The sequence below is a fragment of the Gymnogyps californianus genome, chromosome 2 (assembly GCF_018139145.2).
Source record: "Gymnogyps californianus isolate 813 chromosome 2, ASM1813914v2, whole genome shotgun sequence".
Classification (NCBI taxonomy): Eukaryota; Metazoa; Chordata; class Aves; order Accipitriformes; family Cathartidae; genus Gymnogyps; species Gymnogyps californianus.
Window position 1 is genome coordinate 122571398 of NC_059472.1, and position 144179 is coordinate 122715576.

The 144179-nt window shown below is 40.9% G+C and overlaps 2 protein-coding genes across 3 annotated transcripts in view; one reads left to right on the forward strand and one right to left on the reverse strand.

Moving 5' to 3' along the window:
• The first annotated feature begins 6119 nt into the window (after positions 1 to 6119).
• Positions 6120 to 81201, forward strand: GADL1 (glutamate decarboxylase like 1). Its single transcript, XM_050891398.1, has 15 exons — positions 6120 to 6180; positions 8855 to 9024; positions 9837 to 9963; positions 11668 to 11758; positions 12463 to 12569; positions 14050 to 14165; positions 19955 to 20034; positions 20150 to 20204; positions 23671 to 23787; positions 30519 to 30583; positions 30844 to 30925; positions 38116 to 38315; positions 42671 to 42722; positions 45773 to 45862; positions 81028 to 81201. Exons 2-15 carry the CDS (start codon positions 8875 to 8877, stop codon positions 81199 to 81201), a joined length of 1506 nt encoding a protein of 501 aa, XP_050747355.1. The 5' UTR covers positions 6120 to 6180; positions 8855 to 8874.
• Positions 81202 to 99341: 18140 nt separating this feature from the next.
• TGFBR2 (transforming growth factor beta receptor 2) overlaps positions 99342 to 144179 on the reverse strand; it is a 61191-nt gene continuing 16353 nt past the window's right edge. For both annotated transcript variants that reach the window (XM_050891037.1, XM_050891038.1), the window contains 6 exons: positions 130397 to 130568; positions 128542 to 128732; positions 115704 to 116503; positions 111261 to 111402; positions 103252 to 103379; positions 99342 to 99837 (listed from right to left, as the gene is read on the reverse strand). In XM_050891037.1, the coding sequence (XP_050746994.1) occupies positions 99658 to 99837; positions 103252 to 103379; positions 111261 to 111402; positions 115704 to 116503; positions 128542 to 128732; positions 130397 to 130568 (1613 nt within the window). In that variant the 3' untranslated portion in view covers positions 99342 to 99657. The remainder of the gene's footprint in view (positions 99838 to 103251; positions 103380 to 111260; positions 111403 to 115703; positions 116504 to 128541; positions 128733 to 130396; positions 130569 to 144179) is intronic.

The window sequence follows — 144179 nt, forward strand, 5'->3', positions numbered from 1 at the left end:
GTCATTTGGCATCAGGGTAGCTTTCCAAGGTTGTTTTGGCATGGAGAAAACCTGGAGAATTCTGTATTTGGAGAAAAAAAAAATAGGTGCGATATTCCCTTGTGGGGCATAAAGGCTGAGCCTATTAAGCAGAGTCTCAAGCAAGTTACTAGCTCATCAAGTACAACAAACAGAGTCAGAGCTGGAAACCACAAGAGGAAAGGAGCAGCCAGCATTTATGCAATATGCTGCTTTTTAACTTCTGAATTGCTGGCTGCTCGGTGTGTATGTGGTATGTTTGGGGCGTTATGTGGTTTGCATCTGCCAGCAGACTGGGGAGGTGAGTCAGCAAAAATTTATTTCCTGTAAGATGTTGCTGTGTTGCCATCTCAAACAGGTGTAATGTGAAGCATGGTAAAACATACTGGAAGTTAGGGTGACTTTAAGGCTCTGGTAATGCGACACTCAGGTTAGTATTTTGGTCAGAGCAGAGGGATAGGATCTCTCCTGTGTCTTAAAATCTGATCTGATAAAAAAGATGCTAGGATCTTTGCTAATATCACTTCATCAGAGGAAGGGAAACATAGGTTTGTGAGAAATGAAGTTTGCATCAAATAAAGCCATTCTGTGTGAGTGCATTCATTGTGCTTTAAAATTAATAAGAATTTTCTTGGCAGTTAATGAACATTTAATGAAGAAGCTTAATTTGACATTTGAGAAGTTCAATAAATAATTTTTCTTTCTTGATTAAGGCATCTTTTAAGCTGTCACTTATACAAGCAATAATTGTCACTTTTTAATGCATTGAGAGATCTTGCTGCATACTGATTCAGCTATTATTGCCTATTAAACAGTTTAGATTTCACGTGCCCTAATTTCCCTGCCCTTATTTTAAGCAGCCTGTTTCTTTAAAGACCATTTGTGTTTCCATAAGCATTTATTACATGTTCAAGACAGAAAAAATGGACACATTGAAATGCATGTCTTTGTTTTTCTCTGACTTCTCCCCCCTGCCCATCCCTGCGGTCGGATTTGGGATAGTCAGTCCTAATGCTCATCCTAAATGTTTACAGAAACTACCTCTTCAGGCTTTGCAAAAATCAAAAGTTAAATTTCTTATGGCCTTTTTTGCTTTGTCTTGTGTCACAAACTGTAGAGGTTGTTGGAGGTAGTTGTTTGTAAAGCATTGATAGCTTAAGGATACTCAGCAGGACATGGCAAAATTGGGGCCATTTCCCTCCTTTTTTTTATTCTCTCATCTGTGCACACAAGTTATGTTATTTTAACATTAGTGGGGTTTATACATGTGCAATGAGGGAATAATAAATTTAAAAGGCAAATGGTTGTTGCTTTGTGGCATGTCAGTAGAGGTTGTTTCTGTTGCTGATTGTCAGAGCTAGTCTAAGGATAATAAAAGGTGACTTTGACCTGATTCAAATGTATGTATGTCCATCTCTATTACTGTTTCTTGAGTATATGTGATCCTGATTTTTTTTTTTGTAATGAAAAATTTGTCAAGTGTCAGCAAATAGAGGTGTCTTTAAAGAAAAAGTCACAAGACCAGAGGTTTTTCAGTGCCATAAATATGATGAGGAAAGTGGTTCTTAGTGACCAAGGTCTTTTGTCAGCGAAGTAGCAATAACTCTACAAAGTAGCTGGTTAAATCTAGATAATTTGGAAGAACTTTTGGCTCTAAAGCTTGGATGTCTCTGCCCTTTGTCACATCTCACCTTATGTAAGCTGAAAAGCCTCATAAATACGATCTTATCCATTGGTAAATGTCAGGGTTTCAACAAGAAGGGTTGTCTCATAAGCGGCTTGGCGTCCCTTTGCTAGTTACACTGCAAGACAGCTTGTGTCTCATTGAGCTTCTTTTAAACTCATTTTTCTCAAGCAGACCTACTCCATTGTTCAGGGATTATTGAGCCCCCTTTGGGGTCAATATATTGTGTTAAAAAGCTGTTACACCTGCCTGAAGGGGAAAGACCAAGCAACAAATGCTATACATACCTGATATTTGGTTGCAGTGCTGATGCGGATCTCAAATGACTGATCAAAGTTTTGGCGTGGTCCAAAAAAAATCTCAAAATAAGTTTTCCATCTTCTGCCTTCTTTAGAGGAAAAATAGAAGACATGGGTGCAGTCAGACTGCAGGTGGCGTGGGGACTCTGTTTGGGAGTCTTTCAGCTGCCTTGCTGGGGCAGGGATCACAGAGTCTCATTGGTGAGCCCTAGCGTGCATAGCATGGTCAGATCTGTGCTTCTACCAGGCGTCATCCAGGCTGCTGCCCTCGAAAAGGACTGCCAGTGTCTTCTGCTGGCACTTGCCAATGTGTATTGTCACCCGGCAGCTTGGCTGCTTGCAGCTCAGGAGTGGCTTCCCAAAACCACATAGGAAAATCAAGGCAGGCACGATCTGAAGTGATGGGTCCAGAGCCCTGCTGGGTCCCTCATCTGTGTGACTGGTCTCTGCTGATCTGACCAGTGACGTGTAATAGTCTGTGCAAGGCAGCTTGCTCCATTTTCAACGTGGATTGGACTACTTTGCTATACATAATATGCTAATAAATTATGAATGTCTACGTAGGAACTAGTTCAGAGGACCTAGTGGGCTGGAAAGTTACATCCCGATTTACTATGCATGAGCTTCCCCGTGTTAGTAAATAAGGGCATATTTCAGAGCAATGTTGTAGACATAAGTTAGTGCGCAGTAATTGGAAATCCTTTGCAGGAAACAGAAAATATGGAAGTGTTTATGATGTTAAGAAAAAGTGAGGGGGGGGGGGAAAGTTGTTTTGACTGTAACTTGAATGTAGAGGTAAAACTTCCTAAAACAAAATGTAAAAATAGATGAAAAGTCTAAATTTCAACTTGCATTGAATCCCAGAAAACTCAGTTTTAGTAAATTATTGCTTTCTTAGTTGATTTTTGAAAGTCTGGAGTTAAAAATTGTTTTTATATTGTGACCAAAAATACAGTTCTTGCATGAAATTACAGGCTGTCGTGGACTCTTAAATCAAATTGCAGGACTTCCATTTGGAAAAAAAAAAACAAACCAATTGTATTTTCACTTCAGTTTTTTCCAGTGGGAAGCAGAGAAATCTCAGGGATTCTTTATATTCTATGTGGGTCACACATATATTCGTCACTTCTGTCTGAACTCAGCATCCTGAAGTTGTTAACTTTGCTGTCCCATGCACAGTGCCTGTGATTGACTTGGATGTTGGAAATATATTCACTTTCCCACAGAAAAAGGAACGTTCATTAAATGTTCATTATCAATGTGCAACTTCTAATTAAAATAAAAGTCATTTTGTTTCTCAGATGCTTCCTACACTGTTGGCAGATGTTAAAAATCAGAACATGTGAGCTGCGAGAATCTCATTGGGGTCAGGGAGTTGGGATTTTCATTTCATAATTGGCATCTGCCGTTTCTCAGTTTCGCATCAAGGTGAATTCCAATTCTCCACAGCCTTTCTTCCTCATTGGAAATTTTACAGCATGAATCATTCCTGCAGTTACTTGGTTAGGGCATTGAGAAGTTGTTATTAAATATTAACATCAATTCCTGAGGTTTGGATGCATAAAAATTCCTGATTTTTCTTAACTATTGTCTGCCTCTTTTTTTTTTTTTAAGCATATCCTGCCTAGTACTGTTGCATCTAACAAGGCCTTAGCATGAAGTGAATGGGTGTAACATGTCGTGAGCATTCAATTAATAAGGGTGCCCCCTCAGGACTCTGGAAACATCTCTGAAAGCAGAACCTCTCTCCTAGGGCGGACCTTACATTCCCTGTCAGATCTTTGTCACTGGGGCTCCTCTCCAGATTTCTGTCTCTCCTCCCAACCTCTCCGTACAGAATGGGAAATTCAGGTGTGGGACGGAGAATAGGACCTGTTTGTTGTAGTGTTGCCGTTCAGTGCTAGCAGTGAGCTGAAAGAGTCTATTGAGGGGCCTCTGAGCCTGGACACAAGCACTTTTGTTTTCCTCTGGTCCTGTTCTATAAAGGTCACGTTTGCATTTTCACAGTCAGAGGATTCCTGGGGGGGGGGGAGGGCTGTTGCAGACCTTCTGAAGGGAAGCACCCAACTTGTTCCCTGTCCACAGGCCTGGTCCATAAACCTGCAAAACAGGAACACGTAGTATAGGGGCAATTGCATGAACCCTACCGTACTTGTGCCTACTTTTTTTTCATATGGGTGGCTTTGCCAGGACACCAAGTTGACTTATATTACTGGATTCTAAGAAACCTGTGTCTCCTTTACTTGACAACAGGCCTGGGAAATCAGTTTACTAAGAAACAATATATTTTGCCTTAAAATTAGAGTGGGTTTACTTCAGTCATAGACATACAGAAAGCGGTGATTAAAGAAACAAAAGTGTCTTTAAAGATTATGTATGCCAAGGGACTCAAATAGGTGCATAGTATGGGACAGGTTTGTGTTTTAATACTTTGATACACGATATCGCACCACAGCGATCCATTAAACATGGTGGTGTGGAGTCTTGACACTGAAGTTCACTTCTTTTCTTTTGCTGGACACACTGAAAGAAAATACTGAGGTCTTCTGAAAGAAGAACCATGACTAGATCATACAGAATGAGAAATTTAAAATTTGTTTCTGATTAATGCTGGCAATTATTACTGCATTTGTTACAAAGCAGAAATCAACCTTTTGCATTCACTTGAATAGTCAGTGGTGCTAGCATAGTGTAAACTGAACAGGATTTGGCTCTGGCATTCAAGCACAAGCTATTCTTTCACAACCACCCCCTTCTGTTTCTGCCTTTGCCTTGTGAACAGTAAATCTTTCTGGGCATTTTATTCTACTCTCCCAAATGTTGTCAGAATGTGCCAAGTACAAGGCTCCAGTTTCTTTTTGTAGTGCAAGAATTTAGCAGTGAAAGTTTCTATATGTTTATGGAAACACAGATGCAGCTTCTAAAATACTTGGTAGTGCTTACATAAAGATATAGAAACATCTGAAAAAATGTTTATTTTTCTGTACATTATTTCAGCCCCAATTAATTTATGTTTTCTGCTGGGAAGATAATATTGATCATAAAAATGAAATGCTGGTTGGAAATCCTTCGGCTTCTGTAATAGAATATTTTATTCAGGATGAAATGTGAGAATTACAGGCTTGATTCTGCTGCTGCTGAAGCCAGTGGCTAAATGCCCAATTGCCTTCAACTGGAGCAGGATCGAGTCTTCTCTTTTGCTGAAGGATATCTTGAACAGTCAATAATCCTTAATTTCTGATTTAAAGCACTTCCATTTGGTAAAGTTTTAGTTCTATTTCAAGCCTGGAGCCATTTGGCTGAAATTGCATTTGATATACTTTCTGGAAGTCTGTTTTCTGAGTCTGCTTAGGAGTCTGTTTCTGTACTCTTAAATAGAAAAGAATATATTTATTGCAGCCACATCTCTAGATTGTTTGCCTATCATGTTTGAAAACAAAAAAGGTATATGTGACAAGATGCTGTTCCTATGAAATGGGCTCCATGTGGAACACATTCCCTTAGTGCAATCAGGTGTGTTTGAGACAGATATGTAAAAGGCCCAAAATTCTTGGAAAATAATGTTCTGAGCATTTGAGGTATGATTTTCAAATTATTTTTTTTTAAAGAGACAGCATGAATTATCAGCTCAAAGATAGTGTGTGTGTTTCGTAGCTTGGATGCTGAGCTCTGAGAAGGTGTTAAAGGCATGCTATTTAACTTGGGTACTGTGGCATAAAAAGTGAACCTTGAATCTTTCTGGAGGTTCACCCATCTAAAACATAGTAAATTGGTCACAGGATCTTCTAAAAAAAAGTGATACAAAGAAAAAAAATGTTATGGAAATACAGATTTTTATCATCTACTTTGTTTTCCTTTTCAAGGCTTTTACTGCAACCAAGAGGAAACATTTATTTTTCAGTAAAGAAGAGTTTGGAACTCTCATAAGAACTCCAGAAGTCAGACAGTTATAAGTAGAAGATTAAGCATCACAGGATTTGCAGTAAAATCATGAAGGATGGGAATAGTGTATACATCCAACAGTGGTTTGCAAAATGCGAAGACCTTTACCTCAGAAAATGTGTATGTTTGGGGCTTGATTTAGCTGCTGATTGTGGAATAGTTGTTCCTGTTGATTTCCAGTAGTAGTCCTATGGTGTTCCAGGGCAAAATTTAGCTCAGCAAGTTCAGATTGAAATGGTAAGTGATAACCAAAGAATTATTGACAAAGTTGCAATTATTTACCAGGTGTATTATTTCATGAAATACAATGTGGGCTAAGTCCTGAACTCTTTTCTGGAGCCTTACACAGGTAAATCGCTGTTGAAATGAAGGCTCTTTTCCCTCCCTTCCTTCTGACCCCTCTGCTTTGCCTTTCTCTTTCATAGACTGTGCCTGAGGCCCAGCACAGATGTGTTGGGACTAGGAGTAGACTATCACCTGTTTTCCAGAGAATGCCCTCTTCCTCAGGCTCCCCAAAGTGTGCTATGGAGACTGTAAAACTGTGCGTAGAGGTGAACAGACCTGCTTCTAATAGGGAGCTGTTGTTAGAGCTATCACCCATCCCACTAAAGACCTGGTAGAAAAAGTAATGTAAAGTTCTGCTTTTGCTTTTCACAGAATCCCTGGAAGACATCATTGTAAAGTCATGGAAGTACTAGTATCACCTCTCTTTGCAAAAGTATCAGAAATAGGGCTGATGGAGTTACCAACAGAAAGAATAGACTTTCTTCTTTTGTCTGTTCTTCTTGTAACCAAATGAAGTATCAACATCTGTGCTCTGCAATAGATATTAATCTCCCATATAGTTTTTTTAGATCCTGTTCTCTTTTCCATAGAAACAAAACACCTTTAACATACATGGAGATGGTAGCATCTCCAGGTGATGTCGAGGCTGAGATTCTCTTTTGTGTTTATGTTAAGCTCTGGTTAGTACTTAAGACAGCTATTTACGCATCAAATAACTAACTCTCAATCCAAAAATAGTCTCTGTTCTGTCTGCCCAAAGACCTGATACATTCCAATTCCTTGTTAATACCTGGTGTTCTAAGTCTTGTAAAGTTGACCTACTAGCTTGTGTTTTCAGAGAGAAACCTCTAAGACTTTTTCAAAGCTGCAGTTTCTGTACAGTGCCTCTGCTGTGGTGTGTTGGAAAGCATGATGAGAATTGACGTTTTTGACGTCTGTGATTTTTCCCTCTTTGCCTGTTGAAGATGTAATACTGTTTACCTGCTTGTTCTGTATCTGTCCCACAAGAACGTTTATGCCTCTCCTATAACAATGTGCCGAAGGCTACTCTGTTCAGCAAAATTTAGTATATTGCCCCTTTGGATTAAAAATAGAATTAATTTCAGAAATGCAGAGCATGGGGGTTTCATTTTTGCCAGCAGCGTTATGGGAAACCTGAGGTTCCATCTCATGTTAGAATTTTATCTTGTTTGTCATATGTCTCCTGATAAGTGAAAGTAAACTGAATAGCTTCTCTGAGTCATCAGTAAATAAAAGCTCATGGGATTGACAGGGTTTCTTTCAATCCATGGACCTCGAAGTCATGCACCTTTCTAGGCAGCGTTGTTGTTGTTCTATATCCTCCCGTGCATGAGGAACTGTAATTGTGATAAGCATGATGAATGTGTCAGACTGCACTGCCTGGCAGTCTTCTGGAAATTCAGTTGTTTGTTTAGACCTGTGAAAAAGCTACTTTTCTTCTGTACTTTGTAACTGGAGCAAAGAGTAAAGCATAAGATAAAGTTGTTTTGGGCATAGAACTTTCTCCTTCATACATCTTTACCCTTCTACCATCCTCACTGTAGATTAAGGAGACCCTTCAAGGCAATGCTGCCTGGCTTCATAGATCTTAGCTATTCTAAGGCGAGAGCAGTGGACAGATGCTGTCTGTAACCCAGATGATTTGGGTATGGTAGTTACTGCTTCTCCTTTCAGCGCTATACTGTTTCAAAAGTCTGTTCCCTTGATATCTCCAAATGTCTCACTTTCATCTTTATCCTCACGTTGATTAAAACTGGAGTCCTGATCTTGCCATATGAAATCAATACATGAAATAGATACATGGTTGCCGCTATTGGCCAGTGTCTTATAAGCATCTTGGATGTGCTTTCAGAAGTAATGTAAAGGAGGAAGTAGCAATGTGTTTATGGAACATATCGGGAGAGTACGTCTCATCGATAAAGGTGAGGGAGAGGAAAGAGATCGTTGAAGAAGTGAATAAAGAAGATAATCTGCACAGCAAATTACTGTAATTAGTGACTGAGGGCACTTAATAGGATAAAGGCAGAAAGGAGAGAAGTACAGGTATGTGATATTGACAGCAATCTCAAAAGGTTTTATCTTCATGGAGTGTGGGTCAGTGAAACACTTTGCAAAGGACGCAGAAGACTCAGGGCAATAGGGCTGGCTGGTGGGAAGGAGCAGCATAAAGGTATGGGAAATGAAGCTGAAAATTATTTCATGAAAAAACGGGAGCAGGAGGGATAACGTGGAGGGAAACATTTTCAGCTAAGAAAAATGCCTATTGTCTTGCACTTTATTTCTGTTTATCCAGCTATATCATGTTCTAGGGCAGAACTGTATTTTCCTCTGTGTTTGGAAGGTGCCTTGCATGCTTTTGTATGCTACAGAAAGCAGTAGATACCACGCAGTAGGCTACATGATAACAATCTAGGTTTGAGGTAACACGTTGGGTTTTTTGTCTGTAAAGGTTCTTCCACCAAAATCTAGGATTTTTGTACATGTGAAAAGTCCATGTGAATTTTTTCTTTAAGTTGACTAAATCTTCAGCAATGAAAGAATATTTCTTTAGTTTATGATTTAGTTGTCCAGGCCTTGCTCTAATGGTGAGTTATTTATCTTACAGTTGGTATTTGCAAACAGGAGATGCTCCAGAAGAAGAATGCTGTTTTGGTGGATGGGGTCATCCTAAATGGTCCGATAATGGACTCAAAAGCAGGAGAGAAGTTTGTGGAAGAGGCCTGTAAGATTATAATGGAAGAAGTAATCCAGAAAGCTGATGATGTAACAGAAAAGGTAAAGCCATAGAGTGTTGTTGAGAATTTGTAATAGAGATAATGAACAGTAAATCAATTTTTTTCTAAGCTGTATTTTATTGCACTTTAAGTAGCCTCAAAATTGCTTCTAGTCTGTGCCTGGCTCTGAAATAAAAAGACAGCCTTACAAATTAAGAAAGATCATATTATAAAACCTTTCAATAACATAATTGGCATACATATTTGCCAGAAAAGAATGAGTTGTTTTCATCGGAGTACAATGGTCACTTTCTTTGAGATGACAAATGGGTGAAGTGTTTTTCTTGTTTGGGGTGGGGGGAGTTATTTGGTTGCTCCTCAGGGGCACTGGTATTGGAGAAGGAGGAACAGTGGATGTGGTACTACTGTGAATGGGCAACATTACGAGATTGCTATGGGTTTCGCAGAACCCCTGCTTAAGAGGCTGTATGGGAAGAGGAGCTGCAAATGAATCATGCTTGCCTTTGGTCCCGCACTGGTTGCTCCCACCACTTGGCAGAACAGCGTCTGAAAATGCTGTGATTACAAATCCTTAGCTAAGGACAGAATTTGACCTGCAGGCCTCTTGCTTTTCTGCCTTTTGGCATTCACCACTCTAACTTTTATGGTCAAGCAATGCCTGAGACACAATAAAACCAAGATCCCATGAGACTAGTTTACCAGAGATATTTTCTGGTGGCATGCTGCCCTGCAATGGGCAGTTTTGTGAAACCAGTGCTGAATGTGGTGCTTACCTTGTACCTTTATAACCTCTTCCTCTTGGCTAACCTGTTCACTGCTGGTGTCTCCCCCACCCCACCCCCCCATCACTAGGTTTGTGAATGGCGAGCCCCCGAAGCACTGAAGCAGATTCTTGACCTGGAAATGAGGGACACCGGAGAATCTCATCAGAAACTCTTGCAACTCTGCCAGGATGTTATACAATACAGCGTCAAAACCAGTAGGAATGTGATTTCTAGTGAGGTTATTTTGTATGCTAACTTAGGAAGACAGGATAATGTTTACAAAGTTCTGTCACCTTTCAGGAAACCCGCGGTGTGAATGTTTGTTTTCTGCCTGCCTATACAAGTATGCAAACATATGGCCGTGTTTCCGTTGTTTGACTGCATGTTGGTCACAATAGGTTTGACTAAAATGTGTGATCATGGCAAACTAATCGAAAACTAATTCCTGTAATGCCATTGACATTAATGGTAGATTCTGTTGTTTTGAAGTCTTGTGAAAGTCACCTAGACAGGTATGATAGAACAGTCTAGCAAAACAGGCAGGAGAAGGACCTTTGTGTGTGATTTCCTGCTGTCTGAGTGGGGAGGAATGGAATTGCCATCATTGCCCTCATACATTCTTAGTGATGATTACCCTATGTTTACTATTGTTCTTTTTGAGCAATAGTCTTATAGAATGTTAATTTACTGATAGGCAGTAATTCCTGTTCCAGACACTGTGAGAGGAGAGCCTGCAGTGTTTCAGAGACTGCACACCACATCTCTGCAGGATTAGTTCTCTATGGCTAACCTTTCTGCAGCATGTATAGTATAATTCAATCTTAGCGAAAAGGGGTGAGCAGCATCTGTTCAGGAAATAGCGCTGTGGATCAGTAGCTCAGGATTTCAGATGTGGCATAGCTTAGGCTGTGTTTTGGAAAGTGAGAAGGACTTTTGAATAGTTAATTGTGCATTTCTAGGGCATGTTCCCTGCTACAGTCACTGTTGCTACAAAGTAAAACCATAAAATAATTTTGAGAGTGAATGCATGCCTTTGAAAACCGTAGAAAAGTAGCAACACTGATCCACAGAAGGAGTGCACTAATAATATGCAGATATAATTACTGAGTTACTGGAAGGTGTTCTGTTTATCTTACTTTTGCAAATTGCCTTTAGATTTTCATTTGTTACACTATGTCACCTTAGAAAGAATATTGTATATAAAAATATGCTGTGCAAATCGTCTTTAAGTATAAACATTTATTGAAGCACCAGATACAAATGGAGCCATACAGTTTACCTGGTTTTACATGCAAAAGTACTATGCTGTGGATTAAAATTTAGGTGGTGATCCCACTGCTGAACTGACTTGTTTTTATAGTCAGCAATAGTATAGGATTTTCTCATAACTAGGTATATCTCAGTGTTTCAAGGCAGGTAAACAAATTCTCTTAACTTGTCATTTTAAGTCTGCAGCAAATTTTTCCAAGCTGTTATACTACCTCTCTCTCTCCATACTGAGACTTCAGTGGGAGCTCAGGCACAGCTGCCTAGGATCAGCAGGTTACTGTATTCTACTGCTTAGCAAAATTTGGCTGAGCATCCATCGTGGCCTCTCAAGACCACTGTTAAAAGCCACTATGTATACTCAGTTGTCAATCCCTTTTCTTTTTTTGATTTGTAAAACTTGTGAACAACCCACATTCATTCTGTGCACTACTTAGATCTCTCAAATCTTGTTTTGGGACCTAAAAGTGCTTATTAAATTTACTTTCAAAGGATTGTTTAACCTAAGAAAAGGACAGTAAGTCCAGAAAATACTGAGAGAATGATGGAGTGAATTGTGGTTTGCAGTGATCAGTGTTCAACCGAGAGGGCCTGTGATATATTCTCTTTTCATGTATATCCTGTCACTGCTTGCTTTTCATCTGTATTTTCAGGTCATCCAAGATTTTTCAATCAGCTGTATGCTGGAATAGATTATTACTCGTTAGTGGCTCGTTTCATTACAGAAGCACTGAACCCAAGTGTGTAAGTGTAGTTCTTTGTCCTCTTGATGATGAATTAGCATGCTTTTTGGAATAACAGCTTTTTTTGCTTTCCCCCCCCTCCTTCTGATTTCTTTTTTCAGTGTTACAGAGGAGGTAGGAATTGTGCAGGAATTTGGGAGAGAAAACAGTCTGCATTGGCTGAATAGCTCACCAGAAGGTTGTCTAATCTGATGAGGCCTTTTTTCCTAGTTTGTGAGGTGGGGTTTAAGAGGAGATATCTTTGTTTTTCAACACTTTTAAACCTAGGCTTTTATCTTACTTAGTGCGTAAAAATGAATTAATCGGACTTACTCAGTTGTTCATTTCTTTTGAAGCATTCTGCACACAGTTGAATGCAAATGGTTACCTGTCTACTGTTTACTTGCAAATGTAAAGCCTAAACAAAAAGTAATTCTTGCCTGCAATAGATCATTATGGCTAAAATTTAAGCATGTGACCTACATTAAAAGCAAACTCTGATGTATTACTTTGAGAGTGGAAGTGTCAATGTGATGCTGTCAGGAACTAAGCAATTGCTCTACTGGGTCAGATCCATAGTGTTTTTAGTTTAGGGTTCTGATGATGGTGGTCGGCTTCTGATAGATTAGAGAAAGGTGCAAGAATCGTTTATCTAGTTTTAGCAATATTCTGTGGCATGAGTTCTGTAGTCTTAATAACAATCATGATGCTTTTATTTTTGTTTAGATATACATATGAAGTATCCCCTGTGTTTCTGTTGGTGGAAGAAGCAGTCATCAAGAAAATGATTGAGTTCATAGGCTGGGAAGAAGGTGATGGTATATTTAATCCAGGTAGGAACAGTTCAGATTTCAAGCGGAGTCATTATAAACCAACTAATACCAGTAACTCCATGAACATTGGATTTGTGTCGAATATTTGAAAATGCATGCAAAAATCCAGTGATGCACACACACAACTATTTAATCCAGGCTTATCTTATGTGTTTCTAGTAATAATTCTGTGAATCTGATCAGCGAATGAATGCCTTAATGTTCCGTGTTCTTAATGTTAATATACTTAATGTTCCACATTAAATATAATTATGTGGAAATTAGTTGTTTGTAACTGATGCCCTTCCTGACCTTATTAACAGCAATACCAACAGCCTCTTTGGACTGAGTCAAATCAGTTCCCTGTCTGTCAACCAATTTATGTGCTAGATACCAACCAGTGGTGCCTGAGGGCACCGATCTATGTATCCTGCCTATCAACTGTGGGAACCAGAGTTTATCTTAGTGGGAGTGTCATGAGCTTAACTCCTTTGAGTTTTGATAGTTTTATTAAATGTTATGATAAGGCCAAACAAACAAATATTTCTTAAGCTTCCTGATAAGCCACAGTTTTCAAATGTTCTGTAAAGCAGCGTTCCAGCCCACTGTATTGACATAATGAAGCATAATGATATTATTCCACAGATTATTTGGATAACAAATTACTAGGCTAGATGTGAAGCTTTTCTATCTAATTTGGGGGTGAGAAGAGAAATTAAATTAGTAAATGGATTTACACCTCCCCTCTAAAACCAAGTCAGTAATTCTAGCCTACATGTGAGTAGTAGAAAAATAAATAAAATAAAATCCCCTAAAATTTTTTTTGAAAATGGTATGGATTTTTTTTCACATCAGATTTTATGTGTATTTTCAGTAGAATCCTTGCTTTTAGGGCAGACTTGCTTAATTAAAACTTACTGAGATACTGTCAAAAGATAAATCAATTGTACTTTTTTGTGCTAGTTTTATGTAAGGGTTTTTCTTATTATTTTGGTTTTGTTCTTCTAAGTGAATAAAACCCATCCAGATCTTACCTTGCAGATCTTGCAGTTCCCACTGACTGTGGGGTTTTTTTTTTTTTTTCTAATGGCTTTTTTCTCCCCGTAATACTCTGGGGCCTGGTTGCCCAAGAGACCTCCTAGGCTCTGTACGGTGCAGCCACAGCTGAGCTCAATGCGGGCAGCTGAGCTGGCACTGCTTCAGTGCGAATGGGAAGGAGCTGTTGCAGGATATTCTCTGTCGGGGAGGACTGTTTGGGCACAGTTCTTATTCTTCAGGAAATATCCCCAAAGAGCATTCAAACATGTTCTGTTTCCATGCATGCTGCAGAGCCCAAAGTTCATTTTATGTCTGTAGGCTTTTGGGGAGGAAATAAGCTATGATGGATGCATCTACAGGCTAACGGTATGGTTTATTTTTTCCCCTAATAGGTCAAGCACTCAGACACAGGACAGATGCTAGGACTGTGGCTAATATGATATTTATATGTCTCTCTCTGCAGGTGGCTCTGTTTCTAATATGTATGCTATGAACTTAGCAAGATACAAATTTTGTCCTGAGATAAAGGAAAAAGGGCTTTCAGGTTTGCCAAGACTAGTCCTGTTTACTTCGGAAGAGGTAAAAACAAACAAAAAAAAGCTTTTTGAACTTTATTTTTCAATGGCTGCAAAACTGTATCATTTGCATATCTGATAGGGCACTGGTACAATAAATTTTTCATCAGTGTATGATGTGGAATATTGGAGCTAAGTGGAGAAGTCTGATGGTAAATTTCCCTGCAGAAGCTTCCTTGCTTTCAGAAAACAAACACAGATGTTCCTGCTCTTGGAAATGGCTGATAGGTCGTTTGTGGGGCAAACCTGAAGCAGAATGCATGTGGTGTGTTGTGGAGGTCTGCAGCATTTGTTTGCCCACAGCATAAAGTCTAGCAGGAGCCATAGGTAGGTTTTGGATGTCAAAGTTTTTTTCTGCAGGTTTAATTTGTACTAAGCTGAACACTTGTGGACCTGTGAGATGACTCTCTGCAGCTCCCACTCTGCCCTATGTCTGAATATGCATTGGTTGTGGTACAGAACCAAACCCACCATAAAGCATTTCAGAAAAAACTGCTGGACCTTTAGACAGTTCTTCTTTAAATAATTGAAAATATGTGGCTAGTTTTAAAGTTTTTGAATAATATCTGTCCAAACTGCCTGTGGGAAATTGAGTTATATTCATACTTTTTTCTGAAGCTAATTTTTTTGAGGCTTTTTTCTCTCACCTGTCCCTCCAATTTTAAGAGTTTATAATTCGATTAGTACAGGGTTGTTATTAGTTCTGACTCCACTATATAAAGGCCCCAGTGGAAGTGAGAATCTTGTACTAGGAAGCATATAGTTACTAGAATAATTTTAGCTCCTAAGCTTATGCTCCAAACAGTTTGCAGTGTAAATAGACGAGAGCCTTATTTTGAAGAGGCCTGAGGGATGAAGGTATTGCAGAAGTTGTCCAAGACAGCACATATATTTTGGAACTGAATCCAAATGTCTGAAATAAAGGGATTTTTTTTTTCCCCAGGCAAAATATATTTAGGTTTTTTTCTTTCTGAAAAGTGTGTATATGAAATGACATGCCAGTTCATACTTAATCCATCACATTACATCTTAAAACTAGCTAAGGAGGAAAAAATGAGGTTGAAACACATTCGATTAATGCTTTTGAAGTAAAGGACGTAGAATTTTTATCATGAAGTAACATTGTATTTCATTGCAAGGTTTAACTAAAATATATACTTTCATACTCTAAAACAAACAAGCATTTAATTTCATGACAAAAGAAATTTTATTTGACCCCCAGAGTAAATTTATTTTAATGTCTTTACTTCACCAGAAAGACCAAAACCATAAAACATGGGTTTGAACTGACCAGGAAAAATAAATTATTTGTAAGGCAATGCTCTTGATCTGTAATACTCTGCTTGATTCACAAAACCATGTTGTCTTTAGTACTCACTTGCTGTAAAACTGCCGCTTTTAGTAGTTAGATACTGTGGTTATTGTCTAAGATCTCTAGTGTTTATTCATGGTTAAGAGGGAGGAGATGTGCATATTCATATATACTTATTTTAGATACACCTGTACTGAGTCCAAGTTATGTTGCCTTTTGGAAGTTTGTTTAGTTCAGATATGTCATTTTGAGAATGTATGTACTAAATGGCCCACACTGAAGATAAGTACGTAAGTGCTTGTGTTGCACAATCTTAATTTTTTATTATTTGTTTTTATTTTGAGCCTTCTTTTATTTAGCATTTTGTGCCCCCCTTTTTTTTTTTTTTTTTTTTTTTTAACTGAAGAGGTACCTGGAGAAGCAGATGATTAAAAAAAATGATCCGGGAGAAGTTAATCTGTGTTTATCTTTGACGTGAATCGGGCGAACAGTGTTGGCATGGAGAAGCCATGAGGCTATAATGAACTGAGAGTATTGATAAGGAGTCAAAACACAAGGCTGCTCAAGGCACTTATGTCATTTTAGGGCTTGGCTTCAACACTATGTTCAAATGAAATGATTTTTGCCTTGAGTTGCCAAGTCCCAAAGTTTCAGTCTGGCACTTGGCAGACTGAAAGAGTTGCCTTGCTGTAGAGCAGGGGAATGCACGGACTTGTCAATGACTTAATTTTATGTGATCTGGGACTATGTATTTTTTGTATGTTCTTGGATAACATGAAGGTGTATGTTTAATGCATGGCCCACTCAAGGTCCTCACATGCTCTGTTTGGCCTTCAGGAATGAAAAGGCTCCTTGTTCCTGCAACTAAAATTATGGTGATACACAATGAACACTGTTTATGCTACTGCTCCGTAGTTCTCTTGCTGGACCATTACAGAGTGATTCCTCTCGAGACAGTAGCAGTAGTAGAGAAATTGTTATATCCCACTTTCTTGAGGCATGATTTGTGGCTCTGTAGGAGCTGAATACAGTTGTAGTTATAGATGTCAGCCCACCTTTTTATCACTTTTTGCTATTTGAGTCCCATCTGAACTTTATTCTGACCCAAGTATGTATTGCTTTGATCTGAAAGGTAGAAATCTGCTAAATTTGAGGTAACTGGGGGTAGAAGAGGATGTGTGAGCAGTTGAAATGTGCATGCTGATATGAGCAGTTTTTCAGATGCAATGAAACTAAATTCCTCCCCAGTGCAACTTGATCATGAAAGTAATAAAGTGAGAGAACACAACATTAACTCACCACGTCGTCCCCTGTTGAAATTACAACAGACAAAAATGAGCAATAAAACAATCTCATAATAATGTAATTGCTTTATGCAATCATGTTTCTAGGAAACTTTTCAAAATCAAGAAAATACAAATTTATCTTCTGTTTTAATGAGCACAGGAGGAAAGTACCTTGTCTTTGCAAACATTATTAGAAAACGAAAACCATGTCTAGCTATAGTTAAAATAGTACAGCAGCACATCTTAAATGCACTGTTCCAATTTGAGCTTGTGCTCAAAGGCATTCATTTTGTACTACAAATGTCTACAGATTTAATAATGTGTCCAAGCAAACAAAACTGCAAAAGACATGGCAAGAGTAATCTGAACTCACAGTATTTAAAATTATTATTTGAAATTATGTATATAATCTAGATACAAATAATACCTTGTATCTGGATATTTCTTTCTCTTTTTTTGGAAGGGGAACTATGAACAAGTAAATTAGTTGACACTGTTGTGACTGGAGCTGCTAAATGTTCTCTGGTATATTTTTTTCTTAAAATGAAGCAGTGTAATTTAGCATAATGGCTTCTAGTAATGATAGCAGGGAAAAAAAAGAAATTATTGTATGTTTTCAATCAATATAACTGAAAGACTACTTTTTTCATCAAAAAAAGTATATTCCAAGTCTATGGAGTAGTATAAGTCTTGTCCCTTTTCTGTCCTACTGAAGACCTGACAAAATTTTCCAAGAGGTGCAGAAGTACTTGTGCAGGCGAGAAATAATGTATCTTGCAGCCTGTTTTGTTTTGGTATTCCCTTTGTTCTTCTCTTTCTCTCTGCTTTTTGGTATAATCTCTCAGGTGCTCAAGCCTCTTTTATCTTTCTCCTAGTTTCCCATACCGTTTTTAATAATAAAATACATGATTTAGTGGTTGCCTGTTTACTAGTGTACTGAATTTGCAGGTCTACTGCTTTCTCAATTTGGAGCAATCTGATTATTCCTGGTGATTCACACCTTTCATTTGAACCTAATGGATAGAAATCAGTGATGGAGGCAACTTGTATTTTAAGTGATTCACTAATCAATTGAAAACATCTCCAAACTTCTACTGAACAGCACACAGCCACTCTACAATCATTATTGATGTAATTTGATGTAATGTAAGACCAATTATCCACCTATGTATGTTATTATTCTTATTACAGTCTAAATGAATGAGCCTTAAAGGCTTTGTGGATGTGTCATGTTACAAAATTAAGCTTTCTTAAAACTACCTGATAGTATCAGGTAGTGTCTTTGTATGCCTTTATTTAAAAAGTGGGTGATGGTGGGGGAAACCTTTTTGTCAAAAAGAAAAAGAGCCCTTTGAGATGATCCATCTCATCAAAATAAGCGTGACAGGCTTTAATACCCTTAATATATTCATACCCACACGTTAAAATGTTGTGCATTTTTCATAATTATGTTCTGCAGTAACTGCATTTGTGTGAACTCTCTGGAAGAAAATGGAATTAATTAACCACCTGGCTTCACCTCCTGTATGAAAAGTAACAATTCTAGACATCTTCACGGTTGCTGGAGTATGCGTTATTTTAGCTCTTCAGTAATAATGAGAAAAAGAGCCAATTTTGTTTTTTTGAGAAGAGCAGTGATAATCCAAGGCTTGGATGATTTTGATTCTGAGAAGAACTGTGTAGTCCTATGAGATGCTGCATGCTCTCAAAACTGATTCCATTGCTATGAGTGGGTAGGCATTTGGCATGCTGCAGGGTATTCAGAGTGGTTTTGACATCTAAAAATGTCTTCAGATTAAGAAGGTTACTGTATCTTGAATTCCCAGGCTAATCTTGAAGATGGATTAAGCCAAGATCAGCATACTTTTATTCTGGAATAAGACAAAATGTTCTTATGCTGGAATAACAGTATCCACAGTAGAGCAGGTCCTTATAGAGGTGATGTTGGAAATATGGTAAGATATACATTGAATATTTGTTTAACAGGAAAAAAGCTTGTAAAAAGTACAAAGTGGACTGTGGGCTTGAGTATCCTTCTCACCAGAGCCATTTTACCACATTCTGATTGAATAAACACCCATTTCTAACATACTTTGAGCAAGTGAAGGGGCCTCTTCTTTTACACTCACTTCACAGGCTTCATACACTAATGCCCTTTATTCAATGCAGACTGAGAAGCGGGCTGCATGTATCTGTATTCATTCAAAGACGTCTCTGTGATGAGACCTAGCTAAAATTCTTTGCTGAAATAGTAACTTCATTTTCTAAAAAATGCAGACTGGTCCAGACTGGAACCTTTTGCAAAATCCATATTAACTTTTGAAGATGTGCTGAGTCCTGTCTAAAGTCTGCTTGCTTTCATAATGGCTTCTAAGATCTGTGTTCATGTGAACAGCCTTCACAACACCATGATTTTCAGATCCTTTTGCAGAGATAGGGCTTTGAAAGCCTTGGAAGTCCCAATTGTACCACATCTAAAGGCTTCAGTAAGTCTTGGGACTTGAGCTCCTTGATCCTATGAACAGCGTTGCTGGATCAGGCCAAAGGTCAGTTTAGCATAGTATCCTGTCTCTGGCAGTGGCCAACAGCAGATGTTTAGAGAAAGCATATAGAAAAATTACAAGGATAAAATGGTAGAGGCTTTAGATATATCATAAGATACATCCTAATTAAGGGTCCATTTTCCAAGGAGTGGTGCTTTTGGACTTTCAGACCTATTGGTTGCTTCTAGGCTGTTGAGTTCAATAGCCTTTGGACCTTTTTTCTCATGCATTTCCTAACTCTTACACTCATTGATACTTTTGACTCAGTTCTATTAAAACATTTTGAAACAGTTAATAATTCTTCCCTGATGACACTTCAAAATTTCTACTTTTCATTCTAATGCAGAACCAGCTTTAAAAAAACTGTATGGAATAGATCTTTTTATTTTTTTTTAAGCCCACATTTTAAACATGGTGCACATCTTTTTTTGTCTTATTTTCCCCAGTCTTCAGTATGTGTCATTGTTAAATACAAGATGGTCTTGGTGCTGTGTAGTTTTGTCAGTTTGCTTTTTGTGTTAGGATATGCTGTTGTCATGACTGTTAGCTTCTATTAAATTAATTTCAGTGTCACTGTTCCCTATGCTAAGGAACTTCTTTCTTCCATTTTACTTGCGTACTTACTTTTTTTTCATGCCTTCTTCATTTACAGTGTCATTACTCCATGAAGAAGGCAGCCTCCTTCCTGGGTATTGGTACAGAGAATGTTTACTTCATCAAAACAGATGAAAGGTAAGCAAGCAAAAGCCATGGCTGTGGTCTCTGAGCCTTTTTAAAATGCAGTAGTGCTGTACGTAACCAACCTATTTGAATGTAACTGAAAAAGTTTTAAATCTGTGTCCCTTAGAGGTAAGATGATACCTGAGGAACTGGAGAAACAAGTCCAACGGGCAAGGAAAGAGGTGAGAGGAGGGGAAAGAGCATGAAGGAGAGAGGAGGAGTGTATGCAGACTGTGTGCTTGTGTTTGACTGAAAGGAAGGAAAACTAAGAGTGAGCAAAATCCTAAAAGTAGGGCAGTTAATGTAACAGTGTCTTTCTTACAGGTACAATGTTTGCCACAAACTTGTGGAACAAGCCAAGACTTCTAGGTGCTACACTCTTAGGAGGGAGAAAAATTCTACAGGGTGTTTACTACTAATGAAAGTCCTGAGTACAACACTGCTCTGAAGTATTTAGCACACTTCTAGGATTTCTTTTGCCCTTGATCCTTTTTTAAATGGATGCAGTATTTGTTTTCCTTAAATGGTAAATGAAAACTGTAGGGTTTGCAGTTAACTACAGCAGCTATTGCTCTATCCTCTGCAGCGAGCAAGAACTGTAACATGTGGCTTAGTCTCTAAAACTATCATACAAGCTACAAATACTAAATTTGGTCCTTTCTAGTGTTGTAGCAAGAGTGCAGAGATTCTGTCCTGTGCTTCTTTTCCCCCAGGGACTTTGCCAAGTAGAAAGTCAAAGGCCAGCATTTGGAAATGTACTGATGTGTGTATTTGGACAACATTAACATACGTTCCCACAATCTGTAAGACAGCACTTACTGTAGTCAACGTAATTTATTTTAGAGAGCTTGGAGGACTGAATGTGAATTCTAAGGCACAGAGCATCTTCTTTTGACTTGGCTAGCTCACCTTATTTCTTACTTCCAGTCTGTGCATCAGAGCAGTAGGATTCAGAGCTCAGCCCTTAGTCCACGATCTGTGAATGCCAAGCAACTAGTGCAGTGTCCATTGTGTGGACGATGCCTACCATGGAATCCTACCTTGGGAAACCTACTTTTGTGGCTGATAGAAAAGCCAAGGCAGTGCTGTTCTGTCATGCACTGGTATGGCCACAACAGCTTTCACTAAGGTCTGATTTAGGTATATCTTCTGCCAAACAATCATCTCTTCTTTGAGTTTCATGCTAGATAGCATAACTATTGATACATGGTGGCCCTAATTACCTAGCAAACTCTCTTGCTTGCCCGTTTCTGTACTTTGCATTATCTGTGGAAGACAACCTGTACTTTACCCATTTAAGCAAGCTGGGGGAAAAAAGGACTGAAATAAAATGGAGCAAGAGGAAGCAGGCTGACAGGAGAATGAGTTCTTTGCTCTTGCAAAAACAGAATTCTTGTTTGTTGATGTAATAATAAATTTAATGGTTATTTGAAAGAAATCCTCTGGCATTTATGATTTTTAAAAAAAGGTCAACTCGGTATGGTGCTCTGCAGTTTAAAAACAGATGTTCTATATTAAAATGCTCTGCTTACAGGAGAACGCTATTTCACTTACATTTTAATGGAAGTTACAGGTATATTGGAAGGTTTTCATCAGAGCTTCAGTAAGTGTGTCTGTCCTTGATAAAGTGCTACTTTACAACTTTTACAGAAGGTAACTTCAGTGAATTACAGTAAATAGTCTGTATTTAGTAGACAACAGAGGATGTATTTGCTAGTGATAGGAGCACAAAATGATCACTGACTATGAATAGCAAGAGTCTTAGGCCTCTTTTTAGGGAATTTAGTCAGGAAGATTTATTTAACTACATTGTCAAAAAGAATAAAAATTTAATTCCCTTCTTTGTGGGGAAAAATGTAATGGTAACCATCTTTGGAATTTGTAGAGATTCTAGACTTGTCCCCATATTCAGTCATGTTACCTACTGGTTGCTGGGGGACCTTTGAATTTGATGTAGCTGTGGGAGAAAATTGGTGAGAACACTAACAGAAACTAAGTGGAGCAGATACCTCTTTGCCTCACTTGCAAGTGTTTTGTATTTGAGCTTCAGGCTGGTTTGTAAGTTTGATTGACTTTTGTGGTAGGCTGTACTAGGAATGAATGACCAAGAAGTGAATTATAGGCTGGTAATTCTTTGTGAATGTATGGGATTAATTTAAACTCCAAGGTTACTTTTCACTGCTTTAGCAATTTGTAAAGAAATTTTAAAATACAAATAAATCATAATTATGTACCATTCTAGCAGTCCTCTACACTGTTAAAGAAGTATAAAACTGTCAGAGTGTAAACGTGAATCAAGCCTGTCTCCGTAGCAGATGTTTAAAAGTGGCAACACTTCTTTTTTTTGTAAAAAGAGAGATCAGATTTCAGCTGAAGTGAAAATACATAAAAGACTCATGTGTAGAGTTTGATTTTTCAGCCGATGTCTGATTTCAGTGAAGCTACATTGAGTTACATCAGCAGAGACACTTACATCATCTGAGAGATTTAATTCACTGCAAATGAACTCCAGGGATCGCAGATTGTACAATTTAATAACAACTTTAGGGCCTCTTCAGTAGCTGTCTTGTCATGCTGTGGGCCAGATGCTGAAACATGCGGAGAAGTTCCTTCAGCATATATTTACCAGCAAGTGAAGACCGCACAATCATTGCTAGGGCTGATACCCTCAATTTCATGGAGTTGTTACAGGCTCCACCAATTCTTTTCATTGTTTCAGTTTCTGCTCCTAAGTAGGCGCAGGCACATACATCTGCAAGGGTACATGACCTAGTCTGCTATTGTAATTGCACCCCTGCTGTTAGGTGAGTGTGAAAGCGATGAACAAAACCACTGAAACCAAAGTTGGATGGCTTATGACGGTTGTCTGAGACTGCAACCTGACAAAAGTTTTCCTTATCCCACCTGTCTAACCTTAAAACTGTCTGAGATTTCCAGTGGTCTCTCTCCTAACATTCAGTTACCATCTACAGCCCTCCCTGTTTTCTAGACAGGGGTAGGAGCAAGAGAATAGCGCTTTGCTGTGGATCAGGCATGGGGGTCAGACAGCGATGACTGCCCTGGTCGCAGTATGTGCCAGTGTTGCCTATTGTGTTCCCTAAGGGTTAGGGAACCTTAGGTTCCCTAAGAAGGCAAATTGTGTTCCCTAACTGAAGGTTCCTCTTCACCAGGCAGAGAATAGGGGCATTGTAGAGACAGCGCAGGTGGAAACCCTAGAGGGGATGGGCCCTTTCCTTGCATGGGTAGCCTGCTGGCTGAGCTAGTAGCTTTATTTTATTTGGCAGAATGGCAGCAAATATGGTAGTTAAATGTGGAAGACTGAGAAATGAAAATCAGTGTATAAAGAGAGATGTCAAATATCCGGTATGTTTTGATCTTGACAAAACTAGCATCTGTCAAAACAGTCTGAAGCTGGTGAAGTCTGCCCTGGGATGGTGTTAACTGGAAATGGAAAATGTCTTTTTTTTTTTTTTTTTTTTAAAAGAGAGTCAGCACTTTTAAATGCAGTACCTTCTGCTGGGAAACTAAAATGTAGACTCTCACATCTTTGTCCTACATTCCTAGACCTTTTTATACTTTAGCTCTGCAGATATACTGGAGGAAGCAAGCAGTGCAAATGATAATTTTTTGTTTTGTATCCTATTGCAGGGGTCAGCACCATTTCTCGTCTGTGCTACAGCAGGCACAACAGTGCTGGGAGCATTTGATCCTCTGGATAAAATTGCCGATATCTGTGAAACGCATGGCCTCTGGCTTCATGTTGACGTGAGTTTGTATACTGTGTAGTTTTGTTTAACGTTGCTTTTTTATAATTGCTATTTTTCTTTAACTGTTGATGTTTCTTTGTAGAAGTAAGTTGGGCTCTAATAACTTTTTTTTTTTGCATAGAGAACAGAAATACATTCTGATTTTTCTCTGTTACATGTGCTGAAAAACAGCAAATAATTTGGTTGTGACAAGCAGTCAAAACTATTTTGTCATTGTCAGGTTATATTTCAAAATTATTTTAAAATCAGTTCCTTCTTGCTACCTCCTAAAAATGCTTCAAGGGTGATTATATCCAAATATAACTTTGGATTCTTTCCACATTCTATTGGAGAATGGACACATTAGAATTGTGGTGTGTGATTCATACAGGTTAAAATAAAGGTATGTTTCTGACTCAACCAGTCGTAAATTATTCTGTTTCATATTTACAGGTTTGAGTTTCCTGTAGATCTCTTTATATTTTCCTAAATTGTTCAGAAATTTTTCTTCTCTAATTTCTTTATAATCTTAGGTTTGGATATTAAAATCTATTCATGAACCTTTTTGGAATAATCATTGAGCCTTTTTATTACCTGAAAGGGTTATCTGTAAATGTATTTTTCTAAAACTAGGTCTCTTCATATTTCCTAAAATTGCATTCTCTTTATAATTGCGATGCCACAAATCCAGAATGGCTAGATTAAAAGCCATGGAGCAATGAGAGAATCTGGAACAACATTAATGGAGATTTTTAGACCTGCTCTAAATTTTTGAGGTGTTTGTTTAATGTTGAGTATCTAAAGAAAAATCACGTAGGCAGTGATGTGTGTTTCAAATAAATGTCTCGCAGACATTAATAAATAAAGTCACTGTATGTGTGAGTCAAAAGAGTTTTCTTATTGACTTGGAGGCAAAGATGCAGAATTTAGCCCTAGTATTTTAAAGTGTCTGCAAAGTCTCCTCGTGGCTGGGCGCTGGTGAGAATGACCCAGCAGATTTTCAGCAGAAGAGCAGCATTCACATTAGGTGCTAGTCTCTTGTGTGTCTGCCTATAGTTGGTGGAAAGAGGCCTGTATTCAGAATCTGTGTTGGATCTTAGGCAAGTTGAACAGACATGGCTGGAGCCATCTCCAATGTCTGTAGGAGGACAAAGAGTAGTCTCCTAACGCACTCCGTGTAGCTGAATAACTAAAATTAGGTGGGATGAGCCTGGGCCATATTCTGAACTATATACTTCATAGGCAGTTGATAGTGTTTTGTAAAGAATTAACTTTGTTGTTCCAATTGTGCCTCATGTTAAACTAAGGTAAAAATGTCAGTGAATATCTTAAAGTTAATTTTATGTTTGAACAGTTACTGTAGTTGTCAGATGTTAATTGATTCCCAGTAGAAGGACAAATGTCCAGTAATAAATTGAGTTTATGGTCTGGAAGACCAATCGTTCTGTTAAGATGTGATTCATGTTATGAACCTCTCAATGGTTCTTGGGAGTTCTGTCAGTATTTTTTCCATCTTTCCTTTCACCCTATATGAAGAGTTGAGTGGGTGGCTGTTTCTTCATTTTTTTTGTTTGAAGTTTCTAGCTGTATTTATATGAGAAACAGGGTATGGGGAAAAGACTGAAAGCTTTCCACGTAAGTGACATCAGGCATACATGTATATACAAATGTGCTATGGTAAAATGAGCAGACTGTAATTCATAATGTGACTTTTTTTCACTCACAGCACTATTAGAAATAGATTTACTAGAATGATATGTGAAAAGATACAGTGAGACCAGGAATCTGCCATTCAGAAAGAGTGTACAAGAAACATAGTGAAGAGTTGGATTTTTTCTTTGTTTTTAAGCAAGCTTACCTCCTTCTAGCCTTATAGGCAAGAATATAATGTTTTTGAAAGCTTTGAGGGTCTACATTCCTCTGAAAGGCCTGGCTTCTTGTTGAATGATTTACACGTTATGCAATCTGAGTTATAGCAAGTGAGTACTGCTGTTTGGGCCTGCTGTAACTTGGGAGGAAAAAAAAGATACAATTAAAACAAAGATTAAAAACCAGGGAAAGTTCTGTCTAATTTAGGACTTTTCGTGTATCATTGATGGGAATCAGGATTATCTACTGCAAATAGTCTCAAGAGCTGTTTATAAGAATATCTTATATGAATGTCAGTGGTGTTATTTCCAGATTTACACTGATGTATCTCATTTCAGAATATTTTCTGATCCCAAAAATTGATATGTTTGCCTTAGGGAGACTCTTTTCATTAAATATGAAATGATAAAGCTCATGATTCTTAGGAAGGGCAAAAGGGAGAACGTCAACATAAAATCAGTGGGCTTCAGGAAGATAAATTTCAATAAAGTCAGAAATAGTAGATAAGCTCTCACATGGAGACAACCTAAAGAGGAAAAGGGAGTTAAGGAAAAAGTTGTTTTAAGAAGATAATAGCAATAAGCCCAAACTGTCTCAGCAGTCAAGCCATTCAACAGCCTAAGTGCAGAGACTATAACCAGGCTTATTTTGTGCACATTACAGTATTCATACATGAATTCCAGTTGCTTATTGCATTCTGTCATACATCTGTGATGCCTTTCTTAATGACTTGTTTTGCATCATCAATATGTACTCAGGCTCCAGCACTTATGTATGTCATGTATTGTGTTCATGTAGCTTTAAATACCATGTATGAGTATTTCTTCTCTGCTGGTCCTTTGACTTTTTTTCCTATGGCTAGACCGGTACAGAAAATCAGGTTTCATCTATTAGCCTTAATATTAGTGCTTAAGTAGTTAGTTTAATCGCACTGTGAAGGCTGTGATTCCCATCGTTCAGCTGTAAGCGGTTTGTTGCATATGAAACACAGTAATTTTCTCATACCTAGTTACCAATTACATGGCATGGGACACAGGTGATAATCTTTGTGTTTTGAGCTACCCTGCATTGCTCTCAGTTAGATTTGTCGTAAACAAAACGTGTCAATCTAGTTTGATCAATCTACCTTCCTTCTGTAGTCTCATGGATGGAGGAGAAGCAGTTAACTTTAGAAACATGCCAAGCTGCAGCTGTGGTAGTGATTGAAAACCTGGCTGGAAAATCATAACCAGAGAGCAGTTACCAGTGGTTCACTGCTGAAAGGGGAGAAAATTTTGAGCAGGATTCCACAAAGGTCCATCCTAGGTTAGAAGTTATCTGGTATTTTCATTAATAACTTGGATGAAAAAGAATACGCTGACTAAATTTGAAAACGACATAAAACTGCTGCAAAAGGCAGTGGGAGGACAGGATTAGAAATCAAAGGGATCTTGACAGTTTGGAGAAAAAAAGTGGGAAAACTAGGCTACAGCTCAATAAAGATAGAGCTCTAAGTTTAAGCTGTAATAATCAACTGCACAAACACAGGCTGGGGATTGTTTGCTAGATAGCCGATCTTCAGAAAAACATCTGGGGTTTGCAGTACATCACAAATCGGTGCTCATAAGCATTTTCAAATAAGGTTAAATGTCTTTCAGAATTTAACAGATACATAAAATAATTCTCTCTTTCTGCTTGGTGCTGCGTCTGCTTTATCTAGATCGTGTGCAAATAAAAAGCTGCATTTCAAGAAGGTTAAGGACCTACAGGAGAAGGATTAGAAAATAGTAAAGCAGTGAGGATAAACAGAACCATATCTAGAAATCATGACCAATGTGGAAAGATTGAAAGAACTGATATTATTTAAACTAGAAAAGACAAAGAGACAATGCATAATAGTCTATAGATGCTTTAAAAGCTGCTGCAAAAAGAAAAGGAATAATCTGTTCCCCTGACCACGGCAGGTATGACAAGAGGTAACACTGTTTAGGACTGACACTTTAAATCAGTAGGGTTGTTACCCTTAAACACAAATTAAGTGGTTAAATTGTGCAGCCTCCATCATTAGAGGTCTTTAAAACCACACAAAGCCAGTGATTCTCGGTTGTCTTAGGTGCCTTCTCATTCATTTTTGGTTTTTTTTGCCAGCCCTGGATCCCTAAGCACTTGGTCTTTGAACTGGGTAAAGAAGCATGGAGCACAAATTCATCTTGTAGCACTGTGTGTGCTGGTTTTGGCTGGGATAGAGTTAATTTTCTTCATAGTAGCTAGTATGGGGCTATGTTTTGGATTTGTGCTGGAAACAGTGTCCATAGCACAGGGATGTTTTAGTTATTGCTGAGCAGTGCTTACACAGAGTCAAGGCCTTTTCTGCTTCTCACCCCACCCCACCAGCAAGTAGGCTGGGGGTGCACAAGAAGCTGGGAGGGGACACAGCCAGGACAGCTGACCCCAGCTGACCAAAGAGATATTCCATACCATATGACGTCATGCTCAGCATATAAAGCTGGGGGAAGAAGAAGGAAGGGGGGGAATGTTTGGAGTGATGGTGTTTGTCTTCCCAAGTAACCGTTACATGTGATGGAGCCCTGCTTTCCTGGAGATGGCTGAACACCTGCCTGCCAATGGGAAGTGGTGAATGAATTCCTTGTTTTGCTTTGCTTGTGTGCGTGGCTTTTGTTTTACCTATTAAACTGTCTTTATTTCAGCCCACGAGTTTTCTCACTTTTACTCTTTTGATTCTCTCCCCCGTCCCACTGGGGAGGGGGAGTGAGTGAGCGGCTGTGTGGTGCTTAGTTGCCAGCTGGAGTTAAACCACGACACTGTCGCTCAAGGAGAGATTGAAAGGTAGTGGAGATGACTGGGCCTCCAGTACTATCATCCCTCTTTTCCAGATCTCCAGCAGTAATTTTTAAAACAAAGGCAGAAAGTAGTGCCAATAGTGCTGTGGAGGCACCAATTGCTGATGTCTCTCTGCACCTTATTTTTCACTTCGATGCTAATCACAAGCTGGGTGTGTTCATTGATTAATAATCTCTAGAAAAGACAAGTGTTTGACAGAAATGAGATGAATATGGCTGATCCTGCCTTTGGGGGTGGCACACTGTTGAGAGGACCTCTTGAGGGCCTTTGTAGTCCTGTTTTTCAGAGACAGTGTGAAAATGTCAACTTTTTCAAATACAGACACTTTTGGATGCAAATTTTGTAAAGATTTATTGTATTTCAGTGGGTTGCTTATGAAGTATGAAAATCAGGGAATAACTTAGTGACTCTTTTGACTTTATTGAATCATCGAATGAGAAGAGTAAAATTTGTCTATGAATAGGAAGTTCAGTTTGATTGTCTTCCCATAACATGGCAAATTTGGGCTAGCTGGAGAAACCTAGTTTCAAGTCATGGTTCTGCTGCAGGATTACTGTGAAGTTTGAGGCAATCATTTCCTACCTTAGGTCCCACCTGTAGATTGAGCGGCAGCCCTTTCCTCAGCAAGGATGGTGTGAGCATGACAACATAAAATATGATGTCGTGCATTAAAGAGAACAACATGTATTAAGACAAGTTATTAACCTTTCATTTCCCTTGTGAGCATTTACCATTCCTGTCTCCCAGAGATAGCAGATCTTATTCCTAATGTTTGGCATATGAAGCAAATACTGATGCTAAATTCATAGATCAGCTATCACATCGGTTTCTTTCAAGGAAAAAAAGAACAAAAGCCAAACAAGCATGTATTCTTCATGCTTAGGTCAGGTATCTTCACATCAGTGAATTTTTTTTTTTTTTCCTTCATTAGCCCAAAATGTATGAATCTTTTTTTAAAATAAGCTGAGTCCAGATGTTTTGTGGACTGATGCCTCCTGTGCATCTCTGAGGAGCTTTGCTTACTTCACAGTGAATTTGCTTAAGTGGATTCTGCCTGCATGACCATTGGCAATCCTTTTTTTTCATATTTAAGAATAATTTATCAAATGCACTGTATGACATGTCTACTGTTTGTTGCATGTTCTCCCCTGTGGACAAATATTGTTGTTTGAGAACTGAAGATTCACAGCACCTGGTGGGTGAGATCTGATCCTTGCAGAATTCATGGATGAGAATCACCTTCCCTGACTCCATTTGCCCAGAAATTGAACATGTGTAATAAAAGCTTGTTGTCTGGGTTCCTTCTATGGTCCATGGAGAGAGACATCTGCAAAAGGTGTCACCCAAAGACAGGTGGTCTATCTGGAATAGATAAGATGACACTCGTTAAGGAGTTTCAGTGGAGAGCTCCTCACTACAGGGAAGGCCTAAATGACTCAGACCACATGCTTCTTAGATGACCTGCGGGAGATGTGGTGAGTCTTACTCCATTTTAATGTCAGTTGGATTGATGGTAACTGAAATGCTGCTATTGCCTGCTCGCTGACTTCGCTTTTCATATCCAAACTGTGGAAAATCTGAGCCTGGACTTGCAATTGGCAGATATTACCATTCTCTACTGTTTCCCTTGTGAATGTCTCAGAAAGGAAACGGCTAGCAGGAAGCAGATATGCAAAATGGGGCTTTCTGCTCTCACTGCTTAGGTTTAGGCTAGGGGAAAGGAAACACCTCTGATTCAGTATTAGGAATGGATCTGGTTATGCAAGGACACTTCAGTTCATGCTCCTGCTTACACAGAAGGGACAGTGTAGTTTGCGGCTCACATAGTGGCACAAACCATCAGCTCCTCTATTTTAGGCATAGCCCCAAGCTGCCATCTTTATTTCAGTAGATGATACTAAAGGCAAAATTTAGCCCACTGACTGTGTAGTAAACTAAGTTTTAAATGAGATAAAACACCTTCAGAAATTATTAGTTGAAGCATTATCAAAAGAACTTTATACAAATAATATTGTCTTGGCTCTATAAATGTTCCAACAGGCTTCTTGGGGTGGCTCAGCTTTGATATCGAGGAAGCATTGCAGACTTCTTCATGGCGTCCACAGGTAAGTCAGTTTAGTTCATGGGCATACTTACCAGGGACTGAGGTGGAAGTTATGTGGCCTGTTGGCCTCCATGAGAGCTGCATTTTCCAAAATACATATTACTATTAATTGGAGAGATTTCTGAACCTGGGGTGGGGGGCACGGGGGAATGGGAAATCTGATTTGTCTGCTTGGATTGTGTTTGGCCATTTTTGATTCTCTAGTACCCATGATTATAGGTGCAATTTCCACCTCCCTTTCTCAGTTTATAAATTTTGCAGGGCTGATTCTGTTGCCTGGAATCCCCATAAAATGCTATTGGCAGGAATCCAGTGCTGTGCTCTTCTGGTGAAAGACAACTCTGTAAGTCCTCCTGTCCTTTTTTTTTCTTTCTTTTTTTTTCCTTTTTTTTTTTTTTTTTAATGTGGTAGGCTGTCATTGCTGTAATATGGAAGTGGAAATAATTAGAAAACAACTGCAAGTCAGTTTTACTACACTGCAGTGCAAAGGCTGAATGATATTATTTTGAATTTCGCCACAAAATTAATAAAGGGTGAATAAGAGAGCAGGGTCAAACTGATCCAAGTCACTGTACTCACCAGTGGTCAAATTTTGCAGCTGGTGCCCTTGCTAGTTAACTTCTGTACATGATTTGCATTCAGAATTGCGTATTTTGTCACCTGGGTCTGCAGCACTTAAACACCGAGCTCGTCAAAGTCCTCAGAATAGCTGTCATCCATTGGGACTGCAGCAGTACTGCGTCTCTTTTTGAAGTAGGCAGAGCTCCTCTTTGCATCGCCTTACATGGGTGCACCAGAGTGACAAAGGAGAGGGATAGGAGCCGGACCACATGCAGGTAAAGGTGCTGAGCCTTCTTTCCTCACTCTACTAGTTCTTCTTCATCACCAGGGTGATTTAGGCTTCCCAAAAGCCATGACTGGTTAAAAGGTCTAGCAAGCAAACAAGAGAGCTCTGATCTCAAGTGGCACAAAAGTGAGATGAGTCTGCAATGTGGTAGAAGTCCCTGCTTATATCTTTGTGGAATTCTTCTATCTTAATAAAAAAAACAGTAAGAGGTCATTTATTTCAAGCCCCATTTCAAACTCAGCCCTGCTAAAACTTATGCCCATTGTCCACCGTCAGGGGTGAGTTTTAGCTTATACTTCATAGGTTATGGATGACTGAATATCATGAAGATATGGAGCCCCTGAGGTTTGCATCACTATTTTGTGGCCATAGTTTGTACATCACTTTTATAAATCTCTGTCAAAACAGCTGGTAGTTTCTGTTCAGCTGCTAGTGGTTAGCTATCCACGTAATTGGTTACTGACTTCTGGTAGTAAGAACTGATGAGGACCAAAGAGCATAGATGCTAATCAGCGCTCTCTTGGAGCTGTTTGCACCAAGTCAGGGGTGAGACGTGGCAGGACAGCAAGAAGTGTGCCTCCTCGTTTCTTTAGACTGGAGCCTGTGGGATTAAAGATTAGACTCCAGGACTACCAGTCCATCACTTTATCTTTATTCCAGGATGAAAAACAAGCAGAATGAACTTATTGACTAAGATTAATGTGGTGTCTTAATTGCAAGCTTGGGAAGAATTCAGTGCTATATTTTTAACTAGTTAGGCCCGGTACATAGATATAGCCCCAGGTAATGATTAGACTGCTTGGGCTGCATAGTGGAAATTTCTCAGGAAGAAAGAGGAAAGAAACAGAGAGGAATGAAATATTCTAGCTGCCCTGGCATTTAGAGTCACCTTACAAACACTGTTCCAACTTCAGGGCTTTGGCAGTCTTTTTATATTCTCCTTCCATGGAGTATAATGTCTGGTAGAGCAATCCTATTCCACTTCTAAATTACAGCTAGGCAATGCTAAATCCTAGGCTATTGAGGAGTGAAAACACAAGTATTACTGATCATAAAATCAGATCCTGTTGTACAGTGAGACACGTTCTGGAAAGTAGAAGATTTCTCTGCATGGGGGAGAGAGGGTGTTTTACTCTGTGTTTAATTCCTGGAAAATTGGCACTTGCATGTTTTGTGTATGTGCCAGTGCAGTCTTTATATGCAGACGCACGTACAAATTTGAGTACTTTCTTATCAGATTTTTGAAAGTGTTGGAATATAAATCCTTAAGAAAAAAAGATCAAATGCGTATTTAAGACACTTTGGCAGAAAGGCCTTGCTTCACTTTGACCCTCTCCATACCAGAACAGGCAGCTGAATCCAGTTTCCCATTAAAAATGCTATTTTCACACCAGTAAGAGAAGGGAAGAGTGCGTGTACCAATTTCTCACTTTGGAGCTTGTTCCACTGCTCCTAAATTACATAAATACCTATGGCTGCAGATGAAGCACACATTTATACATGAACATAATTCCTTCACACTGTGGTTAGGATGCGTCAGTGGGAGCTGGAAGAGTTTGGCACATATTGCTCTGCTAGTGAATATTCAAGGAACCTCAGGTAGTTTCTGAAGTGGTGAATTCTGCAAGAAATCAGAGCAGCAAAATGTTAAACATAGATGTTAAGTCCCATTTATGAATAAAGCCCTAGCTGCCTTTGAACGTCTGATTAAGGAAGTTTTGTCAGCCTGTCTTCCCATTTGCTTTGAGGTCCATTTGGAAACTGTGGACTACCTCAGGATTAGGGTTAGGTGATTATAAGTGGACAAATAGTCCCTTTCAGTTTTTCTTTCTCTTTCTCCTTTTTTTTAAGGTATAGATCGTTTAACACACCCAAGTTTTGTATTTTACTTTATGTATGAAAAGATAATCTTTAGAAGGAATCATCACATTTCTGATGTAGTGGTAACACCCTAATTTTCCATTAGCGAAAGTAATAGTGGCTGGTTTGATTTGGGTTTTTTTGCCACATAGTATCAATAAAGCTGTGTGATTTAGCAATGTTAATAGACTGAAGGCATTGCAGCTAGATTATTAGAATGAAACATTGTATTTAAATATTTTCCTATACAGATGGAAAAAAAAAGATAAACTGCAGTGAAATGCTGATGAAAGAGTATCTTCCAGCCTTAGTGAAACGAAATTGGAATGATTTCCAAGGAAGGTAGAGATAGAAAAGAGAAATACATGCTTGACTTGATTAGAAGGGAGAAGCGTTTTCACCAAAGGGAAAGAGAGATTGGTTAATCCTCTGTAAAAGCTCAGACCAATGACAGTAGTTCTTCAGTGCTTAAAGCACTCAAGAAATGCACAGCTATCCCTTTTTCACTGCCATACCCTGAGTAACTTTCATCACTTCTATAAGAAGGTAGACTTACTCAGAAAACACTTATATTGCTGTGGCGTGAATTGCAGTGACTGTTTAAACACAAAGCTAGATGGACCGATATTCTCAAAATGTTAGTGAGTCAGCTTTGTTCTTAAATGTTCTTAAAATGCTATGAATCAGTCTTGGGTTGTACATACTCCCTTAAGACCACAGACCTACTCCAATTTGTCCTTGCTATAATCCATATAAACATGAATATTCTCACCATATAAATAGAGAACTAATGTTTATCATCAATGCCAAAGTTCTGTGACTCATTAGAGTGTAGCACTAGGTTAGGTAATTAGCAGTCAATTCTAGGTAATGAGCAGAATTTTCACTTATTAGTTAAAAATAAAGTCTCAAAGAATGTAGCTAATGAAATCCCAGTTTAACACAGAATATAATCGATTGAGGTGATCATGGTAGCCATCTACAGTGTAACCTCTTCCTTGTCATTAGCAGTATCACAAAGATATCTGCTTCCCTGATTCCTTTCCAGGGCAGCTGCAGGAAATACTCTATTCCCATTGCTTTCTGCTTGGCGTTAGTACAACCGAGAGCTCCTTCTCACCTCTTGAAGTGAATTACAGGGGTGGCCTTTTGCACTGCGCTGCTTTTGAGAATTTTCAAGTATGCCATTCAAAAGATTGTCCTTATTGCTTCAGATGAGGCAAATCAGGAAGATGTTTGTCTTGGGGAAAAAGCTTGGGGAAAAAGATGTTTTGTTAATGAAATTGAAATTCACTTTTAACCAGCAATGGAAATGGAAAGAGATCAGAAGGCTTGCTGTAGCTAAGCATGTTCGATGAGAAAAGTATGTTGAATTATGAAACTGGAGCTCTTATATATTGATTTCAGTATCAATAATTATTCATTTATTATTTGCCATTAATTAGAACACACAGCAACTATCCATAGACTTCATCAAAACCAAAGGCTATTTGAAACTTCATAGTGGACTGGGGCCTCCATGAAAATAGTATTTCCATTTTCTAAACTTTAACAGCCCCAGTATAAGGCAGAGCACTACCATTAGTTTCTGTACAAAGGGTAGAAAGATAAAGATGCTGAAGAAAGAATCTCAAACTTGTCAAATGGGGCAGTTCTAATGAAATTTTTGCAATTCTTCTGAACAGATGGAGCAGCTCAGTTACTATCTGAAAAATTGTTGGGGTCTTCTTGGGACTGAGAATGTTGAGTTAGAAAGCATACTTTTTTCTCTCTTTTTTTTTTTTTTTTTTTCCTTCTACTTTTCCATCATTTGACTAGGAAAACTGAGATGAATTTTTATGTCTTCAGCATGTTTGAGTCTATTACTTTTGAGACAGCAGCAATCAAGGAGTAACTGCTTTCTTGAGCATAAAATTTATCTTGGATTTTTTCCTCTTCCGTTGTCCTCCCCACCCAAACTCTGTTCTGCAATGTTCCCTTTCTCTTCCCATCTCTTTCTCCTCCACCTCGCTTCTTGCATTGGTCTGACATATTTCTTTTTCTCACAAAGCATGATTTTTGTTTCTTCTCCTGTCTGCTCTAGTGACATGCTGGAGGATGTCACTCTACTTGCCTCTGGAGATTGACAGGAGGCAATATCTTCAGCAGGATTTCTTTAGCATGTTGCATTATTAGTAAGATAAGCAGATGGAAAAGGATCATCAAGCCAGCACGTCTTGTCAGCTTCTGATACACCAAGACAGTAGGACAGTACCTGCTTTTTTTTTTTTTTAAATGAAATATGTTCCCAGGAATTTGAGTTCACTCAGAGATATTGAACTATTTGTTCTTGTTGCATTTTCACTCTAGAGCATTTGTTTTTAAACTATGAAACTCTGCAGCTGTACTGTGATCTTAAGTGAACTTCTCAGTCTTTCTGTAATATTACCAACTGAGTTTAGGTTTCTTGTGACACACAAAAGTTATTATTTCTCAGATGACAGGCATGAGGGGAACTAATATCCTGTGATTTCCTCTATTGTGCAGCTGTATTACATTCTGATAAGGCAGAAGATAGTCCCACATTGATCAACCCTGCTATACACTCACTGCAGAAACACTGCGCAAAATTTTCAACTCAGTAAGAGAGAAAGAAATTAACTTAAATTTGTGGATATTGCTGCCTTTTTTTTTTTTTTTAAATACCGTGTCTAGTAAACTTGTGCATTGCCTGCAAATCAAGGTATGGATATCTAAATGAATAGGGCACAATGTCTTGACAGACTCCTGTTCCTGTTGTGCAGCTGCTAGCCAGAGAACACAAAGCTGTAGAAAAACTGTAAAGGATGGATGCTTCAGTACTTGACTTTTTTTCTGTTTCTAATGTTATCTTCTTGCCTTTCTTTTTCTGAGAAAGTTGGAAAGTAGGTGTGAGAATCTTATATACTGCAAAAAAGTGTGCCCAGCACTGGCTTTCCAGCTATGGCTACTGTGTGCTGCAGCAGCACGTCATCACTCTGATGACTGCAGAGGGAGACCAGCCGCTGCCCCTTTTTTTTCCCAAGCTGTCACATAAACTCTTTTCACAAGGCTGAAAGCGCTGGTCCTGTGGCTAAAGAGTTCAAACTGAATTTGCTGTCCTTTTTGCAATCCAGTGATATTACAGTGGGATTATGAAACCCCTACAGAAGTTGTGCAGAAACCTTTGGTGGTGTTCTCCTTTTGTGCCCTACAAATAGGTGCACAGGTTGGTTTTTTTGTTTGTTTTGTTTTTAGTATTGATGGAGGGAATTGAAAAGGCTAGGAGAGAGGGAGACTTATTCTGTGTATGCCAGTGGATTATTTCTCCTTTGGGTTTTTTTTCTTGACCTTTTTTCTCTATTTTATTACCAGTTCCAAAGTTATCAGTAGTGTATTGTAATGTAGATCAAGAATTGTACCTCTGTTACGGGAATATGACACTGTGATTAAGAGTGATGTCAGACACTGTCTGCCATTTTAAAATCAGACTTGCAGCAGATGCAGAGGAAAGGATGAAATGTGAAATGCTTTTTCAGTTGGTTCAAGTTGAAGAGCGATGTTGAATTGGAAAATGAATTGTTCTCTTTGAGATACTGTTTAGTGACTTCTGTCATGCTGTCCACTTCTGTTCCTTGGTCTGTTCTGCACGGAAGACTTCTGGTTCAACTGTCACTTAAATACATGTTTGCAGATCTGAATCAGATGCTGTAGCCATGTTTTTAACCTCATCTGAATTTCTATTCTAGTATTATCTTGTAGATTGTGGTTTATTTTTCTTACCCACTTTTAATATCACTGACAAATCTACAATCTTTTCTGTCTCCTGGGCTTCTTGTAGGGCCACCCTCATCTCCGCTTTTGTGACCTGCTTTCTGCTGGCCCTTCTCTCTACTTCATAGTATTACAGAGTATACTTCGATAGTTCATTCTTCAGTCACTGGCCAGTCCTATGCCTCTTCTCTTCCCCTGCACCTTTAAACCTGTAACAGCCTCTGTGCTTTCTGTTTCCCAGCTTTGTTCTTTGCTGTAACTTACCATGTTACTCTTTTATCTTTGTCTGGTTTTTGCTGCTCATCTCTGCCCAGGCAGTCTCTCAGAAGTTGGAGGCTGGAGATTGCTCAATAAAAATAACTTCATTAACAAACCATAATTAGGGTATGCTACAGTACCTTTTCTGAGGTTTATTTTCAAATGTTAAAATTGTCTGAACTGTGGAAAGAGACAGAAGTTGGGGTTATACTAATCTCCTTGTGGTGTTTCTACTCGCAGTCAGCCTATGCTAAATCCTCAGTGACTTCATTTTCTGGTAAGGGCTAAACATTTATTTCTTGGGGCTAAAATCTTTCCTACCCACACCTAACTGTGCCGTATATAAAGTTCTTTGTTAGACAAAGAAGGAATAGATTGAGCCATTTGTGAACATGTAGGAAGCTCCTCAGGGGCTGTTCTTCCAATCTACAGACTGGAGCAGTGGACATAGACTTCTCTTTCTCCTCCCTCTTTCCCACCCACGTATGTCTTTGGGCAACTGTTTCTGTGGTCCCCACTCCCACGGTTTCTTGATATCTGAGTCAGAATGCCTCTTCCACGTGCAACTCTTCAGTGACATTATGAAGAAAATAATTAAAAAAAAAGTTTCCTTGTTATCAGTGCTGACTTCACTAGGTTCAGGTTCATCCAGGGTTCTTAAACCACACCATAGTTTCCTGCACATCCAGTTCTGTTTTACTAAGCAGTTGGTACAGACAGGAAAAAAAGACTTTGGCTTGTGAAGATAAAACGGTTTGAAAATCCTTATCTAAGTGTCTATTTTGTGTTTCTAATAGGGCCTCCTGAAGAAGTGTTACTCTGCCAAGGCTGCATACCTGTTCCAGCAGGACAAGTTCTACGACGTCAGCTATGACACTGGTGACAAGTCCATTCAGTGCAGCAGGCGTCCGGATGCCTTCAAATTCTGGCTGATGTGGAAAGCATTGGGAACCACAGGCCTTGAGGAAAGAGTAAACAGGGCACTGGCTTTGGCTAGGTACTGCCTCACAATTTTGAGTATGTCTAGTCTGTTCAGTCGACTGAGATGTTGACACTGCTGATACTCCGTATCCTGGAACAGACCACATTGTTACTTGTTTTCCCCTCTCCTTTTGTTTGTGTATAGTAGAAGGAACTAATAGCAATATTAATTAGTGTTATTACATTTGCTACAATATTTAATAGTAATTATTACTTTTAGCAATAAGCATAGATGTTGGTAAACATAGAAGTCCAAATTAGACTATCAATCTACATTGTTTAACATTTATATTATCTGAACCAGACATAGGACAGGTTTACCAATACACCCTCTTCTAACTCATAACTGTGTGTTCTGGTGTTAATGTAAAAGCAGCCCTATGTGCCAAGGTCTGAGCTGTGTCTAGCAAGAAGTGAATTAGCCATTCTTCTGTTCACTTCATTCCTCATGACTGAGGAAACGCAGAAAGCCGATGATGTGGGGAAATTCATATGAGGACGCTCTGTTAATGTTAGGATGTTGTAGAGGTATATGAAGGCATATTGTTCTGAGATACTGCTTGTTTTTTCTCCACAAGTTTGCTGGAGTTCTTAATGCTTACAGTATGTTCTGTTAGGGACTGAAGCATCTTTTTCTTGCGATCTTCCCCTCGCCCACCCTGTTCAATTTTACTAAGTTTTGGTCTTGCAGAACTGAGTTTCACAAGCAAATTCTGCAAAATTCTTGCTGGAAGGTGTTCCTAAAGTGATGGTAATGTCTCAGTTTCTGGGAAGAAACTTCCATACACAAGTTGTTTTGTCTTCTGATAGAAGAAATAATATTGAAATAAGATAATGGCCAATTAAAAACAATTCACTTGAAGTATCATATTTGTTCAGAATTTATACCAGATAAACCACAATGACATATTCACCAATTCCTGGGCTAGCTACACACTACCATAAGTCAAATCATTAATATTGAAAAACAGGCACCCATATCATATTGCCATTTTATTTTTGATATGAACTACCAAGCTGGAAAGAATTGAACGTTTACTCCAGTGAAAATTAAAGGAATAGTCTCACTTTAATGAAGTCACTTAAAGAAAAGGTAAAAATACCCATGACCTAAACCCAGAGTGAATTAGAAAGGAATAAAAAGAAAGAAGCTAAACCAGAAAAGCCCAAATAAGCTGTGGTTTTTTTCTCTATTTTGTTTCTTTAAAGCCACTCATTGTTTGGCTGGTTAAGTGTTCCTTAATATCTTCTGGTTAAATTGCACCTTGTTTTTGTTACGAAGCATTGTACTGTTCTGTGTCTGTACAGAGTAAGTAACTCATTCCACTATCAGTAGGAGAATTCAGCCTTATCAAGGTCACTGGCCAAGGTCGTTTGACTGAGAGTGTAGTGATTAATGACCTTTCTGGGATCGATATTTTCTTTGAACGTTAGGATTCAGCTGGTAGCGCTTCTAAGGAGTGACTGGGTTGTCTCTCTTCCCCCCCCCCCCGCTTCCTTTAAGAAGAAATTTAATTCTTAGTCATTATCTGATGAAGTATATTCTTTACAGTAGCTGCATTGCTATCTTGAGTTTGCATGGACGTGGGCACTGTGCCAGGTTTCCTAACTACTCAACAGCTGTGCAGCCTTTCTCGTGATTTGTTACAGTAGGCGTTACTTTGATGTTGCAAAGATAGTATTTCAGTGCTCCTGAACACAGACCTGGATTAATTCTGAAACTATTCCACTGACTATAGAATTTAAGAGCAAGATTACTTTTTTTTCCCCCCATGACCAGGCAGAGCTGCAAAGGTTTTAGGGTAATTGCAGGCATGTATTTCTGTTGCATCAAACTTTGCTTACTGGCTATTCTATTAGTTTCTTCTTGTTCTGGAGATGAATCATGTTTTCAGTGTATTACATATCCCAGGAACATTGTGATGCTACCTGTTTGGAAAGGCTTATTCTTAAAATACCTACAGTAGAGCATCCTGCTGATCACTTCAGCAATTTTTTTTCTGGTGTGGTTCCCCCCCCCCCCCCCAATTATTTTTGATGCAGGGATGTTGCTTTATGAAGTACACTAAAAAGAAAATAGAAGTAAACTGCTGTTAGAATACAACTATAACCACCTCTGCATTTTATGCTTCAGCATCTTTGCAGTTTTTCTGCCTGATTCCTCTTCTGACACCCACTCTTAGCAGACATATGCCTACTTTCACTGCAGATCTCTACCCCTCATTTTCTGCAAGGCTTAATCATAGCAAATACCACTTCTCTGTGCACTCCAGTCCTCACTGAGATGCAAGCCCTTCTTACGTTCTACAACCATGACATGATAATAAAACTCCACTGTCAACTGTGGAAAGATGCACAGAGTAAATTGCTCCACTGCCATCAAATGATCCTGGCAAGATAAATCATGGGTGACGGATTTTCTAATGGCTGCCTTCTTAGGCCATTGGCAATGTAGTTAAGAACATGATTAACAGTGTTGTGAGTTTGACGAACATCAGGTGTCCTATGTCAGATGGTGGTATAAAAAAAAGGCACTTGTGGCAAGAGGGAAGGGTATTAAGCATTGTAAAATAGCTCTAACAATTCAAGACCTCAAAAAAAAAAAAAAAAAAGAGGTGATCATACGTAGGTTTCTTTTTCATGATTTATTAAAAAAAAAATAAGTTGAGGGCCACTGTCTTGTGAATAGCCTGCTGATTTTGCTGAATGTTGGTTTTATGGCACAGACAAGTATCCTCTAATTAACAGGACAAAAGCACTGAGCTTGTTTTACTTAAGACAATTCCCCTACGGAACCAGGGTCCCCCCAACACATGATATCTAGCCTCCTACTTACCTTTCAGCATGCGTCTCTTTCAACCTAAACAGTAGTGTGGGCATTAACAGCCAGGTAACAAACAAATAACACACAGTAGGATCTAAATGGTCATGGCAGAAAAGACCCAGAACCTCGACTTGTTATAGTGAGAGGAAACATCTCAACAGTGCACAGTGCGGCGCAACTCAGAGCTGTGTGTTGTTGGGAACTGGCACTCTACCACAGCAATCGTTTTGCAGGGATGTGTGCTAAGAGGTGAGGTAATGAGTCACACGCGCAATACTTGTTAATGATAAACAGCGTGACAACTCCCCATGCTCCGTTTTGAAAAATGTGTACCATCTAGGGTATTGTTTACTGCCTCCCTAGCCAACCTGTGTCCGCAGCACATCTGCCGAATAGCAGGCGTTGCAGATACGACTGTGCTAGAGGTGTCCCTGTGGGGGCAGGTTTCAGGGCATGTGGATAGGAGCAAGGGGGGTTATTTTGACAATATTTTTCTTCCTCAAGTAGTGGATAAAATAATTACTTGTGTGATGACCAGTAATGCAGCTGCAGGCAGGAAAATGACAAATAAATGCAACAAAAGAACAGATTTGTACACAAACAGTAGTTTAACTGCCTCAGTTTTATTACTGTTAGACAGCAAAATCTTCATGTAGAAGACTAAAATTCTGTTGAAATGGAAAAGCTGTGTGAATTTGAGATGATTTCTTTGGAGTTTTCCTTGGGAAGGCTTTGAGGGGGGGGATAAAGAGAGAAGTCCCAGCTATGTCAGTGTCCTCTTTGCTTCAGAATTCCTGTGTGATGTGTGCCATGGCAAAGTTGAGGTCATGTTTTAAAGAATTTCTATGAATTGAAGCTGTTTGGATCCAAAATTTTGATTCAAACCCATCTTCCTTGAAGTGAAAGAGAAAAGAAATATTTATTTCAATGCACTGTTAGCATAGGAGGCCCAGGGATTATTGTGCATCAGCAGTGGCTCACTGAATAGAAATGTGCACTGTTGTGTACAGTGTGGAACAAGGACAGCACTGGGGAAATTGCTGGGCTTTTGAAGTACATGGAAACTTTTAAATTCTGGGCTAAACTAAGAGGTCCCAGTGACAGTAGTAGTGCAAGAGATGTCAGGGGTGACCATGAAATAACATGGCAGCACAGCATCAACACTTGAGAAAAAGAGATGGAGGAATTAGTTTGTAGAGAGCAACATCAATGGAAATTTGCATTGGGAAAGTTCACAGCCTGATGCAAATAGGATCAGTTTGTGCCATGTGGCTCCACTGAAAATCTGTGCCTGAGGACAGAATTTGGCCTCTCCTCAGTGCTCCTTGGCTGGCTGTAGCCTTCATTTGTTTCCAGGAACTGATAGCTGCTGCATTTTCACAGCAGGTAGAAATGAGGTTTAACTCTGTGGTTTCTTTAGGGGGGAAAAAAGAGGAAAAAAAAAAAAAAAAAGGAAAAAAGGTGTATACATGTTCAAGACCTTTTTTGTTGTTGTCTGTATGTATTGTTTTGTTCTATGCTTTAAAATCCTACATTTTTAATTACAGATATCTAGTGGAGGAAATTAAGAAAAGAGAGGGATTCCAGCTTCTTTTGGAGGTGAGTGAAAATGGAACTGAACTGTTATTGGGGGGGGGACGGACATCTATTGTTTGATTTTGTTCTTTTTAGCCAATTTGTATTTGAAGTATATAATTTAATAAGTTTATGCATTGGAGATACACAGATATGATTGAACACACATAACATGCTCTGTATTCCCTGCCATCACTCTACCTATTTGCTGAGCTTCTGGGCCTGTATTGCCTCAGGGGGTATAGACAGAGCACTTTTGTGTGAAAGTGAAGAGTCTGGCTGCAAAAAAGCAGTGCTTGCCAGACTTATGGATAAGACTGTGTGCTGGATGGAAGAATATTTTGATCCTAAAAATGGACTTTTCATCATTAAAGTCCATGTTTTATTCCTTAATTCTGTTTCTACACCCATCTGCCTAAAAACTACCCAGAAGTTGTGTTTTTCACTCATCGTTGCTAAACCTGTCAGCTTATTACCTGTTGGTGATCTTGCTTGGGGGAGAGTGAATAAAGGGGGCAGAGCTAAAGCACTGTTTTTCCACCTATCCTCAGCTCTTTGGTTAATAAGGCTAATACCTGGGGATGTTGCAAAGACCTGTCATTTTTAGAAAAACCTTCTGCATTGTTGGAAGTGTACGTGTGTGAAATACAGCTGGGTATGTAGCATGGAGAGGAAAAGAGCACATGGAGGAGGAAGGGAAACGGAGTTAAGTGCCACACATGGAGACCAACAAACTGTAACGATGCAGATTTGGTATGCACTTGCTGATGCCATGAGCATTCCAGGTTAGGCTAGAAGAAATATGAAATATAAAAAATATTTTATACTATTCCTACAATATGAACTTTTCCCTTTAACTTTGAAAACTGCTAATTTGGAAGTGCATACTGGGAAACTTTACATGGAGTGAAGAATTTTGGGCCAGCAGGACATTATAGGGTTACTAAAGTGGCAAGTCTGTTAAAAGCTCTCCATTTTCTGTTATTGTAGAACTTAGCAGAGAGCCCAGATCTACTGTAGATGTGAAAGCTGTTGGCAGGAACAGGACACCTGGATTAAAAGTGGGATTGGAGGGAGTGCTATAGTATGGGCTATGAGAAGGAAGTTGAGCAAGGGTTAAGAAAAGGTTTTCAGGCGTGCAGTGGGAATTCAAAGGAAGACTGCTGGGAGGCAGCTAGGCCCAGTTATGCGAGCCCTTTCTGAAAAGAAGTTGGACTTTGGACAAGAAGCTCAGGAAGATGATCCTCTGATACATGCAGTGAGGAAAGTCCTGTAACGAGAACCGCTCTATGGCCTGGAAATGCCAATTGCGCTTGAGTCATCTTGAACTCTTCTGTGATATAATTGCTTACCTGCTTGGATAAGAGCTGTGACAAGATAACCAGAAATAGAGTGAAGCATGGCTGGGGGTAGTTGAGTTTTTCTAGGATGAATGGTATTTTCAGAGGGGGATGATGTATTTGATGTGTGAAAGGAAACTGAGATAATCAAGAAGACAATATAGGCAATGGCAATATGGTAATATATGCCATCTGTCTACTCTTGCCATCTGATTTTAAATAGTTTTAAAATAAACTCTGTAACAGCGAGCTAGTGCTTGAGCTCATGAGGAAGCCACTGCCTTTTCAGGGTCTATGTTTATGTGTGTACTCAATGCATGCTCTTTGGGGAAAGAAATGGGCCTTTAAGAGCTGAGCTTTATTTCATTCAGTGGCAGCAGGTGGCAGGTTTGCAGCTCTGTTCCTGCTGACAACGATATTCTTCTTGATGATTAAATTGTATTTAATGCATTCTTTGAAGTGAGGCAGAAAATGATATGAGCAGTTCTCAGTGCCCTTTCATGAAAGAACATGTCTCAGCTGGTGGGCTCTCCTCGTTCAGGAGACTGCCTGGGATTGTAATAGCAGCCACATTCACAGTGGGACAAAGAGATGGTGTGACCCAGCTACCAAGCTCCCTTTTAACTTTTTTTTTTTCCCCCCTTTCAACCAGTACTAATGAGGATGGCGTGTGGGAGGGGAAGAGGGGTGTGTGAGTTTATAATCCATGTTATAATCTGGACCCCAGTTAAATACTGTGTTGCAAATAATGTAGGTCAAGATTGACTGAGTGGTTTTATGGGTAGTATTGGACGGGATTAGAAGGCACATCTATTCCTCGTGCTATTGCTATTTGTACAGGTAAAAAAAAAAAAATTGTTCCAAATTAGCAGGAAATGTAGAGACCCTGGACTGGTCTGCTGGGAACATTTTCTCAATCATACATGAAACAGAAACCTCATAAGCACAAAATGCCTTATTTTATAATGTGTCGTGAACAGCCATTCTTGTTGGGAGTCTTGCAGCTAACTCTCTGCTGAGTTTAAAGGCAAAATTTCTCTGGAGGGAAGCAGAGATATGGAGTCTCAGTCTTTGCTCAAAAGGCCTGCTTAGATAAGGGACAAGATATATCCAGGATATGGCACATACCCTGCAAGGGGTCCTGAGATTCTTATAAAATGTGGAAATTGAGAAAGGCAGCATTAACTCCAGCACTGTGTAGTGTGCTGTATGATACATGATATAAAAGGAGATTGCTCAGTAGAAAAATGGCTAGGTGTGCAAGTGTTAAACGGTGACAAAAATTGAGTTTGTGTGTTTTGTGTAAAATGCATCATAGGAAATTTCCATTTAAAAAAACACTAAAAGAAAATGTATTCTTCTCTTTAAAGTTGCTTCAATTTTGAAATCTGTACATTACCTCTATGCCTGTCTTACACTTTTTTCCTAACCAAAGTTTTTAGTGAGCAAAGCAGAGTTGAATATGTGGATAGGAAGAAGAAATGAAAAAGGAACCCCAACAGGTTTCCCTTTTCTGGCAGCAGGAAGAGAAATGGATGATATGAAAACTATTTCTAGTTTCAAAAAAAAGGAAACAAAAGGAAAGTTGGAGAAGGAAGTTTTAATGAAAAGGGTATAAACTCAAAGGCTTTTTTTTCTCCCCCCAAAATAAAGCAGAACTCTTTGACGAGCTATAATATGTATTCGTGTCCAATTTGTTACATCTCATAAGCAATCACTTGTTCTCTTGTTTAGCCGGAGTATGCAAACGTTTGCTTTTGGTACATTCCACCAAGCTTAAGAAAAATGCAGGATGGACCTGAATTTTGGCAGAAGCTACACCAGGTGAGTGTCACATGGACAGTGTTAGCTGTAGTTTACTGATTTATCTGTGTGCCAGATAAGAATGTGAAATAGCCCTTGGCTTTGCTCACCATTAACCTACCAGTAGAATGGGGATTTAATCCTTAAATAGATGTTGGTAGGATTTAAGTTTGTTCTGTGTTTAGACAAGGCTAATTAATTTTTTTCTTAATGTAAGAGATGCAGGCATTTACAAGTATTCAGCTTACTATCAAAGCTGTTAGCAGCTGGCAGAACTGAGAGAAGAAGCATCTTTTGTCTAGACAGATTATTCATCACCTGTTTCAGAAACTTAACGCTGTCCTTGGAACTTGTCTTGTATTATCTATGATAATCTATGATAATGCAAGCGAGGAAGGGCTTAAGAATACAATTCTGATGTTAAACGACCCATAAATGACAACAGGAATACAATGGGAAAAACTTCATTGGTGAACGTTTTGGTAACTCTTTGCCATCCTGGTAGAAAATCATGAACATCTTGAAAAAAGCAGCAGTAAAATTTTGAAGTTACTAGTGGCGAATCAGTAGTTAAGACTTAATTAAGGAGCCAATAGACACTGTGGTATTATGTTTTACTGAATAATCTATTCTGTGAGGAATTGAATTTTATTCATTGTTTGCTCCTCTCTGTAGCAGCTTTGGTGTTCTGCATTTATTTTTTTCCTAGAATTTGGTACTAAAATTTAAAATGGAACATAGATGTGTATACCATATGCATGCTTGTACATGGTATATATACTATGTATACATGCTATACATACTATATATACATGCATACTTCCTATAACGTCTGCTCTCCTTTCAGCAGCTTTCCTTTCACAGGAATTGCTTTCAATTTATGCTGGATGCCGGTGTTCTTAGGAGTGAGGTCTTTCTTAACCCTGTCTGTATTGTTTTGGAAAGTATATTTAACTTTTGCAGTACAAAGCCACAGTGTGGATACAAGGGCTTTGCGTTTACTATGCTTTCACAAAGCATGGATGGGTTATGATCCTTTCATATGGGGCCTCCCTTCCTCTCACTGGAGTGGAAGGCCTGTATGTATATGTATATATAGATACGCACACACACAGAACTGTATAACAGCTCCTCTACCCATGGAGGAGTGAGGATTTGGAAAGAGCAATGGGAAGGCACAGAAGAAATAATGCTGCAACTGCTACGTTTTGATTTATGTATGCTACAGAAGGGACTGAGGAGGGAAGGAACAAAGCACAACGAATGGCTTTGAGCACGTACATTGTGAGTGGCTTATTGAGTTTAACTTGCTGGTTCTTTGCTCTGCTGCTCTATGGTGCTTCCAGTCAGGATGGGGAATAGATGCCTGTCTCTATTTTATGTACTGATATAGATAAACTGACACTGGAAATGCAGATTTCCTAGCCAGTGTTTTGTGGGAGAGAACTTAGAAGGAAAGGAGCTTGTGTGCAATTTCTCCCAAGAACTGAGCACCGCTGCAGATCTCAACCACTCTTTTTATGGGCAAGGTGACATTTTCTTGATTCTTATGCCTCCTCTGATGAAGCACTGAGAAACCCAAAATCCTAAAACATAACCTATTGCCCTCCTCCCCACAAAAGCCCGAAAAAAAAAATCTACCACAAAACAGACCAAAACTCCCTAGCAAAGCAAGGCACTGAATGGCACAAATTTCTCTCCTGGAGGAAACAACAAATGATGATTGTTAATTGCACTGCTTTAGGCACTGCTGGGAAGTTCTTGGACACGACGGAAACGAGCCTGTTACACAACTAAAACATATTATTTCACCTCCCTGATTGTCTACAGGGACAGGTCTGGGGTTACTTTGCTTTTTGGATGCTGAGGGCCAGTTTGGGGCACAACATGTATCAGTGAGCAGATGAGATGACAGCACTGGGTCACAAAAAATAAGACTGACTTAACTTCTCCAGCTAATGTCAATTTGTTCTAACATTGCTGATGCAAACAGCATAGTCATTATATTACATTAATCAGTACAAATATATGGCTGGGCAAGAAGGAATGCATCCTGGTCAGCAAGGTGTAAGTGATAAGATGATGAAGACTGGAGAGGTTGTTGCATTATGCCATTGATGGGCAGATGGGAATGTGTACAGTTTCTTGACTGAAAGTGCTTCCCGAATATTCCCATCATTTCACTAAAATAAGCATTAAAATGCTTTAATTCACAATTTGTCTTTTCACACAACATTTTAACATCACAGTTATTGTGTTTATCTAGAAATCAATCTTCCTTTTTGTTGACCTGCGTATCTGACAATAATTAAGGAAATGTATGTCTTAAAAATCCCTTGAGCAAGTAACTGGTTTTATTCAGCTGCTTATTCAGCAATATTGTTCAGAATAACATGCTGTCTTCTAAGGTTAGTTATGTGAGTTTTAGTGCTGGTGAAAGTTGATAAGCAGACGGCTCTGATCTCAAGTCCTCAGCTTCGTGAGGAATTTGCATAGTCCTATGCAAGATAACCCTGAAGGTTTTCTGCTGTACTAGCTCTTCTCCAGCATCCATGGCCCACTTTATGTGGAAATGTGTCAGGGCTGACTGGATCGCAGCGTGATACCTGATTCTGATGTCAGTCTTCCAGCTGTCCTACATAAACTGTGTGTCTCAAGCTTTTTATTTTTTTTGTGGTAGGCTGTTTGTTTCTTTGTTTTAAATTCTGGGGCTGTGGACTTCAGGTATAAAATTTGCCCTTTTCAGAGTCTCCAACATGCAAACCAGAAAGGTGATAGGAAAGAGTGGCCTGAAGGATTTGGGACAGCTACTAGCTGGTCATTTGACTCATCACCTGAACACTTTAGGGAAAGAGAAACAACGTGGTGGTGGGGAAGTAAAGAACAGCATAAATGGTGCATTACTCCCTTACCCAGTGAAACTGGGAATTCTGTGCACATCCACAGTCTTAAAACACTTTCATCTTTTGGGATTACAGCAGGAATTGGCTGTGTAGTGAAACTATAGACAGTATAGCAAGGCTTTGGATGCAGTTGAGTGGTCCAAGATAGTCCACGCCCTGAACATTTTGCAGTACACTGAGGGCATAGCAGATGGCATAACCCGTAAAGGAACCGGCGATGGTTTTCAGTGACATTCTTCACAAGTAAGTGAAGAGGGATTTCTTCTTGTAGAAACCATACAAATGGGCACTCTGTGGTAATTGGGGAGCTGCTGTTGCATTCAACTAGAAACATTTGTAAGTGGTGTTATTTTGTCATTGGAAACTGGGGGCAGTTGTCTCTGACCTGGAACCGACATAATTGACGGGATGAAGGAACAATTGCTTTGCTAGTACTGCATGTGCCCCCTAGTGGTATTTTTGCTCCTCTTCCTCTTGTGACACACCAGATTTACTTTGTTTACTGCTGAGGATGGTCAGTATGTCGCAGGGTCACAGTGAGAAAAGTGTAACTGAAAATTACAAGCCAGAAATGGAAGTGAGGGAGGAAGTAAATTTAAGCCCAGACCATTTCAATTTTCATTTTTTTTCCCCCATAACTACAAATATCTATGCATATTCTTTCTTGTAACAATCTTCTCTTTAGAAAAGTCAGCTTTCTCAGCTTATGCTGAAGTGTCTCCAGATGATGCAGAATCAGCTGATCGTTGGTAATACTTCTCTGGAAAGCCTCCTGGCATCACAGAGGGTGCTAGGGCACAAGGAAGGGTTTGGAGGGATGCATCTGGAACTATTGCCATCCTGTTGCTAACCCAGCCAGCCAGCCAGCCATGCCTTGTGCATTCTGGATCAGCTTGTAGTCTGCTCAAACTCAGTGTGGTCTAGAAGACTAAGGGGGAGACACAGAAGTAACCATCTTCAACAGAGCCCTCCTTCTGCGGGGAGCCCAGTTTTGCTGAAGGATCCTGGAGTGTAACTGTAGGTAGACTACTGCATATTGAATACTGCTCAGTAAAGAAGGCTAGAGGTATATTGCTAAGTACCACTTCAGACCTCAAAATTGGGGTTAAAAAAGTGTCAGTAGGTTCCTGGTAGGTCTTTTTTGCTTTACTAGACTTTGCCTGGTCTGTAGTTCTAAACAACATATGTGGGAGTATCAGATTTCCAATGGTTCAGTAAAGCTTTTATACACAGTTGTTAGTTCCAGTTACTCAAAATTCTAGCATCTCAGTCTCAGACTCTACTTGTGTGGTGTGTTTGGGGTTTTTTGTTTTGTTTTGTTTGCTTCCTGCCCTTTTGTGGATTTTTGGCCAAATAATACAAAATTTATTGGCTGTATTAGAAGGCTCAGGATACAATTTCGTACTAAAGCCTGTATAGCTTAGAATGCCATTTTTGCCCCTCCCCTCTCCCCCTTAGTAGAAGGTAACCTTATTCCTGCCTTTCCCCCCCCCACTTAAGAATATAACTGTCTGCTCTCTGAAGGCATATTTGTAAAATAGCCTGTCATGCTGACTGGTGTTGTGATACATTTATATAATGAGAGGTTTCATATCAAAGCAGAAATGTAAGGAGGTTGAAGTGGTGTTGCCTTGGCAACCTCTGAATCTTGTGGTCTTTGTGGTATAAATCAAACACTAATCAAGGACCTGATTCAATATTCTTTATGTATTCAAAATACCTATTGACTACGGTACGAGGTTTGAATGGGAAGGGAAAACAAGACTTCCAATTGGTTATATTAATAATGCTTGCCCTCTATATTTTGGAAGAACAAGAGAAAAATGACATAGGTTATGACCACAACATTAAATGCAGTGAGCCCAGGTTTATGCACAAGAAAGGTCCCCAACATGTCACTGCAAGTGTATTTCCACTTGGGATTTGTGTGCAAAATGTTGTTACTTGAATGCCTGGCATCCTTGTGTACTATACTTTGATTTTTTCTTACACTTGAACAAGAAAACAATTAAACAATATTTTAATGCATGTGTTTGAAGAGTAATGGTAGAGACCTGTTTCTGTGAACTTTGCTTACATGAGTAATTTTTACGGTAACAAGTAGCCTACTGACTCTAGCATCTGTCTCTGTGTGACACGAGTTTCTGTGGAGGGCCACATCAAATGACAGGAAAATCAATGGTAAGATTTACACAGAAGTGTATGGGAGTTAGATTGGCTAAATCATTGTGACTGACAGATCTGGAGCTGTTCATCAGTCTTTTGTGAATACTGTATGTTGATCTAGTTGTTTCTGATCCCATGTGCTTTCTTGTTGCATTGAAATAATGTGATCATGTAGAAATTCATTTGGAAAAGAATAGAAGGAAAAAGAGTGGGTCTAGCTCTGGGGTTTTTTTGCCAGCATATGAGGATTGTTAAGAGATTGTGCCAACCCTTCACCTCTTTGCTTGCTCTTAAAGCAACCTACAAATCTGTTGTGGACTTCAAGAAACAAAAATCTAGAAATGGAAGAGATTACTTTGGCAGGTCTAAAAGAAAGACCTTCCAGGAGGATGGATTGTCATTTCAGCAAATAGGAGGGGGACCTCCAAAGGTGTTGTCTGAAGAAATTTGGTTTGTCAGGGAAATCCTGAGTCAATAGAAGCTCCAGATTCATTCTATATAACTTGAGGCAGTTACCCAAGGAAGCTACTTGAGGAGTTGGCACAGTTTCCCTCCATCTTTAACAAGGAGAAGGGGAACTCTCAGATCATGACTTACCAACCTACAGTCAGAAGCACCCTTGGGAAAGACTTGTCAGTCTTCATTATTCAGGAGGGGAAACTTAGGGATGCCAGGATCCTAGCTCGGCTGCTTTAGTTCATAAACACAAGTAAGAAGAACCCAACATTAAATCCTCAGCATGCTGTGTGCTGTTTTAGTCCTCTATTTTACAGGCTCCTGGAGGGAAGAGCTGCAAAATCTCCCCCTAATTCAATGGGCCCAGCTGAATTCCCAGTATTGTGTTCAAGAGGGGCAGAAATGCAGAATTCTTGGAGAGGTGAGAGCAGAACGCCCAGTGGAGGCAGGGCTGCAGGCAAGGACCTTAGGGGAGAGAGGCACAATGAGCCCTGAAACCACAAAATGAGTAATACAATAATAACCAGGACTTATGTTGTAGTGTGACCGTTCCTCAGCAGAGGACGGTGCTCAGAAATTTAATAATAAAATAAGCAGTCACTTGTTAGAGTAACAACATCTCTTATTTTGCAACTAACAGTACATAATATACAGCAGCAGATGAATAAAATCTCTGTAGTTTAGCTGCATATAAATGACTTATTGTTAAGAAGAGAGATCTGAGCTCTGATAAATGAGAAGGAACAGTACAGTGTAATATAATAGCAGAGAGAAATTATAGCAGTGTTTCAGTACCTTGTTAATGAGGGATTTGCACACTTCCCCTTTTAATATGTTTTTTCTGCAGTTTTATATAACTCATGAGTACAAAAGTGACTGTAGCTGTTAATTAAAGAAGGTATTTAGCATGACTTTCTTTTAAATGTCTCCTCCATAGATTTGAGTTGTAAGAACACAAAAATAACATGCCTTTTAAAAAAATTTGTTAATTCAAAATAGAATACTTTGGTTTCTGACTGCCTATCTGCATGTAACTGGAATGTATGTCTTTGTTCTCTGTTATATTTATTCTTGCATGAGTACTGAAGTAGTAGTGCTAGACTAAGGGGCCAAATTCAAGTCTCCATCAGAAGTAGGGATCAAAGCATTTTACCTTGACGGTGTCCATCTCGCCTTAGCATTAGACCCAGGTGCTAGCAATACTTCAGTATATATTTTACATTGGTGGGGTTGTACACCTGCTTAACTTTTGGCCATGCATGATGGTTTGTGAGACAGATCTGATCTCACACTTGCTCTTTCATGAGATGACTGGCATATCAGATGTGTATGGGAATAGAAAGGAGGTATATTTGTATGACTGTATTGTAACCTACAGTAGATGTAATAAGACAAGGCAAAGATGTGAACTGCTTCCAGACCATGCTTTCTATAATAGTCCTAAGTGATATTTTAGTAATTCATGATATGGCAATTGTAGAGATTTCTGTTCTAGCTCTCTGCTTTGCCCCTCTTCCAGACTGGCTTTTCAGGAGTGGGTAGTACCAGTTGGGCTCCAGTTAAAAGCAGTCCTATTTATGCAGAAATCTTTACTTTTTTTAGGTTGGTGGTACTGTTTCAACTGAGGCAAATAGGCAAGAATCAACATCACTAAATAACCTTCCACTTCATTTTAACCATCTAAGTTCTGTCTTTTGGATAGTTGACTATTTCTGTTCTACCCCTCAGTCCCTTCCCAGACTTGTAATATCAGGTGATATCTTGAACTGACGATGTTTACCTCCCATCCAGCAATGATAACACATCTGGCAGCAAAACATCTCTATTGTAAGAGCACTGTTACACAGCTGCTAAAACTGCCCCTCAATTCTTGGAGCAAAGAGAAGAAACCCAAATGGTTTTGCTGCTGTATGGTTTACTAGTTGAGAGTGCAGGGCAACTTTTGTCAGAGACTTAACATTGAGCTGTGCATGTTCAAGGCCCACTGGGGACTGAGGTCTATTGATCCCTAGTGCTCAGCCTACAGAAACAATCGAAGCTGTGGGGAGGGAGTCTGCTGCAGCTCCATGTGTTGCATTCAGGCTGAACAAGGATTTCATCTTCTCTGAGCCACCTGCAGAGCAAGATTGCTCAGATCTCCAGAGTCACGCTAGTTGTTTCTTGCTTGAAATCTTTTTAAGGATAATGGAGGGTCCAATCATTTCTCCATGTGGTAATACACATAATGGCATGAAATGAAGCTGAGGGGGACAGACAAAGTGGAGAAAAATAACGTGAGGAAATAAAATCATGAGAGACTGACAGATTCAAAGTAAAGGACCAAACCTTCCAGAGAGATCAATGTAAGACGTATTTTCATCACAGTATGTAATGCTCTGTGAAGGTACCTTAGCTAGCTCAGGTACTAGGAGTGGTATGGCCACATGTAAGTATGGTACTTAATTCAGGTTAAAAACTATCTCACAAGGACTAGTTAGTTAACATGACTGTTCTTTCAGGACCCAAGCAAATCACCTACGATAGTGGGGTATGTTTTGTGTGGATGTACTCCCTTCTTACAGAGGAAGCATAGGTTCCACTTGTCCAATGTCTTAAAAATTTTGCATACTGCCTCGCTAAAACCTGCAGGTCATTCTAGCTTTCAGTTCAGATATAGAAAACAAACCAAGCTGATTTCAAACCTTTGCATTGTTAAAAGCTTCACACATAATAAATCTTTCTGTTTACATATAGGAAGAACCTAAAAAGTCTTATTTTCTAATTGAAAGAGCACAGAAACAAAGGCTGTGGGGATTCAGTGGGACTGCATTCTCTACTTTATTGCCACAGATTCAATTGACTAAAGGGTGCTTAAGCACTGCCTAAGCACTTCTTGCTATTTCTGTGTGAGCAAAGACAGCACTACTTAATTTGTATGGCTTTCAAATAGACACAACATGTTACCCAGAGCAGTGGACATTTTACATCCATTGTTACGAGTCTCACAGATTGTAGGACCAAGAGGGTAAAACTAAACCCCATTTCTTTCCCAGAAAAGTGAATTTTTTGGGGGATTAAGTGGAAGTGGCACACTTCATATAAATTAAGTAGGCAGTTGGTGACATGCCTCAGAAAATTGTTCTCTATGTGTTTGTGAAGAATTGAAAGAGTAAGATATCGAAGTGCTCCTAATTTGGAGATAATGGTCATCTTGATTAAAGGGTTATACTACGGTAAAACTGAAGCATTGGAATGGTATATCCTACTATGAATGACCAAGGTAGAAAAGAAAAATAATGATCATTGCTGTGAATACAGGAACAAAGAATAATTTAACATTTTCTGTTATTATTAGCCTGTCCTTATGCTGATAGACAAAAACAACTAATGTGAAAACTAAGTCAACTCTGACATTTTTTTAAAAGCAAGCATTAAACTATTTTCAGAGTATAGGAAGCCGAAAGGAATTTACATTGAATCTGTCCCACTAGTGAACCCTTGTTACAAATTTTTGAAAGGCAGGTAAATTAATGATGAATTATCAATATTTTACAGATAAAGAAAATAAGGAAAAAAAGGCATGGATGTAAGAGTTTATCAACTGTTTTTGCATTCAGAGCACTTCAACATGTCATCCTTATTTGTACCTGTCGTCATTTCCCAATAGCATAATAAAAATAAGCACTTCTTACTTGGAGTCATGTTACCACACAGAATAGTATTGCATTTTTGTTTATTACTGCTATAGAAATGAAAAATTTTGTATTTTGTAATGCAACACTGTGAGACTTTTTAGAATTGTTCATATGCGCTTTTTGAATGTAAATGTGTGTGTGCGCTCATGCATACACATGTATATGATTATGTGTTTACATGTTGGGATCATGTAAAAGAAAATTATTCTTGAGAAGGGAGAGGATGGAATAAGGCATAGTATTACTGAAGTAACTAGATTCTTAGAAAAACTTAACAGAATCACAGAACAACTGAGGTTGCAAGAGACCTCTGGAGGTCTTGTCCGAGTCCCCTGCTCAAGCAGGGACACCTAGAGCCAGTTGCCCAGGACCATGTCCAGGTGGCTTTTGAATATCTCCAAGGATGGAGACGCTATAACCTCCCTGGGCAGCCTGTGCCAGTGCTCAGTCACCCTCACAGTGAAAAAGTGCTTCCTGATGTTCAAAGGGAACCTCCAGTCTGTCAGTTTGTGCGCATTGCCTCTTGTCCTGTCACTGGGCACCAGTGAAAAGAGCCTGGGTCTGTCTTCTTTGCACTCTCCCTTCAGGTGTTTCTGTACATTGATAAGATGCCCCCCCAAGCCTTCTCTTCTCTAGGCTGAACAGTCCCAGCTCTCTCAGCCTTTCCTCATAGGAGAGATGCTTCAGTCCCTTAATAGTTTTCATGGCCCTTCACTGCACTCTCTCCAATATGTCCATGTCTCTCTTGTACTGAGGAGCCCAGAACTGGACACAGTACTCCAGGTGTGGCCTCACCAGTGCTGAGTAAAGGGAAAGGATCACCTCCTTTGACCTGCTGGCAGCGGTTTCCCTAACGCAGCCCAGGCTACACTAGTCCTTTTTTTGCTCCAAGGATGCGTTGCTGGCTCATGTTCAACTTGGTGTCCACCAGGCCCCCTACATCCTTTTCTGCCAAGCTGCTTTCCAGCTGGGTGGCCCCCAGCATCTATTGGTGCATGGGGTTGTTCCTCCCCAGGTGCAGGATTTGGCATTTCCCTCTGAACTTCATGAGGTTCTTGTCAGCCCAGTTCTACAGTCTGTTTTGTCTGCATGTTCCAGTTTCTCTTAAACATGGTCAATGTTTTTGCTATCTTAATAGTCTTTGGCTACTTTTAGGGAAAAAAATAAACCAAGCCCACAACCCTACAAAAGCAAACACAACCTTATTCCTTGCAAATCTATGCTTTCCAAGAAATGGTGACCTCTAAATCTATGGTTTATTCTTTGACAAAAATAAAGTATGCATTCTTAACCTATTTACAGTCTAATATTTTCCATTCTGAGCTATGGCAAATTGCTATACTCTTGATGTATTTTGTTGGTTTCAGCTAGTGCATCCAGATTCCTGATGACATAGTGCTTGTTTGCCCAAACAACATGTATTTTCTTCTGCTTAAATGGGGCTAATTACTCTTCCTTTCTTTTGCTTCATTTCAGAGTTAGAACGTATTGACTAATATTTTAAATGGCCTTTTGTGCCTGCCTGTGAAGAGAACTGCTTTTAATAAGAAAGCAGAGTTTTAAGACACTCAACACAGTTAATTTAGTTCTAGTTGACCCTATTGACTGTGTTCTTATAGAGCAGCACAGTGCTCCTGCATATCTGTGCACCCCTTCATTATGCTCTCTCGGTGCCATATGCACATTAATAACCAACGATGGAAGAAAAAAAAGTTTGAGTTACAGGCTGAACTCCAAACTACAGCTTTTCTGAAAGTGTCATAGATCATGTTTAATAGCCTGTGGATCAAAATGAAACCCAATATACATCACAGGGGAACTCAATAATTGAAGCATCCCAGGAATGTCTAAGTACTGGAGTCTTGGGGTCACTAGAAGCTTCGTTCTGTGCTCAGTTTTTACCTGAATAAAAGCTGTCTCCTCCCCGCATCATCTTTTCTTTTTGTAACAAATGGTAATCATATTTTAATGCACTGACTTAAATTATTTTATCTGGCATTTGGGGGAAAAATGAACTCCCTTTTCTTCCCCTTCCACCTCCTAATTTTCTGTGAAATGAGAAAAACAGTCATTCAGAGGTATTAGCATTTCAGAGTGTCTCCAGTACACTCGACTCATGGCTGTCTCCTCTCTGTGCTGGGTGTCTACAGAACGGTCCCACAGGGGCACTGAACATGTTCTCTGGGTCTGTGAAGCTGGTCTGCACGCCAGCTCTGAATTTACTCCTTTCATATGAGAAGTCCTGAGGGCTCTCGAAAGGATTCTAACTGGTCCCTAGGTGATGAGAATGCAATAATTTGCAACCCTGGGGCTGCACAGGTGGTATTGTGTGGGTATGGGGAGGATGTATAGTCTTGTCTCAGGAAAACAGCAGTCACAGAAGGGTTTTGTGGACTTGGTGCTCTGTGATTTGTGCAGGGGATAAATTCTATTCCTATATGAAGGTGGTGGAAGGAAGGTTGGCTTCTACAGCATCTTACTGACAGAAAAAAAACTTGGAACAAAACTGTAGGAAGCCTGGCCAAATTAAGACCCTTGGGCCTTTCTTGAGTTGTGATCGCAGGGCTCCTGTGCCAGGGCTGCATCATGTGATTGTAGCAGAACTGGGCTGCTGCAGGGCATGCTGGCTAATCCGGAGCCCTCGGGGTTGGAGGTAGCGAGGCAGCCATGCAGCCTGTTATCAGTCCCATCTCATGGTGGGCAATGATGCTCCTTGAGGACCATCATTGTTTCACCACATTGTTTCACCTTGTGCCTGTAAGCTGCTCCTAGAGCTGCCCTTCCTGCAGCTGTCCAAGCTGTAGCTCCCTATCCCTGTGAGGATTTTGGTATGCAGTTCAGAGGACTGGGAGTTTTGTCTTTTCTGTTATGCAGTGGGAGTTTGAACTGAATGGGGTTGATGACTGAAGAATGCAAATGAGGGAATAATAGATGATTTTTAGGTGAGCACTTGCAGTGAACATTTTAGGGTGCACTAGGGATTGATGAGGTGACTGCCCAGCAGAGCCACTGGCTTGATACACGATGGTTATATATATTCCTTAACCTTACTAATAATTGATATTTCAATGCTGAAGGATATGTGTAGGATAAAAGTAATGTCTGCCCCTCCCATAGGTCCTTTGCATAGGACTCATTGAGAGTGAAAGCAAAGAACATGGCCAAACAAAAATATTTTCAGCAGTTGTTTAATTGTTAGTGCATGATTTTTCTTGCTTTTGCACACGGCAAAACTGCAATGTGAAATGGAAGTCACCGCTTCTTGGTTGGCACCTTTTTAAGTTCAGCCTCTCCCTCTGCAAGGGTGTGGTAACAGGAGCTTCTCCAAATGCTTTAAATATCTTATAAAGGTACTTGAATATCAGAAATTGTCATTTAGCCCACCTGCAGTCTCATGAATGAATAATGAGTGCTAGTGTGGTCTGCTGGTAGCGGCTTTTTAAATGAACATTTTCTACACTACACAGTAAAGTTTCCTCCAGTTACAAATCTTTCTGGTGGCATTGTGACCATTCTGCCCTGCCAGCTGGTACCTGCTGTGGTTTCTGAATGAACCAAGTGTTTTCTAGCATTCTATTGGTTTTGACATGTTTAATAAATAATAGCAATGAATCGGCTGTAGTGCAGTAACAGTGATTGCAGGATAAATAGCACAGTGATTTTTTTTGGTCATTTTATAGGGAATTGGACAGAAGGAAAATAAAATCTTTGAGTTTCACCCTTAATTAATGGACCCCTACAGCATGAGTTACTATGTATTTGGTGGAAAACAAGATAAGGTATCTTTCTGCCTTATCAGCTGTAAAACAGAAGCTGCTTAACAGTGTAAGCCTTTATTTTACCTCACGGGAAAGGTAAACTTCCACTGTAGTCTGAAACATGGGTGACAATTTCAACACTGGCTTAACCTATCTGGGGAAATATTTCATGGTATCCATTATATCAGGGATAAGTGGGGAATTCCCATGTTGGGTGAAGTTGAAAGGATGTGGGCACTTGGGCACATGCAGCATTTCTAGAAAAGAATGACAAACGTACCTTGGTTACAAATACTTGATCAAAGAATTTTTTAGTGGTTGTTTTAAGGTATGAATGAAACATTTATGGCTTTACGCTTCTGCTTATGTTGGACAGCTTATGTAGATTTTGTGTAAGAGCGGTAGTGCATGGAATTGTCCTTACTTTGTTCCTGGTAGTCCAAAAGATGCGTTTTTTTGGGCACCAGAATAGGAGTGCAAGTACCACAGAAGAAAGCATGCTCTCTGCCAAAAAAGAGCAATGAAGCTGTTGTACTTTCCCTGCCATTCCCCTCTTTCTCTGCCCTTTCCTGCCGCTTCCTGCAGCAGCAGCTCTTTACCAGTACAGTGTTTGTGCTCTTACTCTCTGAACAGACCAGGTGTGCTGGGAGAGATGTGTCTGGACAGGGGATGCAGTTCCTCTCCCCTTTCCCTCTTTTGGGCAGACCAGATGAGCCAGCTGCGATCAGTCCAGGCATCAGCTGGCTTTACCTTTTTTCCCTTGAAAGTACACTTAAACTGAGTTGTGCCTGCCAGACAGGAATGTATTAGCCATTGTTTAACAAGCTTCAGGTTGCTGCATGTGACTTACGAAAATAAATGAATAAACTAATTTACATGTTTGCAGCTGATTTGCATCTAGCATAAAACTGAAGCCTATGATCAAAAAGAACTTAAGGACAGAAGGAGTTACCTGGCCACCTCTGTATTTTGGGGACTTATCTCTGGGTAGCCCAGTGACTTTTGTATAAGCACATCTTCTAGAAAGGCATCTATTCTTGACTGGAAAGTATCAAGGAATGGTAAAACTACCATTTCCCTTGGCGCCTTCTTTCAATGGCTAATTAGCCTTCCTGTATGAAAGGAGATTGATTGAGAAGAGAGGAAAAAAGGTGGTGAAAAAATGCCTTTCCACGCTAAAATAGCCTTCTTTACTCATTTTTCCCTTTTCACATGCTCGTAAGCTATCATCAAGTCACCTCTCATACTTTTATTTATAAACCAAATAGATTCACATCTTTAAGTCTTCATTAGCCGTTGAATCATTTCTGTGGCTGTCATCAGTATCCTTCCAGTTTTTCATTGTCGTTTGGGGAAAAAAAAAAGGTGAACATCTGAACTACGTATTGTTTGCCAGCACCTGAGTTTCCACTACTGCATGCGGAGATAAAATTGCCTCCTTAATGCCTGTGCGCTTGTTTATAAAATCGTGGATCATATTAACTTTTTTCTTCTACTGTATTTCTTTGGGAGCTCAAGCTGATGAGGCTTTGTAAAATATGTATATTGTGATGATAAATGCTGAAATGAAAACTTCTCTTGTGTGTATAAATGACTATTTCAAGAACAAAATAAATTGTCAAGACACCTTGGGTTTTTTTTTCCCGTTGGCCCGCGGAAAACAGACTGACATCCCAGATTAACCAGTGGTCCTAGGATCTGGGGATCTGTGTTTAAGAGCAGCCCTGACTGTTTTTAAAGCATCCACAGAAATGACCTAATTACAAAAATTTGTAGTCTGTCTCTTGACAGAACTTTTTAAAGCTGATTTTGGCTCTGATGTAGAGTGAAAACAATTGCAGAGAAGTCAGTTTCTTGCCAGGAAGGATTCTTGGTTTCTGATATGTGACCTGGAAGCTCATATGAATTTTGTTTTATTGTTGACTGCTACAGTCTTTTCAGAGTCACTGTTTTTAGGATAGTCATCCATTCTGAGCTGTCTGTGGTTTTTTTCCTACACGCACAACTTACCTTTTGGCTGTATTTAAAAGCCGTCGCTAGAGTGGCTTTGAGAACTCCAGGTCTGTGCAATGGCTTGTCTTGGTTTTCTCCCTTTGCAGGTCTCTCACTCGCAAATGGTATCAGCTGTCATTTATTGACTTCCAGAAAACCAACAGTGAGGATTAGCATCAAGGCTAATCCTGATCTTTGTGGGGCCTCACTAGGAGCAACATTTGATTGACTCCCTATTTACTACATGTGGAGATATGCTAGTTATTCAAATCTTGCTTAGTTTTACTGTATTGCTATTGTATGGTCCTAATTTTTTGTGCTGTTGCTGTGTGAATTGTTCCTGCTATTTTTCATCTAAATGGCTTGTGTAAGGCTTTCTTATTAATGCTCTAAGTGCAAGTAAATCATCAAGAAAACTTGTAATATCAGCAAAATAATGAAGGCAGGCTGACCCAAAAAAATGGTGTTTGGCAAAGATATAAATGTAACTGAACACAGAAGACTAAATTTTAAATCTGTTTCTATCAATTTTAAAATGACTATATCTTCTTACCCTTTAATTCATTATAAATTAAATCTGGTGCGAATGTTTCTTTTTTTTTTAACTTCACGTTCATATTGGCTTAAGCATCCTTATTTCACTAGGTCTATCTCCTTACCACTTCTAATACTGGTGCTTGTTTTCTGAAATTTCCATGGTATTCCCCAAATTATCCAAAGATTCAGTGAGCCTTTTATAATCTTGGGTACAAGCCATCCAGGCCTGTAGATCTGAAAATTTACCCTCAGTAGATCTTTAACGTCCCAATAGCTGCTGATGGCTTGGAAAGTTCATCAGATTTGTGGTAGAAATCCCTCCCTGCAGAAATTGAAAGCTTATTGAACACTTCTACCTTGCCTGCATTTTTAATGATTAACCATAGGTAGGGCTTCACTCGTCCCTAACGTACATACTAAAGTGTTTCTTCTCTCCTTAGTCCTGTCAATCAAGGATTTCTTTTCTTTCTGATAGATTTTCTCCATGTCACATTTGTATTGATTACTATCTGATCCACTTCCCCCTTTCAACTTTTTACCTATTGCTTTGCTATCTTTGCTTTGCCAATAAACCAGGATGGGCTTTTACATAAAGCTGTCTTTCTTGATTGAAGGATTGCAGCTTTTGGCCATCTAATCTCTTCTTAAAGAGCTTTAAGCTTCCATCTACCTTTTCCACCTGAAGTTTTTTGAAAATTAAGTCTTTTGAAACACCCTTTGTGATTGGGACCATCCTTTTCCTTTGGCTGCAGTGAGTATAGTCAGGTTGCGATCAGTTCACAGAGGGAAGTGCTGATTTATAGACCAATGATTAATTTCTCTGTGCCACGATACGGTTGGAAATGAAGATGTATCATACTGGGTCCACGCCACCCCTCCTGGTGAGTTGGGACAGGATGCATTGCTGTGCAAAACTGATTGCTGTATGAGATGGGGACTGTCTGGACGTGCTAGGTCAGCGTGTGAGATAACGGGATGCGGTGGCTGGGGAAGGGAGGGAAGGCACAGCCGGTGCTGGATATCCGTGTGTCTTAGCTGCTTGAATGATGCCTCAGTTCGAGTAGTATAATACAGTTTTCTACAGAGACCCTGGCTGTAGCATCTGTGCTTGTGAACCAGGTTAATTTTCGCAATCAACAGTAGCTATGAGGTAGTTGTGTTGACTGGGAGGGCTCACTGCTGAAGCTGCCAACGCGCTCCGCTGGAAGCGCTTAGGGATGGTGGTTAGTGCCTGGCTGTAGGACCTGCCCTGCATGTCCGACTCTGGATACCACGTATGGGAGATCTGCAGTGCCGGTAGCTGTGTCGGGGCTCAGAGCTCGGGTCCAGCCGGCTGAAGAGCTACACCTGCATTTAGGGATTACATCTGGAGCATAGCTTTTCCAGGAGAGGGTTTTAAGCCGTAGCTAGTAGTAAAGCCAGGTGACCATTGGGGGGCACCAGAACAACAGTAATAGGTTGGAACGGCTCACGAGTGCGCGCGCCGTTAATGCCTGTTTGGTGCAGTCAGGGGAAAAAAAACCCCAAGCCAACTGTGTTTGAGGAGGGGAGGAAATTTCTTCCAGTTCTTAAATCAACATAATTTCTTCAGTAATACTGCCAGCTCTGTTTTGAGCTGTTAAAGAATAAACTATAGCAAGCATGAGTTATCTCCTACTTTCCAGGCAGCACTAGCTTTATCTTTCTTTTCTTTTTTTTTTTTCTTTTTAAATCCTTTGTGTAAAATTATGTATCGCTTACAAGGGTTAGACTAGAAAGTTATTTTGAATAAGGTATTTTGAATAATTATGACTGAGAGGTCAGTGTCTCATAAAATATGAAACTGCTTGTAAAGATTTCACAGTTCTCTCCTTTCTAGGCATTTGAGTGTCCTATATGGGGTCTGAATCCAGTCATGTTTGAGGAGTTAGCATACAGTTTTAACTGCAGTTGAGTGTTGTGGTTTTTGTTTTTTGTTTTTTTTCCTGAGTGACGATTCAGCTGATGGTTTGAATTTCAGATGCGAAGGGAAACCTAAAAGACATCCCTTCTGGCTAGTTGCTCTATGTGGATTTTAGCATGGGTAGATATTGTATAACAATGACTATAGGCCACTGGTAAGTCATGGTGTCAAAGTATCTTTGCCTGCTCCTTGACCTGGCCTCGCAAGAAAATGGGGGGGAAGTAGTATTTTTTCATTTAAAAAGAAGGCTCTTCTGCTGTCTACAGGCAAATGCATCTTCCAAGTTCTCCTGAAATTCCTGCTGCTAATCTTTGATGAAAATTTACAGTATTATTATTTAATATTGAAGGTATGACCCTATTTCAGTGAAGATGTGTTTTCCGTTTCGTTTTAGCCTTTTTACGTTCCTCAGTGTGAAGATACTGAGTTTCTGCATGTTGAGTCACAGCATGTTTTCTGAAAGGCAAGGCTACTAGCCGAGATCAGGCCTTGCTTGGCCAGTGCTGTTGGAAAGCATCGTCTAAGTTATCCTGAGCCATCTGCAATGATCAAAACCCAAAGCTGCCAGGGACTTTCATCCCCAGTGGTACTGGTGGTCTTCCGTTGTCCAGTCGTCTTACCGATTTACCAGCCTTGAAGTCCCCATTGCATGGACGAATGTTGAAGCACAATCAGAATGTGGGTTTTAGTTATAACAACACGCACAATTCATTTTTGTAAGTGAAAAATTTTGCAAATACTATTTCTGAAATCTTGACCAAAAATCAGACAACAATTAAAAGAATGTAACATTTAGACACCTGGAAAAGACACAGAGACTTGATGAAAGGACTCCTTGCCTGAAACCATGTTGCTTTTTCTCACTAAGTAATTTGGCCTGAAAAAGATACTACTTCACTATGAAGATCTTGCTTTCTTTATATCCCTAGACCATCATAGTCACAGACTACTAGAAAACAGTGTCATCATGAAACATCTGGCTTTCATCAGACAGGTAGGGGCATCTGGAAATTCCCGCTTTTTCAAGTTCACTAAGCCTATCTGAGGTCTTCTAAAAATGATGAAAAGCACTGTCAATCCTACTGCTGCTTAACTTTAAATCGGGAAGTCACTCCTTAAATTTGTGCAGTTCCTTAATTCATGCACTAGATGGTGATCAAAAGCAGCTCAAGTTGTATGTTCTCTTCTGCCTCCCAAAGTCACAGTTGACAGTGGAAAATGAAAGCACATGAGAATGACTATTTTTCCTGCCAAGCTTTTAAACTTTTTTCTCTGTCCATGAATGATTAATCTATTTAGCAGAATTCTCTTAAAGATTAAAGTAGAAATGACAGTGTTTAGTGGTGCTGCTAAATTCATATATCCTGTTGGAACTGTGATTTTTAAATCAGTTGTTTGATAAACACATAGGAAATACTGCTGTCTGTGTGATCACAAAATATTCATAAAATATCCCATAACTTCAAGCTGGGGTTAGTGTTGGTTCCACAATACAGGAATTCAAATATACCACTTCTTAAAATAGTTGCTACGGACTGAAACTCAGTCTCTGAATGTACAAACTGATTACCGGCAGTTAATACAAGGGTAGAAATGGAAAAGGGGGAGCACTACTCTGAAAACATGATTACAGATTTTTATAAGATTAAAAACCAAGGAGAAACCATTTCCGTACTGCCCACCCTGAAATTACAAAAGCTGCTCTAATCCTGTACCTTGGGAATACTACTGGCTTCAAAGGGAAAGATTGCAAGATGTATTTTGGATTCTGTAACTGGAAAAATGCATTCCACTGAAGAGAATCAGTAAAAAATATTCCTTTTCATAAAAAATCAGAGTATAATTTTCAGGAATGGAGGCTGATAGATGGACTTAGACAGATTAGGGACATGGGGAAAGCTAGTACAATACTGTGTAGAGCAATGGTAGGTAGAAAATATCAGTGGTGCAGTGTTTAGATAGTAGAAGGGGAATATACAACACACGGGACTGTAAGATGCCATTGTACAACACAGTGGGCTGTACTACAGCCATTATAGGCCAACAGTGTAGTTTAAATAAACGGCTGAAAGAAGGAGGGTCTCACATAAATAGTAAGTCTTAGTAGCTGGGAGCTTTTTTTTTTTTTTTTGGCCTCTGTGTACGTCTGTAAGGCAGCAGAAGCCTGTCTCAGGACTAGTGCTCAGAGCCATTCTTGCACATACATCCTTCCTCTGGCAGGGTTAAGAGCTGGTGGAACCAATCCTCTTGCTGCTCCAGCGTGGGAGGAGGTCCCACAGGGGATGGCTGTGGCAAAAGATACAGTGCTGTGGAGCCACCTTCGCATGTGGAAAGATGGAGGAGATCTGATGGTGCGTGGAGCAATGGCATGGCTTAAATTAGGCTTAAATTGAGAGTCTTCTTTTTTTCTTCCTCAACAGAACACAGACACTCAAGGCTGAGGCCTTATCCCAGAAGCTGGATAAAGAGATCCCCGTTGGGCAATACCCTCAAGTTAAATATTTGTAACTCTTTGTGACTTCTGCAAGGCAGGCAGTGAAGGCACAGATCATCAGTGGTTAGGAAGCTGAATAACAGTAAATAAGTATCTGCTCACAGGCAATTGTAGGGTTAAAAAGAGCAAAAGGAAATTTAATGCAGCTACAACATGTTTTACACTGGTGATCTGTGTAGCAATGAGGAAATGCATGGAAAAGCAAGATTCCAGACAACTGAGTTGATGATATGATTCATACACTGACTTTTTAACTCAGTACTCTGCCCGGTTATAATGAGAATCATCTGAGGGAAGTAAAATAACAACAGTTTGAAGCTTGTAGGAGGGCAGTAGCCTGTAGCCATGCTGGACATGGAGAGTCAATTGCTCTGTAGCACGTTGGAGAGATGGAGGTTGTGCCACGTACTAGATGCAGTTTTTTCTTTGGCTTGTTTTTTGTGTTTGTGTTTTTTGGAGGAGTCCACTGCAAGTCTGACTTTTATTCTAAATTGGTCCTACACAGCTGCATGTATACACTTGCATGCATGTAATATATGCATGCAAATAATCTGTGTATACATGAAAAATGGATCTTTCCATGTACACATAGCCATCTTGGCAGCAGTGCACCAAAGGGATTTGTATGCGCTAAATTTATAAAAACTGGCTCTGAATGTAAAAGGGAAATGGTGTCAAGAGAGCTGAGGCACGCCCTTAGTATGGTGTTAGCACGTATTCTCACAACTGTTCTTGGTTAAAGATGGCTCTTCCTCAAACACAATCAGAAATGCAAATCTCACATTGTCTCATTCTGTGCATTTTAAGTTTTTGATCTTAGAGAACTTAACATACAATACGATAATGAGGTAAAAGCATATGTGGATTTAATCCTAGTGTAAAGCTCCATTTCAAGTTCATGCCAGATGAACCTCCACCCCGAAGACAGAGTTTTCTAATGATCAGTATGCGTGTGTGGGACCAATGGGATGCTCCTGGGATCAAATGCAAATGAGTTCTTATATATAGAAAATGATTCAAAGCACATGTCCCCATCATTTCAGTGAAAATTGTCAACTGTCAATTGTTAACCGCAGCAAAGACTTCAGAGCAGCGGCAATTCAGTACAATGTCAGAAGGTGGCTGAATCCAGGTGCCCAGGAGCGTTCCTCCTTTTCTAGCCCAATAGGCATGAGGCCACTGTGGTTCCCTGTCCCCAGGTCCAGTGAGTACACATATTCCAATAGGTGCACATGTGCACACGTGTGTGCATGAACACACACACACAAAATACATGATACACACAGCTGGCTGCACAGATCAACACAGAGAGCAGTGTCTTTACTGGTACCCCCATAAACACATGTAACAGTCATACAGACATGAACAGTGTGAACAACTAAATTCCCTTCAGCTGATAGGGACTGAAATCTTATGGGGTAAATATATGCACATTATGGTCTCTCTGGTAGCTGATCTTAGAAATTGAGTCTATCCAGTTGCTGGCACCTTGGTCTGCAAACCTCTCAGGTTGCAGGTACTCAGACCTCTTATCCTGCTAGCTGGCTCGTCCATCTTGAAGTTCACTAGTGTTCACACATCCACACAGAATAAAGAAATAGGATTTAATAAGAATAAAGGGTAGTCTGCAGTGATCAAGTGTAGGGTTCAGCTAGATGAGTGTACTGACTAGCAGTCTGTTTGTATCTGACTGCCCTGTTTATCTTCTTTTCCCTCTATTTTCCCACACTTGTTCCTCCCCAGTCCTCCTTGACCTCTCTCTGTCCACACCTTTGGTCCTTCACCTAAACATTCCATAATATATTTTCTCCAGTCCCAGAATTTTCTTCCCTCTGCATCCCATAGTAAGTACTGTACCCCTCGCCTGGCATTCCTGTGAGAGTTTTTCATTTATTTCTCTCTGTGGGTTTCACACTAGGGGCAAGTGTCGTCCTCTGATAGTCAGAGGAGTAGTCAATATGATGTGCCCCATTTTCACTGATGAGGTTACTGGGGTTCCTCTGCTTGTTGTTGTTTCTCTGATCCTTGCTGGGTCTTTGTGTTCTCTGTCGTTAACCTTTAATCACATCACCTAATGCACATTCACCATATTAGTCACCGGAGGAGCACTTGGTTCCCCTTGATTCTGCTTGTACTCTGGATATCCTCCCTCTGCACTGTGACCAGTGCAGCTCTTGGGCCTATCCAGCAGTTCCATAGCCTAGAAACAGCAGAGGAATGTGGATTTTAGATATCTTTGATTTAAGATAAACTGTCTGCGTAGACTTCATCTTACCTTGCTTTTAGCCATCTAAAACTTAGGCAGAGGTCTTCCACTGAAGCCCATGGAGGAGGAGAGAAGCTTTTCCAAATTGAGCCCATCTATTTTAGATGCCTACTCTAGGATGGGGTGAATCACTCTCTAGAGGTGCTTCTCTTTCTCCATTAATTAAAGGCAGAGCCTAGATGACTAGCTTAGGCTAGATGTCTAACTTTTAGACTGCCAAAATGATGGGAGTTGAATCCTACTTTCCACGTTTTACCTTCAGTGCTGGAGGCCATGTCTCTGGGTAACACATGATGTACAGTTCAATGCACCTAACACTTCCTCTCAAGCTATTAGTCCCCTTATGTGTGAGACTCTTACAGAAATAAGCAACTACCATCTGCAAACAATGTAGGTCCTGATGGAAAAATACTGTCAAGGATCAACATAAGTCAATATATGGAGCTAAAACTTGGGAACTGTAGTCTATATTACTGATGTGTGTGTCATAAAGAAGATGGAGCGACCAGGATTTGATTTTCTGTGATCCCTCGTGTCCTCACTAAGTCTTCACCAACAGTGAAGTTCATACCAGTTGGCAGCCCTAGGTGTGCACTGTGAGTGCATGGAGTGCTCCCCACTGGAGGAGCTGTCATCTGCATTGCAACCTGATGCCTGACTTCAGCTGTGGTTCCTTCAGGAAGGAAACCACTTTGACCCAAATGGCGGTGAGTTTGTGTGTATTTTGCAAGAGTATTTGCAAGACAAATTTGCACTAAAAATACCCTGTCCTGCTCACTAACTCACTAATGTACCTGAGTGATGTCTAGCTTTGGCATAGGGTTGTGATTAAGATCTTGGTCGTTATTTCCTTTCTGCGTGCCTCAGTTCCTTCCAGAGATTAAGATGGAGATGATAGTATTTCCTGTTATCTATGAAGCACATTGAAATGTGGGGATGGAAAACACCGTAAAACTCCAAAATAGAAGGAATTTTTCACTTATATTTAGGAGTATGACTCCTTTTTCTTTTCCCTGACAGCAGCTACTTATTGATTTGTGCCCCTGCTCCCTACCTGCCTAGTGCATGTATAGTAGATGGATGTGGCTTTAGGAGTATCAGGTTTTTAAGACAAATGAGAAAGTTTAAAAAATGGTGTAGTTTGAACAGAACTTTTGATTGCTTAGCTGTGCTGGTCCTGGCAGAAGAATGGAAGGAAGGTCTGCAGCAGCATGAAGGAAGAACCCAATGAAATGTACAATAATATAGTCATGGTAGAGAAAAATAAGTATTTCTATCCCCAGATATTTAATTTTATTGGAAATTATATGAATTAATTATCAAAGCACAGTAATTTTGACCCGTGCAATACTAATGACTATTGGCAACAAAGCTCACAAGGACACACAATCTAATTAGCTTTAATGGGATGGATTTAACAATACATTGGATTATCATCTGTTAGAACCAAGTATCAAGATTTATTGTTCTCTGAATAAATATTGACCTCTTGCTCTCAGGTCAATAAATCTTAAGCTTGCCTCCACTTAAATATCTACTTATTACGTTAGCACTCTTCTGTTTCCTGTCACCAACTTCAGTAGGAGGAGAGGGGAGCTGCACTTCCCTCCTGCTGCATCAAACACTTCTTTAAGAAATTGCAAGAAAACAACAGGTTAGTCTACTGCAGGTGAATTCAGCTGTAAACTCCCTGTGACTTCAATGGCAGACTTCTGTAGGTGAATGTTGATTAATGTAGAGAATCTTTTCCGGAGCCACTGATCAATCGGAGACTTTATAAATTTTGTAGGAAGATTATTTGTATTTATTGAATTCTGTGGAACCTTTTCAATAAAGAAAGTGAAAGCTAGCAGACATTAATGGATGAGTTTTATATAGTAGATCGTAACTGCTTTCAAAGATCAAAAGATTGTTCTTGCTCACTCTCTCTCTCGTAAAAACATCTATGCTGGTGCGGAAGCCTGACAAAAATGTGCAAGTTTTTCACCCTGCTATTCTTTTCGTTCTAATTGTATCATTTTTACCTTTTTGATGTTATTTATAGGTAGCTGTGGCACTAAGGGAAATTGTGGCATTTGCCATGGTCCAGAGTGAATACCTGGTCAAACTGGCGAAAGAATAAGGTTCTTGAAGCAATTTGGTGTACAGGATTAGAGGATTTAATCTGTGCCTCTGAATGCTGGGCCATATCTATATGGGTGTAGGGTTAGGCCTGAGGTTAGCAAATTTTTTATTCCATGTATTCCTTTGAGGTTACAAATCTCTGCAAAATGGATGCTAAATTTTGAGCCCAGTGTGCCTTTCCCCCTCCAACTGCCCTTAAATTATCTACGGATTGACTGCAGTCTAGTTCTATTTAGCTAAGACTTTTATTAATCGTAATTACCTATATTTTGGTTCTTTAGTTTGCAAATACTTGTAGGAGCAAATCATTATTTTTCCCTTCACTTTCCACCCTTTCAGACTGCAAGAAAATGTGTGAATTTTGAAACCCTAAGGATCCTGCTTTGTTCTTTCAGTTCCCTGATTGTCCACGTGTTTAAGCACAGAGGTTTGTAACATATGTTGCATTTAAGTTGTGGATAAAAAAAAAAAGGAAAACACGCTCACTGGGGATGAGGAAAGGAGGAAGGCAGAGCTGGAATGAATATTGTCCTGGGACAAGATGTACATGGGAAAAGCGTTGTTGACTTTGATAGGGCTCCATGTGGAAGAGTTTGGTGGACTTTATTTCATGGCCAGATCGGGCTTTAAATATATGAGTCTCAGGTAGGCAAAACAATTTTAATAAATGACAGTTATTAGTCCTATATTTCACTGGGTGGAGGGGGAAAGGGGATCATTTTCTTTGTTAAATTAAGTGATCAGATCAGACAGCAGCCTTGCTTTTGTGGTAGCAGTCTGGGTCATGGTAGACACCATCCCCTCATGCCCCCCAAGAGATTGTAAGCAGCCTCTAAGAAGGTCATTATGAAGTTTTTAAGGAGAAAAAAAAAAAGACAGAAAAGATACCTAGTTTTGTTGAAATACTAATTTTTCTTTAGATCTGGTTAAAGAATATGGACAAAGACGCATTACTGTTCTTTAATCCTTACTGTAATGCAAATATAGAAGGTGCTGCTACCTTATACCAGAAACTGACTTGTGCAAGTAGTAAACAAGATCTTAATAGTTGGGAATAATTCCAAGTTTCTGAAGCAACGTTCCTTTTTCTATACCACAAGTGTGTTGAGTTTTTGAACTTGTGTCACCCTATAATGTAATCTTCCTATTGTAAAGTGCTCCTGCCAGCCCCAGACGTTCACATTGCACTGTGATTTCTTTTTTCCCCCAATGGAGTAGAACAGAAGCTCATTGCTATGCATGCAAACTAAAAAGGATATTTTTTTGCTTAGTTACTCTTGCTTTCAAGATGACAAGCTACCCTTTCATCCTGGATGGAGAAAGGGAACTTGCCGTTGGCAGGGTTGAAAGACTGGAAAGCCTAGTCACTAAAATGGGAACTTAACAAAACATTACACAGAAGAACCTCGTGTACACCATGAAAGCTTTTAAAACAATTATTTTTATAAAACCAGTAGCGCTCAACTCTCTTGCTACTGTCTAAACAGATGAGAGCGCTGGATCCATAGCATTGTGTGCTAGCCTTTGGAGTTTTCTTAATGCCTACACTTTCCACATGGCTTGTTAATAAGACCTTGGTAAAGCACCACAGAAATGACAGAAAAATGAGAAATCCACGTGAATTGTCTTGAAAAGCCACATGTGCTCAGACAGAAGATGACATGGGACTGTGCACCTGGAAAGCCGTGGTGTTCACCAACGTATGTTTTAGCTGTAAGTAAAAACATACACAAACATCTTTAAATGCTGATTCTGTTCTGGGTGCTGTCTGTTCTGCCTCCTCCTTTTCAGAGACAAATACCATTAGTGTAAAAGCCTTTGTCTGAAGGCTATATTTTGTTGCGTAAATGACCGGCTAAAGAAGTCATTTAAGGCAATCAAAATCCGAAGCCAACCCACCATCTCCTATTAGTCAGGTCATTTTCAGTGATTTGTAGGGTTCATTAATGTGTCTTCTGGCAAAAAGCAACGGGTGAGAAGATGATGTGCAAAATACGATAGCATAGACATACTGCACAGCCCTGAGTTGAAGGTGCATGGAGAATGTCGGTATCGGGTCAAAAATACAGCAGCATCTGTTCTCCTTTGATATGTTAGTTGCTCCAAAGAATGTGGAAGTGGTCACTGCTATTTTGACAAAATGCACTTATTTCTCCTTTTGTTGCCTGATGTGGCATAAGGGGAACACTGGCGCAATAGTGTACGGCAATAATTTATTAGTGGTTTAGGGATGAGGGCCCAGAACAAATTCTAGACAAAAGAAAAACATGTTTGGGTTTTACAGAGTGCCTTGGCTACAGGAACAAAGCTGTGATTGGGTGTGCAAATATTTGGTATTTCGATTGTCCCGGTTGGGGTGACAGTTGACAAATGGTCTGAGTTTGTTTTTAATTATCACCAAAAGGGAAAAAGCCTGTTGTTTTAAAGCCAGCAACTGATGTTGCAGCACAAGGCAAGAAAAGATATTTAGCAGTGGAGGGATATACTTTCTCAGTGTTATAATATGTTGAAAGCACTATTACTTCCAAATATTTATAGTATTTATCTAGTTTTGTGATTACAACCAACCAAGGAAAGTGTTTTGTTCACTTGTATTGCATCCAACGATCGATATTAAAATGTCAGCTACTGTTCTTACTTAATACTGACTGGTATCATTGATATCAAAGTTATCTTCTGCAGTCACACTGAGAAATGCAGCAGATATGCTGTGACAGATGTTTGTGAGATGTATTTGGCACAGAAATTATTTGATATATATCATACTAGCATACAGAGCACCCACGAGGTATCAAGGCCGATTACAATAGATGTATGAACACATAGAGACTTCACTGCCTGGAAGGGTTATATGCCTTCTGTGAAGGGAAAAAGAAACATGTTACCCAAAAGAGATGGAGTCATTTGTCCAAACAGCCTCTGGCAGGGTTAGGGACCAGTCCTACTTGTTGAGTGTGTATCCAGTACTTCAACCACTGTGCTATCATTTAAGCAAGATAAGAAACAATATTGCGAAGACCCACTGAAATTAATAGCCCATATGTAAAAGTTTAAAATTGTGTCCAAATACTTCACTGAATTGGGGTTTTCTTTACTTTTTTGATGGCAACTGCTATACAATAGTTGTTTTCTTATGAATATACATGAATCCGAACTGGTCATTTCTAGCAGGAAGCGTAACTTGTCAGACTTTGAATAGCCAGTAAGTTGCCTTTTAAGTAAATATCATGAACTTCCAAATGAAAAGTTGCCCCTTCTGGGGTAGCCAAAATAGATTTTTGTGGTCAGATGAGAGAGACTGTTCTGTATAAACTTGTCTTCTATTGCAAGGAATAATTGAGGCAAGAACACAAAATGTGTTTTCCATTTTTGTGAAATCATGAGAATGTGATCTTTCCATTTTATCAAAAGGGTGACTTTTTTTGTCTTCTAGCTACAAATCTTTAGCCAATTTCTAGTGCAGTATTTGGTACCTCGGAAAATTTCATCAAGGCTGTGTTTGAGGAGGAGAAACAGTTTGAGCTGCTAATATGCTCCTGTCCTTCCAACACTGTCTAGCCTGCTTTTGTGGATCCCTAGAAAGGTTATTGATTTACTGTGAGTGTGGCTTTCTCTAGTAAAAGCTGAAGGCTGTTTGCAAACTGCGACCTGAAGCAGACACATAAGGAGGAAATTTAGATAATTGCATTCTACTTCCATTGAAGTCCATGGCAATTTTGTAATTAATTTCAGGAGGAGCAGAATGGGGTCCAGTGACTGGGAGTCGCTGCTGCCAGCAGCTGGAATAGCTCTGCAGCTTTATGTTGCATAGATGCTCAGTGACCTGGGGACTGTCCAAAAGATTTGGAAAAAATGTTTCTGATAGCGGTTGCCAGTATTAACACCAGTTGTTATAGGCATTCTGACTTTGTAGCACTTGCTGGGCCAGCACATTTAGAGTCATTCACACTACTCGAAGCTGTTCACATGAGATTCCCAGCCAAGTTGTGCCGACAGAACAGGCAGTCCTGTGAATTTTCTCATACTTTCTGTCTTTTCTGGGGGCCAAAAATTCTGCAGATGTTTCAGTTAAGCAGCATCAGCACTTTTGATCCCACATATTTATGGTTGTACAAATAATGGATATTTTGGTTTATCATGAAATCATAGAACCATAGAATGGTTTGGGTTGGAAGGGACCTTAAAGATCATCTAGTTCCAACCTCCCTGCCATGGGCAGGGATACCTTCCACTAGACCAGATTGCTCAAAGCCCCATCCAACCTGGCCTTGAACACTTCCAGGGAGGGGGCATCCACAGCCTCTCTGGGCAATCTGTTCCAGTGTCTCACCACCCTCACAGTGAAGAACTTCTTCCTTACATTTAATCTAAATCTACCCTCTGTTTAAAGCCATTACCCCTTGTCCTATCACTACATGCCCTTGTAAAAACTCCCTCTCCAGCTTTCTTGTAGGCCCCCTTGAGGTACTGGAAGGCTGCTAGAAGGTCTCCCTGGAGCCTTCTCTTCTCCAGGCTGAACAACCCCAACTCTCTCAGCCTGTCCTCATAGGAGAGGCGCTCCAGCCTTCTGATCATCTTCGTGGTCCTCCTCTGGACACAATCCAACAGGTCCATGTCCTTATGTTGGAGGCCCCAGAGCTGAATATAGTACTGCTATATACTCCTATATATACTCCTATATTACTATAGTACGAGAGCAGAGTAGAGGGGGAGAATTACCTCCCTCGACCTGCTGGTCACACTTCTTTTGCTGCAGCCCAGGATACGGTTGGCTTTCTGGGCTGCAAACGTAAATTGCTGGGTCATGTTGAGCTTCTCATCAACCAACACCCCCAAGTCCTTCTCCGCAGGGCTGCTCTCAATCCGTTCTCCGCCCAGCCTGTATTTGTGCTTGGGATTGCCCCTACCCATGTGTAGGACCCTGTACTTGGCCTTGTTGAACTTTATGAGGTTTGCACGGGCCCACCTCTCAAGCCTATTTGGCCATTGAATTAAGAAACTGGAAGCAATTCTTGGTTTTAGTTGACCAGAAAAAATTTTTGTTTTCAGCCAAGCTAAAATGAAGCAATTTCCTTAGTTTCGGTTTCCTCAGTCCTTTTCCACTCACTGCAATAAAAATGGGTCAATTTCCAATTGAAGTTAAGTTTTAATTGAAAACAGTGTTTTGAAACAAATATTCTAAATACTTTTCTTTTAAAAATTTAGAAAACCTTTAGGCTTTTCTGGTTCCTTTATTTTTGTGGCAAATGCTGTCTTTTCACTTGGGCTATTTGTTAAATTCACAATTTTTTTTCCCCGTGAAATAAAATTTTTTTGTAAATTCCTTGCTTAGCAGAATATTTTTAGCCAGCACTGTTATCAATTTACAACTCATTCCTGTTGCCTTAGTGTTTAAATACAAAATTTACAGAATGTTGCTTTTAAAGAGTATAGCCTCTAGCCTACAGTTTGGAAAAGCTGTTGTGATATGTCAACATCTGGTATAACTAGACTACTATGACTAGAGTCTGTGAGAATGACAGCAGTACAAGTAGCATTCAGGTAACAGAGGTACAGTGTCAGACACATAGAAAAACATTTGTGATGGGACAGTTTGAAAATACTGGATTAGGTCTAAAATGAGATCCCTTACAGATTAAGGGAGGGCATGGAGAAAGAAATTCATAACCAAGGTTGGACATAGTCTTCCATTATCAGGAAGCTATTCTGTAGTTGTTCAACCTGAGCTTTCTTGCACTTTCAGAATATGTTAATTGCAATTGTCAGAGACAACATTAGAGCAGAAAAATAAGTGTCTAATTAAAACCAGTGGGTGCTTATTTCTTTATTTAAGCAAGAAGAACAAGGTAGCATATTTCTTGGGAAATTCTGCTCCTCCTTAGGATAACTTATTTGGCTATCCATACCCAGCAGCATTAGTGCAGTTGGGGTTGAAGGCTCAGTGGATTTATCTTATATGAACAAAAGAGCTACATTACTCTTTTCTGTCCCTTGTCATTAGAAAGCATCAGCTATTTTGGACTAAGTAGAGGACTTGAACTATAAGCTTGTAGTAGTGGGGTATGTATTTTAGAAGTTAATGAGATTGTGTGATTTGAAAAAGCTAGGCACCTGGTTTTCTTATTATGATTTTTTTTTTTTTTGGTAGTTAGAATAAACTTTCACAAACCAATTCTAATTACAAATGTCCATGCTGTTCAACAGGAGGCAACTTACAATGAATTAGTTCCAAAGCATAATACTGTGCCATGACTAATGTGGTGGGAACATCACCTATTTAATAGAGCTGCTCTGGAGATTTCAGTTTACATAAGAAACCCATGTGCTAGGAAATTGTTCTTGGCTTAAGAACCAGGCTTACGTAGCTTAACCACTGTGAGAACGGTTTTGGAGGCCTTGCTAGCTGGAAGAAGAAGAAATTATCTCAAACAGGTGTTTCATCAAGTCCTCTGAAAGGATTTTAAGTGTCCAACCTTGGGAACTAGCTCTTGGAGACACTAGGTACATGCTTCTCCTCCTGAGAATGTGCTCAACTCTATTGATGAGTCAGTCTTTAACGGTGGTTGCTGAAGCGTGTTATGCGGTCACGGCCTGAGCTGGATGGAAATTCTTGAACTGTTGGAGACACTTGCATTGAGTGCCATTGACGAGTCAATTAGGGGGAACACAGTGTTTTTTAAGGTATTGCCCTGTGGTACGATTGTGCAGAACCACTCTTCTCAAGGATATTGAGATACGGAGTGGGAGATATATTGCTTTCCTGATCCTCCTGGTGCACTAGATACTTCAGCTGTAGTGTCCAAGCTGGTCCTGGCTACTTATCACATTGCTCTGTGTGTGTGTACATGCTGGGAAGGAACATTGGCATCTTCCATGTGAATATATATGAGGGTCAGCTGTGGTCTGGACTCTTGATAGAACCAGCTTAAACTTTAGGGCTAAAACTTTCTGTTGTTTGTAGTGTGGCTGAGTGCTGGCTGAGAGTGGGAGAAGAGATTATCCTGTCACCCAGGTAAATGGAGAAGGAGCTAAACCACTACGTAATTGCTGCTCTAGTTTAAAACCCTCTGCTATTAAAAGTAAGGGAAGCATGGGATAGTACAGCCTCTGTGTAGGTCTGCGTGGGGAGACTGTGATGCACCCATCAGTCCTCAGGCAAAGCAGTTCACTGGGCCTCTGGTTGCACAGTGCAATGTGTGCAGCTTTGCTGCAGGATGGCCTTCCGTGCACTGCACCTCCTCTCCACCTTCCTAGGTGGAAGAAGGGCATGTCTGATAGCTAATACGCTGCTGAAGTGAGCGTTTGAAATAATAATCTCCAGGGTGGATTGGCAGGGGAGACCAGTGGTGGGAAGGAAGTGGTGAAGGGAGCAAAGGAGAGGACTTCAGTTTTAGAATATATTACACTTAAAATTCTGAGACTGTTCCACTGATGGGTAACATAAAGAATTAGACTTACAATTTGAAGTAAGTTCCATAGTAAAATAATTGGACTGGTGAAGCAATTTCACTCTCACTAAATTGCTTTCCGAGGATCCTGTCCTGAATGGGGCTGTGCAGCTTCTTCTGATATTTGAGCATCCTCAGGTCTCATTGACTTCAGTGGGAATTAAACTCATTGAACTCCTCACTAGGCAATTAGTTCCTTATAGGTCTAATTTTTCTGCTGCAAAGTAGTAGCTGCCTTTACTTTCAGTTAGCAGTCATACCCTGTGATCCTCAAATTCAAGCCTTAGCGCGCATGTATCACTTAATGGTTCTTTTGTGACACATGTACTTAAGCATTTCTGCGCATATTCTGTTCCTTACTGCTTTCTGTGGATAGGATCCCTGATAGTTTTGTTACACTGACTGCATCACATTAGCAAATAGAACATGCAAAATACTTGATGGAAAACCTTTCCAAAAATAAATCTGTCAAAAGCCCATAAGACAGTTTTATGTTTTGTTTAGTTTCTTTTAAGTAAGAAGTGTTTGTTTTGCCATCAAAAAAGGATGGATGCACTTCAAATTAAGAGACGACTTCATTAGCATGGAGGATGAATGAGATAATAAATGAGATAATGAAAATGAGATTTTTCTACCTTTCCTTTCCATGAGAGAAGACCTACTGAAATGCAGTATATTTACAGTCCTCAAATTACTGAAGCTCTAAATGTTTTTGCTTTCATGGTCTCCATTTGCGCTACTGCACATTTTGGGATGATGGATTGTGGAGCACTGGGTGTTGAGATGAAGAGAATCAATAGTGTGATACAAAAGATGAAATAACTCTGATGGAACATCAATAAAGGCTAAAAGTTGCCATAGGGATTTGAATCTTAAAAAAGAGCTTGAGAAAGTATATTAAGAAGAATTCACTTCTCCCCATGCAGTGTCTTTATTCCATGAGTAGAAGTCGCTTGGGGGTTCTTGTCAAGTACAGGGGTGGAGGAATTTTCTCTTTTCTGTATCTGTACGGTGCCCAGCACAGTGCTTCCTGGGTGCAATGTCTTCTGAGCATTGTCACGGTGTCATTGCTGTCTCAGGCCATAGCTGACATGAATAATAATGGAAGAGTAGAGCTCTTGGTAGCCTCATATGCTGTTCAAGGGGGCAACACGTGCAAACTGTAGAAGTAGGAGAATTTTTATCATGCCAAAGTTATTTACTGTTTAAGAGAAGACGTGTTGCAGGTCCATACACTAGTGTGCATAACTAGGAGTGTTCCCAACCAAGAGTCTTCCCACTTAACTCCACCACTGGAAAATGTGCAAGAACAATTATAAGACCCAGATTTTGCCCTAGTGACAGCACTGCACAGTACTGCATTCAGTGGTTGTTAGGATGCAGTTTGGAATATTTGACCTGAAGCAGAGAGTATTGTTTGCTGAGTAACATACTTTTCAGGATGAAGAAGGCTGTCTCATGCAAAATATGCATCTCTATCCAAGCAGAACTCCAGTGTTTGTTTATTTTTTTCTTGAGTATGGACTAAATGACGTTATTCTGAAGTAATTCTGAGCTATAAAACAAGAAAAATTGAGGAATCCTTGAATCATTTGCTAGATAGACAGAAACCCAGGTGGTTGATGGTATAGGGATATATTTGATGACTTCTATTTCTAAACGATGTACACATTGCAGATACACAGCAGAATTGTGATTTCATTGGTAGCTTTCATTAGGATCTTTACACAGGAGGCACACCTGGAGCTCCACATTAGATTTTATGGATTTTATGGAAAAAGGTGCTATTGAATGTGACTGAAGGTATCACAGTATGCTTCTTAACATTTCTGCTGTAATTCTGAGTGTTCCTGTCCTCATTGTTATCTTCTTGTTTCTCAAATGTTTATCAGAACTACTTTCACAACTTATTTCTAATATTTTGCTTGCAGCAATATGCAAAAAACCAAAATTCTGATTGCACATTGCATTCTGAAAGGATATTCATTGCTTTCATGTGCATAATTCATACTGATGTCACACTCTGGACTTCAATTAGAATTCTGACTCCATCACTCTCATAGCTTAAAAAAACCCCACTAAATAAAACACATAGCTTTGTCACAAAGATAAACCAAAATCAGAGAAGCAAATTAAGTTAGAACCGTAAACACTCCTCCTCTGAATTCAATCTACATTCTGAAACAATGGTAATTTAGACATGTACCACTAAACAAATACGGGAAAGCTAGGCTGTTAGTGTTGAAAACCTTAGCTGTTTCTATCTAAGCAAACTGTATGGGACTTGCCTACTAAAATGCGCCATGTAAAAATAAAGCTATTAAGGCAAGGTTGGCGTCATCATTTTTCTTTTGCAGATCAGGTGGTAGTTCCTGGCACTAACTTTCAGAGCTGAAATAAATTAATGCAGAAACTAAGGTTAGGTCATACACCTATTTGCTTAGTTCAAAGTCAAACCGTCACAAAAGGAAGAAAAGGAACACACCGTTCTGAAATACATTAGTGTTATCAGTAGTACACTAAAATGCAACGCATTTTAAAAAATACTACTTCTGTCAAAATACTTATTTATGTTGAATTCTGTCTTCCAAGGAATAGAGTACTTAATCCAGCAATGCATTTAAGCTTATGACTGATTTCAAGCATGAGAACACAGAACTACTCACACGCTTAAAGTTAAGCACAAGATTAATTGGACAAGGTTAATAGCCCTGCTGGGATGAGATCAAGTGTTCAGCTATAAGGACCTGACTCTGCCAATCTTACTCATGTTTTTTTTCTGCAGTGAGACACCTATGAGATTTCATCCCATTCAATACAAAAGTGATGTAGCCAAATGCTATTTATGCCTTAAATCTAAGAGGTGAAATCTTAAGCTCCAGGATCAGGCCTTCTCCCTTAATATTGCATCACACTGACTTCTTTGGCAGCGTAAGTTTCACAGGGGTTCAGTGGAGAATGTCCCCTAGGGAGAGTGGCTTTGCAGATGTGGCAGGAGAAGGGCCATCAAGGGTGAGTAGTCAGGCTTAGCCTAGTTAACACAAGGAGAGAAACCCTGCCTTTTACCACCTGCAGTTGATGTTCTTCCTGAGTTCAAACCTTTGATCTAAATCAGGAAGACTAAGGACCTTAACCCAAGCTTTCCCATGTCACAGATGAATGCCCCAAGCAGCAGGCTTTTGAGGATTTTACATCTTGCTCTGATTCTTCCAGGAGTCCCAGAACCTGAGGTTCTCAGTGCACAGTCTGCCTCTAAACCTGCAGGTCTGAGCTTTAATGTTTCTTGGGGCAGGCAGTGGGAAGGCAGGCAAGGGGTGCAAAACTCAGACACTTCAAAAAAACTTCGTAAGTCACAAAATACAGTTCCTGCCCAAATCTGCTGTATTTCTGAGTGTGACATCAACCCTTTTTTGTCTCTGCTTTCAGGTTGCTCCTATAATTAAAGAAAGGATGATGAAGAAGGGCAGCATGATGCTTGGGTACCAGCCTCACCAGGGCAAAGTCAACTTCTTCCGCCAGGTGGTGATCAGCCCGCATGTTAGTCGAGAGGACATGGACTTCTTGCTGGATGAAATTGAACTGCTTGCTAAGGACTTGTAGCTGTAGCTCCACAGCACCAGGCGCTGCTCACGTGTGATATTTATGGAGAGAGAGTGGCAGCAGCTTTCTGGTGCTATTTTGTGAAAGGTAGTAAAAAGCTTGACCTATAGTTTGGAAACTATCATTTTACAGAGTGGTGTTGAGAGCTTTGCAGATAGAACACCCCTTCACAGGAAAGTATTTACTGATGGGGGCTGAGAGTGGCTGGGGGCAGGCCGGTGCTTGCAGCACCACTGCCATTCTGGGAAGCGTTTCTTCAAGAAGGGAGCACTTCTGAAAATGGTGTCTATGTCCCAGGGAGGGCAGCTATTTACGGGGTGCCTGTGCACAGTGTAGCTCAAACTGGTCACTTACATATGCAGGCAATACTCTAAAGTTATTGTTAGGAGTGGATTCAGCTCAGTGAGCCTTAAAATGCTAGTTAATACTCTATTTTTGTTATGTGTTTAAGGGTAGAGGCCTGGTTGGTAATTACACTAATAAGACTGGAAATTGTGGACTTGTATGAAGAGTTCCTCAAGGCCCCTAACTAGGTGGATTGCCCAGGTTTTCCGTTGTGAGCACAGGCAGACAGTAGAACGGGGCTCGGTGGGTTTGTGCAGTCGCCATCCCAGGAGGTCTGCAGGGACCCCCTGCACAAAGCCCCGAGCAACCGATATTGACCCTGCTTTGAGCAGGTTGAACTAGATGACCTATTAAGGTCCCTTCCAACCTACAGGATTTTATGATTCTATGAAATACAGTTATTGGGCCCAGTCAGTGTTTGCCAACGTTGCCCACTCAAAATATCACCACCACTTTAGCAGAGCTGAGAATATTGGAATAGCACTTAAAACTTCTTACCTCTTTGTTAACAGGAGTTACCTATCATTTCTGAACTGCTGTTCACCTTCCTCTATTTTTAAAGTGTAAAGATTTATTTAGCAGCTTTTAGATGCACTTTAAAATTATAACAGAGAAAAAAAAAATTTTACCTGAAAGAGATGTGTTTTTTATGCATAGTGACTGTATATTAAGAATATAGCAAAATTACTTATTTGTCATTGTCTGTGTTTTCCTACAGATTTGAGATGACTCGATCTTATGTTATCAGTGTATAATTTATATTTTGACACTGAAATTAAGGTGGTGGTGATCAGAGAAGGCCTGCCTGTGATTTTAGGATATGAACAGCTTGAACATTTTTGGTCAATCTTAAGTTGCAAAATTAAGTTCTAAACTTTGTATTTGTGTTAAGAATTGCAGTATACTTTTGATCTGTTTTTATTCTATAAAACGATCCATTTTATAAGGATAGAAATGTATTTCTTGGGGTGAAGTTCTTGCAGCAAACTAATGGAAATAACCATGTCTTTCACCTTGTAATCAACACCTACTTAACTTTAATGTTTTGATGTTTGTTCCTTATTCTGTATTTGAGGTAGCACTGACCAATATGAACCTTTCTGCTATAATGTTTTCTGTCCTGCTGAAAGCTGTCTTTAAACACAACACTTTCTTGATTTCATTTCCTACATTGTACTAGGATCCAACATTGCGTGACATTCCTACTTCCAATCTCCAGGATGATGGTGTGGAAAGTTTAACAAGGTCATGATGACCAAGGAGGTCACACTATCAGAGCAGTAGATAGGAGCAAGAGTCATCCTGCAGCGCTTGACAGATGCCTTTAACGGTGTCCTGGAAGTAAATATTCTTGTGCTATTATAGTGATCCACTGGACTTTAAGCCAAAACCCACGTTGATATTAATATAAAAATGAATATCACAATGTGGCCCCTGGATTCTGCCCTGTAATACCCACAGATCACTTATCATTTATTGCCTTGTGCTTCTGGCTATACCAGCTATCATGATCTTGGAAAGCCCCTAACTAAATTCAGGGCCCATAAGTCTTATTTAGCCTCTCAGCCACTCCAGGTGGAGTGCAGAATACACAAGGGGTGCTAGATGGATGGGATGACTTTGCTGTTGCTTCTTGAGTTAGACAGGACTGTTAGCCCTTCTTCTCTTTTGTGACCTTGAAGGGAAAGACAGAATACAGTGTCAGGATGTTTTGATTATGGTCCAGATTCTTGGCGAGTACTTGATTTTTGATTCAGGGGGAGCTATGTCACCTTCCATCAGCTAAGAATTTGGTCTGTGGTGTTTCGTGACACCACTACTATCAAAAAAGTGTTACTGTCTTCTTTCTCTTCATGCTGTTAGTGCATTTTTCTGTTTCCAGATACTGTGACACTTATGGCACGCCAGACTGAAGTAACACAGTTCCTTTCTGTAGCAATAGTGGCTATAGTATTTTTAAATAAGAGCAAAATGGAACTTCTTTAATGTTTGCAGAAAATAGGTCTCTGATCAACATGTGCACTGATTTCTTCAAAGATTAACCTTCCAGTGTGATGTGAGTACCTTAGCTAATCTCCATATATATTTTATTATTTCTGACCCCTTATCATGTCCCAGGTGCGCAATAAGATGGTCTCATTTCAGGACTAATGTCATTTTCTCATAGTTGCCTATTTAGGACTAGTATGTACAAAACGTCTGTTTTGTAGCTGGTGATTTTAATAAAAAGTGAAGCAAATGACACCCTTATAAATACTGTCTGTGTTTGTCATTTGTCAATCTAAAACTGCAGAGATATATATAAAGAAGGTACCTATGAGCACTCCAGATAGAGAAACAACAAACTGCCAGCACAGCTTTAAAATGTGGAACCTAGTTTACCACTGCTTCAGGATGTGGTTTATCTGTGTGCTGTGCCCATATAATCTTTAATAAACATCTTGGATGAGAATGTGCCACAATTTATCTTACTCTTGCTTTCAAATGCAGAAGCTAAATTGTCTTTGCAGAAATGGCCATTTTATTTATTTTTTTACTATTCTAGCTAGATGGGATTGGCCCATGAGCTCCCTCTCCTAGTTACTGACAAGCACCATCTCTCAGGATGCTAGATCAAGTTCTGGAAGTAGTGAGGTACAGGTATAAATCAGTGTAGAAGCTGATCCACTGGCTGTTTATAATTTCTTGTGTCTACTTCTAACAGTCTTTTTTCAATAGGAAAGGAAGGAAATATTTAGACAGAAGGGATGCTGAGGCAGTTTTTGCTCTTAGTTGTGTGGATGCATCTTGTGAGAAATTCAGGCATTTTGTGCTGGGTCCATGTGCAAAATCGCTCACACAAATCGTCGTGCCTGGAACAAGCAGTCCTTGTCTCAGGACTTCTAATACAATTTTCTGTGACAGATTAATACTAATCAATAGAGTCTGGTTATGTATGATTTTAGTGCTTCTAACTGCCACTGATTTAACTGGAAACCCTTGCGGGATTGGGCCCTGAGTTTTATCGCTGGGATCTTTCATTTCAACACCAGCAGTTTGGCACGCAGAACATCTCAGTTTATCTACTCAACGTTCGTGCCCAGAGATTCAGATTTATCTGTATTTCTGTGAGACTGAATTGAAAAGTATTTTCATTTGTATCCTTCAATGATGCATTAAGATGCTTTTCAAATACCATTTGACCCTTAAAGGACAAGAAATGTCCTTTAAGAAAAGCCTGGTAGAACTGGTAGAGTTGCATTCCCAGAATGCCAGGTAAGAGCATGTAAAAACCTGTTATGTGCCTGAGGCTTCGTCATACACACAGATCACAGCATTAGTTCATGCTCAAATAATTTTTATTTTTGAATCCTTGGGTAGAATGGTTGGGCTTACAAAACTGATATGAAATACTGAAGGCAGAGAAGAATAATTCAGAAATACTACATGCTAAGTCTGCTTTCTCCTATTATGTCACACATGAGCTCTATGACAAGCCAAAGGTAAGCTGAAAGTGTCATTTGAGTCCCCCATTTTTAACAGTGCCAAATCTGCCCAGCCTTTCTTCCCCGTTGGCTACTTCCATGGGCTTCCCACGAGAGAGTGAAGTGTGTTCATCCTGGAAATCATTTGTAGGTAAGGCACACTCACACGCCTGCCCTCCTTCCTGTGGCATAATGAATAAATGCTGATAAATCATTTGAGCTTACAAGCACTGTGTCTAGTACAGTAACTAAATATTGCTACTGTTACATCCCGAAATAATGCAATTGCACACATTCATTATGTCTTAATTGCACATGCTAATTGCAGGTTAGATGCAATCAAAGCAGCACTGCCTGGCAAATGCACTATGCAAACCACGAGAAACCCTGGTGGAGGGGTTTTCTTTCTTTAAATTGAATCTAGTCTCCCACAATTACATGTTTTTGCTTCAGATGTACAATTAGATGTTATTACTCTAATTCTGTAACTACACAATAATCAACCAAAAATTACTTTGAGAAGCAAAACAAAACAAGGAAATTTGCACAGCAAGAGGTACAATAAAGAGAACGTCAAAGGTTTCAAGGCAAACCCACAGAAGGAAACAATGGTCGTGCGAACGATTAACCTCTGCTAAATCTAATGTACGTGACTGCGCCGCATGGCTGTGCTGCAGGAGTGGAGCGGTGAAGCAGTACCAATCATGGAGACATCAAAGGACTTGCATATACCCGGACGCTGCAGCAATCTGCCCCAACGTAGCATGGTCCATCCACTGATCCTAGAGAAGCCCTTTCAGGAGGCAGTACACTTTGTAGTATAGTAATGCTTTTTTGTATATATCAGGGTAAAGTTTGTTTTAAAGCAGACTCGATAATAAAAGTGATACTGAAAGGGTAGTCTTGAAAAAGTCCAACAGAGATGACCACTTTAAGCCTTAGTAGCTCATGTACAATTGAAGTACAATTGATCACATTTTTAAAATTCATTTAAAAAACCTAGTAAAACCTTTATTTTATGAAGGATAAAGGCAAATAATAGAAAGTGAAGGACATGGACCCTTAATAGTTCTGTCAAACACAGAGGTTCTGTTTTGATGAAGTAATTTATTTCTTGTAAGTAACTTGGAGAGCATTAATTTCTACAGAGCTATTTAAAAATGGGAAGTATGATGAAAGCACTTGCCATGAAATAGCAGAGGCCCATGGAAAATAACATCTGCCTTTGGGAATGTGCAGTCTATATTGTCCTCTGCACAACACTGTTCTTCCAAGAAACTTTTATGCAGCTTGTCATTCGGGGAAGTGACTCCTTAAATCTGGCAGGCATTGGCACTGGCAGCTTTATACATCCTATCCCTTTCGTGCCAGGTGATACGGATTTTTACTCTTGCTCTGTTTTTGTGCCCTCTCTCACGCCTGGACATTTTTTCAGAGGGGGATTTTCAGTATTTGGCACCATAGGAAAAATGTCAGAGTAGCAGAAGAGGGAAGATTGAAAGCTGAAGCAAAAACAGTGCTCAGGTTGCTATCTTGAAGTGACATCTTGCCTTCTTTTTCTCAGCAATGGATTTGTCTAGATGCTCAGATGATGATCACTCACTGCTCCTGTCAGAACTATGGTAACACCAAGATCAGGACTTCACTGTGCACTGTACAACATGGGAGACCAATTTGGTCTTGGGAAATAAATTAAATAAGACAAAGGGTGGGAGAAAGAAATGTTAGTTGTCCTGTTTTACAGAAGAATGATACACAAGGAACTTAAAACTTCTATTTCTGTGAAAACTTGCACTGTGGCTTTAGAAAAATTGTTGAAGGAGTCACTACCAAGAGACAGCAGTGAGTGAAAAATGGGACATAGTGTGATACAGGCTTAGCAGAGGGAGATGGTGCTAGGCTAACCAGAGAGCTTTCTGGGGAAAAAAATTGATTTTCTGGACTAGACTCTTACAGTATTTGATGTAGTATCATTTGGGAAAACCTACATAAGATGGGAAGCAGGATGGAAAATGTAAGGTGGGTAGGACTATCTTGTGAAAGATGAGAACAAGTGATGGAGAAAGGAAGATACCACTCAAGTACTGGTATTGATTCTGGGCTAATCTAGCTTCATACTGTCATCACTAACCCTTTCAGCAAGATCAGACATATGTTCACGAAATTTGCCGATGAAGCTATGTTGGAAGTTTTAAAGTTTGACATGGATGAAGAACTAGGTGATTTAAAGAGCTTGTGGCAGAGGAGACTCAGTCAAACAAAGTGCAAAATCTTTGGGGACTTGCAAAAGGTGCAAGAACTTTGTGGTTAGAGGTAGGACGTACTGAACACTTGGGAAACAGAAAATCGTGAGGATAAGTATAATGATGGCATAAATAGCAGTGCATGATAGCAGTGTATGAGCCAAGCCTAAATGCCATATAAATAAAGTCAGCCAGCCAAGAAATTCAGTGGTAAACATGAAAGCAGATCTAGCCTCTCATCTGGAGCATAGCAGCAAGGACACCCTAGCTGGGCGGCAGACTCGGTGGCTGGTCCAGACCTCTAACCCCCTGCTCTGTTGTCTCAAGCTGCGAGCAGTGAACAGTGAGAATATTTATTGGTGTTACAGAGCCAAAGAGCAGCGCTGCCTAGTCGTGTGCTCCATCTACTGGTGTGTCCTCTGGTAACCAACTTGTGCCACACACAAGATGTCTCTTCCAAAGAGCGCTCCTGGACGTCTCACATGTAGCAGAGGAGGGAACTGGAACTAAAACTTCTTGGGATTTTTCAGCAAAAATGATTTGTCAGAAAATGTTGCTTTGTTTTAGGCAGTCTCCTGTGAAAACATTGGATTTCAATGGACTTTAGGGAAATACCTGCAGACCTGTGATCGTTTCTTGTCATCCTGCCTAAATAGTGATGGGAATGTGTTTCCATGCTGTGTAACTCATGATGACACTGCTGTGTTTGGGTCATCCAAGCTGAGCAATGGGGGGAGCTCAGGGTGCCATGAGAAATGCACTTCCCCAACTCTAAGCCTCTCAGCTGAGCAGTGATTCCTTACTCTTGCTCTTTACCAAGGTTAAAAATGGAGTCAGGAGCATGCAAGCCACTTTGAAGCCGTATGGCCTCAGAGTGCTGAGTTTCCAGGCTTGATTTTATTCTGAAGAAATCCAAATGTCTGTGGGTTTTTTTATATTTTCCTTTCCATGAGAAATATCGATGTTGTATGGTGAGTTACAAAAGAGGATGTCCTGTCTCCGTGTCCCAGCACATTTTGGAATTTCCCATAGAACAAAATTTCCAGCTTCTTGACCACCTTGAACTGAGACCTTTGGAGACGCAGACCGAACGTAGAACTGCAACCTTTGTAGCAGGAAAGGATCTCAAGATGTCATCAAGACAATATGACATCCATCCTGAGATAGGATCAGTGATACCAGAGAACTAGTGTCTAATCTTTGCCTAGTCTATAATTCATGACCAAAAATGCTGGACATCCTGCAGCCTTCCCATGAGGTTTTCTTAATGGATAATCTAGATTTTCCCTGCTGTGCTTGATCTATTCACCATGATTAGGGCCAACATATTTTTCCTCTTTGCAACTTCTACTTGTTCAAAGATTATTATCTTATTGCCCTGTTTTAATTATCTTCTTTTCTAGTCCTGCATTACAGTCATTCCTCCCATGTTTCCTCAGAGGCCATGTTTGAAAGTCTTCTGATTATTCTGCTGCCCAAAACAAGACAGAGCAGTTCTCTGAAACCTTACCAGGTTTTAAAAGGGAGGCAGGATCACTTTGTACATCTCTCAGCTACCACTGCTGTTTATACACCACACTGTGATGTTCACCTTCTTTTGTAATAGCAAGACACTGTTGACTCTTGTCAGGTTTGTGATCCACTTTGAGCATCAGAGCTTCTTTGGCTAACTAACTGCTCTACATGGCTTTTCCCCATTAAATATCTGTATGCTTAACTACTCCTTTGTAAGTGTTCCCACTAAAGAGGATCACGTTTTTTCAAAATGTTTAGTCAATCTGTCAAGAGCAATTTGAACTGTCAGTCCGTCCTGCAGCACACTTGCAGCCTCTCACAGCATGATACAGTTTGCAGATTTAATAAACATGTGTTTTTGTCCATCATCTAGGCTATTATTTAAAATACTGAATCGGAGCTAGACTCAGGTCGCAGTGGAACCATACTCAACACCTCCTAGGGACCTACATAATAACTATTATATCTCTCAAGCCAGCTTTGCACCCACTCTGTACTTTAATTTAGACAACATTTCCCTAGTTTGCTAACAAGAATATCACTTGAGGTGATGTCAAAAGCCTTTCTAAGCTCAAGACATATGACGTTTACTGTATCATCTTCTCCATTTTACAAGAGCTACTGCTCTGTAGGAAAAAAAATCACAATGAATCCATGTTGACTCCTACCCTCTTCTCATTGTTTTCCAGTTGCCTTCAAATAGTTTGATTCTTCCCACCCCTTGTAATTTCTTGAGAAGCAGGGAGCTGAATGGGTTCCCCAGCTCCTCTTGCCCTTTCAAATGCTAAGTACCACCTCTGCCCCTTTGGCGACATGGGAGCAACCTGTGCGACTGCAGAAATCCTCGCTGGGGCATGTTGCAGCTCAGAGAATTTGGTCCTCAAGTAGTTGAACCTCAGGCTGGCTGTGGATGGAGCTGAGGCTCGAGAGTGCGGAAAGGCCTGTTGGGGCCACGTGCCTGGGTGCTGACTCTGTGGGAAAGCAGGGGTCTGGGAAGGGGAGGATGGGGGACCATCAAAGTCTTGCCTTGGTACAGAGCTACAATGTGGCTGGGACATACATTTGGATTTGGAGCTGGACATGTACTCCCATTTTATGCAGGAGAAGCAGAGTAGTCAAAGACAAGCACAAACAGATCTGAGATTGTGGGGAAGAATTTCATCCAGATCAGTCAGGCTGAAACAATACAATATACTAAGCATTTTCCACCCTTTTCTTATCCTTTGCTTGTTAGAGAATTAATCTTTTATTGTCTGGTTGTAGCTAGAGAGAAGACTGATACAACCAAACAAGTACTAAACATTTTGGCCTTTCCAGCCACCCTTCTTTTCAGTTGTGCAGTTCTTCCTGAAGGGATTTCTTTTCTGGTTTTTTGGTTTGCCTTTTTTTTTTTTTAATGTTTTTCTTCATAAAAAATACCCTCAGTATTTAGTTTGCTGGGTTTCTTTAGAACTGGAAGACAAAGACATTGCTCTGGTCCTGGAGTATTGAGCCTGATGAGGCAATCATGTAGGAGATATTTGCATAAAAAAAAGAGCTCCTCCCCTCTGCCTGATTAAGAGCCCTTTCCCCATAATTATTGTCTTAATGAAAGCACTACATGCAGCTCACAATACCTATAATTTAATTTTAATTACTCCTGGAAGACAATTAAAGCAGTTATTTAAAAATGCAATTCTTACCATAAAGTATAGCAAAATGGAGTCACAAGCATACACAAGTTATTCATCAGAGCATTTAATATCCTCATGTTAATAATTTTATTATTGCCAAGATGTGTGGCTCAAGCAAGAAATGTATTGCTATGATGGTGAGAGGAGTCATTCACTCTATAGCATTCATGCATTCCAATTGCTAATGCATTGGCTGCACGTATAGAAAAGGAGATGAAAAAAGATGAACGTTATCATTTGACCTGTCTGACCCTGTATCCAAAGCTTATTTCATGCATTTGTCCATGAAATAAATTTCCATCTCTTCTAGAAGCTAATATGATTGATTTTGCATATCAGGGCAAGTAGTGCAAAAATACAGAGCTCCAGCCTAGCCACCCACGTGGCAATCAAGCCTCACCAAGGATTGTCAAAATGCTCATTGGAAAATTGAAAGGCAAAAATTTCTTTGTAAAAATCCACTGTGTTTCTTGCTAGGGTTTTTGAACCAAATAATACTTTGTGTCATCAGCACTAATGTGAAGACACATAAAGAAAAGAACAATCAGTCTTTAAGCTAGTCTATGAGCACTCTCCATATGTTGGTGGGAAAAGCACATTGTCCGTACTAAAAATCTGCCTATAATCCATAGACATAACAGGTCAAATCGCTGAAGTCAAACCTATTGACCTCAGCAGTGTTAGTGGGGCAAAGGGATGGTCTTAATGCAAGCCCATGAAAGCACATGGAGTAGGCTTCATCTCTCCAAGCTTCAGCTGTCTGACCCTTTGCTGCCGGTGCTCAGGCTCCCTTGCGGTTCCCTGCACAGCTCTGCTCCCACCGGGGAAGGGCCCGCCATGCCATAGGAGCCAATTTTAGGCCAAGCTACTGATGTGGTGAAGATGGTGAGACTCTGCTACATCGCTCGCTTGCTCTCAGGAGAGTTTTCCTGAGAATGTTTTACATTGAAAAGCGAACCTTCTTCTGCCAAAATGTTTTCTTCTAGAGCTAATAAAACCAAATTAGACTGTTCCCCAGATCAGGAATGAATTTTGTCTGGTTGTGTGTCATGGATATAATAAACAGTTTATACTTGGGCAAAGGCTGTGTTTAAGTATGGCTGAATCCTGTTTGGTTTACTGTGATTAACCTAAACAATTTATAAATGGATGAAGTAAGTTAATTTAAATTCTTTCTTCCATTTCCTATGGCTTTGTTAAGATTGGGTTCTTAAAGCAACCATTCCAGAAATTATTTCAAGACAAGAAAATTAATGTTAACATTCCTACATTAAAATGAAATTGCCTTTTTTTGCCCCCCTTATTTAATAAGGCTTACATGTCCTTTCCAGAAGTACTCAGGCTAAACAACCTGATGCTTAATGGGAGATGTTCTTAATGCCTTAAAACACGGGAGCATTTTGCTATGCCGTTCAAAGCATTAAAAGAAAAATTTCAGTCTAATCCCCTGCAAGTTACTTCTGCAAACTCCTCCTCAGTGGTGAGGCTGAAGTGTCGGTGACATTGTCATGTTACAGAAATACTGCTCCTGCTTCTCACATGGGGATTAGATGAGCAAAAGGGGTTGCAGCCAAAGCACATGAGCAAGTCTGTATAAAAGTGTACGACACTTAACAACTGGAAAATTAAAAGTCTTGGTATGAGATTTATGTCCTGTTCAAAATCTTTTAGCTAATTAAAGGTATGGCCTACTTTCTTCTGCCTCCAGGAGCACCGGATGGCTTATGGAAAGTGAGTACCTCAGTTGAAGAGAATTGGTACCCTGGCTTTAATTTCACCAAAAGAGGAAACCTCACCTTTCCAGAAATAAGGCTGGATTCAAGTATCAGCAGTTATCATCTTTCACTTGCTAAGTGCCTCTCTTATGGATAGGCTGCTCCTGAATACGCTGTCTGTTAACCCATGTGCTGCAAGTTATAATTCTCCTTGGTGGCAGCACCACGTAGCTGTTTTTCTTGGTGGTGTGAGCAGATGGGCTTTGTGTTTTCTTTTACTGGATCCTTTCTCTGACAGCCTTTGGTTCAGTTTTGTTGGATAAAGGTGAAACACTCTTTTTGTCATTCCAGGCATTCATATACCCTCTATAAAAGGCTTTGCTGTTTCAAAAAATAGTGTTTTACTTTAAATGATTCTCAAACAATTGTTGCAATGATGTACTGAAAAAGCCGAGAGTAGGCCTTGTATTTTCATCTCAATCTCTGAAGCAACAACCCTTGGCACTTCTGAGTCTGGGGACGCATTTCTTACATGTTGTCAAATGATGTATTCTCAATTTATAATCTTATTTTACTGGGTAGTCACAGCATAGACAGTCTTGCTAGATGAATGCAGAGATCCTCTCAGCATTCACATACATGTATAAGGAAGTCAGTAGATAAAGACCAGCCTTCAAGAGCTAAACATTTGCAGCCACAGACAGACAGATGTTTATCTCAGGAGAAGTTTATACTGTCTTCTGTTTGAGAACTAGAAAGACAGTTTTCACTTTCAAGCGAAAGCAGGAATTAGATGCAATCAATATCTTCTGTAAACATTTTCTAACCTTAAATGGTCTCCAGCAAGGTTGAAGCGTGAAGACCCTGGCATATTTCTAACAGAAGGAAGTCTATTTCTGGAGCTCTTTATGCGAGACAGAAAGCGCTGGGTTTGAGCTTTGTTGGGGCAGGGGGCAGGGAGGTGAGGAGCTCCACTTCTGTAGCTCACCATACAGCTCTGATGAGAACACATCCTGCATCCCATGTCGGTTTAGCTCATCCTAAATAAAACACTCCCCTAAACCCCACATGCAGCCAGCTGGTGGCTGAGGGCTGAGGCACTCTGCAAAAACCGGGACATTTCAAAGGTCCTTATGTTACACTGGCAGCTGACTGAGCTGTATGCTACAGAAAATCCTACTGCAGCAGGAGTCATTGGGGGGTGGTGAGAGTCAGGGGTGAAGGGGGGGATAATGCGAGTCGCTCATGTGGATGACAAACTGGTGGAAGCTTCACCCCAGGGGTGCCAGGAGGGGACAATGTGGTCAACCTCTCCTTCAGAAAATTAAGGAGACAGCCCTGGTCCAGGGAGCCTCACACAACCACTGACGTTGGAGCAGAAAGCCAGCAAGCCTGGCTGGAGACCTGACCGCCATCTCCATGCAAGCTGGTTAGAAACACATATGATGTGTATTTCTTTTGGGCTTTGCTTCTTCTGCATCGCTCCTGTCCTAAATAAGCAAAGTGGAGGTGTATTAAACAGATGTATGCAATGGGTTTACTCAGGTGCTGTTTCCAGAGGAGGACAAACCCTGGCAGTCAGGACGGTCCTTGTTGGGGAGAGGAGGGGGCCGGGGAGGAGAGGGACACAGGAGGAAGGGCACGGCTCCAGCCTGAGCAGAAACGATGGTGAGGTGCCCTTCAGGAGGTCATGCAGGGCTAAGCTCAATGCTTAAACCCCAATATCTGATGCAGGTCTTGTTCTGAAACACAAATACAATGAGTTGCTTTCATGAGAGAATGACCAGCGCCCCGATCCAAAACCGGAGGCGGGAGGGAGGGCACTGCACAGCCCCCACTCAGGCACCTGAAGGTGCCTGGGAGGAGGAGAGGATAGGCAGGGAGTGGAAAGCGGCAGCCTGGGCTTGAAGCCACGGATGGCTGAAAAAAGAGAGTGGGGTGAATTGCTTTTTGTTTCTTCTTCCATAGGAAAGTCTTGCTGCAGCGGAGGAGGAGGAGGGGGAGTGCTTTCAGCTGCGAGTGGTCCCTCCTATGACACACATGAGATGGCTAACCTGGGAAGAAGTGCCAGGGCTCTTTGCTCTACCTGCTTTCACATGGCAGCACATTTGCAAAACAGACATTTCAGCAGTGAGACTTTAATCATGCCGACTTGATCAGGTGGCCATTTTATTTTTTAAGAATTTAGCTACATAAATGCAACTGTCCAAAGAGATTGGTTTATCACCATTATAACTGAGCAAATCATTCACAGCAGATAATTTATGAGCTGCCTTTTGCCTTTGCCTCTTCATGAAGTGATTAGATGGTGCTCAAAGCATTCATTAGTCAAGAGTTTTAAATCTATTTCCTGGGCTCGGTCCTCCCAGGAGCCTCACAATTTGGCCGTATTTCAACAAGCCACTGACTTTGTCCTCAGCTTTCTGCCCATGAGCAAGGCCTTTCAGCTGCCGGAGGTCAAAAATAGGTGAGAGCTGCCAACAGCTCAAGGCACTGTGAGGAAACGGTCTGGACAGCTGGGCTGGGACACCATGGGCTCAGGCCAACTGGGTCTTGTGGGTCATGCTGGTAAATGTAATCCAGTAGGACACAGGTGCCTGAGAAAAAAACAAACACCAAAATCCTGCAGTGAGGTGCATCACTTATATCGACCCAAGATGAGACTGGAATTTTTGGCACACCCCCCAGCAAGAGCCTTCTGAACACACACATGGTGTGCACCCACTTGTATGAACGTTTGCCAAGTAACAAGCGGCATGAACACAGCCAAAGTGCATTCAGGAACAACAAGCAGACAGTCTGGAACAGAATTCACTCCATCTTCTTTGTGACCAGAGGGAAAAATTGCCATAGGCAGCATTTTATTAAAAACATAATGCCAAAAAAAACCCTAAAACAGAAAAAGCAAGCAGGAGAGAGAGAAAGAGCTAGGGATCAGGAAATAAATTAATCAATGTTCCTCTGGAAGCAAGGGAAGCCCTTGGGTCCCAGCACAGCTGGCTTGACAAGAGGACAATATTGCAGGTGCTCTACATGTGGCCCAGTTTGTTTCCAGGAGCATTCAGAATAACGATGTCTTAATGCCTTTCTTTTTCTTTTTTTCCCCCCTCAGGAGCTGGGTCATGATTTTTTCTTCTTTTATCATTCATGTCTATTCCAGTAGCAGTTGGGAATATCCTAGAAGGGGGTGAAATCCCCATTGTGCTGGGAATTATGTGAGCTGGTAACACAGAGGCAGGCTGCGCCAGGAAACTGCCATCCAGTTTAGACCATTGCATAGGTCAGCAGTAAACCCAAAGATTGCCTTCTGCATTGCACAGCTGGAGCCTCCTTGCTGTGTACCCTGGCGATAAAATGCCGATTGACGTGCTAATTAAGAGCTGCTTACAGAAGGATGTTGAATACCATATTTAGGATAAGAAAGGTGGGCAAAAGCCTTAATTGAAAAAATATTAAAAGGATATAGTGTACTTTATTCCAAGGATATTGTGTACTTCAAGACTGAAAGGTGTGTGGAGTTTGCCTGCTACATTTTCTTAATACACTTTATACTTGGTTTTGCAACACTTGTTCGCCTTGTTATGCCAAAAGGACTTTGAGCCAGTGTAAACAGGATGTCAGGGCTTGAAGATCTTTGCCAATACGCTGCCAGCAGTGGGGACTGGTGACGGGCGGCCGCTGCCACCAGTGCACCAGCAAACACTGGGGCCGACCACAGTGATGCTAGGCTTGCCTAGGGCTCAGCAGGGCGCTGCTGGAAACCACAGAGGTGTGGGCAGGGAGGCTTTGCATGCCCATAGGGAAGCTGAGAGCTGTTCTGTACCTGGCCTTTGCTGAAGGAACAGGAGAGAAAGGAAGGCTGCACTGTTAATGCTTCCTGGGGACTGGGGGGAGGCTGCAGAGCATCCCACCATCCCTCAATGCGACTACAGCAAGGCTGGTGCTGGCAGCACTGCCTTGCAGCTGGCGGGGATCCTGTCCTGAGTGCACCCTCGGCAGCAGCCCTGCAGCAAGGCTCCCTGCAGGCCCCTCCGTGGTGTCCCCAGGCAGCTGGTTTCAGCTGGCTGCAGAGCATCTTCACGGTGCAGCTTGATTTATAGTCTAGTAATACAGGGCAGAAGTAGCTGGCTTGAAGGAAGAGCTGGTCTTGAGCAACCTGATCTAAGCTGCCTGTTTTGAACAGGAGCCTGGACCAGACAACCGGCGAGCACAGTGCCTGGACCGAAGGTCCCAGCCAGCCTTGGTTATTCTACAATTCTGCTCAACTCATGAATGAAGACACCCGAGTGCCTGTTTGGGGAATCCCCACTTGAAGGCTCAAAGGAAGATATTCAGTGCAGCCAAGCATGAGCTCTGCTGGAGGTTTTGGCACCAAAATACAATCCCTGAAAAAAATGGTCATGCCTGGAGAGTCTCAGATGCGTACATCAGGCACTGGTGGACTGCATCCTGTGTAAAGGCTTAGATTCAACCTAAGTCACACTTGAGGCAATTTGGCGGGGGGAAGAGGATGGCAGTATCTTGCTCTTTGTTTACGTGGTGCTTGTGTTCTGCATGTCTTCCATGGGAGGGGTATCAGCTTAAAAAGGTGAAAGCTCTGAGCAGAGAGCAGTAGCTGTAAGGCACAAGCACTTTTATCACACACTTCTCAGTGACACAGATTTAGTGGGCCGTCTTCTGGCTCACTTTAATACCAGCACCAAAACAACTGAGGTTTAACTGAGGCCTTATCATAGAATTATAGAATCGTTTAGGTTGGAAAAGACCTTTAAGATCATTGAGTCCAACCATTAACCTAACACTGCCAAGTCCACCACTAAACCATGTCCCTAAGTGCTGCATCTACACTGAGAACTGAGCAACCTAAAAGTAGGAGAGTGTCAGCTGTGAACCCTCTTCTCCCTCTCTTCCCCTGAGACTAATGAAGGTTTTACACTGCAGGGGCTAACGGGCCAGCAAGTTTGGGTATCCGCTAGTGCTGTTCTGCTGAAGGGCAGGATGGACATGGGGGGAGTCATTAGCAAAGCAGGACACATGCAAAGGCCATTTGACACACTGGGCATGACATTCAGGCCTCTGGTGGAAGGAATGGGCCTGAGTCATTTTAGGATAGGATTCATTTTATGAAAAGCCCTGTCCCTATTCTGGATGCTCCAGAGATGAAAGACAGACTTGAGTGGGTGTTATTTTATTTGCTCCAATAAACATTTGATTTATACAAAACAAAACAAAACAGACCAAAAAACCCCAAAACTGTTTACAAAGCAAGTTAAGTGCTTGAAACTTTTGATATACAAGAGTATATATTGTTCACATTCCTATTTCATACATGATGTACAGGTGAAATATTCCTTAAACGAATAAAAATTTTCCTTTACATGTAGTAGTAGTAAAAAAACCAAACCATAAAAATGTCAGTATTGTCAGGAACTACCAGACGCCATTCCTTGACCTTCAGCGTGGATGGAGGATGAGAAACGGGCCGCGACATTCCCTCTCCCCCCCCCCGCCCCCGCCACCCCCGCCCCGCTCCGGGCAGCCGAGGCGGCGGCGCGGCAGCGGCGGGTCGCTAGAGGGCAGCGGGCCCCGCCGCCGCCGGCAGCAGCTCCGCAGCCCCGCGCCTCTGCCCGCTTGCTTTCTTCTTGTTTTGTTTTTTTTTTTTTAAAACAAAAAACAAATCATCCCCCCCCCCCCCCTTATAAAATTTGACATAGTATCCTCTGAATTCCACTGTACTTGTTGAGGTTTTGCCCCGCTCTGTTTAAATATTTCTGAGTAGCTTTTGGTTAAAAAAAAAAAAAAAAAAAGCAGCAGATAAAAACCCATTTCAAATAAAATACTTGTCATCATAAATCTTAACTCCTATTTGAATAAGCATGATTGTATTGACTTACACGGCAAAAACTTCTAGAGAAATATTGATGTTTATCTGCCAAAGGTGTTTACAAAATTGCACCAGATACATCTGTGCAGGACTGGTTTCTGCTGGCTGAATTTCTAATTTCCAAGGCCTGCTTACGTGCCGTGAGGAAGAAAAAAGTGGAAAAAATCACTGCAAAACTCCTGAAGACAAAATTGTTAGCACTTACTAAAGACATTGCTGTCGTTTATATAGGCCCAATGTGATGTCACCTGTCTTAAACATTTTGGAGAACTGAAAGAATGTAAGCAATGTCTGAGGGATCCTTTTGGAATAAATGGTCTTTCCTGGGTTTTGGTTTTTTTTCTGTTAATTGCTGACTTGCTGAGGGCAGCCCTATATGCAAGCAGTGCTGAGGGCAGGATATGCCATTAACCTAATGCTACAGAGCTTTCCTTCATCTCCAAGGTCCTTTTGCAAAAATAAAGGCACCAGCTGTTGTCTCTTACTTTTCTCTAGCAAGTGTGGAACAGAGTCAGACTGTGGTGTGTCAAGCAATTAGACATGCTGTACAGGGAAAAAAAATGTTTGTTCTTGCAGCAACACAATCAAGGTAAAAGGAAGGAAAAAAAATAGTACTGCCTGCACTCAGAATGCACAGCAAATATAAAACATCTGCTTGGATTATTGCTGGCCCTGTCTTGTTTTGTATGGTGTGCGGGTGGGGATGGGAGGAGGGGAAAACTCATCCTGCTGATACTTTGCAACCTGCTTGCAAGCAGCATGAATTCAAAGCAATAAACATATAACATTAATGACCTCTGTATTGAAACACGTGTGGGAGGGACCAAACCTCCTCGCACTCCCGTTCTGGGACACTGTGAGGACGTTGGGGTTAAGGTGAGAGGGCAAAGGCATCCCTGAACCTTCCAAAATGTGCTGCAGACAGGACCGCGTAGGTACAACTGCAAAGCCAAATTGGCCTGTCTGCTGTGAGACTGCTCCTGCAACTGTGAACTGCAGGGCCACAGCCAGGTGGTTACAGCACATGCTTTGAAAGCCATCTTCTTATTGCATATTATTCCTAACTTTTTGGCAGAGCGCTTAGTGCACAATTGCTGCTGTCGTGCTATGCCAGTCTCCCCAGGCTCCTTCCCTAAGGGGGAGGGATCTCTAATGCACTGGTAATTTCCTGGAAGCACTTTTTTTTTAAAACTCTTTTTTTTCAGAGCATGGCTGTTTATAGGTATATAGATATATATATATACACATACACACACATTTTTTATATATATATGTATATATATATATAAAAAATAGCAATTTCATAGTTACATACAGGCATTAATAAAGTGCATAATGTTATTGGCTATTTTCAAAACTCATTTCCTGAGGAAGTGCTAACATACATAGCCCCTCCTATGACATGATGCCGGCAGCCAGTGCTAGGGTATGACACCTACTCCCTGGCTTTTAATTCCCACGAATACATCTCCCTGTCTGGAGCCGGAGCCTAAAGGGAGTAGTGACAGCCTCAGTCCTCCAGGAAGCAAGTCAAGACTCCGATCGAGACTTCTTCCTTTGCCAAGGTGAACGCATCTAGGAGCGACTTCCCTCCCTTTCGGAGCTCTCAGGTGCGTGCTACTTGGCGGTGGTCACAGAGCCGTCTTCGGGGATCTTCTCCTCCGAACAGCTTCTTCCCGAGAGCTTGTCGTGGTACTTGAGCTCGCTGAAGCGCTCCACAACGCACTGTGCCGTGAGCCGGGCCTCGGGGTCGTGGTCCCAGCACTCTATAAGAGTTTCGCACACCATCTGGATGCCCTGCAGAGAGCACAGAGAGAGCAGCCGTGATGGGGCCAGTCACCGCCAAAGCCCGTGTGTGAGAGTTGCTTTAGTGCCCTCTGAAGTTCAGGGGGTTATTCACGTGTGACCTGGAGGTGCTTTATGGGCTCTGCTGCTACTGTCACGGGGCTATGCTTTTCTTTTTTTTTTTAAAAGAAACCCTACTACAATATTTTCAGCTCTTTAGTTGGTACTGTCATTTCTGGGCATATGTTCTGATACTTTATAACAAGAAAAATGATGCTTTGGACTAGTGCTATAGAATCAAGTAGGGTTTTTTTCTTTAAAAATATGATCAGAATTCTTGGATAACATGACTTCCCGCTCAACCCATGCCTTTGTGTGCCTGAATTCTGTTCGGGTTTTTCAAACAAAATTCTGATTGCCAGCAATATCAGGCCCTACATCAGCCCTTTATAAATTCCTCACAGACTAACTAAATCTATGTGCAAATATGGGCCTCAGTCCCACAAACACTTAAACACATGTCACTCACAGATGTAACTATTTAACCTTCATTTCAATGCTGATGCTCATGTTTACAGGAGAAAAAAATAGTTGCATCTCTGTAATGCATTTTATAAACATGAGGTATTTGCCAGGAAATTGTGTGCTTTGCTTTATGACACTAAAAGCCCATTAAGTAGGATTTATCTTAAACTTCTTATTTAAAAAAAATAACATTTCACAACACTGCATTAATTGCATAATTTACCTAATTGGTGATGTTGACTGATGTCAATGTTAATAGCAGAATGTTATTGTCTGTATACAAATAACATTAGTTTTCTGCTGGCATTGAAATTACAAGCAGTAAATTAAATTAAATATTAAACATTAACTTGAAATCAATAGTGCAACAAATCTCATTAAGGGGGGGAAAAATTGTAATATGTAAATCCATTCCAGAATTTTATCATGATGAATAATGAGTTCATTACAAAAACACGACTGCAGAGGAAGGAAATGAATATGGAAGAGCCATTACAGTAAGAGCAACTTCTATGGAGTTCAAAGCAGATCCTCAGCTGCTGCAAACTGTCACAGCCCCATGGAAGCCGATGCGTCACTGCATTTTAGATAGCGCAATGTGAAACGCTGAAGGGATTCAGACGAAGGGAATTAAATCCACCTTCATTAAATGTCCTGTGTGTCATCCGGCATCCGTTTCCTGCCTTAGACTCTTAGCCAGCTGTGCCCGTCCCGGTGACACACAAGTGCAGATGCGTGGTCCTCCCAGTCGGTGGGGTGCCCTGTACCGGGGGCAGACTGAGGTCTGGGTTTTACATAGGGAAGAAATCTCTGAAGTTGAATGCAGGACACCTAGGTCCAAATCTGCGATCGTTTTACTTGCTGTGTAAAGCCAGAGGTGATGAAATTCACAGTGCATCTTACAGCTCTACTCCAGTACCTCAAGCTGCAGCCCTCCGCACACTCAGGCTTGCTGCCATGAGAGCAACTGTGGGCCTGCCCTGTGCCAGAGCACCACAGGGATCCTGAGCCTGGTGCTTCCCTGTCCAGGCGCCCTGGGCATGCTGGCACACCTACACTTGCCGCTATGCCTAGCTGTGCATGAAACAAGCTCCTAGACACTTCTCTCCAAGGCATAACTGGCGGTACTGCCCATTTCTACTGCCACATAATGCAGTGCCCTGCCGCAGTGTCTGCAGGAGTAGCCCTGTCCTGAATGCAGACAAGTCTCTAGGCCACCTAACACTGCCCCAGGCCTGCTTTAAGTGCCAATGGCTTTTGCTTTATAGGGGCTTTCATCACCTTCTATGACATGTACATCATCTGACTTCCCAAATGCAGAACAGAAATATTTGCTGACCATGTCTGCCTTTGCTGTTCTTCTGTTTCCCAAATCAGTTCTCTACCCTTCTTTACTTCAATTTTTTTTTCGCACAAGAGACCATGTCTTTTGAATATCCCGAGAAATGTTCTCACACTGTTCCTAATTTTAAGCATTTTCTACTCTTTAATTTTTATCTCCCAAATGATCTGGCTCAGGATTCTTTTCTGTGTTGTTAATTGGGCTTTTCTAAAGTACCACATATGTATTACCAGTTTGGACTTCATTTTGACTTCATGGAAAACAAACAACTGCAGTCCACTCATAATTGCTTTTACCAGCTCATCCACAATTTTTATAAAATTTCTGCAACCAGTTCTTTTCTCTAAAGATGAGCATTAGTATAATCTCTCATTCCCAGCTCAACTTGTCATTTAGAAGATGGTTGTATCTATGACTCCTAGAAATGTCAAGGGCTTTTTAGTACTCGTAACATCAGATATCCAGGTGTCCCTCAAAATACAGCTCTCCTCCCCAGTTAAAGCACCCCTCCTCAGTAACCCTACTCATCACAGATGACTAGATAAGGAGCAAGTCCCTATAGTCCAGGAAGGGGCTGCACTCTGCCATAGTCATCAGGTGGCAGATGCGTTGTTCTTGGTTGGAAAGATGATTGATTTTGGCCACTCACTTGGCCTTTCCTCAGTAGGTGTTAGACTGTCATTTTAACATCTCAACTGGAATGAAAAAGGGAGTGTTACATTGCTCCTGATGGAAATACTAGCTGATCTTGGTTGCCTGGGCTTTTATAAATGTTCATGATGCTTTCCTTTTGTCTGTAAAGACCACTCAACATATTTCATTGACGAGTGGAATGACCAAGCCTCACTTCTCCTCTGAGACAATTCTCATTTTATCTCTTCTGATAAAACTGCTCAGAGCAAAGGCGAAGAAATGCATGCCTTTGGCTTGTTTCCATTCAGTTTCATCTCCTGAGAAATGAGGCTGCAACTATCACCTAGGAAGTGCAACCATGGTGTCCGTGAACGGGGAAAGCTGACAGAATGCTTCACAACATGTGAGGGAAACGGACTGCTAACGTGCAATCTGAATAAAAACAGACTGGCTTGCTGAAGACTCATTTCCTGTTTTCTTAAACCTGTCAACAGCTGGGATACAACTATGACTGCTCTCCATGATAAAGTACTGAGATTTGTTTTCTCTGCTGAAGGGGCCCATGTGCGAAGTTGTTCTCTTTGACCTTTCAGAGCCTGCACACAGTGTGTTTTAAGGCCCTAATTATTCTGTGGCTGTCTGGGTGATTCTCGGGCCTCAGGTTTTGAGAAAAAAATCTTTTTGTTTTGATCACTTTTAGGTTACACTGACGGGCAGCAGAAATCCCAGGGCTTTGGTGTAGGCACGGTGCAGAGCACTGTGGTGTCTGAACCACAGGCAGCACCGCTGTCACCATGTGACAGAGCTCTAATCCATGCAAAAGGGAGGTCCAGCCTGTTGGGCAGGGCCCTGAGTTAAGACTCAGGCTTTGGGCAGCCGCTGAACGTGTGGTGCAGCTCCCAGCTGCTCACATGTGGTGCTCTTACCTGATGGTTAAGCCAGGAGCTGGGGATCTCGGGTCGCCCTCTGTCTCTTAGGACATTGTCCTTCATGCTTTCCACGCAGGGGTGTTCTCGCACTTTAGAGCCGAATGGGGGCTCGTACTCTTTCACTTCTGCCAAGAGAATAAGCAAACACAAGGGTATTCAGCTGAGCTGCGCTGGTGCCAAGTGTGAAGGGAGCTGGCTGTTCTCTGGAGGAGTAGGAGCTACTGATTAGCTGCTCAGTGCCACTGTTCTGCTTGACCAGCTCCAAACAAAGCAAAGGCAGTTGGCATTTTCAAAAATGTTTCAAATGAGTTTCTCCCACACGCCCCCTCCCTCCCCTTTTCTTTCCTAGCCAGCTAAACAATTTTCATTTAAACCCTTTAGTACATAATCATATTAGCAACAGTCAAGAGTAACCCATAATGGTTTGTGAGCCTTTCAATCTGTGCTGAGGCAAAACACACAGGAGATTCAAGGTGAGTTTTGCTTGAGCCAGGCTTGCAAGAACTAGTCCCCCTCGGGTCCCCTGGAGTCCACACACACTTACCAGGTGAAATATAAACTGAAATCTATCTAGGTCATGATAGATGTTAATGCGCCAGATTGCTAGGAGGAAACAGTTGCTTGAAAAGGACAAAGATACAGTAAGAAGCAGTGCTGGAAGCTGCTATGCTGCCCTTGTTTATTATTTAGCTGCATTCCCTTGTAGAAAGTAGTAGTCTGCTCTTATTTTAGGCCTGTTTCCCAGAATAGGTCAGTTTTGGCCCATGATGCAGGGGGCACAGCTTCCTGAAGGGGCTGCTGCCATTCTAGTTTTTGTTTGCATGTTGCATATTTTCTTTGCTTTTCTTTGGAGAGAGAAAGGAAGAGGCAGACATATGGGACCTTTGGAGAAAACTCAAGAAATCTCTGAGAGCGGAAATATTATAGTAGATGCTGACACAGTGTAGAAAATGCTGTGGTTTCTTTGGGAACAGATGGAGACTTTACTCACAGGCCTAATGACTTGCTAGTATTAGATAAAGATTTATGAAGTTGGCCTGTTCTGCTGCCTCTTATTTCTTTCTAGGAATTAATTGAGGGCAAGAAAAACTGAAGTGTAATCTACAAGGCAGTCTGAGGAATGCATATGAGTGCCCAGAAGATGTGTGAAGAGAGATGAACGAGACTGGAGACGCTACTGTTGCGTCACGTTACAACCAAAGTTCAAATGCAGTGTCCAGTGCTCCTCACTCCTCTCAAGGGGCATTTTATGGTAAAAAGCTCCAAGAAGGGTGATAACAATGATTAAAGGCTCAGAAAAAAGGGGAAGAACTTCTAAAGCTTGGCTTTGTTTACTTTGGAGAGAAAGGTAAGGGGTCATATGATAAAATACTGAAAATAACTAATGATCAAGATAACACAGGTCAGATCCTTCTGTCATGTCTCCTGATAAAAACAAGGTAGTAGTGAACATAACTAAAAGGTGAACTTTTCTCCAAAACCCTGAGGCTGTCAATCTCACTTCTACGGGATGGCCACGAGAGGAAGACTTTATCAGGCTACAGAAAAAGAATTTCTAATGCTTAAAAAGAATAGCCAGGTTATGATAACAAACATTTTGGAAGGGATATTAAACCTTGCGCTTCAAATGTTCAGTGTTTAGAGATCCAGCTGCAAACAACTGTGTGTGCAGTGCAGCAGATCACCCCATCAATCCCTCCTGCAGAGCTCTCCTTCCTTCTCCTGAACCATCTGGTGCTGGCCACTGTCCACATAATGCTCTGGAGAGTGGCTATAGTCCCAAAACACAGTTCCTATCTTCTTATATGTAAATCACTTTCTTTAAGACTCAAGGGCCAAAGTCTGCTTTGCTTGCTTTCCTCTACAAGAAGGCATACCAGTTTCACCCACATTAATCTGAGTTAGAGATTACTCAGCCAAAGTAAATTTACAAGACTTTAGCCCTAGAAGTTAATTGGGAAGTTGCCATGTTGCTGGTCAGACCTGGCTTAATATGCAGCGGATGCACAATGATTACAAAGCAGATACCTCTACTTTAAAAGCTAACCGAAATATTAAAGTTTGCTGGGAATACTTAAATAGCATGACCTAGATGACCATTTCCTACATCATTTCCATCAGTCATGGTTTGATTGTGGTAGCGGTCATGGACACCAGCCAAAGCTCTGAGATCTTCTTGCAGTATGAGGAGTCAGAGGAGTCTGAATGTCCAACAGAGGGAAGCCGGTGCTGTGGTGCTGACCTGTTCCCTCTCACTAAGCTTAATCCGAAGGCCGTTCAGGTTCATGAGACGGTCCAAGTGGGGGAAGGGAAAGCCTTCCCCAGGAATTGATACATTTATAATACATTATCCCTGTTTGAGAAATTCTTTCTATGTTATGAGCGTTCCTCTTCCAAATATAAACACTGAATAGGTTTTTCAGGTTTGGGTTTTTTGGTTGGTTTTTTTGTTTGTTTTTTATGGTAAAGAAAAAGAAATTGAAGTCAGATGCCAATTTGCTGTAATAACTTTATAGTAATACAGTCGTGCCATCCCTCAGTTTGAAAAGCATGCAACATCTTCTTGCTATTTATTATCTTGCTTCTCTTTCCCTTAGAAAGAAAAGCCCACTGAATCCTCTTGCAGTAAATCATCCTCATGCTGTGGAATCTCAGGTGTCAGGCACATTTTGCAGTAATAGCTGGGGTTATTCATGGATCGTGTTGACGTGCTACAGTAGATGTAACAGATGTCAATTTGAGGTAGGTTAAGATGTTTGTGCCTAGCTGCTTGTGCACGGCTGTATACAGATCCTGAATATATTTTTCATGCCTTATATGTCTTTTTTTATTGTTTTTAGACGAGTCAGGCACTAAAAATGACAACTGGCTGAAGTACCATAAATACCTCAGGCACCATGAACTACAGCACCTTTAGCGTTCAATAATGGCAGGGTTCCTTCAACTTTAACCTCCAGCATTTAATCTTTATGGTTGTGAGCTACCTTGCACTAATAATCGCTGTACCTCTGGTTCCCTTTGACACTGGCCTGGCCATAACTCTCAGAAAGGCTGGGACTGGATTTTTAGCCCCAAACAGAGACATTACTGAAAATCTATTTGTTGTTCCTGATGAATGCTGTGGAAAATTTGGCCATGGGTTCCTCATGAAAAATAAGCCTCGCTCATGTGGTCTTTTTCTACTCTAAGCTCTTTGCAGTGAGATTCTCTTCCTTTGGGTCAGAACAGCATACCCGCAAACTCTGTCAACACTCCCTCATGTGATCCAACTTGCTGATTTCTGTGGGACAACTTCTCATGCTGGAAGATGAAGGCTCATTTGTAGAATCAAAGCAGGAGTGAGGTGAAAGAAGGCCAGCAAAAATCAACTGTGGAGCACAGTCCACAGCAGTGGGCTTGTGTTCGGGAACTTTTAGGTCCTTTTGAAATGTCTCTCCTTTAGAGTTTACAAGGAGAGAGCCCCAGAAGGGATAAATCAATCAATGGTGGAGCTACTGTGACAGCTCATGCACACACACCCACCTGCATGTGTGTGCAGATTGTGTCTTTCTTCATGCTAGAAGTATTTGGGTGGTGGATCTACTTAGCCATTGCACAAAGGGATTATGCAGAGGCTCAAAAGCCATTTCATCGCCAAGTTTAAGGAGCTGTCAAATGCTTACTTCACATTTACCCTAGGTTTCCCTGTTCTGCTCCTTCAGAACACAGATGTTAGCTGGGAAGGGTGAGGATGTGTTCGGATGGGTGAACTCACTGTGCAGTTTCCCTTGCACAGGCATGTTTTAAGTGACTTCACATTTGATGATCAAAGACACAGCCACCCTTCCAAAGGTTTGGGAGTGCACGAGCTCTGCCATCAGTGTACAGTTACAGGCTGCTTACTCACTGTGTGCTGGATCCTGAGGTGGGAAAGTAGAGGAACGCAGAGCACATCAGCACATCAGCACCCAACATGGAGTGTGGTGCAGCGATCTTATCTACTGCTGCCTGGGCTTGTTGAAGGAAAGCACTTGCTACCTTACATGTAGTACTGTGGTGACAGATAGAGAATTTCTAGGACATGAGTTACTGTCACGGGGTGACGCTGCACCGTGTGGATGTACCAGCTCAGGGTTATACGCCACCACAAGCCAGTGCAGTGCAGATGTGCCCTAACTGGGCTCTGCTCCACAGAGGGAGAGGCTTAAATCAGGCCCCAGCTGCAGCCACCTCAGGGCCCAACGCACAGGCACAGCCCCACTGTAGAGGCTATCAAAATGCTCCCTGCCGCCAGAAACTGTCACCTCTCCATGACAATATGGTGAAAGCTGAGCATTTCACGAGGTACAGGATGCACAAATGTTTAGTTACCAAACTGCGGCTCTTGGCTGACTCTTTCCAAGTAAGCATAAGATTAATTAGTGATTTTATTCTCATTAAACACAGCTCTGGTAAACCAAGGCTGCCATTTCAAACAAAGCTCTGCTGCTATACCGAAGCCAGCCACCACTCCAGGCAGTACAATACTGCATGAGCAACGTCGCCATTTTCTGAGGGGTCTCTCTTCTCCCTCTTCACCAACCCTGTGTATCCAGAAGTTCCCTTTCCTCTCCTTCTCCCCTGCCACCCCCAACAGTCCCCCACCCGTAGCAGCTCCAACACAAAACAGATGGTTTTCTTTTCTTTCTAGGAGGCTGTCAGAGAAATTACACTTGTCTCAGTCGACAAAGCTGTGTTGCTCTGAAAGCAAGTGGTTGAGATGAAAATTATATTTCTTGCAATGTGCAGCATCTGGTGCACAGCTGTTGCACTGAATGAAATACCAAGTTAACGGCAGCGTGGAGCAGTTGAAGTTCTCCCCAAAGTAGTATTGCTGAGTTTCTAAATATGCCTCTTAAATTATACTCCAGTGAAAAATCAGTCAAACTCGATCTTTGCCTCTGTCTCCCTTTCCCTTGTGCCCCATTTCTGCTTCTCCATATTTAGCACAACAAAGTAACAATGAACAGCATGGCCTTTCTCGAAAGCCGATCCCCACCTGCTTATTTACTACGGCAGCTTCACAGTATGGATTATGCTGCTGGGTATTTTTGTTTAAACGTCTGTTGTCTGAAAAGGCCTGGCATAGCATGGAGACTGTGTTTGACAAAGCTGCTGTAGTGAAAGGACCTGCCTCCATCACCTCCCACACTCACTGAACATCTGCACGCTGACAAATGAATCCTGAGAGCTCCCTTTGTAAAAGAAATAAGTCACTGTACCTTTACGTGGCTGAATGGCAATTAGCCCCCCCCCCCATGCTTCCCTCCCTAATTAAAGTTGCTAATGCCGCTGCCTCAGCTTAGGCTGCCACTCCTGCCCTCTAAACTGCCACAGGTTTCTCTAGCGACAGGGAGCTGACACCACAGTCAAGCCTGCCCTGCAAAGACAGTGCCTGCATCTTTTAGGCTCCTTTGGAAAGGCTGCCTGCAATCAGGTCAGCCTACTCCAGCTTATACAGGAGGTCATTTCTCTCAGTGCCTAAGAGTTTAGGAAGAAAAGAGGGGTTTGCGTGAGCGGAGGCAGCTCCTCAGGAAGGCTGCGAGGAGAGGAGGGAGTCTCGCGAGTGACAGATGGAGAGAGAAAGCAGAGGGGGAGCTGTAGTCGTGAATCACTGTAAGGGTATTTCACCAGCTGGTTGCAAAGATAGCCAGACTGCACGAACCAGGGGAAAATCTAAGAAGGAAATGAGAGCAAACGTGCAATGCTGCTGCAGCTCAGCACCAGTGACAAGTTAAGGGAGCTACATCCTGGGAGTTGTATTTAACTGCTCTGGATGAAGACACTAAGCCCAAATTCCACCCACACAGATCTGCCCAAGTACTCCTGTGGTTTTGCTGGGGACTTCAGCCCCTGGAAGGATGACTGAAATAGGGAAACGAAATTCAAGAAATGTGTTTCTGGAGATGAGGATGACTGAGGGATGAAATGAATAGGGAAAATCAGGATGTGGGTGGGGGCTAAGCTCCACCTTGAAAGCAAAGGGGATGCTGGGCCAGAGAAATCTTTCCTTTTCCTGAAATGACTTCAGCTCTTCTTCTCAAGGTTATAATGGGTCAGTCTCTTCTAGCTAAACATGCTGGTGATTTTCCTTCCTTATGAAACTCCCTTTATATCCTCTTTTAGGCAGTTGCCTTCTGAGAACAGCAGCAATAAGGTTTGCTCTTGCCACAATCTCCATTTCACTGTACTCAGCAAATATGAACAGGAAGGGACTCAGGCATCAGCAAAGATAAAAGACTCCACAGTGAACAGCTCATATTTATATTAATAAGGTGAGTTCCTAAATGCAAGAAACAGAGAGAGCTCAAGAGACAGGGCAAAGATCCTTTTTCTTGGGTTTTAAATCTCCTCAGCCACATTTACAAAGCGCTAATGAAAGGCTGAGGTTGTGCCAATGCATTTAGAAACAGGCATGACCACGACAGTTAAATGTGGATGGGTTTGCCTTGGAATATGTCAGACTGAGGTTCAGTTCCTGAAGCACCAAATGTTTTTTCCCTGAAATGTTTGACTAGAAAAGAATTTTTTTTCGTGCTTTTATGCTAGCACTAGCTGTTTGCACACATACTCGCTTTGTAGCTTTCCTGGCAGGGTGCAAACAGGGGCAAATCTGCTGCCCACAGTCCAGCCCACCCAGCAAGACTAAATGGTCAGACATAGGAGGAGACTGAGGTGGAGGCATTCCTCCTGCCTGCACACGGACACCATGATGCAGCCACACAGCCACTGTGCAGAGTGGCTTCAGAGACCTCCATAGACACCCTTGTGGTATCCCACAGATGTTAGTAGAGAAACAAGGAGCATCTATGCACATCTTCCCATGGGACATTGGTTTCCCTCCTGTACACTATGTTCCCCATACTGTAGTGCTCTAGCCTGCAAGATTGTCCTGTCTCTGTGGCAGCCCTTTGAGATGCAACCGTGCCAAGTCCGATGAAAAGGGAGCCTCTGTGGTTTTGGAAGAAGGGTAACAAATCAAATCATAGTCACATAACTACTATAATGCTCACATTAGTGTTACCTTTTACAGCCCCGCTCCTTAGACTGCCTGTGAGAGCCCTAGACTGTGCAGCAGTTTTTGTTAGAATGAATGTTAGACAATACCAGCAGACTGAAGAATTTTATATGTAACTTAGCCTCATTTTAGTCCCTGAAGTAAGGTGAAAATCTTCAAACATGGCAATATGTAATGCAGATATCTCAACAGCGACTTTTCTGATTTTTAGCACATACCACTGCTGCACACTGGGAATTCTGGGGCAGCTTTAGGCAAAGCAGAAATGGAGATTTTGTTTCAGTGAACAAACTCTGAATATGAACAAGCACAGCAGCTCTTCCTGGAGCTGTTCTGATAGTCAGTTCCAATCATTTTTACTTTGTTACTGCACTTCATACAACAAACATCCCTTGATTTCTCATATGGATGATCTCTTGCAACATCAGAAAAAATGATGAGCAGCAGCTGGGGATTTGGGGAAAGCAGGAAGATTTCTGTATCACTATGATGACTCTTACTGAAATGATCAGTTAGTAAATGTGACAGTTAACTGGCCCTCATTAGGTTTCAGAATTAACATTCCATGAAAGTAAATGGGAGGCAGTTATCACTTCTTGGTCTTAAACTTTCAAATTGTCTTATGTTTCCAATCATTCTGGGTGAGGTCAACCACACTGAGTCAATCCGTGGCTACTCAAGATGTTATAGGAAAAACCAGACATTAATTATCTTTAAAAGTGGTCTACCTAACAGCAGATTTATCCTTACACCAATCAAGAACCAATTTTCTCGTGCTCTCAGGTGCTTGCCCTTCAAGACTGCTCATGCACATGTGCATCTCATACTACCGAAGGCCTGTTAATTTACAGCATCCAGCTACACTAGAACAATTGGTGAGAGTTAGAAAGAATCATCCCCTCCCCAGACAACCACAAGAGCATGTCTGTCCAAACATACTTTTAGAGAGAAGAAAACTGATGGCACTTACCTCCAATGCCGTTACAGCGAGATGTCATTTCCCAGAGGACCAAAGCCATGGAGTACACATCTGTTTGTTTGAAGGACTCCACATTCTCCAGGTTCATCCTGGACTCCAGAACCTCAGGGGCCATGTACCTTGCTGTGCCAACCTACAGGAGAGGAGATCGGAGAGAGCTCAGGAGCTGCAAGTGTAATTCATGTTTTGGATTCTGCTGTGATTTAACTTCAGCTTTCACAGAAATGGTGCCATTTGACACGTATCCAAAAATTCAGGCCATACTTGGCACAGGTTGCATTTTCTGCTGCCAGGGGAATCTGGCATTGTCCTGACTACCAACTTACTTGCACCTCCCTTGGTAAAGAAAAAAAAAGAAGCCCTTCTTAGTTCCTTAAGCAAATAATTTTGACACTAACAAGCTTTCTCACTCTTTGGCTGTTCACAGATAAACTCTGCCCTTTGGACCTGAAGCAATTGCCGCTGACCAAGTGTCTTTCAGATAAGCAAGAAACACATTGTATTCTTTTGCGCTGCATATTACAGTGTTAGCTGTTTCTTTTCACAGTAGGCTTAAAAGGAAAGTGGTAAATGCAGGCCTGGCAGAAGAAAGCAAATGCGCAAATACTGAATGCAGAAGTACACATTTGAATTGGAACCAAAAATCGGCCTCTTTGTTTGAAAAACCATTCTCATAAATTTTATTCATACTAAGAAATTTTCAGCAATGATTTTAGCAGCTTTGCTGAGATCTAGATTATAACCTTGCATTACAGAAGGCAAAGTTTAAATGTCTGTTTTTATCACAAGAAAGGATTTAAGGAAGAATTTTTTGATCACTCAACAGTTGCTCTCAAATGACAAACTCTTCACAGGGTAGGTATAAAAAATTTATCCCCCTTGAAAAGCTGCAAACATAATTAAGCCTTTGATCAGGCAAAGACAGTTTCAAATTGGAGACTGGTTAATCACAGAGATGAACAAGCACAAGTGGGTGATGCAGTAGGACCTGTGATTCAAATGAACTAGTTGTAGACTGCATTACAGCAATCACTCCAGAGCCCAGCGGCAAGCAGGACTGCAAAAGATCATTTCAGTTATGGGGTCTGCAATTGCAGGCAGCCACATAGTAAATGTACAGTCCCTGAGGAAGCCCTATGACATCCATTTTACAAGCTTCTGTAAACATGTCTTATCACTCCGAGCTCAGGGCAAATGGGAAGAAGTTCCACAAAAAGTGCAATGCACCATAAGAAGACAGCAGGAAAGATCAAGGACATAGCTTTGTCATAGGACCCTGCAACAGCAGAGAATTTCTGTGTCAAAAATATCCAAATGGTTGTAGGATCAAAGCCTTTATAAACAGTGGAGAGAAAAAAACCTGTGTGACCAGTCCCAAAGTTAAATTCCCTATTACATGGACTCTGCGATGAATTTAAGGCCAAGCATGTGAGCAACAGCCATATACTGAACAGGTACTTGGGACAATCATGTCTCAGCACCACTGAGTTGACCAGCATCTCCCTCCCCTACAGAACATGAACGTATGGAAACTCTGCAGCAGAGGCTGTTCCTACCTCCATCCGTTCCCCAACACACAACTTCTTGCCAACCAGATCCTATCCAAAGCTTAAGAAGGGTTACCTGTACACTATGGCCTACAGTCCCACACCCCCAAATCCTGCTGATTTTAACAAGAGTTAATGGTGCCTAAATACAGATTCTTAACATTGTCACAAAGTGCTGTTCTGGTCCGGCATTTCACACCCTCTTTGCAGCAGCGAAAATTATTCTGCAGCTTTGCTGGACAACGGAGGATCAAACCCTATAACTAAAAAGTACAGTGGGAAATGCAGAGAAAATTTAAAATAATTTGAAGAATGGTATCAAATCAATCCCATTTCCATCCTACTTAGGATTTATCATGTGTTCCACTCTGCTTGTGTCCTTTTATCTGCATTTAGATTATTAGGTCTTTGGGTCAAAGATACTTTTCCTGTATCTCGCGGAAACCTGAATCCTGAGTCTCAAAGGCATTTTAGGTATCTAAACTCCAGCAATTCAGAGTTGGTTGCCCCTCTGGAGATTGGATACGCTTTCTCTTTGCTAAAACCAGTCTGCTTTCAGTTCTTGCTTCTCCAAAACTTCTAGTGAGGGACCATCTCTCTTCCTGTGGTACATTATAATTTTTGTGACCTTTGGATTTTTTTACTGGAGATCCTACATTTCTTTCAAGCTGTTGGGGGATGTTTTGTGCCCTGAGGTGTGTCAGTCAGAGGGGCAGTAGATATCCCTCTTTATCTGATTAGGGAGACCATCTGTTATAAGGTTGCTGACGCTGCTGAGGAGAGGAACTGCTGGCCCTGCTGGCACCTACCTGTCCTTTGAACACAATGGGACAAAGGTCCAGATTTATGTACTCACATTAAGTAGTGTCTGCAAATATTAACCATCGTGGGTGGTCAAACTGAAGAGACTGCAAAGATTCTAATGGGGAAAAAGACGGTTTCCAGCCACTCACTCAGGGCACTGGTATTTTATGGTCAATAATGGCTACATTTGCATGATACGGAACGTAGTAGGGTAGATGGGAAAGAAGATGGCTTTGTAACCCCAACAACTTGCCTTGAATATTACCGTCTAAGGCTGACCAGAAAAATGGTAAAATACTTACACTTTTATTTATTTCATAGGAAGCTAGCGGTTTTCTTGAATTAAAATTTGGGTCAGCTCCATTATATACTTTAAAAAATTGGACCTCATGATGGGAAGGGTTTGAGTCAAAGGATAAAGTTTAGAAATGATGCATAAGGCAAATCCTGGTGCAAGACCCCTTTAGCAAAAGCTACAGCACTAAAGTTGGCATGTTGGGGAATTTAAGTGGGTGGTGCTTGTGTGCCCAGAAGAATCAAGGTGGAGGCTGAAGTGGAGTCACTTCACACCATGTCATTCCTTGTCACAGAGAAGAATGACACTAGCTGGGTCACCCTCAAACAGATTCACTGGAGCTAAACAGAATAAAACAGTGGGCCTCAACACCAGTGCCCAAGGACACCGACTCCAAAGCAGTAACCTGCTCCAGACAGCACTGTACTTTGTCATCAGTGTCGGTGTGGACTGTGGAAGTGGCAGTATCAACGCCACCCTCCTACTTCCAAGTGTCTGTGAGCAATGCCAGAGAAATCGGCTTGAAATAAGGGTCGGCTTTAAGCAATCGAAGTGTCTGTGGGGTTAAGTTTCAGAGGCCCTGCCTTACCCTGCCGAATACTCTGTTTTCACTTTATTCCAAATGGGACCAGTCTTATGACTGACAACATGGTGCGACTTCACTGAACTCCGAAAAGGTCTGGCATGCTGGAGCGAAATGATATGTAACTGTGAGTGGTGTTTGTATTATTTTAAATACGGCTCCACTGGTTATCATTCGCTCCCAGCTCTGGTTAATAAACCTTCTCAAAATGAGATCAGGACACTTGTCTCTCACTAAGGAGACTTTCAAAGACAGATCTTCATTAGATAAACAACAGCAAAGCTCCTGTGAACTCAACGGAGCACTACTGACTGAAGAGCTGTCCCTGAAAACGTTCTAAACCAAAATATGAGTTTCACGTAAAGTAAAAGTCAGTGTAAATAGACAGCCTTTGAGGTGACCTATGTATAAAAATATAAATACAAAAATACACGTATAAATATATGTATAATTAAATAATTAGGAATTAATTAACTTAATAAATGGTCAGAATTTATGCTACAGGAGTTTTCATTAGAAGAGCCAATACTTAGAAATGTACTTGAAAAATTTCATCTTCAAAGCATTCAGAAACATCCTCCTGGCATCCCTGTGAAGTAGATGAGTATTATCCATGCTACTTAGTTGAAAAAGCACAACATGGCAATTATTTTTATTTGACATTCTTGCATTTGCTTGCATGTGGAGAATGTACCATAACCTTAAACAAGTTTATTTTTTGCCTTTTAAAGTGATTATCTATCACTCTAGTTATCTGCTTATACCTCTTGAGGACAGAAGACTGACTTCACATATGCTGGGGTACACTAGGAGTGGGTCAACTCACACAAAACTGTAATGACGTCAGGCATGAAAACTGTGGCACATCACAATATGAACCACATCCTTATCGTGTGTGTGTGTGTGCATTGCAGCAGCACCACAAACAGTTGCTAACAAGCTCATACATGCTTAGTATAACTGTATAGAGAGGATGGTTGCATCATATACATATGCAGCTCTCCGATCACAACAGAACCTACATTGCACTTCTCTCACTGTTGCTTTAATGTTAAGTTTAGAGCCTCTTTGTTTATGAACACTTTCACATTATTTTTTAATGATTTTAAGTAAATATGGCAGCATAAGGTTTTTTTCCTCTTCAGCCCAGGAACTGACATACCAACTGGTACAACACCCCCCTCCCCTTCAAACTTTTAACTTACCTGCCCACTGTTAGCCAAGTCATCCACAGACAGAGAAGGGTCCAGCCTCAGGGATAACCCAAAGTCACAGAGACAGCAGGTTAAATCATTTTTCACCAGGATGTTGGAACTCTTTAGGTCTCTGTGCACGATAGGTGTTTTGGGGCGACCACAGGGTGTGTGATCACTATGCAGATGGGCAATCCCTCGGGCCAAGGACCCACCCAGTTTCCAGAGGTCCTCCCAGCTGATAATGTGCCGTGTGAGATATTCCTGCAAGTTTCCTCTAGCGTGGAAGGCAGTGATCAACCAATACTGTTTACCAAGATCTGTCTTACGCTCCTCTGCTGTCAAGAATTGGAGGATGTTCTCGTGCTTGAGGTTTACATCTGAAAAAATGTCTTTCTCAGTTTTCCAGGAGGCATATTCTTCATAGGGGAAAATCTTGACTGCCACAGTTTCATACTGCTCCGATGTGTTTTGCTTCAATTTGGCTTTATACACTTCAGCAAACCTTCCTTTGCCAACAACAACGTCCAACTCAATGGGCAGCAATTCTGTATTGTGGTTGATGTTGTTGGCACAGGTAGAGCTGATGTCTGAGCGGTCATCATCTAACATAATGGCACAAACATCACTGCAGTCCTTATGTTTCCTGGGCTTAACATTCTTTTCCCATGCCTTGTTGAGCTTCCTTTTCTTATGAGTGCGGTAGGCATAAAAGATAACAATCACAGCAACAGAAATCACCAGTAATGGGACAAGACTTATGATTGTGACTTTGGAAATTTCATCTTTCTCCTCTGGCTTATGAGGGTCATCTGTAAAGAAGAACAGAAGGAAGGCATACATTACATGATATCATAACTTTTTGTATACAGGAGGCTGTCAATAATTATAATTTTTATCCAGAGTGCAATACATGATCTCCTCCACTAACAGCAAATAATAAAAATTGTCACTGCTTTTGTACTTCAAAATGTTGTTTTGTATATAGCCCTCCACTTACCAGGACTTCCCTGTCTGCTTATTTTATAAAAAGCCAGAACTGAGTGAGGAAGAAGCTAATGTAATTTAATAGCTTTGTTCTTCTCTCGGGCTCTTAATACATTATGGATGAAACCTTCACTTTCCTGAATACAATAGCGAGTCTTACAATAGTAAGTCTCCTGCACTTACTCTGTCAATGTATTCTTGACAGATCTGCCCCTTTCACCAGTAATTACTAGAACACATTAATTTTTCTAAGATAAATAAATAGACAATGCAGCATGTGAATTCCCACTTGCCCAGTTATCGCTCCAGATCCAGTATATTTCAGTGGGATCCATGTAAAGACATCTTCAGGAACCCTGTCCACACACAACTCCTGCATGTTAATATTCAGGCACAATACGTATGCCTGCATATACATTTGAAAAACAAAACTCATTCTCACGCTTTGATGTATGTGAAAGAGTGTTGCTAGAACAAATTCAAACATCTGCGTGTACACAGGTGTTTGAATCCTGCAGGCACAATTAGGCATGTATGACACATCAAAATTGTCACCCTGCCATGTTCTTTTTGCATGGATTTATGTATCTGAAAACTTCCTCTGTGTGTCACTTGCTGGCTGTACACTGGCTGTCCTGTTGTAAAGCAGTAGATGGTTCATGCCAAACTCCGTAGCTGGTGCAGTCCACACACTAACACATTCTTAGGTGTTTATCTTCTTAGGGAAGATAAACAGTTTAAAAGGGAACAGTTTTATTCTGAAAATAGATTAGAAGAAGGAGGGTCAGAGTTTATCTGAACCTGATTTGATAGGACACATGGAAATGTACTCTCCCAGCCTATTTCTTCGTTTGAGTCAGAGCAAATGTACTATATTACCTTTCCATGAGGGAGGGGATAGATTGGAAGAAGCCCTGGGAGTCTAACCTGAATGGACTAACACAACTGCAGCTGCAACCAGAGTTAAGCAAGTGGCTTCTGTTGGCAGCACGACCCTCTGGCGGATACTTACAGCAATGTCACTGACTCAGGTTCTGTGTGTCGGGCCAAATAAGTCAATATGAAAAGGAAAACTTTAATAAGCTCTGAAGGGAAGTTGCCACTAACTACATTAGCCACAAGCCTCTGTTTCCCCTACTCTGTGCCTCTCAAACTGAAGGTGAGCAATGCTGAAAGGGGTGGGGGAAAAGAGTTTACAATTAGAACAAGCGGTACCTCCGACCCTCTAATTTCACTTGTAATCACTTTTCCATTGGAAACACAGTTAGCTGGCAAGCAGCAGGAGCCATCAGCTATTCAAAGGCAGGTGACAGGACATCTGAAGAGTATATTCTTCTTTTTTTGGAAGAAAGCCTGAATCCTGAACCAGGATGTGCTTCCTCTGTTTGAAAGGTTCATCAACCAGATGTAGAGCAAGTAATTCAACCCCAGCCTCTCTCATAGGGTTTCAAGGAAGAGGAAGAGCCTTTCCAGCACTGACATTCCTGGCTAGCACAGGTCAGTGGCATTCACTAGCAGCACCTACAAAGAATGTAATTCCTTCATTTATGCAAAAGAACGTTTTAAGCCAATCCCTTCTTCCACACCTATGCAAACCACAAATCCTTATTCTCAAGTGATTTCCCTTGGCAACAAAATATTAGTAACCGTTAAACTTTTAAAATAAAAAAAATACGTAAAAGTTCATCACAGATTACAGGCACCCCTTCTGCTTCTCAACATGTTGAAGAGGGGAAAAAACCCCAGGTTTTTTATGGCCCTTACTGGAGGAATATATTTAGAAGGTCCAATGTCACTGTCAGTAAACAGAAGATTTGCATTGCTTATTCCCATGTGCATTCTTCAATCTCAGAAAATCTGCTTTATAAAGAACTTGGGAAACACCCCGGTGGAGGAGAACTGACTACATTGTGGGATAGCTATTTCGGAGTTTTGGCTGCAAGCAGGCCACAACTGCATGAACACAACTATGATCTGTAACAATCAGATAAAATAGTTTTGATGAATGTTTGGGGTTCTGTTTTGTTTTTTTTTCTTGACCACAGAAAAGCATGCTTGAAGTTTGGACTCTGCTCTGGGAACTGAGTAATATGTCATCTATATCATATGGTACACTTTTTAACAAAGATGAACATGCCTCTTTAGGGCCCTTTAAGCCCTTTTTCTTTGCCACAGAGCTGCAATAAGTAGCCCAGATATTTGAAATACATATGTCTTTCTAAATGAGGGAGAAAAAAACCAAGATGTATTAGTTCTCTTTCAAATTTCTCCACAGGAGTCCAAGCAGTTGGAGGTAGTTGGGTGCACGTTCAGCTCTAACAGAGAAGAAACTCACCCAAAGCTGCCACTCCTTGACTGTTATGGCAATCTGTGTGAGGGTCTCTGATCATTCCTATAATGCCCTAGAGCAGGCTGTATTATTTTGGCCTACAGCTGAGAAGTCTCCAGCAGACTTCACAGCCCTTTTAGCTCTTCCTCTTTCTGTACAAGAGAAAGCTCTGCTTGTGGTGCAGGGGGATTTCTGGGTTGAACGGAGAAACTGTTGATGTTGCAAATGTCACTTGAAAAAGAATGAAAAAAATTTTTTAATCAAAGCAGAAGCTGAGCAATTTGGCCACTTCCCCCGAGCACTGTATCGTCCTGCACCCCTGCTGCAAAGTGACACATCCGCTTTGGCACCGTCCCTTGGAGGAAGTAGGGAGGCAGAGGGTGAAAAAGCATACAGCTGCACATCCCCACCTAAAGCAGCAGGGAAGAAGGGTGTGCTCATTTTCAGTTTTTAAGACACTAGACAAGTCCCACTCAAGGCTTGGGAAGCACAAGAATGAGCACCCAACAGGGAGAACTGAGTGTCAGGACTGACAAGGCTGAACCCTGAGCTCAGGAGGGGACTGAGCTGCCTACCAGCAGAATTAAAGGGGACAGCAGCAGCAGCAAAGAGCTGGTGGCACGGAGGGCTGGTCCGAGCAAGGCACTTCTGTAACTGCCTTTGGTTTTGACTGCTGATATGAGCAGAACAAAATCAGCCCTTCCAGCACAAGCTAAGGTTGGGGTACTTCTCTGTTGAATCTGTGTACAAAGTCAGGGCAGAATCAAAATTCAGAGCATATCTGTATGTTTGCATAGTGGCTAGCCAACATTTTCTGGCTTGACTACAGGAATCTAAGAATAAATATGTTCATTTGCTTATAAATAAATACCTATGACTCAAATCCCATAATTTAAAAAACGGGAGTGCAGCTTCCTCTTTCTGAGCACCACAATGAGCAAAATCTGGCTGCACAGGCAGGCAAGGAAATGGTTAAATGCAACAGCCTTTCAGGTTTTGCAAACATGCTCCTAAATAACTTCCCCCACCCAGAACTATTATTTAGGCGGATCAGTCCTTTCTTAAGCTTCAAAAGAGCCTATTAATATAGCATAACAATAGAGAAGTTGAGCTAAAAGAAAGCTTCCTGTATGTGGTTTAAACTAAGCACAAGCCATCTGCACAACCCTTAACACTACCTAAGCCTTTAGGGAATAGGGCTCAGGTGCCAAGGAAAATGGAAACACTGTACAGCCCCTGTTCAGTCAGGAAGCTTCAAAGCACAACATCGCTTTGCCTACAAATTCTTTAGGTTGGACTGGGTGCCTTTGATTGAACTTCAGTGTCACTGAACTTTGGAAACAAGAAATAAAACAATGGCAATAAAATTAGGACCCCCTCTTGAATGCACAGGGCAGCAGAAATGCACAGCCAGTACTGACAGAACTACTTCAGTGCTGTTTGCTGCTTGTGTGAGTTCTGAAGTTGCTGCCTATTCAACTGCTGGTCAAAGCCACACAGCAGGGCAAGAATATATATGATATTGGCAGAACTCAGGTTAAACATATCGAAACTGATGTATTGCAAGCTTGTCTAGTGTCTTAAAAACCCCCAGAAACACACAGTCACAAAATATGGGCCCAGACCCGGGACTGTGATCTAGTTATTTTGCAAGCTCCTGAGACACAAAGCAGCCCTTTGAGCTGACTGGAGCACAACTCCATTTTGCAGCAGTTCTGAGGTTTCAAAGTTTGGTTTCAATTCCACACTGGAATGAAAACTAACACTTTTTGAATGTTTTTGCATAAACAGAATTCTGTTCAAATGTTGCAATTTGGCAAGAGATGCGAGTGCTGAATCCTCACTAGTGAGGGAACTAGTCTGGGGTATGGGAGCTCCAAGTTCAAGTCCTGCTCTGTATGATTCAGGGAAGAGCTTTTTATCTCTGATTATTCTGAATCATGAAAAATGTGAGTTTGAACCTTACGCGCGTACTGATTTCTGGGCAAGACACTAGGCAATAAAATATGTAAAAGTCTGCCCATCTCTTTAGCGCTACTTTCTGGATGAAAACTAATTCCATAAAATGCTTCATTTTCAGTCAAATGAAGTTACAGTCTGAGCAGCTGTTTGGGGTAATTTAGTTTATCTCTACTGAAGAATCCTCAAGTGACAATGAAATTCTGTAGTTCAGTGTCTCACATACCTTCCTGATTTTGGTTTTTTAGAATTAAAATGGCTTAGAAATCTTCAGCAAAACATTTTTAGATGGGAAATGTTGATTTTCAAAACAGAAACTCTGCTTCTGACATTCCTATACTTTTCCCTGAACCCCTATCTTGAGGACGAAAGTGGTCTGAAAGTTGATCCAAATTTTGTGTTTAAAAACTTCTGCTAATTTTACAGGCATTGCTTTTTGGGCTTTGTGGATGGGGAGCTATTTTATGGGGGTGGTGGGTGGTGTGTCCTTAGGAAAATGGTTGATCCTGACACAAAATACTTGGAAATAATCAAACTCAAATGCTGCACCTCAAACTAACCTGCATTTTATCTTGACAGTTTCTTGGAAACATTTTAATTTTCCATCCTTGCTAGAGATGAATTTTTTTTCAACTTAATAGTTTTGTGGGGCAGGAAATCAGTTCCACCCCTCCCTCAGCTCTATGCTGAACCATCTGATGGCAGAAGACAGAGATTACTAGATTTTAAAACCAGAGTGGACTCTATCTTGCTATCCAGTGGAAAATAAACCCTGACATTTCTTGTAGACTTCCCTGAAAGTTAAATTCCTGCAGCCAGTTCCTGAATTTGACAAGAGTTTTTTTTGGACTACGTAAACCCAGTCTGTCAAGGCCATTGTGTTTGAGCTGTACGTCTTCATCGTTTAGTCTAAAGAGGATATTGCCAGGGTATCCAAAACATAGTATCTGCTGAAGCAGCCTCCTGGAGAGGCACTAGCTCTGGTAGTTGGCAGGTCTGCCTGGCCTGCTATAGGGGCTCAAATAGTAGAAGTGACAAGATAAAGCCTTCTCTAGAGCCTGTTTCTAAAGCTGACTTTCTAAAGCACTGCCATCTGCATGGCTCAGAATTTGGGCCCTAGGGATGCTTGCTCAAAGGTGTGGGAACTCATTCACTTGACCTTTTGGTTATTTGCCAGCCTGAATGTTGCTCTGCAGTCAACATATGGCTGGCAAACCAGACCCAGCCCTCAGAGCACTTAATGCAGGCCATTGCCCAGTGCCACCACTTACCTCTTTTCCTGAGAGGTAGTAAGGCAAAGGTATGAGCAGTTTTGGAGAGCTGTGGCACACTCACTGCTGCTGTCCCCGGGGACCAGCAGCTTTGCCCTCAGCACATGACTACCCACGACCGGGTGATCAGGACTCAAGACATCTCTGCTATGCCCAGGGAAAATCCCCAGTTACATGACCCAGTTATATGTATTACATGTTGGAAGAGTCATGCATATGCATCCATCACCTGATGGGAATGGCTGCATCTTAGTCATGGGGGCAGGAGGCAGGCAACTTGATTGCCTCTGGGTAGCTTACTTCAGTGAAAAGGCTGGGCAGCAATGATGTAATGGATATTTTGTCTATTGTAAGCAGAATTTCATTTTTCAACTGATTGCCAAGTATGCTATTCAGCACCCAGGAGGTTTAAGAAACTCTTAAGCTCTAAGACAGAACAAATAGTTTGTTGCTGTTTTATTCCCTCACTGCTGGCTAGAAAGTGTAATTCCTTGGTTTGCTGGCACAGCACCCATTTGTTTAAAATCTCCCACCCCTGGATGCATTCCCTTCTTATCTCTCCCATTCTAACAGGTCACTTCACTGTGTGTACATGGCATCTCTCACACATTTTGACTTTTGTAGCTGAGCTTTCCTACTCAGCGATATGAAAGCCGACATATTCTAACTTTACATGATGTGACTGTGTTTCTGTGATACATGCCTCAGTTATACAACTCAGTGTCTGCTGCTGTTTGCTGGTGGTTTTCTGGAACAAATCAATCTCTCCAGTTTCAATATGTTCCAACAGATGCCACACATTAACCACTATTTTTATTCTCAGCCTGAGTTTCACCCCTCCAACCTTTCCCAAAATATTATGTTGCCAGTGTTAGTTACAGTTTGTTTCTGTCTGTAATTATTAAAGTCTCTTCCATGACAACCTGATAAAAGGTTGGCCACATTCCCACACTTATTAAGCTCTCAAGTGATGCAAATTGTAACAAATATGCCAACCAGACTGGAAGAGTGCTGCCTAGTTTGTTTTTACACAAATCTGTAACTGAGCTCTGCATGGTTATTTTCCTAGGAAGCAAACAATATAAATAATACAGAGCAAAACAAAATTTTGGCTTCTTTTGCCTCTTTCCATTCTATTTCCTTTCTATCCCACTAAGTGAATCAGACGTTCAGTATTAGACAGCCTCTCCTTTGGTTACATACAGCTGCAGGCATTGGGTGGGACTCTGTGGCTGCAAATACCTAAGAGGAAACATAGAGAACAATGCCAATACACAAGCGGTGAGAGGCTCTGTGCAACATTATGTAATGCTACTGACCTCTTTCATGGGGCAGCTGGAAGACAGTTACCTTCTGAACATGTTAGTTGGATAACAGAAAAACAGATTAATGAAAGCCTTTGTTAAAATCCACTTGGAAGCAGTCCAGCTGTAATCATCTGCCTTCTGCTGTTCCTTGAGCACTGGACAACTCATCACATGAGTATTTATGGCCTGGCGGCTGTTTGTGCACAGATCTTAAGTCTGCTCTTAAGTCTGAGATCCTCCTATGTAGTCAAGTAAAATCACTAACGTTTTGACTCTAGTAAGGAGAGGAAGAGGAGAGAAAGAAAGGAAAAGACAGGGGCAACATGTTAGAGACAAGTGAGAGATACCAAGTTAAGGAAACTCTAAAACATTATCCATATCTCCTGCAATCTGGGCACAGGACAAGGCATCACACAGGCATGCTTGCGGTGGTTCAGGCAGCAGAACAATACCAGGTCTCCCAGGTAACAACCGTACACAGTGAGCAATCACAGCACTTGACACACTGCAAATCCACAGGCTGTAATTCATTCGGGCAAATGACTCAGCCACAATTGATTAATCAAATACTTACGTCTCTTACGCTCTCATTTAGCAAACTCAGTAAAACCATGATCAATGTGAAGATTGTTAGCAGCACAACACCCTCCCCCCCTCTGACACACTTCCCCAATCAGCTTCATTATTCTCATAAACTCTTGTTGACCTGTCAGTCATCTCTATCACTGAAGTTTTGATACTTCAAGGCAACTGTTTGGATGATTCAGATAATCATTAAAACTTGTCAGTCATCTCTATCACTGAAGTTTTGATACTTCAAGGCAACTGTTTGGATGATTCAGATAATCATTAAAACTTGTATACATTGTTGCTGCTAAAGGTTTCTCCCATATTACGACTGGGTGCGGTGGGAATGCCCAAAATGATGACCTCATCTTGCAGTACCTGAGAAATAAACACAGTCTACCTGAACGATCCCACAGACACCTCAGTCGGAAGCTGCATGGAGATCTGCATAGCAGGGCAAGACAGGTGAGGATGAAAAATGATCACCATGTAAGTTACCAGAATGAAGCAACTCTAAACCAATCAGAGCTGTGCTAGAAGTCTGCAAATCCTATTTCCAAATTTTGAGATCTCTGCATTTTTTTTTGGATTTGAACTTGATGCCCAGGATAACAACTGCATATATAACGACAACAGTACTTAAAGGATTTGTTTTCCTGTCTGCAGACTCCAGTGCTGGGGTCACCCGTTTGCACGCCGCTGAATGAATGTGTCTGAATGAGCCTGCACAACAGGAAGAAGTTTCACTGCATAGCAGGTAGGTCATGCACTGAGTAACATGCAGGTATCCCATTTCCGCAGCTACAATGAGTGCCTGGTCATCTCTGCGCTCAGAGAACGGGTCAGACGTGAGGCTGGAAAGAGCACAGTCCTACTTGGTCCCTTTGGGTAAACAAGCCTTGACCTCAGCCAAATAGCTTAAGATTGTTAATAAAGAAGAACTTTGTTAGGCATTCGTCATGCTCGCGCTGGCTGATGAATAGAGGCTGGAAGATGGTGAGGCTAAGGGAAGGCTGAGGAACAAAGCTGCCCAAACTCCAAGGGAGGCCTGGAACTGTGCAAACAGCTACAGACAGACCTGGTTCATCACAACAGGTCAAAACATAAGATGGCAAAGCAAGATGCAGAAGATCCACTAGACACAACTAGACATTAGGGAGGAAAAAACCCTGGTACTCTAGTCCTGCATTCATCTTTTCCGTGACAGCAGGACCAGGCCTCTGTCTGCCACCTAGCCAACTTCTAGCCAGCCAGAGCCTTTTTCCCCCTGATTTTCGCTAATCTTTTCCAGTGGTTTTGCTCCCTGGCTTTGCCTTCTGGTAACACTGACATTAGACATTTGAATAAATAATAATTAAAACAGACTGGCATTGAGTTTTGCTGTGAGAAGCATTTTTCCACCACAGGGGTGTAAGCTGCTTGCCAGTCACCCACAATTTTGTTTGGCAAAAAAGAAGGATTAAAAAATAAACACAGAGTAGTCAGATTTGCAATGGCTACCTGTCTCCTGTACACTATTTCTCCAAGAACTACAGAACATTGTTTGGAGTGATTCTGCACACAGTGTTTTCTAGCAGCTGCCCGTGGCCTGAAATGCCAGGGATCTGAATCAGGGTCAGAAGCCCCCTGACACAGCAGAACTACAGGCACGTTTAGGCACATGTCTGACTGTGTCTTGCTTATTTTGCAGATTGGCAATTTAAGAGTCCATACAAGAAACAGGCATTTGATTTGGATGTAACTACTTATTTCCAAAGCCACCCTTGGGTGAGTCACACCACCTCCCACTACCCAAAATCTTTAGAAGTTTGTGTGTAAAAATGGAGTCAGGAGGTTTACCCTTCACAGTCAAGACTGATACAAGCCAACAGTGCTATAAACCAATTCTTCTATAAGCAATAACAGCTCAGCTGTGAATCACTGGAATGTAGTGACTAACCTCTGGTGGAAATTAGAACTTGTTGCCTTACCCACAATATTCTTTCTTACCTCAGAAACACCAGGGACAAACTAAATCTGACCTGTCTTAAGTGTGCACCCAGGAGGAAGAAGAGCTAGAACACTGATCGTTTATAGCAATAGCTTGAAAGGAAAGGCTGTAATTACCAGGTGAAAAATTACAATCTTTTTTATCATCTCTGTTTCTGCTAATAAATGAGTACAATCACTTTTTGATCAGGCTTTTTTAGACTAGCTTTTGTCCACTCTCTAAAACCATAGGATGTGCAAAAACACTGCAAAAATTCTTGCTCTGGTGTACAAGAAATGTAGAGAGAAAAAAAGGCAAGAACAATGTACAGAATAGATCTGGATGACAGTCATTCCAAAGGCAAAAATTATTACAGGCTATTATCTAGTTGTCTGGAGGAGCCGTGGACCAGCTGGCTGTGATGTTCTGCTCAAAGTTAAACACAGACAGGAAACCGCATGTCTGATACTGTAAAAATCGTTTGTCTTCCTGCCATGGCTAACCAGGCAAGCAACCCAAAGGGGCTGTTTTCATTTAAAAGAAACACTAATCCACAACAATAAAAAAGGAATGACAAAGCCTCAATTCTCCCCCCTCCCAACTGGAGTTAATGCTTGTGTTTGTGAATGAAGTGGAAATGTTACAAACTGAAGTTTTACATTACTTTAATTTTTATCTGTAGTTATTCACTTACTACATGTGAATGCAGGGCACAGTTTTCATGAGTCACCTAGAGTGCTTACAGCACATGACCTAGAAGCAAAAGCTCCACTTCGAAGAGTGAAAGGAATTAGGGTAAAAACACTGGGTTTTAATTTATACTACAGCTCCTTTTAGGCTGCTCTGGAAGTGTGAGGGGGGCTGCAGAGTTGATGGGAATGAAGGCACTTGGTGTTGAACTTATAGAACCGTTTTCACAAACATACACACAGAAGACACACATTTGTCAGAGCGACTGTATTCAGCTACATAGCTCCAGGAGAAACAGCTATAACGTAACTAATTTATAACAAATTAGCCAAAATCCACAAGGGTGTGGTTCGCTTTGTATAAAAACTCTAGACAGCCAACACAGAGTAAGATCTTTTCACTGGGAACACGTTCTCTTCAATAAAATCAAGGCAATCTGTTAGAATTAGGTCTTCTGTCTACCACCTGTGCTCACATCAATACCAGTATTTACTCCAACTCCTTTAAAGCCCACCCAAATAAGAGTTGGTCATACAACCATGGATCAGTAGTCAGGTTGTCTGGTTTCAAATCAAGCTTGGGGAGGGAATGAGGAAGAGGGGAGTAGGTGGCACCAGATATGGATAGCCTGGCCAAGGGAGGCAAAGACTTTCTAGCTTGCTCTGGGATAATCTAGTGTGGTTTTGCAACCTAAACTAGTTAGCCTTCTTGGAGGGCTGGGAAGCAAGAGCTAGAAGCCACTCACATAGTTGTCCGCCTCAGTGCAGTCACGCACCATGTTTCCCAGGAGCGGAAACAGTGTCCCAACCCTTTGTTATCTCAGATAATGAGGATTTGATCATATCCTTTTCTGAGAAACTTACAGGTGATAAGGACAGGTTCTGTGTGCCGTATTCATTTAGAAGTGCGTGCACACAAAGTTCTCCACAGGAGGCCTCACACTTGCCTGCGAGAGACCTGACGTAGTCTCAGTAAAAGAATCATTGTGGGATCCAGCAGGTAGGAGAAAATAAAGTGAGGTGTGTGCATACACACATGCACATCTGTGCGTGCAGCACGAGGTCCAACAGCACTGTACACACCTGCACTGCCTTTACTGTATTTGCAGTGGTCTATATAGGCATTCATGCAGTGGAATGGGGACAGGTTATGCACTTGTGATTTGGTCTATACTCAGATTTCACTGGTTTAACTGAACTCACATACACGTCCTTGTGCTGTAGTAAGCATGAGGTACCATATCCACTAGTGAAGAAACCTTCTAGCTACTTCACGCCCGCCACAGAACAAGTGAAGATAGTTACAACAGAGAAGCTGACTTTACATTCACACCCTATCAAGTTACTCAGTAGTATCTGTATATACAGATGTCACACTATGGCATATACCCTTTTAGAAGAGGCAAGACCTTAAATATGGCATTTGCCTCTTGTTTATGTTTTATAATGTAATTAGCGTGTTGCATTTTGGTGTGTCAACAAAACAACTCTAAACATCTTGCTTTCATCTTTCTTTTCATCAAATTTTAAGTGCAATGTCTTGAGCTGAGTATCAGACTTACTTCAAAAGGAGGACAGCCTGGCAGGAAGAAATATCCTCCGAACACAGAAAAGAATGGTTGAGATTTTGCAATACTCGGAAGAGATCAAAATAGCCCCTGTCACTAGAAGTTTTCCTCTAGAAAATGCGATTCCAAAGTTCATTGGTATGACACAGTTAATATTACTTGCAAGGTACAGCCTGGGAATGCAGAGTAAATTATTAAACCTACCTGATGGAAAAATGAGCATATCATTGCATTCTTCACCTGTACAGGAACACATGAACATCTGTCCCCCATCTTCCTTCTTTTCCCTCATCAAACACTGCTCTGAGCTGGAGTCATCCAACATGTGACCATACAGTATTTTCTGGGGATCATGACATATTGTTTCTAATGTCACATTTTCATCATTCTGTCTCCTAAAAATCCAAAGGAGAAAATTGAAATCAAAGAAGGAATATTTTACAAAGGGAGCAGACAGGACTGCGCCTGCCCGAAATTTGCCTGTTTTGAGAACTCAAATGGGATTTAAAGAGTAGCATATGTTCTCTGACTTTCCTGAATGGGGTAAATTTGACTGTGTCTGGGCTCCTCACACTGGGGCATTTGTACAATGGCACAGCTATTCCTGTATCATATTACCACTAAGCTCCAATGAGTGCCTTTGAAAATCTCACCCAGAATTATTCAAGTTAATGCTCAAATGAACTGCTGTGAACTTCAGAACATAGTTTTGGTTTTTGTGGTCACTGTGCAGACAGTAAAAATCTGTGGGAAATTATGATAAAAACTGAATTATTTCCTCAAAATCTGCGGAATTTCTAGTGAATTGACCTTTTTGTTTTGCTTTTGAAGCCTATAATCAGCACAATTTCTGCACTGAAGGAGTTACCCTTATAACTAAACAAAATAAAAAATAAAACCAATACTAACCATAGAACTGGTGCAAGCTACAGTCTCCTCGCTGTCAGGGAAATATTTACACCTGATAATCTGGACCATATTCCTGTGTTTTGTCCTGGTCCACAGATTTCATTTAATTGACACAAGACTCGGAGGCAAAGAGTACTTTAAATACAGTTCTCAACTCATTTGCCTTTTGGATAAATTGGCATGAAAAATCCAGAGTGTATCTTAAATTGCACTATAGCCACTTTGTATGGCAATAATAGACACTGGCCACTTACTAAAGGAGCACAGGACAAATATGGAACAGCACACTGAACTGATCCTGCATTTCAAGTGTCTACTTCCAATTATGCTGAACATCTCTTCAAGTCAATGGACACAACTAATCCCTCAATAAATGAACTAATTATATCTTTCTGTAAGGGGTTCTAATTATGTTCCTAAATCAGCAGCAATGTTGCAAATATTCAGTTCTGTTACTTGTGTCCACTTACGAACTCATTAAGAGTGTTTCTGGTTTTCTTTGGTAGGATTGGCTTACCATTTATGGAAGGGCAAAACCCCAGTTTTTAGACTGGAATGCAAGTTTAGAGTCAACAAATTCTAAAAAAGTGTTACAACTCATTTTCTTATACTCTTGATTTCTTTGAACCTAGACATACACTATATAAAAAGCACCACACCTACATCAGAGTCACTAAATACACAGAAGATTTTTTTTACCATTAAGAGAAAGTATTTCTACCTATACATGGTAAATAAGCCTCCTGTGATAGATCTACATAATCTAGTTCACATTGAAACCTGAGAGAGAATTGTCTTTCTTCAGCAAATGCCACCACAATCCTCTCTCAGTCTCAAATCTGTTTCTACTCTGAGAGCTGTGGGTGGATGCAGCTTAATGGTTTGAGCAAAAACATGCCTCTTTTCCAATAACAGCATAAGCTGGAAAAGAACTGCTTTAGACGAAAAAAATCCCCAGAACATTTCATATCAGACTTGTTAACCCAAAGCAACGCTCAGTATGCTGAGCACAGATACGAGTTGGAAGCGAGAGAGCAAAGCCTGGTGAGGTAGCAGGGACATTCTGAATATCAGAGCAATCGAGGAAAGTACTAAGTAATGATGAATGAAGGTGTGCTCCCCTCCCCATCTGTATGAAGAAATAACTTACCATATAGCGACACAGACTTCACTATTCTTCTCGCAGATAGCAGTGATGTTGCAGTTGCTCTTGCAGTGATGTTGGTTTGAGCAGGTTGTTACTTTAATGTCACAAAATTTGCATAGGTTTGGCATTTGCAATCCATTTTCCTTATTTCTGTCTACAGGTGACATAATTTCAGCTTAAGGAAAAAAAAGAGAAGGAAACTCAATAACGGTAGATTATCAGATTGCGTTATTGCTCATTATGAAGATAAGGTTTTCAGCAGCAGCAAGCATTCCCTCCCACCTTAAATTAGAAAATCTTTGATCTTTCACAGCTACCAATTTTCTTTACAACAGGGCAAGTGCCACAGTGTCAAGATGAGGTTAATCAAAGTGAATTTGAAAAGTGACATCAACTTCTATTGACTTCAGAGGGAGCAAAAGTTGCTTTGTAATTTGCAGAATCAAACTTATTTGGAGTCCAGTTTGCACTGAAATAACTACTCTGCAGTTACCCATTTGCATTATTCACAGGCAGCATATCTGTCCCCCATGTACAATATATTGCATCACAGTCTGCATGCCAAAGTAACTGTGGATACCATAGTGGGAATGCATGTTAGCTGTGTGACATCATTATGACATGGACCATGATGAATTTTGCAAGTTTGTCTCTACTAACCTGAGGCATAACCTAGGTGTCGTCCCTAATCTGATTATTGTTCACACAGAAAAACACAGAGCTGGAACTGACTTTCAACTTAAGGTAGATGGTCTGCCAGAGGTTGTGGGTGAAACTCAAGCTGAAAATGCAATAGGGCATCTGTGCAGCTCATGTAATCTGCCACTGGAGTCTTCCTGGGCTAACTCAATGGGACTTGAACTCAAACTAACTTGCAATGACAGTCTGTCTTGTAGAAGTGTACTTTGACCCAACAGCTACTTTTCTGCACCCAGGCACTGAAGAATTACTTGCTTACTGGTTCTGAGTCTTAGTACTCACCATCTGCTTCAGTGTGGTAGCAGTAAGGGAAGAGATATTTTTTGTCCCAGTGTATGAATTTCAGGAAACATATTTTTAGTTCAAAAACTATTTTGAAAAGCCAGCGTGACTACAAGGAACAGAAAATGCCAACATAAACATTTTTCTAAAGCTAAAATGAATATGCAACTATCTGAAGTGGAGCAGACTATCTACAACAGTTTCGGTTTGACTCACTTTGTAATATATTTGGAAAAGTAGGTTGTACCACTTTAAGGAGATACTGGGCTTCATATAGCACAGCTCTTCTCTTGTAGCCACCTGCGTGTTAAAACTATGTTCATATTGCTCTCTGTGGCCAAATGTTGCTAGTCAACCGATAATAGGCAACCAGGGATTCGTAATTTCCCCCTCTCTCCTCCATTAGCTGAGAAATCAATTTTTTCCTTCTAGAACTTCACTATTTACTACCATTAGAATATTTTATTACAGGAATTAAATATACATGCTTTTTCCAGAAGGAAATAAAAAGGCCTCTTGCTAACATTTTCAATGGATTTCTGAGCCATTGTGAGGGACTGAGAGAAAAGTCTTCCCTCTTCATCCAAATCACACATCTTTCTCATCACTAGCATGCTCTGGTACTGACCTAAGGTCTCTGATCTTACTGCCATTGTAATCAGTGGCAAAACTCCCAATGATTTTAACAGTATAGCAGCAGCTCCTACACAGAGGGGAGGGTTATGATGAGCTCACTGGGAGCACTTACTCGGGTGGAGAACGCTGGCAGTATGTTACAGGCTGGCTGAATTTTAAGCCCCAGGTAAACATTTCTTGTTCTTAATTATTTGTGTTGCAACAACTCCCAGAAGCCATGCAGAAGAACAAAGCCTCATTGAAGCAGGTGTGGTAGGAACTCAAAAGGTCTTGAATCTAGCGTTCTATAAAATATGTGTTAATATAATCATCATTATGGCAAAACGCTCCTCTCTTCTGGATGGAACCTCTTATTTACCACATGTTGAAGAGAAACTAATAGCTATATTGGTTTATCTAGGTTCCAGTAATGATCAAAGCAATCTGATAATGAAGGACTGTCCCTCTACCCAGTAAGAGACAATCTATAGTCCTAAAAGCCTGGATGAACAATACAGACATATATCAAGGGAGAGATGAAGTGACTCACCCAAGTTCACACAGGAAACCTGCGGCAGGGTGCCAAGCAGCTCACAACTGAGCACAGGGGAAAGACATCTGCTGCTCAAACTGCAAAGACTTTAGCTGCATCTACACTGCTTTCAGCTCTGAGCTCACATGGCTCCACGTTTCACTGGGCAGCTGTGTCGCGATGGATGATCGCTCTGCCACAGACACAACTCAGTCCTCTCTAGTGCCCGCAGCACTGGAGCCAAAAGCCATATGAAGGTGGGTCCTTAGGTAAACTGGTTCAAGCACATTATGTTTGTTGAGAGTCAGGGCTCATTCCTGTGCCGTCCCCCGCCATGCCAAGTTCTGTCAAGACTCACCCACTGGAACAAACGGGTGAAAATAAGTTTGGACTTCTTTCAAGGGAGGATCTCCAAATCAAGCAACTTGATTTAAAAAAAAAAAAAAAAAAAAGCTATCTGGAAAGCAGCAATCCACTGCAAGGTCACAAACCTTAAGTTTCTACGTTAGTGTGGTAGGCCTTAATTCAGTTGCTAGCAAAAGGCTGTGTAGTTAGGGCCAGCTAATTTCTGAACAGGTTAAATTAATGGCAAAAGCTAACGGGGTTTTAGGACTTCCAGAAGTGACTACACTTGAATTTTCTCCCCAAAATTCTTGTAATAGAGGCTGACAGTGCAGTGCCTCTCTATTCATGCCTCTGGCAGTTCAAGGTACTGGACAAACTACCCAGGTGGACAAACTTTCTTCCATGCTTCAGCATCTGATTTAAAGTGAGACTGCAGTTTACTTTCCCTAATACTGCCACATTGCTCTAGCAGGTGTTCATGTGTTATTCATTAATACAGCTCAGTCTTGCCCCCTGTGATAACCCATCTAGTTCCAAACTAAAGCCAAGTTTGACTTTCCCCTATCAGGCTGATGCTGAAATCAACCTCTGCAAAGGGCCTGAGATGAAATCTGGAGTCGGATGTGAACCTCAACATCACTCTCTTCTGATCACAGCCTGCTACTACATTCTGAGGACTTAGAAATCCAGGAAAGATTGGTCTCCTTCCAAGTCACATGAACTCAGACCTATCCCTAATCAACAAAATCCTGCCTTGAGAATGACAAATTGGTAGGATTCTTCCCTAGGGAAGCGTATTCACTCATTCCCTGAGGGGCCCATAAGCAATGAGTTGTTCACAACCAGCAAGATTGCTCCTCTTCTTGTAGTCACTTGAATGTCCATCTCTAAAAATGCTTGATTATCATGAAGTGCGCACTTCATATCCCATGAGCCAACTCCTCAAGTTTTTCTCCCGTTCAGACAACCAAAGTCATTTCCACACTGTGGACAGAAGCAACCTTTCATTTTTCATGAAAAAAAAAAAGTGGATATAATGGGAAAGTCAACAGAGAAAACACAGATTTGCACGTCTGAAGGAAGCCATCCTAAAATGTGTGCTTGTCTCCTAAAATTCGAGTTTTGCCATCTACTCTCTAATGTTAGTTTTCTTATTTTGACTTCTACAGGAAGCCTAATTCTAGCTTTCCTTGCTTCCTTGTCCATGAAGAAGGCTCCAAATAAAAGACTGTGGTTTCCTTCAGCATAAATCAGTCACCATGGTTAAAATGCACGGAACATGCAAGCCAACATGTGGGCTGGATATTATGGAAGAGACACCAGAGCAGCCATGTAAGAAATATCAACTCCATGGATTCTGGTGGAGCCAGGCCTGCAGGACAACACTTTTACTCTATGGTTCACATCTTTTTTATCATTTCTTAGGACCTTATAAACAGTATGCCTCACCCAAAGTCTATTGACTGTCTTGAAGTTGTTTGCTTTGTGTCTGTTGTTTGCAGATGTGCAACTTTCATTGAGGCCTCAGGCTACAATTTACATTCCTCTTATTTTTTAGTATCATTACAGAACTCTCAAAAGCCAACAGCATTTAAATAAAGCCCAAACCAACATGCTGTCTTTTTGGGAATATCTACACTGGAAAACTTTATTTATGTCTTAGGATGCATTTCAGAAAAAGCAGCCAATTTCTCTTACTCCTATCTTGTAAAATACTGTTACTGCATTTCTCTTCTCTCATGCAGTGCCTCTGGCACATACATACATATAAAATGGCACTGCTGAGCAGATAGATCCCATCCCTTTAAAAAAAAAAAAAAAATGCTGAGGGAGATATTGGGATGGGGACTCAACTACTCAGCTACTGTGAAATAATTCCACCTGATGGGAGAGACTCGAATTTAAGACTTCACTCCACTACATCATGGAAATCTGCAAGGAGGAGGACGCCTTTATCAGAAAGCCTTGAAGAAGACTGTCCTTGTTCTCCCAAAGAGCACAGCTCCACGATATCGTAACTCAGTGGTTGGAAAGCACAGTAGCAGCTATGAAGAACATCCAAGCTGTATTACCTTCTCATCCAACAGAAAGATACCAGGTTTTGCCAGGAACAGTACTAAACACAGTATTTTTTCTATTTTGCCTACCCCCCCCCAGTACACGACCTATAACCTCAACAGAACTTTGATAGTGATGGGGACACTGCCAGCATCATGAAAGTGGAGAGGTGATGATACAAAAGCACATTCTTTGCCTTACAAATAGTGCTGAATTTATTGCAGAAGGGAAGGAGTCAAGGAAAATGCGTGATCTGAGCTTTGCTTTTAAGACCTGGATAGATCCTGATGGTTATTCTTAATTATACTGATTATGTTCAGTGCAGTAATACAAGGAAGAAAAGACAGAACCATAATCAAACCCAAAGATTCAAAATTCATGAGTTACAAAATCACAAGACTAGCCAGAGAGATCATGGAAATAAAGGAAGAAAAAAAAAAAACCCAAACAAAACCAAAACCCAACCAAAAAACAACTACTGGGTTCTTCTTTATTTGCCATTGCTGCCTGGACTCTTAGAGTGCATTTGAGTCATGTTTTGAAACTTTGGCCCTAAGCAAGAGGGTTGGAATTACTGTCTAACTTACAAAATGAAAAGATAAAAAGAAAACAAATCACTGGAATCCAGGAACTTGATCTTCAAGAAAAATGTCAGCTATCATATGACTCATCATAAAATCACAGGAGTTGGCAACACTGCAGATCACCTAGTAACTCCCATGACAACACCTTCAGGGATAACCCTATGAAATATGTATTTTCAATTTTTCAGTTAGAGCTGCCAATTCTGAGCTTAATGTCATCATGAGTTGAAATGGAGTGTCACTCTGATACATACTTCCACACTCGCTATGCGAGTATGAACTCACATAGTTCATACTGTCTTGGATGCTGCTTTGGGCTGCAGTCCTTTATCTCAACTATGATTTACTCCAGTAGGATTACCATGGGCACAGGACTTTTGTGACTGTTTCTATTAAGATTAACAACAATTATTATCAAGAGTGCTGAGACAGCCTCTGTAAAGCCAAATATGAGCTATCTTTTACTTAGAACTAAAATATGTCAAGGGAAAACAGGTTCCATAAATGTTTAGCTCACCAGATATTTAACTATCTCTGTGGCAGGCCTCCAGAAAACCACATTCCTACAGATTCTTTTGCAGAATCTCTCTGCCTCAATCTGTATCATATATAGTCACAGATCACTGATATCACCCTGGTCCTAGCAACTTACTCCTTTTTTTCGCTCGGAAGGTGTTTCACCTCCTAAGTTGCCTTTTGATCTTCAGCCTTCCGGCCTAGCACAACAGCTGCCTTAGTCAGTACTCAAAGACATGCCTTTAAGTGTACTGATTGCACTTTCATTTGCAAAGTGGTTGGGATCTTTGTGTTGCTTTCTTGCCTGATCAAACCTCATCGGGGCTCTGCAAAGGATAAAGACCAAAATAACTTCCTTTTTATGAACACATTTCTTCCTGAAGTACTTGGAGGAGATGCATGTCATGACTTCTCCCTATCATGTAATGGCTCTTGCCCATCATATGAAAAAAATGCAAGTCACACCTATCAGATGGCAACAATACAACTGTTAATGCAACATGACATACACACAGCCCTGCAACCCATTCTATCACAAAGCAGCCACTATGAGATGGGGGGAAAGAACGGTCTGGCGGGGCCCACAGGCCTTCGAACACTGTGTGGACTATGACCTGCTCTTCAGCCATGACTGGAAGTCTGCTAGGAAAGAAGAGGGCAGACTAGGTAAGCCATTCAGACAAGCTAGACCTAGCCAGAAGTAGTTTGGCCACCCCCAGCCGAAGGAAGGCCAAAGCAGAAGAACTGGTTCATAGCGGGAAGGCCACTGATGAATTGCACTGAAATGTGGGAAACCGCCATGTCCCACCTACTGGCAGGCAAGGAGCTGGGAAAGGTATGTGCAGATGGAGAAGACAAAAGGAAAAGGAGCCGGAGTTAGAAAACTTTGTTTGACTTGTCTCTGCAGTGGAAGTGCCTGGCTTTTAACAGCAAGTGGAACTGGCAAAACTTTGCTTTAGGGATTGCTGCAGGCACTGACACAGAAACAGAATCAAATCTGGCAGGAGCTGGAGGGAGGGACACAACCAGAGAAAATAAGGGAGGGAACAGCATACTAAGCTGGAAACCTTGAAGATAAAAATCATTCTTGTATTTAAAGCATTAAGATAACACTATTTTTATCCACTACGTCCAAAATGAGCTAGCATTGGCAGTTTTAATCATGGGCTGGGCTCTTCTCACTGGTACAGGGGATGGCAGTGAACTGCCTCAAACACGCCTAAGAACGGAGCTCACTGCCGTGACTCCTGACTGACATTAATGCAGGTGTGAGGAGACGCCAGCTCAGCACTTACAATAGAAGTGTGAACACATTCTGAAAACAGGGAATAAAAATAACATTATTGTGATGCTTCAAATAATGAGATGGATTTTTACCTGCAGATTTTTAACTTGCTGCTCTCTTCCACATTTTCTGGCCACTGTTTAGCACTCCATGGTAAACGGAACAAAAGAATACTGTCTCCAGGCAAAAAGGCTGAAAAAAAATCTAAATGATGGCTTCCCATAGGGCACTCAAAGGACGTTTCATCTTCTCCTGACTTTAACCCGCAGCCTCCCTAACACAGCCGGTAAGCAGCACACAGCACTGGAGAACCGTATGTGATATAACACAAAGATCAATTTATTCAACTATGACTACAGGGTCTAGTTTTTTTCTGCATAATGCATTAAGTTTGAAATTTACTGGAAGCTGTCTTTGGTGGTTAACTCCTTCTGTGACTTCAGATATACAGTGAGTATCAAGTACAGCAATGCTCATCTGGTTCACAAGATTAGGAAAAACAGCTTTCCTGCTCTGTTGGAATAAGCATGATTCATGGTTCAGAACTGACATTTGCATAGCTAATTCTGACCTATCCATTAAAAAGCATATCCTGCAACTTCACCTCCTTTTGTATTCTTGTCTGCCCAGTGAAAGCTGCCATTACTTCACTTGAAACAGAGCTGACAGAGTAAAAACACTTCAGCTTTGTACAAATATTATTTTCCAACTTATATGCTCTGAAAATAGACAGCAGTCATTCAAGCATTATACAGTTATTTTTGTGATATAGAATGAAGCAAAGATTTTTTCATGACAGAAGAGTCTCTGTGGCAAAACCTCCAACATTGAAAACATACACAATTAGGAACAATTCTGACTCAAAAAAACACAAATGTGCCTCCACTCTCAGCTACAGAGCCTCACCAGAACAAAACCATGCAATTGAATCTTCTAAGTAGGTTGAATGGAGTTTCTGAACCCACCATACCTCTCCCTTCAGCTAGTTAAGAAAGCCTGTTTATAGAAACACGCTTCTCTCCACTCCTGCCCCCTCAACAGTCACACTACCACCATCAACCTACTTCAAAATATGATAGGTCTCTTAATTCTTCATAGTGGCGTTGGGGAAGGTGAATCATTTGTCCTGAAAGAGGCACATATTACCTTCAAAAGCTTCGTTTATACTTCTTTCCTTTATCTCTCTTACTACAAGAGAAATGAGGAATGTTCACCTTAAAAGAGTCATTCAACCCTATTTTCAAAGGCCTATTTATTAAACTCCCACTTTCCAACAGGGAAATTCAGCATTCCACCCAGTACAGGTGGAACAGTACTTTTGGACATTTTCTAATAACATTATGGCCAAGGTATTTCTATTAGCCATGAAGTATTCCACGGAGACACATCCCGGCTCTTCAGTTTATCTGCAAGGCTACCAAATGTGTTCAGTGCCACATACAAGCTAAAAACCCCATGAGATCATCAAAAAATGAATCATATTCTTAAGGTATCAGCGCTGCTTACCTACAGGCATCCCTTTATTGCTTACTAGCAGTCCTAAGTGTCTGTCTTGTGATATCTGCTTAACACAAAGACAAATCTTGTCTGCTTTTTTAGGAGCATCCTCACTGGACAGGCTACAGGTGGGAGGAAGGCAGAGAAGTTTTGAAGTCTATGTCACAGGGCAAGTGACTGCATCTTCTGCTAAACTTCTGGGCAACAGAACACATTAGGATCTATGGTAGAGGCAAAGAGGCTAACTTCAAAAGTGTTACGAGCTTCCTGCTATACTGCATTGCCAAACCCTGCCATCCTTCCCCTGGGGAATTGCAGTTGTGGTACCTGTGATGGACAGAGGAGGTGGGCACATGGGTACGGTTCCTGCTTCTCCCTTACACAGACAACTGTTGTGCTGGCTCATCACTGCAACACCAGAGCAGGCAGCCACACGGCACGCTGTGCAGATGGAGCCCTGCCCTCGGCTCCCACAGACCACTGCACAACAAAAGCCGCACAGATATAAAAAATAGTAACATACTTGCTTGGCCAAACACTCACAAATGACACTCCTACAGGGCTTTACTCGTATTTAGTATATGGCCTTGTCATGCTTAACTTCCCGAATGGCTTCAAGTAACTAAGCACTGGCCTGGCATACACACACCACCACATGAGTTTAACTGATTAGATCAAAGGGGTGGAGGTTTTACAGTTTTGCATGTGGATGTTCGAATCCTTTTAAAGCTGATTTACCTCAGTATAGGTTACATTAGGAACAAGTCTAACCAGTGTCAGAATGGAGAATTACTGCACACAAAGTTGTTGTGGTTTACTCAATTACTTTTAAATCAACTATAAGCTCAAGAGGTGTGAATTCTGTATGTGGAAAAAGCTTTCATGTTACTTGACTATCTACCTGCAGCATTTTAAACAGGAATAATGAAGGCTAGGTAGACGGCAGAAAATCATCTCTTCCAAATGCAAAATGGATTTAAAGACTGATCTCTATGCCGGCAGCATGCAGCAACTCAGGTGGCAAAAAGCCAAATCTTTCTCCTGAAGCTACAGTTAACTCTTGCTAAAGTTAACTCTTGCTACAGTTAAACCCTTGCTAAACGTATGTCCACTGGACTCTAGTGTATTCAAAAGAGCAGACTAAGATAACTAAAATGTAGAGGAAATTGTGTAAGTAATACCTAAAAGCAGCTGCTGTGCCTTATGAAGAGTTAACACAGACAAGCAGATGTTTATTAATACTGTTTGTTCACTCAGGAGACTGGCAGGCACTTGCAAACCCTCTCTGGACTCAGAGAAGAACCTCCAGGAAAGGTAATGAAATATGTTAGTTTGGGGGGAGATTTTTGCTTGCTTTTTAAAGCAGTGAAAATGAAGCACAGACATGAAGACTGTGACAAATCACACAAAACAGGAAATTCAAAGTTACGTCTCACTCCCCCAGATTCCCTTTGATACAGCTAGGTTGCTTGGTGAATGAGAAAAAGTATCACTCCTGTATTTGCCATTTCATGCTTTTATTTTTCATTTTATTTGCTTTAGTAATATCCCCTTAAAACTACTGACACTTTCCTGACAGGTTTTGGAAGTCATAAGGCCATACCCATCTTCCCTTTTGAAAGGCTCCTGCCACATGCAGCTTTCCAGAGCCCTCAGTGGATCCCTCCTTTGGGGATGCCCCTGCAGAGCCTCCTTCACACTCACACACCTTTCCTGACATCTTTTTTTTAATGTTGTTGCTTTTTGATGCAAGGAAACACATATTTTGAGAACAACAATTGTCTGCCTCATGGAGAAGTCCTCAGATCATTTTAAGAAAAATGACTAATTTGTTTCTTAAGCATGGTGAACACAAAAGATCTTCCCTTTTCCTTTTCTCTCTAGTGAGGCCATACAGAAAATACCTGCACAAACACTTTCAGTTTGCAAAAAAACAGCAGTCCTGCTCCCCTGCTCTGGTTATTTGTTCACATCCCTCATTGCACTTTCTCCTTCCTCACAGAGGAATCAGACCGCACCTTACCACACCTCCCTCCCCCTCCAAAAGGCTAGTTTGCCCCAGAACAGTTCTCCAGTCTAGATAACTATCTGACTACACAAACGCAATAAAGAATGTGGTATGAGGAGCGGGAACCCGCGGTTAGGGTAATGCAAAACTGCGTATTTCAACTGCTGAGGGCAGAGAAAACTCTCTGTGGATCTATGGCTGCAGTTACTTCTGGGGCAAGGCCAGGCTGGCCACCGCGCCAGGGACATGGGGGACCTGCTGTCTCCTGCTGTCTCCAACCTGAGCGCAGCCTGCTTTCAAATGCCACTTGCCCTGAGACAGGAGATGTCACAGCCCTTCCAGAAGAGGAAACAAGGGCTCTGCAGTTACTGTTTTCTGCCAGGCATCGTCACTGCAAGGGCAGATGGAACTTGCCTAGAACTCATCCACATGGGTTATGACACTTTGGAGAGCACTCCAAGGATTGATTGACTCCAAGAAATATTTGCAGAGGCACCTCAGGATGGGCCCCATAGCTGTTTAAATCCACTATGAAAGTAGACGAAAAGTTATTTTGACTTTGAAGTGTAGAAAAAGTACTTTTGGTGTCTCAAGTCAGTTAACAACATTTAGGGGAGGCATCCGAGAAGACAGGTATTACTCTCTGTGACTGTTTCCTCAGCAGTACACAGACCTAGCAGATGTCTCCTCTTCACAGGATGCTGAAAGAGTCAGTCTTGTTTTTAGAATACACTTTTTTCAAGAGAAAGGACTATATAAAAGGGACAGATAGTACAGTGAAGCACAGATATCCTCTGTCTGAAGTGAAATATTTGATTTTGCTGCAGATCTGTAACGTGAACACAAAAATAAAATTCAGCCAGTCACCCCAATTCTGCTTTGTTTCAGGGGAAAACTCTGATGAACATTTACCTGAAACTACCACTAGTCAGGGAAAATGCTCTGTAAACCCAGACAAAAGTATTGCCCGAGTTTCACCTTTTGCTCTGAGACTTTTGCTGAACTGTAATTCCAATCTCTGATTTCAAAGGGCCTGATTCTGACTACACTTCCTTTTCTGTAAACTGGAAGCAAGATCCTGTGGACCGAGGAACAAAACTTTAGTCAAACAAAGCCAAACCTAAATAATGGATTTGGGATTTTTAAAAAAAAAAAAAAAAAAAAAAAAAAAAAGCAGTCTCAAAATATAACACAGTAATTGGAATGGGCTGCATCTGTTCAAATATCGGTTTAAGTGTCACATTCACAAGTAGGAAATAATTCATAATTATGAAGCACAAGGGGCACAAATAGCATAAATAAGACATAAAAAGATTTTAGATACAATGGCATGGTTTAGAGTACATAAATTGCAGTCCTGCTGTTCAGCAGGTCTGTTATAACTAGGTAGAGGAATTCAAACTAAAGTTCCTCAATCTTTTTCCATGCACAACTCCATATTGCGCCTCTGTACTGGCCCTTCACAAGTGCACCTTTTGTGTCAACTGCTGGAGCATGTTCAAGTCATGACTTAGGGGGTGCTTTGTGCCTCTGACCAGGATCCACACATTCTTTAAGCATGATCTCAGCAACCTATACAGCCAGGATTGGAAGTGACCAAGCAAACTGGCTTCAGCCACAGCTCTTAAGTCCACCTTAAGCAAGGATGTGCTCTGCATGGGAAGAGTCTCTACCTTGTACAATAGAAAACTATATGTGTGTACGCCGGTTGCTACTGAACCAAACCAGAACTTCAGTGGTATTTTATAACACACCAGAAAGTATGGGGAGAAGCTGTGTGCACACAAAGAATCACAGCTGCCCATTCAAAATAGGCATTTAAATGGATTAACCAGACAACTGTGCTTTCAAACTTGCAATCATTATACAGTTACATGATTCAGAGGGATTTATAAATATTTGTTTTTTCCAGATAAAAGGAGGGTGTTAGTGGGATTTTTTTAAGTGCATTCACTGCCACTATACCTCCCTCCCAGCCATAAACAAACAAACAAGGAAATGAAACAAAAACAAGGAAGTGTGTAGGGTACAAATTTTGTAGTCACAATTTAAGACTTGGGGATTTTGGTTTAAGCTTAATATAAAAAGACAACTTACTAATGTAAGGAGCATAAAAGACCTCATTTTGCTTAGCTTTTTGAAGACCTCTGAACTTGAGGAATATTTGAGAGATCTGGAATTTCAGTTAAGGCATGTCCCCTGACCAAAGGATGCTCCCGCTATGGTACCAGTTTACAATATAATCTACAGATTCTGGTAAAACAGAATTCTATGCAATTTCTTTCTCTAGACCTGACTATAACCCATCCTTCCTAGTCTATTTGAAAAACTGTTTCCAAATAAGAAGTCTCATTTAACAAGTCCACATCCTTAATACAAACAGAGGCTTCTCTGTCAGTCACTGATGGGCAAACATGTTTATGCAGAAGCTCTGTTCAGAGCTCCTTTTTACTGTGAGAAGCCATTTTCCTCCAGGAAAATAATGTTTATGAACCATTCTGTCCCCACACAGCAAGTTTTGAATGACAGATTCAGGAAAACAGTATGAAAAAGAAATTACTCTCTTTCATAATCCATCAGCTCAGCTAAAATAGTAAATCAGAGGAAAGTTAGACTGAAATGTAATCCCTTGGGAGTAGAATCACTTTGAATGGATTTGGGGAAAAATACACATCCTTCTCAAATTCAGTAGCTTGGATGCTTATATTTGTCTCTGTCAAGTTACATGCAAAGAAACAGAATAACAGAATTTAATACCCTGGGGATATGTTCTCTTAATAGATGCATCTAACTTCCACAACCATTAATGGGAACTATATACTGAGTATTGAGAAAAGGGCACATGCATAAAAATACACACTTCTAATGATATTCAACCTTAGGAAAACTTTCTTTTGCTGATTTCTGTTGCAGAAATCGTACTGCTGTGGCAAGCTGTTAGAGAGTTATCAGATTTCTCAGTAAAGAAGTATCTCTACCAACAAAGCAACATCTCCTTTATCTGCCAAAGGTAAATTTGCTAACATATCCCCCAGGTATTAGCTGTTCCTTTTAATGCATTTGCAAATGACTCCCTCCAGTTACCTTTGAGACTATGAATCAATAGCTGGCAATACCATCCTGCTGAAATAAGGGAAAGAGTAATCAGCTCCTTCATTTCTATTTGAGGCTGAAATTTTACTGGGCTTAAAGGAAAATAAAAGCCATGGGTGAAACCTGCCCATTCTGAAATAAATAGGTGTTTCACCCCTGACTACATCCCTTGAAAGTTCACTGAAAGGCCCTTATCTTTGCCATTATTTCTAAATCACATGTGAAGAATTCATTCACTATAGTATGAAACTGAGTATTTTAAGGACAGTCTC

Excerpts from the sequence above, each read along its gene's own strand:
- GADL1 (XM_050891398.1), top strand. The coding sequence starts at position 8,875 with ATGCTCCAGAAGAAGAATGCTGTTTTGGTGGATGGGGTCATCCTAAAT. Across the intron at positions 11,759-12,462 it reads GAAGCACTGAACCCAAGTGT|ATATACATATGAAGTATCCC; the intron begins GTAAGTGTAGTT and ends ATTTTTGTTTAG. Across the intron at positions 30,584-30,843 it reads CTTCTTCATGGCGTCCACAG|GGCTGATTCTGTTGCCTGGA; the intron begins GTAAGTCAGTTT and ends TAAATTTTGCAG.